Genomic DNA, 144179 nt, shown 5'->3' with positions numbered 1-144179 from the left:
CGGCGGCCGCAGCACTGAGCCGGGCGGCGGCGGGGCCGGGATTAACTCCGCTCCCCCCCATTGTTTACAGCGTCTCCCGGCAACCAGCCCGGTCCGCGCCGCCCCCGCCCGCTGCCTCCCGGCAACGGGGCCGGGCACCCCCGGCAGAAACCTCCCCCCCCGCCCGGCCCCACGTGCGGGACCCGCCCCCCAAGCACCCCCCGGGGTCCCCAGCACACCCCCCCGGTCTCTCGCTCTCTGCTCCCCCCGCTGAGCCCGCCCATCACCCTGGTATCGGCCACCTGCCCCTCCCCCAGTGCCCAAGCCCAGCTCAGCACGGATCGGGCCCCTGGGCAAGCAGGAGATCTGGGCAGGGCTGGAGCCACAAGGCCAGCAGCTCAGCTAGGACCTGGGGGGCCCGGCCCCTTGCCCTGCCGCCTGGGGGGAAGGGGCCCTGCAGGAATCTTGCAGCCACATGGAGGACAACCCTGGACAGTAACAAGCAGGGGTGGGTGCCGTGCGCCTGTGTCGCTTGTGGTCACCGTTCCTGCTGCCGGGTAGCGCGGCACACGGCGTTAGGGCTGTGCCAGACACAGAGCCCATGCCACGAGGCGCAGAGTCACCCTGGGGGACGGGCAGTCCAAGCCCTTGCCCTACAAAGGCAGCCGCTGGCATGAGGCCACCAGAGGTGACGGGCTCCCAGGAATCGGTTGGGCCCAGTCAGGCAGCCTAACCCCCAGCCGAGGGAAAAGTGCCGCTCAGGTGTGGGCGCCAGTGACGGGGGGCCAGGACCGGGACTTCCTCTCCCCAGAGCAGCAGGGACATGGAGTTCATAGCACGTGAAAAAAGGATGGACCTTAAGGCTGGCAAGTCAAGAAGTCCAAAGGTAGGAAATGCCAGACTGAAGGTTGCCCCTGGCAACCCAAATTCAGCCCCCTTGTGCAGGCCGAGACAGTGCACTCAGACACAGTCTTTAATTCCATGATCATCACATAGTGACTTTCCACAGGACCTCTGCCTCCATGAGTCCTGCTGTTTCTTCTCCTGGCTCCTCCTGGCTCCTCTCCTGTGCCCCCGCACACACACTGCAATCCTTCCCCACCCTTGGACCTGCCCCTTTCCCCCCTTCTTGCAGGGCTTCCCGGGGGTGGGGGCAGGGGAGAGGCAAGTGGGGCAATTTGCCCCAGGCCCTGCAGGAGCCCCCATGAGAATATAGTATTCTATAGTATTGCAATTTTTTTTTATGGAAGGGGCCCCTGAAATTGCTTTGCCCCAGGCCCCCTGAATCCTCTGGGCGGCCCTGCCTTCTTGTACCAATTCCCCCATCACGCGGTCTGGAGTGGCTCACGACTGTGAGTCCTGCTGCAGGGCACATAGGCGTCGACTCTCTGGGTGCTTCAGGGCTGGAGCACCCACCAGCAGCCCCCCATCAGCTCCTCTCCCTCCCCCCCAGCACTTCCTGCCTGCCAGCAGGCCGCTGTGATCAGCACCTCCCCCTCCCTCGCGCCTCCTTCCCACTGCACTTAGCTGTTTCACTGCGTGCAGGAGGCTGGGGGGAGGAGCGATCATGTGGCATGTTCAGGGGAGGGGGCAGAACAGGGCACGAAGAGGCAGAGCAGGGGTGGGAAGAGGTGGGGCGTGGGGGTGTGCCATTGAGGGGAGGGGTTGAAGGGGGGCAGGGACTGGGGGGGTCGAGCACCCCCCCCGGCACAATGAAAGACGGCGCCTGTGTCAGGGCAGACTGTCAAAAACAGGGCAGACCCCCCAAACTGGTGGTATGTTCTGTAATTAGATTTCACCAAGACAGTAACAAGGTGAACGCCTGGATCAATGTAACAGTTTTACCAGGGCGTCCACAGGCAGTCCCCTTCACCAGGGGTTAGCACAACGCACATTTTTAGAGGTGTCAGAGTGCGGCCACCAATTCTTGCTGGTGGCTGCTCTGACCATCCAGTGTCTCTGTCCTATCTCCTGCAGCCCTTCAGTGAGACACTATCCCTGTGAGGAGGGTCGGATATTCATCAGCTGTCTGTGGAGTTCCAGGCGCCCCATGCACCGCCCAGGTGGGAGCGAGGGAGCTGCCAAGGGGAGCGACCAAATGTGACAGCTGCCTCCACTCACAAGAATGGCCTCCAGCTCCACGCACACCGGCCCTGTGTATGTCCAGAAGCGCTGCCCAGAGCCCCCGAGAAGGCTGGGCCGTGCAGGGCACCAACCCCTGCTGGCTGCGCCTTGGTGCAAACACCAAGGTCATGCATCTCATTGCCCTTGGTAAAATCTATTCAGGAGCAACAGGTGGGTGCGTCAGGGAGGGGCCGTTGCTTTGCCCTCACGCCCCCTCACTATCCAGCCAAGTATCAGGGGGTAGCCGTGTTAGTCTGGATCTGTAAAAGCAGCAAAGATTCCTGTGGCACCTTATAGACTAACAGACGTATTGGAGCATGAGCTTTGGTGGGTGAATACCCACTTAGATGCAACCAACCAAGGCAGTCTTGACAGTTCCATAGAATTAAGCGACATTCTGTGCCTTAAAGCCGAGGGAAGGCATTTAATGCTGCTTGGGTTAGAAGAAATCCTGGTGGCGGGTGTATTTTCCACTGCAAAAATCATTCAAATTCTGGCTGAGAAACTTTCTGTAGGAGACGGGTCTTGCAGAATGCCCTAGCTTGGTCAGACTTGCAATTAACCCACTCCCATCCCACAGGTCTCTGATCATTGAAGAAGTTCTCCTTAACTCTGTCTGTTTTCTGCTTCTTCCTTATCTTTATTAGCTGAAGTCTCTCACAAGACCCAGTTCTCTCAGCGGCTCCTGGGTGGAGATGCAGTACCTGATGCTTCCCATTGGTTTCACTGTACATTGGGTCTGATCAGCCAGGGGTGGAGGTGCAGACTCTGCAAAGAAAGATGAACTCCAAACAACGTTTTTTCTAACCTGGGCTGGGTAAAGTCCCTTCCTTCCATGTGAGGTTGATGAACTGTCCCTTTTACACTGGCTCAGCACCTGCCCTTAAACTTTAAAATATATATAAAAGGGAAGTGCAAAGCTACACTGAACAAAAATCAAAAAAGCCCCAATTTTGGAGACGAGGCGTAAGGAACTGAGCACTGGAATGACATCTGAGACCTTGACATGCATTTTTACAGTGAATCTAAGCTACAATATTGGAAGATCTAATGCCAGTAAAAAATGATTGCTACTATAATGATACACTTCTTTTGGCTGTATAACACCTGATGAGTGTTTGTGAAGTGCTTTGAAGTGCTTAGATCAAAGGAAGCCTGAGACAATCCACCCTGCAAGTTACTATTATACCTGTTTGCCACAGAGGTAAAGGGAGGCACATTCAGATGAAGATGAGGCAGGGAGTGATTGGCAGGGTCAGAAATAAATCCCAATAGTTGGGCCTACTCATGCCAAACACTAAACTGTATCACCTGAGCCCTACTGGATGCTTCCAGATACGTCACTAACCTGAGAATAACTCTTATTAGAGACACTCATTTTGGAATTTTTTTCTTTTGGTTTGATAATTTTGGTGGGAACTTTTGAGTGAAACATCTCATCTAAGTGTGTATAATGATCAAGCATCAAGAGTCTTGCAATTCACTTTAACTCTCTTTATTTGTAGTTGTTGTCTCAGTGGTGGGTATTTACACTGGAGCAGAATTAAATTGTCTTGTTCCAAAAAATGTCCCGTTTGAATTCTATATATATCTGCAGATGAACAAGCTTGAAATGTACACACTTGTAATTCCTTTGGACAATTATTATCCTCATGCATAAAGAAGGTAATAGTAAAGAGAGAGCTTAGCCTGTACTGTGTTTCACAAACCTGGAAGAATTCATTACCATTGCGTTACTGTGGCCCATTAGAGAGACATGTTTCCAAGGAAATAAAAAGTAGTGCACACAGAGCACCTGGTGACTTCATCCCAATGGGTGCTATGAATTAAAGCAAGTTTTTGACACTGTAATTATACATGGAGATTTACAAGGCTACCACACTCATGGAAAATTGACAGGCTTGTAATTCCTTTGGAGAAGTATTATCCTTACATTAAAGAAGACACAAATAAAGAGAATCACAGGATTAGTCCATTTTTATTGTTGACGCTTAGATCCAAGGATGCAAATATTTTCTAACCAGGCATGTTACTAACCTTGTCTTGCAACACAGTGTAACAGGGATCAGCCTAGAGCTCAGCCTGTGGTAGGAGGAGTCAGAAGTATTGAGTTGTATTTATGTTTCTGCAACTGACCCCCCTGTGACCTTCAACTCAACGTGCCATTTTTTCTAGGCCTATTTAACATAGTAAGGAAGTTAAGGCTGGAAGTTCTTCAGCATACTCAGAACTCAAGATTTCAAAGCCCCTCACAAATACTCACTGGTGTTTCACACATGCAAAGGGTTGAATCCATAGCATATTAATACATTCTTGTTGGGATTAGCCACCTCTGCATTGAGTAATAGAGTCACTTAAAAAAAAAGGGAGGCCAAGGTCTCTCATGTCATTCTTTAAATCTGATCATGATCTAAAGCCACAAAATCTGGAGCTATTTAATTTTCATTCAAATGTAGTTTTGCATGTGGTATTTTGTGAAACATTTGTATTGGAAAATGCAGGCTCTCTCTTGGTGTAAATCAGCACAGTTGCTTCAACTTCAAAGATGTTCAAGGCATTAAATTTAAAGGAGGATACTTCTGCCCTCTTCCCTGGCTATGGAACCCACTCTTGGGGATATCTTTTACATTCTAAACAACATTCTGGTTCAGGCAGGAATGTTTTCCGCAACATGCCCCATGGTTAGTCAGACTTTATGTCAAATCTCATCACACAGCAATCTCCTCCTTCCCCAAGAATGAGTAATTTTCATTTCTTCTCGGCTTCTTGCGGGGCTCAGTCCCCTGCATTGTCTTATAAGATTTCAGATTCTTGCCTGCTCATGGATGGAGAGATGTTTTCTGATGCAGTAGAGATTCCAAGACTTAACTTATTCATGTGTTTTTATATGAGGGATCAGGGTGTTCTTCAATAATTATCTTGTGTAGTTATTTGGGTGCAGGAACTGGTGGATTCATGGGAAACATATTTCCTATTAATTGGAAAAAGAATTAGGGCATTTAAATCTTTTTAGTAACCTCAGAAAGTCACTTCCCCATATTTCACTTATCTGAATTAGGAATACATTTCCCTAGGTTAGTAGAGAAAGGGCCAGTTCAGTGCTCTCCTACTTTATTCTGAAGCAGCTGTTACTCCTCACTATTGGAGACACAAAAATTGATGAAGATGAGAAACGGTGTGCTCTAATCTAGCAATTCCTATGTTCTTCTGAGCGAAAAATCCACTGCTTCTCCTCAGATGCTGTAATTTAGTGTCACTCCATGGAAGTCAGTGGACCTGAACTCATTTTACCCCAGCTAAGGAGCATGTCCTTAGTGATTTCTTTGGAGAAAAGTAAAGTTTTCTGTGTATTCATCAGCACGTATTGATGACTCCCAAGCTTTGGAAACCCAATGAGCCACACTCTGACACTGGACTCAACTCATTTGCATGAAGAGGTTAAATCCTGAAATGAAAGGAAGTGATTACCATGCTCCCAGCCATGTTCTCTTTGAGAAATGTCTAAAATGGACCCTGAACCCCAGGTGTCCATCATGGAAACAGTGATGCTTATTCTAGTCGGTGTTTTTTAGACAATCTTATTGATAGGAGCTCAAAGGGACCAGCTGGGAGGGAAGTTTAGTGCGAGTTGGAGAAGAAGCCTAGCAAGAGAAAATAGGAACCAACACATGGCCACATACATAGAGACTTAGGCCACTTCTGCTCTCTCTCTCGGGCCCCATGTAGACCTCACTACAACTGTAATCAAGCTGAAGCCTTTCACCGGCACTTGTACCTTCTTTTGACTCTAGTCCCTGTTGTGTGTTTCAGGTTTACCTCCATCCCAGAAAGATGACTTTCTCCAGCCTGTGCTATCCAGAATGCGGGGTGGCCCGGCCATGTCCGGTCACTGGTACCTGCAACGAGCCGTGCGTTAGGCAGTGCCCTGACTCCAGAGCGGTGATCAGACCCTCACCGGTTGTTGTGACCCTTCCAGGACCAATTCTGAGCAATTTCCCTCAACACAGTGCAGTGGGAGCTGTAGGAGCACCTGTAGTCGGACCCGGTTTTGGAGGCTCATTCGGTCATGGGGGATTGTACGGCTATGGAGGTTTAGGGGGGTTATATGGTTACGGTGGCCATTACGGTTACGGGGGATTATTGGGCCATGGGGGATACTGTGGTTACCCAGGCTTCTGTGGTTACGGGGGATTATGGGGATATGGGGGATATGGCCATAGGTATCTTGATGGACACTGTGGGCCATGCTAAACCCAGCAGGAACATCTGTGGAAGAAGGAACAACCAGGAAATGAACAGCCAGATTCAGATTCACCCCTGATCTTTTGGGCATGACTTTCAGAAGTGCTGGGCAAACATGGCTCCAGCTGAACTCAGTGGGAGCTGTGTGTGCTCAGGACCTTGGGCTGACAGCCATGCTGCATTTCTAATATTACGCTTTCTGACTCTTTCTGCCAAGGCTTTCCCACCCGTGTGCTGATTCTCTTGTTCACCTGTGGACTCATTCTGAATTACACGCAGGCTGTTTACACTTACCCCGCTGTGTAAATCAAACAGGGGCCTTAAGATGGATATCAGTTACATTTATTGTTAGTTTAAGTCCCTTTAGAAGGGAAAAAGAGACCTTGGTGTCAAGGAGAATTAGGCCCCACATGTTCTGTCCTTTCCATCAATACGTATCTTTAGTGCCTCACTTTGACCTTTTCTGTGGCCGACATATAGGAAGAAGTTGTATAATTCTCTGCTTTTATTTTGTTTTGTCTCATTTCCCAACCACTGGGGTAAAACAAGGACCTTAAAATGGTTGTAAAGGGGACTTGTTTGTCAACCTCTGCAGCTGCACCAATGCAAGCAGAACATCTTGTCTGAAATACACCCACTGAGGCCTGTGATCGGTCATGGCCCTTCTTGAAACACTGGAAATACATTCTTTCTGCTCTGTAGTATTACTTCCTGTAACTGTGTACTGCCAATTTCATTTGCATTAAAAGCTCTGCTGCGTCATAATATCGGTCTTCTGGTTCTCTTTGTTCCTCCCTCCTTGCTTAAGAATCGCAAAATTCCTCCCTGTGGAACTGGCAGCACCGGGCACTTCTCGAGTTGCAATTTTCAAAGATCTGGAGTGATAGGAGAATCCGGCCCTTGTAGTGGCTGATAGCTTTCTGCAGGCCCTGAGTACCAGGCTGCATTTCCTCCTTGCATTACCTATTTTAGCAAAGAGTCTTTTCCTGGAAATACATAGACCAATTTTCACTTCAAGAATGTAAGTTTTTCCTTTGGTATTGTCGGGGACCTCTCTTATCCCAGACGGCTCAGGTTTCGTTGTCTGACCGCAAAGGGACAGGCAACGACCAGCAAGAATCCCACTATCAAGTTCTTTATTGTAGCATGCCATACAACAGAGAACTGCCCATCTCACTCCATACAGAACCAGCCTCCCTTCACAAATTCAAACTGCTTTTTATTAGCTATTCCGTCGCGTCATCACTTACGTCGCGTCATCACTGTACCTTCCCAGCATTTGTTTCCAGCATAAAAACAAAGAACAACTGTTACTTCTTGATAACTTCATGGTAGTACAAAAAAGAATACATGTTACTTTAAAAAAGTGTCTGTAAGCATTTTTCTTTCCCAGCCTCTACAAGCACTGTCCTATCTAGCAAGGTCACCCAGATGGTCTGTGCTGGCCTGTCTACCCCAGCCAGTAAATTAACCAGTAGGCCTTGGTTAGTTGCTAAGCTGAACTAGGTTGCTAAGCAGAACTAGGCCAGAACCACACTCATCAATTCCCCCCTTTGTTCCTAGAGGACCCACTAAGGGGACTCAAGGAACACAACTTAGATTACATGATAAGGTCGCCTACCCAACATGAAATGTTATTCAGTGCTGGCATACGGGCTTTCATTTCATGAGCAAAGTGAATAAAGGCATTATGTTCATATCCCCTAGTTAGTCCAACCACCACAAAAGAAAAAAACTACAAACAATACACAAACGAGTCCACCAATTCCCCAGGCGACTATTCGCTGCCTTCCTTGGAGAATGGGCACCAGTATACTTCTTCTTGAGTTTTAGCCTCAGGCTTCCCGAAGGGGTAGCAGTCCATTTGTCCTCGGCAGGGAGGTCGTCTGCTTCTGGCTCACCCGGTTTGCGGTGGGATGAACGTGCGTGGCTCCTTCGAAGTCTGATGCCGTCTGCTTCTGGGGAACCCTTTACCAGGTCGGGCTCCCTAGCGAGGCTCCGTTTGACTCTGGTATGATGAATCCAAGTGGGAAGTTCCTTGACCCGAACAGCAGTAGGGCTCACCAGGATAGTCTCGAACGGTCCTAGCCAATGGGGTTGAAGTGGAGTCTTTCAGTAAGTTTTGATCCATGCTGGGTCATCTGACAAAATAGAATGAACAGCTTCCCACAATGGTAAAGATTGAGACTGTGATGAGCACTGTTATAATGTTGTTAAATGCTGCTGCAATGCTTTTACATAAACTTCTGTTTCACAAGTCAGATCAGTGTCACTAGGTATTGAAACCAAAGAAGTAAAGGAAGGTGGTACATGTCCAAAAAGTATCTCAAAGGGTGCTAGCTTAGTCCTAGAATTCGGGGTAGTCCAGACAATATACAAAGCCAAAGCAAGAACTTTAGTCCATTTCATCTTAAGTTCCTTACACAGCTTAGTTAGGGTGGTCTTTAGAGTTCCATTCATACGCTCCACCTGGCTTGAGCTCTGAGGATGCCAGGAGGCATGAAAAACCCATTTTGTCCCAACTGTCTCAGTGAGTCCCTTGCAAATTTTTGCTGTAAAATGCATTCCCTGGTCAGAATACATCTTTTCAGGAGGGCCAAATCTTGGCATGATCTCATTAAGAAGCACCTTGCAAACTGCTTTGGTTGTGGCTTGGGCAGTGGGAAAGGCCTCTACCCATCCTGATAGCTGATCCACAATCACTAACAGATGTTTCTTTCCTTCTGAAGAAGGTAAATCAGTAAAATCAATTTGAATATGCTGCATGGGCCTATGAGCCCATCTCCACCCACCAGGTGGCGCTTGTTGGCGTGTTCCCTTAGGATTACATTGCTGACAAAGAATACAACTTTCCACTACTCTTCTAGCCATTTCACTTAATCCAGGAGATACAAACTGCCTAAGAACAATTTGAACCATTTTATTCGCTCTTAGGTGGGTGTTACTGTGAACCTTTTGTAGCACCTCATGCTGATAGCTTCTAGGTAGGATAGAACGATCATCACATTCACAGATTCCCACTGAATTAAGTTTTGCACCCCACTTTTCCCATGTTGCCTCTTCAATATCTGAAGCTTGTAATTGCCATTGAGCTAAGGGAGGGATCAGGTCCAACTGGGCCCCTTGGAAGGCTGCTCCCTTGGCCGCCCTGTTAGCCAAGTGTTTTCCCATTGCAACTGGATCAGTCTGCCTGGTATGAGCTTTGCAGTGTAACACCACAATCTCCCTAGGAGCCTGAATGGCTTGAAGCAGTTCAGCAATTTCCTTTCCATGGGCAATCTGAGCTCCAGATGAGGTAATGAAACCTCGTTCCTTCCAAATTGCACCTGTGGCGTGGCACACCCCAAAAACATATTTTGAATCCGTATAAATATTGACCCTTTTTCCTTTAGCATAGAGGCAGGCTGCAGTCAGGGCTTTCAACTCTGCTGCTTGGGCACTCGCCCCGGGTGAAAGAGCTTTCCCTATTAATATAGTCTTGCTATCAGTAACTGCATATCCAGAGTATCTAATTCCCTCTCGGACAAAGGCAGATCCATCCACAAACAACTCCATTTCGGGGTCTTGGAGGGGAACATCAGTAAGGTCAGGGCGAGGGGTGGAAATTAAGTCCCAAACCTGCAAACAATCATGCACATATCCACTACTTCCCTCCTGGGGCAACAAGGAAGCTGGGTTTAACGTGGCACATCGTTTGGGGTTACCCCATGAGTCATTAGGAGACAATTTCATATTTTGACAATCGTTGGTTAGTCAGATGCTTATGCTGTTGTGAATTTAACAGGCTGGCCACAGCATGAGGCATATGCACTGTAAGGCTGTGTCCTAGTACCATTTCTTGAGCTTTTTCCACAATGAGAGCAGCTGCTGCAACATTTCTTAGACAGCCTGGATGGCCCTGAGTTACCGGGTCTAATTGTCCTGACAAATAAGCAACAGGTCGAGGAGAGCCTCCAAATGATTGTGTTAACACTCCAGGCACCACTCTTTGAGATTCATGTACATACAAGTCAAAGGGTTGGTTATAATTAGGGAGCCCTAGAGCGGGGGCCTGAACAAGGGGCTCCTTGAGTGCTCTGAAGGCTTTTAGCTGCTCAGCACTTGGATGTAAAGGCTCCTCTGCCCCTTCTTTAGTTAACTCATGTAACGGCTTCAATAATTCACCTGCAGCCACTATCCATGAACGACAAAATCCAATCGTGCCAATAAAGCCTCTCGTTACTCGTTTGGTTGTGGGACAAGGAATATCTAAAATCACTTTTACCCGCTGGGGGTCTATGCAATGAATTCCAGGCCTTAAAGTACACCCCAAATATTTCATCTCTTGTCTTGCCCATTGCAGTTTTGTGGGGCTGACTTTGTGTCCCTTCATTGCCAACTGATTAAGTAGATAGATGGAATCAATTTCATTATCTTCCTGTGTTTTTGATGCCACTAAGGCCTGGTCTACACTAGGCGTTTAAATCGGTTTTACGAGTGTAAAACCGATTTAACGCCACAACCGTCCACACTAGGAGGCACCTTATATCGATTTTAATGGCTCTTTAAATCGGTTTCTGTACTCCTGCCCGACGAGAGGAGTAGCGCTAATATCGGTATTAACATATCGGAATAGGGTTAGTGTGGCCGCAATCGACGGTATTGGCCTCCGGGAGCTATCCCACAGTGCACCACTGACCGCTCTGGACAGCATTCTCAACTCGGATGCACTGGCCAGGTAGACAGGAAAAGCCCCGGGAACTTTTGAAATTCATTTCCTGCTTCGACAGCGTGGAGAGCTCATCATCACAGGTGACCACGCACAGCTCATCAGCACAGTTAACAATGCAGTCTCCTGAGAATCGAAAAAGAGCCCCAGCATGGACCGCTCGGGAGGTAATGGATCTGATCGCTATATGGGGAGATGATTCAGTGCTAACAGAACTGCGTTCCAAAAGACGAAATGAAAAAGTATTTGAAAGAATTTCTAAGGCTATGACTGCTAAAGGCCACAGCAGGGACTCCGTGCAGTGCAGAGTGAAAGTTAAGGAGCTCAGACAAGCCTACCAGAAAACCAAAGAAGCAAACGGAAGGTCCGGGGCAGGTCGAAAAACATGCCGCTTCTATGCTGAGCTGCATGCAATTTTAGGGGGCTGCGCCACAAGTACCCCACCCCTGACTGTGGATTCCGAGGTGGGGGTTGTAATCTCTGCCATGTCTGAGGATTATGCAGACGGGGAAGATGAAGAGGAAGAAGAAGAGGAAGACCTCGCAGAGAGCACACAGCACTCCGTGACCCCCAGCAGCCAGGAGCTTTTTATCACCCTGACGGAATTACCCTGCTCCCAGCCCTCGCAAGCAACTATTGCAGAGAATGACGCCCTGGAAGGGAGCTCTGGTGAGTGTACCTTTGCAAATAGCAAACAGTGTTTTTTAAGCAAGCCTTTTTTAATGATTGATTTGCCCTGAGGACTTGGGATGCATTCGCAGACAGTATAGTTACTTAGAAAAGTTTGTTAACATGTCCGGGATTGAGAGGAAATCCTCCAGGGACATCTCGATGAAGCGCTCCTGTAGGTACTCCAGAAGCCTTTGCAGAAGGTTTCTGGGCAAGGCATCCTTGTTCTGCCCACCGTGGTAGGACACTTTACCATGCCATGCATGTAGCAAGTAATCAGGTATCATTGCGTGGCAAAGCATCGCAGCGTATGGTCCCGGGACTGCTGGCATTCAAGAAGCATCCGCTCTTTATCTTGTTCTGTTATCCTCAGCAAAGTGATATCGTTCAGGATAACCTGGTTAAAAATCAGGAATTTAAGTAAGGGGGGTGGCCATTTTTCTACTGGGTTCGTGGAATGCAGCAGCTTAAAAACACTTTCCTGCACGTAGCGGCGGGGGAGGGAGGGGTGAAATGCCGATGATCTTTTCTGTTTGGTCACCGGCGAGGCGAGCTTCCCCAAGCTACCGGACAAGCAGTGGGTGGGGGGGAGGGGGAAGGTTGTTGATTAGCAGGGAGCTAGCGTGGTATTAGCCATGCGTTGGGGGGGGAGGGGTAAATCACTGAGACAGTGGCTTACCATGGCCGCATGCAAGCTGAATCCTGATGCCTGGACCTGTGTCTGTGAGATCTGTAACCCCAGAGATGCAAGCAGTCACTATTAAGATGAAAAATGCGACCTTGTAGGGAAATCACATGTGCTATGTAAGGTGAATAGTGCTTTTCACTGTGAAAGAGTATAACCATTGTTCTGTAAAATGTATCTTTCTAAATATTTATCTCCCTCATGCAGCTGCAATTTTTCAAGCGTCCCTCCTCCCTCCCATAGGCTAGCACAGATAAGGCGGAGGACAAAGAAGACGCGAGATGAGATGTTCTCAGATATTATGGAAGTTACACGCAATGAAAGAGCTCATCTGAATGAGTGGAAGGACGTGGTTTCAAATTACAGGAAAGAGGCCAGTGAACGTGAGGACAGGAGGGATGAACGTGAGGACAGGAGGGACAACCGAGATGAGAGGTGGCGGCAGGAAGACCGGCAGGAAAATCAGCGGTGGCGGCAGGAAGATCAGCGGTGGCGGGATGCAACTCTGGGGCTGCTGCGTGATCAAACTGACATGCTCCGGCGTCTTGTGGAGCTTCAGGAACGGCAGCAGGATCACAGAGTGCCGCTGCAGCCCCTGTATAACCACCCTCCCCTCACCATGTTCCTTAGCCTCCTCACCCAGACGTGTAAGAACGCGTGGGGAGGCTCTGCACCCGCCCACTCCACCCCGTGGACAGCCCAACCAGAAGGATGCCGTTACTCTGAATTTTTTTAATGGCCTTCTCCATCCCTCCTTTCCTCCTCCCAAAGCACACCCTTACTTCTCTCCCTCTTTTATAATGAAAAATAAAGAATTAATGCTTTTAAATGAGAGTGACTTTATTTGCATAAGTAAGCTGTACTCGAAGGGGAGGGGAGTTGCTTACAGGGACTGAGTCAATCAAGGGGTTGGGTGTTCATCAACAAACACAGCAGTCACACTGTACCCTGGCCATTGATGAAGCTCGTTTTCAAAGCTTCTCTGATGCGCACTTCCTGGTGTGCTCTTCTAATCTCCCTGGTGTCTGGCTGCGCGTAATCAGCGGCCAGGTGATTTGCCTCAGCCTCCCACCCCGCCATAAAGGTCTCCCCTTACTCTCACAGAGATTGTGGAGAATACAGCAAGCAGCAATAACATAGGGGACATTGGTTTGGCTGAGGTCTGAGCGAGTCAGTAATGTGCGCCAGCGAGCCTTTAAACGGCCAAATGCACATTCCACCACCATTCTGCACTTGCTCAGCCTGTAATTGAACAGATCCTGACCACTGTCCAGGCTGCCTGTGTATGGCTTCATGAGCCATGGCATCAAGGGGTAGGCTGGGTCCCCCAGGATAACGACAGGCATTTCAACATCCCCAACTGTTATTTTCTGGTCTGGGAAGTAAGTCCCTTGCTGCAGCCGTTTAAACAGAGTAGTGCTTCTGAATACGCGAGCATCATGAACCCTCCCTGGCCATCCCACGTGGATGTTTGTGAAACGTCCCTTGTGATCCACCAGTGCTTGCAGCACCATTGAAAAGTACCCCTTCCGGTTTACGTACTGGGTGCCCTGGTGCTGCGGTGCCAAGATAGGGATATGGGTTCCATCTATCGCCCCACAGTTAGGGAATCCCATTGCAGCAAAGCCATCCACTATGGCCTGCACGTTTCCCAGAGTCACAACCTTCGTAGCAGCAGCTTAGTGATTGCTTTGGCTACTTGCATCACAGCAGCCCCCACAGTAGATTTTCCAACTCCAAATTGATTCCCGACTGACCGGTAGCTGTCTGGTGTTGCAAGCTTCCACAGGGCTATCGCCACTCGCTTCTCTACTGTGAGGGCTGCTCTCATCTTGGTATTATGGCGTTTCAGGGCAGGGGCAAGCAAGTCACAAAGTTCCATGAAAGTGCCCTTACGCATGCGAAAGTTTCGCAGCCACTGGGAATCGTCCCACACCTGCAACACAATGCGGTCCCACCAGTCAGTGCTTGTTTCCCGGGCCCAAAATCGGCGTTCAATGGATAGAATCTGCCCCATTACCATCAGGATCTCCAAAGCGCCGGGCCCGCGTTTGAGATAATTCTGTGTCCACGTCCTCATCACTGTCATCGCCAAGGCTGCCGTATCCGCCTCTTACTCGCCTCGGTTCAAGGTCCTGGTTCAGCATATACTGCACGAGAGTGCGCGAGGTGTTTAAAACATCCACGATTGCGGTATGGAGCTGAGCAGGGTCCATGCTTGCTGTGCTATGGCGTCTGCACGGTTCACCAAGCAAAAAGGGCGCGAAACGGTTGTCTGCCGCTGTCAGGGAGGGAGGGAGGGGTGAGGCTGTACCCAGAACCACCCGCGAAAATGATTTTTGCCCCATCAGGCACTGGGATCTCAACCCGGAAATGCCAAGGGGCGGGGGAGGCTGCGGGAACTATGGGATAGCTACGGAGTAGCTACCCACAGTGCAATGCTCCAGAAATCGACGCTAGCCTCGGACCGTGGACGCACACCACCGATTTAATGTGTTTAGTGTGGCCACGCACACTCGATTTTATAAAATCTGTTTTACAAAACCGGTTTATGCAAATTCGGAATAGTCCCGTAGTGTAGACGTACCCTAAGATATCATCAACATAAGTTACCAAAGTAGAGCCACAGGGTAACTGGACATCTTTTAAATCTTCTGCTAAAATTCTAGCAAACAATAATGGTGCCTCCACATACCCTTGGGGCATTCTAGTTCACGTGAGTTGCCCTGCGGGTGGAATTTCCTGTTTTCCCCCCCTTTGCCCAGCTGCACCTGGTATTCCCCCGGTGAATGCAGAAAGGTACTGTTTATCTGGGGCAACTGGTACAGAGAAAAAAGCATTTGCCCGATCCAGACAAGTAAACCATTTTGTGTCTGGTGGCACCATTGCCAGTATGGTGCTAGGGTTTGCACTACAGGGTGTTCTGGGATCACATATTGATTAATCAGTCTTAAGTCCTGAACCCTTCGATACACTGGTTTTCCGTCTGGCCCAGGCTGAGGCTTCTTAATAGCCAGAATAGGGGTATTGCAAGGAGAGACGCATGGCACCAAAATTCCCTTCTCCTTTAAATCCTGTATGAGAGGCCCTAGCCCCTGAACAGCTTCAGGTTTCAAAGGGTCTTGTCTCTGGGCAGGTGGAGGCTTGTCACTTTTCACTGTCGAATTTAAAAAGGGAGCTGACTTTACTAGTCCCACTGCATGTTTTCCTCCCCACACTATAGGGTTAACTTCATTTTGCACTCGCACAGGGAGGCTTTTACCAGATCCTTGAACTTCCAGCCCTGCTAACAAATATGCATTTTCCAATGGGAACCTTAGAATGATGCCGTCCGGATTACAAAAAATCTGAGCATGTAATTTACACAGCAAATCTCATCCAAGCAAGTTTACTGGTCCATTCATAAGCAAAAAGGAATGCTGAATATTTAAAGGTCCCAAAGTGGCCATGCAATCACTGGTCATAAAACATTGTTCTGTCTCTCCAGTAACTCCTATCACACATTTTTCAATGTTTCCTTTTGGGGCCGCTCCCTCAGGAATAGCTGAATGAGTAGCACCGGTATCCACTAACAGTTCAAAAGTCTCGTTCCCTATTTTAAGAGGAATCACAGGGAATCGGGAATCACATTTTAATTGCACAAGTCCAGCCTCATAATTCTCAGGACTACAGGGGAGCGGTGCCTCCCTTCATTCGCTGTTCTCTGCGAACTGCCCTGCTGCCTCTGGCTTATACTCCTTCTTAGGGCGCACTGGGCACTCTCTCTTCCAATGTCCTTCTGCACCACAATAATGGCAACCACTTCCTCTAACTCCTTCTCCATGTTCTCTGCCTCTTGCTGCTCCTCCTCTGTTCCATCCACGACCTCTTCCCCTTCCCCCGGTCATTGCTACTGCCAGCAGTGACACTTGCTCCTTTATATCCTTCTGCTTTTCCTTCCTTTTCTCTTTTTCTTTCTTCTCCTCTCTTCCATTAAACACTCTAGGAGCGATGCTAACTACCTCAGGCCAACTTTTCCCTTGCATACCATCTGGATGCTCTCTAAATCTCTTAGCAATATCCTCTGCACATTGTGACATGAAAACCAGTTTAAGTATATCCTTTCCATGATCAGTTTCAGGATCCAAATTCCCATGCTTTCTAACTTCACAAATCAGTCGAGCACAAAAATCAGAGAGATGCTCGTCTGGACGCTGAACATAAGCAGTCACCTTACTCCAATTTGGAGTAGCTTCCCCTGCTTCCCTAATGCCTTTCAAAACAGCTTTCAAAAAATTATCCAAACTTGTCTTGTGAGCTGAATTGTTGGGATCCCACTTAGGGTCATCAATTGGCCAAGGTGCATTCAAATGGGTTGCAGATTTTTCTTTTACTTTTTGTCTTTCATCCTCTGTCAGGAGAGTGTCTAATAACTGATTTACATCTGCCCAAGTGGGCACATGAGTGGAAAAGATTGTGTGGAACATTCTTTCCACTGCCTCAGGATTGTCTCGTAAGCAAGGCATAGTGCGCTGCCAGTTAAGCAAATCTGAAGTTGCAAACGGGGTATGGATAAAAACCATCTCATGTCCTCCAGCAGCCAGTGGAACCGGATACGTTCTCAATGGAGCTTGTAATATCAGGAGTGTCTCAGAAACATCCTCCCTCGCGGGGTTAAGTGACCTGGATGGGGTCCGCAAGGGCGAGGATGAGGGCTGCTGTAATATTGGGAGTGTTTGAGAAGTAGCCCCTGGCCAAGTTTGCAAAAGGCTGGCTGAAGGCTGCACAGAGGGGATGAGGCTGCTTGATCCCTCTGAGGATGAGGCAACATCACCCTGAGCCCTCCCTTGATTCTCCTCTGTCCCTGAACTGTCCCTAGCCTGCTGTTCTTGAATCATTAAACTCCGCTGGACAGGGGGACGAACAGGAACAAAGTCGTCCTCCTCCCGATGTGACTCTGGGGCATATGGTGGGGGATTTTTACAAGAGCTCTCCATACAAACAGCTTCAAAATCTACCATTCCCTCCGTGGGTTTATAATTATACCACACAAACAAATAATCCATTTGTCCTGGCCTAAGATTGACCAAAATATCCCTTAAGGAGTTCATCCTCTCTGTGGAAAAGGTTCCACACTCCGGCCAGTCTCTAGTTGGGGACAAATGAAAGGTAAATGATGGCCACTGGATCCAACACAAATTTCTCATCTTAGCCTTGGACAATCCGGCCATCCCGGATATATCCTTCCAGTCTCTCAGAATGAGAGATAATGGGGCATCCCCCGGGCATTTACTGCCACCTTGTCCCATTTCCTGTACCGAGCGCTCACTTACCTAGTTCCCGGGACTCCTACTCAAAGGGCAGGTGGATGTTGCTGGATTTAAATGGGCTCAGGCTGGTTCATGAGACAATGCCTTATCGCCAGCATGAGATCCAACTCCTAAGCAAGGATCCTCTCAATCGAAGGATGCGGGCTGCGTTCCGTTCGGAGATGGACTCCCCCGCCGGAAAGTCAGACGAGTCCTGGCGGAGTCGCTAAATTTGTCGGGGATCTCTCTTATCCCAGACGGCTCAGGTTTCATTGTCTGACCACAAAGAGACAGGCAATGACCAGCAAGAATCCCACTATCAAGTTCTTTATTGTAGCATGCCATACAACAAGAACTGCCTATCTCACTCCATACAGAACCAGCCCCCCTTCACAAATTCAAACTGCTTTTTATTAGCTATTCCGTCGCGTCATCACTTACGTCGCATCATCACTGTACCTTCCCAGCATTTGTTCCCAGCATAAAAACAAAAAACAACTGTTACTTCTTGATAACTTCATGGTAGTACAAAAAAGAATACATGTTACTTTAAAAAAGTGTCTGTAAGCATTTTTCTTTCCCAGCCTCTACAAGCACTGTCTTATCTAGCAAGTCCACCCAGATGGTCTGTGCTGGCCTGTCTACCCTAGCCAGTAAATTAACCAGTAGGCCTTTGTTAGTTGCTAAGCTGAACTAGGTTGCTAAGCAGAAATAGGCAAGAACCACACTCATCAGTATCAAGAAGACTAACCATATGGTTCATGGTGAGCATCTGGGTGAGTCATTGAAGGACAGCGACCCAGGTTTTTGTAAGTGTCACCTGGCCTCAGTGGCTCACAGCTGAGAATACCAGATTCAGGACAAACCGCTGTGGGATATAGCAGACTCACCCCACGCTGGTGGTTATTCTGACGTTAGATACCAAGCTAGTAAAAAAGTAAATTTCTGTCTCATCACAGTGATTAACAAGAACTCAGAAATGCAGTCTCCAGCCCTTATTTCACCACCCCAACACTGTATGATGACTGGTTATTAAAAACCAATTTAATCATATAGAAGATTCTGCTTATCCTAAGAGATCAGACACATAGCCAGGCCAATATATAACTCAGATCTAAGGCAGTTCCCCACCTATGGGCGCTGCAGAGTCAGCGCTGAGGGTGGGGGCAGAGTGCAGAGCCCCCTATTCCTTCCCAAGGGGCTGCCGGGATATGCTGGATGCTTCCCGGAGTGGCGCAGAGCCAGGGTAGGCAGGGTGCCTGCCTTAAACCCACTGCACCACCTACCGGGAACTGCCTGAGGTAAGGCCAGTCAGAGCCCACACCCCTTATCCCCCCTGCACCTCTGCTCCAGCCCAGAACCCCCTCCTGCATGGAACCCCCCCCACACACAGTCTGGAGCGCCCTCCTGCACACAAACTCCCTTCCAGCGCTTGTACCCCACATCCCTTCTGCACCCCAGCCCCTGCCCCACGCTTAGCCCAGAGTCCCTTCCCACACTCCGATCCCCCTGGCCGCAGCCCAGAGCCTGCACCTGCTCCCGCACCCCAACTCCCAAGCTCAGCCCCGTGAAAGTGAGTGACGGTAAGGGAAAGCGAGTGACGGAGGGAGGGGGGATGGAGTGAGCGGGGTGGGGCTTCAGGGAAGGAGTGAAGTGGGGGATGGAGTCTTGGGGAAGGGGCAGGGGTGGGACAACAGTGTTTGGGTTTGTGTGACTGGACAGTTGGCAACCCTATCGGGAGCCCTCTGACCAAACAAAACCCCATTTCCATCATCACCGCTTCTCCCGGCGCTAAGGATAAATGTAAAAACCAATGTATCTCTGGCATGTCATTTGAGAGCATTTTGAATAATAAACTCTCCAACAGAGACTCTGCGGAAACATAATTATGGAGTCAGTAGCCATCTCTGAATAATTCTCCTTTTTCCAAGACATTCTTCTCTTCTCCTCTAATGGAATGTCCAGTGGCATGTAGCACGAAGCATCCATCTGGAAAGCCGTCTTTTAAGGCAACCTACTGGAGGGGGGGTTAAATTCAACTGAGTCAGCTCCTTGACATGAGCTTTGAACTTATCATAGAATCATAGAATCTCAGGGTTGGAAGGGACCTCAGGAGGTCATCTAGTCCAACCCCCTGCTCAAAGCAGGACCAAACCCAACTAAATCATCCCAGCCAGGGCTTTGTCAAGCCTGACCTTAAAAACCTCTAAGGAAGGAGATTCCACCACCTCCCTAGGTAACCCATTCCAGTTCTTCACCACCCTACTAGTGAAAAAGTTTTTCCTAATATCCAACCTAAACCTCCCCCTCTGCAACTTGAGACCATTACTCCTTGTTCTGTCATCTTCTACCACTGAGAACAGTCTAGATCCATCCTCTTTGGAACCCCCTTTCAGGTAGTTGAAAGCAGCTATCAAATCCCCCCTCATTCTTCTCTTCTGCAGACTAAACAATCCCAGTTCCCTCAGCCTCTCCTCATAAGTCATGTGCTCCAGCCCCCTAATCATTTTTGTTGCCCTCCGCTGGACTCTCTCCAATTTATCCACATCCTTCTTGTAGTGTGGGTCCCAAAACTGGACACAGTACTCCAAATGAGGCCTCACCAGTGCTGAGTAGAGGGGAATGATCACATCCCTTGATCTGCTGGAAATGCCCTACTTATACAACCCAAAATGCCATTAGCCTTCTTGGCAACAAGGGCACACTGTTGACTCATATTCAGCTTTTCGTCCACCGTAACCCCTAGGTCCTTTTCTGCAGAACTGCTGCCCAGCCATTCGGTCCCTAGTCTGTAGCAGTGCATGGGATTCTTCCGTCCTAAGGGCAGGACTCTGCACTTGTCCTTGTTGAACCTCATCATATTTCTTTTGGCCCAATCCTCTAATTTGTCTAGGTCCCTCTGTATCCTAGCCCTACCCTCCAGCGTATCAACCACTCCTCCCAGTTTAGTGTCATCTGCAAACTTGCTAAGGGTACAGTCCACACCATCCTCCAGATCGTTAATGAAGATATTGAACAAAACTGGCCCCAGCACCGATCCTTGGGGCACTCCACTTGATACTGGCTGCCAACTAGACATGGAACCATTGATCACTACCCGTTGAGCTTGACCATCTAGCCAGTTTTCTATCCACCTTACCGTCCATTCATCCAGCTCATACTTCTTTAACTTGCTGGCAAGAATACTGTGGGAGACTGTATCAAAAGCTTTGCTAAAGTCCAGAAATAGCACATCCACTGCTTTCCCCTCATCCACAGAGCCGGTTATCTCATCATAGAAGGCAATTAGGTTAGTCAGGCATGACTTGCCCTTGGTGAATCCATGCTGACTGTTCCTGATCACTTTCCCCTCCTTTAAGTGGTTCAGAATTGATTCCTTGAGGACCTGTTCCATGATTTTTCCAGGGACTGAGGTGAGACTGACTGGCCTGTAGTTCCCTGGATCTTCCTTCTTCCCCTTTTTAAAGATGGGCACTACATTAGCTTTTTTCCAGTCATCCGGGACCTCCCCCGATCACCATGATTTTTCAAAGATAATGGCCAATGGCTCTGCAATCTCATCGGCCAACTCCTTTAGCACCCTCGGATGCAGCGCATCCGGCCCCATGGACTTGTGCTCGTCCAGCTTTTGTAACTAGTCCCGAACTACTTCTTTCTCCACAGAGAGCTGGTCACCTCCTCCCCATACCGTGCTGCAGAGTGCAGCTGTCTGGGAGCTGACCTTGTCTGTGAAGACAGAGGCAAAAAAAGCATTGAGTACACTAGCTTTCTCCACATCCTCTGTCACTAGGTTCCCTCCCTCATTCAGCAAGGGGCCCACACTTTCCTTGACTTTCTTCTTGTTGCTAACATACCTGAAGAAACCCTTCTTGTTACTCCTAACGTCTCCGGCTAGCTGCAACTCCAAGTGTGATTTGGCCTTCCTAATTCCACTCCTGCATGCCTGAGCAATACTTTTAAACTTACTTTGCAATGGTGGAGCTGTAGGGCAATGGGGCTGTCATAAAGAGATAGTTAAGGGTTAATGTCTCTTTTACCTGTAAAGGGTTAACAAGCACAGTGAACCTGATGGACACCTGACCAGAGGACCAATCAAGGGACAAGATAATTTCAAATCTCTGTGGAGGGAAGTTTTTTGTTTGTGTTCTTTGTTTTGGGGGCTGTTCTCTCTTGGGATTAAGAGAGACCAGACGTACATCCAGGCTCTCCAAGCTTCCTGAAATATTTCCTTCTATTTAGTATAGTGAGTATTAGCAAAGCGGATTAGTTTTGTGATTAATTTCTGTATTTGCAAATGTGTGTTTGCTGGAGAAATAGCTTTATTTCTGTTTGCTGTTACTTTTGATTATTCTGAGAAAGGAGGGGGGGAATCCCTCTAGGTTTATAAGCTAGACCCTGTAATATTTTTCATCCTTGTGTTACAGAGATAGTGTTACTTTCTTTCTTTCTTTTAATAAAACCTTTCCTTTTAAGAACCTGATTGCTTTCTTCCCTTGTTTGGAACCAGGGGAAGAGGAGCGGGGAAGGTGAATCCCTCTTTGTTTTGATTCAAGGAGTTTGAATCAAGGTGATCTCTCCCGACGGCTAAGGGAGGGAGAGGTCGGGGAATGGGCTATTTCCCTTTGTGTTAAGATCCAAGGAGTTTGGATCGGTGTTCCCCCGGGAAAGGTTTGGGGGAACAGGGAATGTGCTAGACACTGGAATTTCTAGCTGGTGGCAGCATTACCAGATCTAAACTAGGATTTAAGTTTAGAGGAGCCCATGCAGCTCCCCATCTTGTGGACGCTAAAGTTCCAAGTGGGGAATAAACCTATGACAGGAGCAGAAATAGATCAGCCTCATATTGAGATTTTTTATTTCATTGCACCAATATAACTCAATGAAATTAGTCTTCTTCTCATTCTTTGCCCTGATGTGTTCATCTACTGGTCAGCAGCAATCTCCAAGCCTGCAACTCGATAATGAGCAAAAAATGAAAAGACCCCAATCCATTCCCATTGTTAAGAGTTATAAAGTGTATGTGCAAGATTCAGTGCTAAGTTAAAAGGATCACTAACACATCATATGAATGGGGCTGGAGCAAGTAAGTTATAGAACATCTCTAGTTCACAGAGGAGAATAAGTTAACGTGGTTAGAAGACCCCGTAGTCATGAGTGTTTTAATAAACTTTTTTAGACTGGCTGGGGGTCTTGAGAGTCCCTTTTTTCCTGAAGGCCTAATTAGCTACAAACCAATCTTTGATAACTCCTCCAATTGATATAATTTGTTTCTTTTTGTTTTTGATGATTAATTTTTTCTAGGGTTCTCGATTAATGGCTGTTAACTCACACGATTATCTGACAAAAGTTAATCATGATTAAAAAAATAATGCCATTTTAATCATACTGTTAAACAATAGAATAACAGTTGAAATTTATTAAATATTTTTCTACAGTTCAAATATATTAATTTCTATGACATCACAGAATACAATATTATTTTGATTACATATATTTGCACTGTAAGAATGGAAAACAAAAGATATAGATTTTTCAATTCACCTATACAAGTGCTATAGTGAAATCTCTTTATCTTGCGATGCCAGCTACAAGAATGCCATGTGAATGCCTGTTCTCACTTTCAGGTGATATTGTAAACAAGAAGCAGACAGCGTTATCTCCTGCAAATGTAAACAAACTTGTTTTTCTGAGCAATTGGCAGAACTAGAAGTTGGACTGAGTGGACTTGTAGGCTCTAGTTTTATTTCTGAATGCACATTATTATACATTTGTAAATTCAACTTTCATAATAAAGAGATTCCACTACAGCACTTGTATGAGGTGAACTGAGAAATACTATTTATTTTGTTTCTTTTTTACAGTGCAAATATTTGTAATAAAAATAATAATATAAAGTGGGCACTGTACACTTTGAATTCCGTGTTGTAATTGAAATAAATATATATGAAAATGTAGTAAACATACACAAATATTTAAATAAACATACACAAATATTTAGATCTCTCTTTGGCTTCTTGCTAGGGCTCATTGCTGGGCTCAGTCAGCTGCATTGTCTCACAAGACATCCTTTTCCTGGCTGCTACGGGATGGAGAGAAAGTTTCTGATAGAGTACAGGCTTCAAGAATTACCTGAAACCCTTTCCATGTGTGAGCACTGCTTCCTTTCCCTCTTCACCATCTCTCCCCTTGACCCATGAGCAAATCTGCTCTAGGCAGCCCTTTGAGACGGCACTGGTGACCCAAGTGGAGGTCCAGCTGTAGATCAGGTTTTACTCACCATACGATGATATTGACCCCCGAGCATAGGGCCATCGCAAATGCCCCTGCTCCACTTCAGTCCCTGCTAAGACCTAGTTCTAAGTTCAGTGTGGGACTAAAGTTGTCTATAGAGGTCGTACTATCCCCCTGTCAAAGGGTGAATTTCAGATTCAAGGTCCTGACAGGAAACACACTGGAGGCAATAGAATGATGCCCATTGACATCAAAGGGAATTGGGTCTGACCTGTTGGGAAAGCAGGTGGAGAGAATGCAGAAAAATGGCTCCTTCCCTACTTGCCAGTTTAGAATGAACTGCTCAGTGCCCCTAAGCACAACCAGCATGAACTGAAAGGAGCAAACTGGATTCCTTTCATGACAGCCAGTTGTACTACTGATGCTGCTCAGAATCACCTTGACATTCATTATAATTGCAGTACCAATAAAGTCAGTGGAATGACACGAGAAATGTGGTTGATTCTTGCCATTTAAAGATGAAAGAAAGATGAAGAGTGCCTCTGAGGCTGAGATTATCCCAATAATCACCGATGCTGAGGAAAACAGCTCCATCCAAAGGAGGATTTTGCAAGGCAATCAAGTTTGTTTGGTAACCAATTAGGACCTACCCCACAAACAGCATCTCAGATCCTCCAGGCAGTCCTAGGAACTGTATAAAAATGCTCACGACTCACACCTCTTCTAAACACTTCTCCGGACTTCATCTCCTCGGTGAGCTCGGTAAGTCCAGTTCAGTTCAATCGCTTTTGAACTCTAGAGATGTGACAGTAGGGGCTCTTTTCATTTAAGATGGAATCTTGCATGTACTCACTGTGATATTTATTAGGGATGACGGTGTTCTGCCATAATTCTCTTGTGTAATGATTCAGTTACAGGAGCTGGTGGATTCATGATTTGAAGCTAATAGGGGGCTTTTAGGAGCAACATATCCAATTAGGAAAGTATCAGAGGGGTAGCCGTGTTAGTCTGGATCTGTAAAAGCAACAAAGAATCCTGTGGCACCTTATAGACTAACAGACGTTCTGCAGCATGAGCTTTCGTGGGTGAATACCCACTTCTTGAATCTGAAGAAGTGGGTATTCACCCACGAAAGCTCATGCTGCAGAACGTCTGTTAGTCTATAAGGTGCCACAGGATTCTTTGTTGCCAGTTAGGAAACACATTTTCTATTACTTGGAACTAGATTTAGGGCATTGAAATCTTTTCAGTAACTTTAGACGGTCATTTAGACATTTCCCACTTAGCTGGATTAGGAAGAATCTTTCCCAGGTTAGTCCAGAAAGGGCTAATTCAGTAGTCTTTTATTTTCACCTGCAGCACCTTTTACTTCTCACTGTTGGAGACAGGAGAATGGATGAAGCTGACAAGTGATGTGATCCAATCTAGCAATTCCTATGTTCTTCTGTGCAGAAATACCCTTTGAAGGTGCTTCTCCTCAGATGGTATAATTTAGTAACCCTCCATGAAAGTCAGTGCACCTGAACCCCAGCTGAGGAGCTTGTCCTTAGTGTTTTGTTTGGAGAAAAGAAAAGTTTTCTGTTTATTCATCAGCAACTATTGTTGACTCGTTTCAGAGTAGCAGCCGTGTTAGTCTGTATCCGCAAAAAAACCAGGAGTACTTGTGGCACCTTAAAGACTAACACATTTATTTAAGCATGAGCTTTCGTGAGCTACAGCTCACTTCTTCGGATGCATAGAATGGAACACACAGACAGGGGATATTTATACATACAGAGAACATGAAAAGGTGGAAGTATGCATACCAACAGGCAGAGTCTAATCAATTGAGATGAGCCTCTATGCAAAAGAATAAATGGACACAAATCTGACATCAGGAATCATAACATTCAAAAACCAGTGGGAGAACACTTCAACCTCTCTAACCACTCAGTGACAGACTTGAAGGTGGCAATTTTGCAACAAAAAAACTTCAAAAACAGACTCCAAAGAGAAACTGCTGAACTTGAATTAATATGCAAACTAGATACTATTAACTGTGGCCTAAGCAAAGACTGGGAATGGTTGGGTCATTACACCAATTGAATCTATTTCCCTATGTTAAGTTCTCCTCACACCTTCTATGGGCCATCTTAATTATCACTTCAAAAAGTTTTTTTCCTCCTGCTAACGATAGCTCATCTCAATTGATTAGACTCTGCCTGTTGGTATGCATACTTCCACCTTTTCATGTTCTCTGTATGTATAAATATCCCCTGTCTGTGTGTTCCATTCTATGCATCCGAAGAAGTGAGCTGTAGCTCTCGAAAGCTCATGCTTAAATAAATTTGTTAGTCTTTAAGGTGCCACAAGTACTCCTGTTTTTTTATTGTTGACTCATAAGCTTTGGAAAATCAAAGAATTATCCTGTGATACCAAACTCAGCTGGTTGGCATGCAGAGGTTAAATCCTCAAATGAAAGAAAGTGATGACCATGATCCCAGCCATGTTCTCTTTGGGAAATATCTAAAATGGACAAAAAATCCCAGATGTCCAGAATAGAAATAGTGACACTTATTCTAGTCGGTGTTTTTCAGACAAAGCCATTGAGAGAAACCAGTTGGGCGGGAAGTTTAGTGTGAGTGGACAAGAGGTGTAGGAAGAGGCTATAGAAAGAAAGACATGGCAATGAACACAGAGACTTAGTCCACTCTTCCTTTCTCTCTTGGGCCGCATCGAGCTCTGAAGCCTTTCTTCCACCAGCCCTTGTACCTCTTCTTTACTCTAGTCCCTGTTGTGTGTTTCAGGTTTACCTCCATCCCAGAAAGATGACTTTCTCCAGCCTGTGTTATCCAGAATGCGGGGTGGCCCGACCCAGTCCAGTTTCTGGTTCCTGCAACGAGCCGTGCGTTAGGCAGTGCCCTGACTCCGAAGTGGTGATCCAACCCTCACCGGTTGTCGTGACCATCCCAGGACCAATTCTCAGCAATTTCCCTCAACACAGTGCAGTGGGAGCTGTAGGAGCACCTGTGGTCGGACCTGGTTTTGGGGGATCATTCGGTCATGGGGGATTGTATGGCTATGGAGGCCTTTACGGAGGATTGTACGGTTTAGGTGGATACGGTGGATACGGTGGTTACGGTGGCCGTTACGGCTATGGGGGATTATGTGGTTATGGGGGACTAGGCGGTTACCTAGGCGGTTATGGCTATGGGGGATTATGTGGTTCCGGGGTATCTTGCCATAGGTACCTCCGTGGAAACTGTGGGCCATGCTAAACCCAGCAGGAATATCCATGGAAGAACCAGGAATTGAACAGCAAGATTCCGATTCATCCCTGATCTTTTGGGCATGGCTTTCAGAAGTGTTGGGCAAACAGGGCTCCAGCTGAACTCAGTGGGAGCTGTGTGTGCTCAGCACCTTGGGCTGACAGCCATGCTGCATTTCTAATGTTACGCTTTATGACTCTCTCTGCCAAGGCTTTCCCACCTGTGTGCTGATTCTCTTATTCACCTGTAGACTCATTCTGAATTACAGGCAGGTTGTTTACACAAACCCCAGAGTTTAAAGGAAACAGGGGCCTTAAGACAGGCATCAGTTACATTTATTATCATTTTAAGTCTCTTGAGAATGTGAAAAAGAGACCTTGGTGTGAAGGAGAAATAGACCTCGTCTGTTCTATCCTTTCCACCAATATGTATCTGTAGCCTCTCGCTTTGACCTTCCCTGATGCAAATGTTTAACTGAGAAGCAGCGTAGTCCTCTGCTTCTGTTTTGCTTTGTCTCTCTTCCCTCTGACTGGGGTAGTAAAAATAACTTAAAACGGTTGCAAAGGGGACTTGCTTGTCAACTTTTGTAGCTGCAAAAAAAAAAGGAACATCTTGTGAGAAATAGAGCCATTGATGTTGGTGATTGGTCGCAATCCTTTTTGAAAAACTGAAAATACGTTCTTTCTGCTCTAGTATTTTTCCTGTAACTGTGTACTGTAAATGTCACTCACATTAAAAACTCTGATGCATCATAATATCTGTCTTCTGGTTCTCCTGTCCCTGCCTCCTTCTTTAAAAATTGCACTGGACAAAATTCATCCCTGAAGAGCCAGCTGCATCAGGCACTTCTCAAATTGTAACTTTGTGAAGCCCTGGAGTGATAAGAGAATTCAGCCCTTGAAGTAGTTTACAGCATTAGGAGGGGTTTCCATACTGGGGTGCAGTTCCACCTTGCATTACCGGCTCTAACAAAGTAAAGTTAACTCTGGCCCGAACTCCTTGAATGGCAGAGCAACTTTCAGGACAAGATGCCTTTGCTTCTAGAGCGCTTTGAAAGTTTGGCTCTTCACTAGAAAGCTCTTCCCAACAAGCACTACACAAATCCCCCTCCCTGTTCTATGGAGCTTCCCTTCCCCAGGACTTGAGGGTTTCAACAGGGATTATTCATACAGATGAATGCTGGGAAAATTTTACTAACCTGACCATTTGTTATGGGTACTTTCTCTGGAGCCGTCAGACCAAACCAAATATCATTTCCATCACTACCTCTCCTCCCGGTGCTAAGGCTGAATGTTTAAACCAATGTATCTCTGGCATGTCATTTGAGAGCATTTCCAGTAAAAAACTCTCCAACAGAGACACTGCTAAAACATCACTATGGAGTCAGCAGCCCTTTTTTAGAATAATCCTCCTTTATCCAGGACATTCTTCTCTTCTCCTCTAACGGGACCTCCAGTGACATGCAGCACGTAGCATCCAGCTAGGAAGCAGTCTTTTAGGACAACCAAATGAGAGGGGTAAATTCAAGCACCTCTGCTCCCTGACACCAACTTTGCACTCACTTTGCATTGCTGGAGATGATCTGAAAAGATTTAGGGCAGCTCCACATTGAGATTTTGGATTTCATTGCGTCTTCTTCTGACTCTTTGCCCGCACGTGTTCATCTACTGGGCAACGTAAATGCCCACTCCTTGGTGAAATGACATGACCAAAAGTTGATTTCACAAGGATGTTGCAAACACAACTCACTGTCTCAGTTCTACCCCCCCCCCCAGTTCTGCCCTTATAGAAAAACTACACTACACCAAAGGCATCTGCAGGAGTCATGAAACACAATGGAGCAAATAATTAAGGAATCAATGTGCAGCCTGCTAGAAGAGAATAAGCTGATAAGTAACAGCATGGATATCGGAATAACCGAATCTGTCAAAACAGCCTCATAGATTTCTTTTACTGGATAACAAGCCTTGTGGATAGTGGGCAAGCAGTTGATGTGGTATAGCTTAATTTTTACTAAGGCTTTTCAAACTTTCTTGGCTGACCTTACTATAATATGGAGATACACTTTTCTCCTAGAACTGGAAGGGACTTTGAAAGGTCATTGAGTCCAGTCCCCTGCCTTCACTAGCAGGACCAGCTAGTGATTTTGCCCCAGATCCATAAGTGGCCCCATCAAGTATTGAATTCACAACCCTGGGTTTAGCAGGCCCCTTTTTATGAAATGTTGAGTTCCCAACACTCCCACTGAACTGATGGGAGCTGTTTGCACTCAAAATTTTTCGAGAACAGACCACAAGCTTTCCTGAGTTGTGCACCAACCCTGCAGATATCTAAAACTGGTAAAATGACGAGGAAGCCTTTGGTGATATTAAAAGATAACAAATGAAATAGCAAGTAAATCAGAAGACCAATAGTATGAGATAGTAAATATTTCAATTTAAAATAAAAGGGAATGGAAAATTGTCAAAAGAAAGAAAGAAAAGAGCATAGCAAGACTATATTTCTGTGTTCCATTCTTTGCATCCGAAGAAGTGACCTGTAGCCCATGAAAGGTCATGCTGAAATAAATTTGTTAGTCTCTAAAGTGCCACAAGTTATATTTCTATGGTTTCACGAAAGTCTGTGCCCTATCCCCAGCTCCAAAGGGGTGTAGTTCCCACACAGTTCTCTTACTTCTTTAATGCAGCTGTAAAGTTTGACACTCAAGTCTGTTTACCACCATTTTTAATTCCTTGTTCCAGCCTGGTTGGTCTCAACTAAAGCCAAACACAATAAAAGCAGAAGTTCAAAAACCTACTCCATTATGTAGCTGCTGTTAGAAAGTTAAAAGGCAGAAAGAAACGGTCCATTTTCATAAATAGGAGATCACCTAGCTGAATTCTCAATGACACTAAAGTATTTTGACACTGCTCTGGCATGGGAAAGAGGCATTCAAGTCAATGTAGATGTAGGCAACATCCACCTTTTGGTCCCTGTTCCATTTGCACTTTACAGACAGGTATAATACCCATCGTGTAGTTGAGAATCAGGCCCACTGGACTGACAATGGAGGAAGCCCATAGCCAGGAAGGCATTTGACAAAACCCATCAAGTGTAACACGGGAAACATGAGGAATGTTTGCAGAGGTGCTGATGAAATGAAGCTCTCTCGTTATATCACACTGAGTTCGGGGTACTCTACAGTTCTCAAAGTACGGCCTACGAACTCAGACGTGAATCTGCATCGTGCCATTCATTTCCTGGTTCTGCCCTTTCCCATAGATATGCCTGCTGGGTTTAACATGGCCCACAGCTTCCTCATTGAGCTAGTGCATATCCTTTACAAAGGCATCCAGCCTTGACCGACCATGTCTCTAGCTCAGCTGTTCCAATGATAAATTACCCTCCCGTGAAAACATGGCATCCTATTTCTAGTCTGAATTTGTCTGCCTTCAGTTTTTGCTTTTGTTTGCCTGGCAGCTTAAAGAACTGTAGTCAATAAGAAAGCTTTTCCCCATGTGAGTACTTGTAGATCATGGTCAAGTCCCTCTTAACCTACCTACCCTTAGGTAAATTAAATCGGACACGTTTCCTTAGTCTCTCACTATAAGCCAGGTTGTCCAGAGCTGTGATCCTTTTCCTGGCTCTTTTCTCAACCTTCTCCATTTTTTCCAACCTCTTTTTTGAAGTGCAGACACCAGAACTGAGCACAACATGCACCAAGGTAGGGCAGCCATGCCTGTACATGGCCATGGGTAACTCCCCATCTCCTCTGCTGTGGCCAACATAAGTCTTCCCACGCAGGCTTTGCTGTCCCTCTGCCGATTAGCAACAGGCACACCTCAACCTCTGAGCCCTTTGAGGGGCGCCCTGGAGCATCCCGCGGGAACAGCGGACCCTCCGCAGTCACATCTGCAGCAGGTCCACTGGAGCCGCGGGACCGGCGATCGCCAGAGCGCCCCCCGCGGCATGCCGCCGTGCTTTGGGTGACGAAATTACTAGAGCTGCCCCTGCCCCCAGCGATGCTCCAACGCTCCCTTGTCTTTACTCATTAACAGGGTGGTACCCTGCTGCTTCCTGGGGGGGTTTTCTTCTGCAATTCTGTGTCTGCTGAAGGTCCTGGGTCACACGTCACCCCTTACACTCTCTCTGTTACTAGCTAATCTGTATGCCTCAGCTTGGAACCCAGACAGTGCATCTGCCACCACATTTTCTTTACCTTTATTATGGACAATTTCCAGATCATATCCCTGCCATCTCCCTTTGAGAGTAAGTTTTAATCTATTGATATGCACAGTTTGCACCGTTCCTCTGCCGCTGGGCTTCCTTACATCAGATGTGACGACCTTCACCCCTTCAGTCACCTCAGAAGATCCTTCCTATAATCCTGCCTTTTGTTTCCCCTCACAGGGGTCAGCACTAACACCAAATCTGCAGTGTCAAACCACCTTTCTCCAGTTTGCCGATTGTACCAAACATTTTTGATACTTTTTACATTCTTACCACTATATGTCAGCAAAGAACAAAGACGCTGTGTGTTACGTCTGCCCACAAGCAGATGGCTGGGGGAAAAGATAGATGTAAAGTGTTGCTGGGTACGGTGGGAGTTTAATACACGAATGTACATTGAAGAACGGTAAGATCAAGCAGCCTGCCTGGAGGGGGATGGGGATAGGAAACACTAAAAGGCCAAAGAGATGTCTGTCCATGACCGAAGCACAACCTCACTCCTTATTCGGGGCTGTTTCGTTTTTCATTCAAAAAAGCTTTGGATTTCCCTTTGATTAATAAACATTGCTCTGTAAAAGATCCTCAGATAATGTACCTCAGTCAATTTCCATAGACTTCAAAGATATTCTGTGCCATACAATTATGGAGAGGCATTTTATGCTGTTCAGGTTAGAAGAAATCCTGGCGAGGGTCAATTTTGCACTTTGAAATCATTCTAATTCTGGCTGAAAAAATTTGTCGGCGAAGAGGCTTCCAGAATGCCCTAGGTTGATCAGACTTGCAATTAATCCCACAGTAATCTGACCATTGAAGATGGTCTGTCTCCCTCAATTCCTCATTTTTCTTCAGATTTCCCAGGCCGTCCAATTTAAAGAAAAGAAAAGGTGTGTTTGCAACATACTTGTAAAAACATCTTTTGGTCGTGTCATTTCAGCAAGGAGTGGAGATTGCTGCTGACCACTTGATGAACACATCAGGGCAAAGAATGAGAAGAAGATTAATTTCATTGAGTTATATTGGTGCAATGAAATAAAAAAAATCTCAATATGAGGCGGATCTATTTCTGCCCCATTGCCCTACAGTTCCACCGTTGCAAAGTAAGTTCAAAGCTCATGTCAAGGAGCTGACTCAGTTGAATTTAACCCCCTCCCACAGTAGGTTGCCTTAAAAGACGGCTTTCCAGATGGATGCTTCGTGCTACATGTCACTGGACATTCCATTAGAGGAGAAGAGAAGAATGTCCTGGAAAAAGGAGAATTATTCAGAGACGGCTACTGACTCCATATTTATGTTTCCGCAGAGTCTCTGTTGGAGAGTTTATTATTCAAAATGCTCTCAAATGACATGCCAGAGATACATTGGTTTTTACATTTATCCTTAGCGCCGGGAGGAGCGGTGATGATGGAAATGGGGTTTTGTTTGGTAAGAGGGCTCCCAATAGGGTTGCCAACTATCCAGTCACACAAACCCAAACACTGTTGTCCCACCTCTGCCCCTTCCCCAAGACTCCATCCCCCACTTCACTCCTTCTCTGAAGCCCCACCCTGTTCACTCCATCCCAGGGCCACCCAGAGGGGGGGGCAAGTGGGGCATTTTGCCCCAGGGCCCAAGCCCCGCACAGGCCTATACAAGAGTTTTTCAGGGCCCCTGGAGCAGAGTCCTTCACTCACTCTGGGGGCCCCAGAAAATTCTTGTGGGGCCCAGGCCCCCGGAGCTTCTTCTTCTCCTGGTCATTGGTGAGGAGGGTCCTTCCACCCTGGAGCAGAACGACCCTCTGCCGCCGAATTATAACTGAAGTGGGGGGTCACAACTGCTGAATACCCCAGGCCCTCTGAATCCTCTGGGTGGCCCTGCTCCATCCCCCCTCCCTCTGTCACTTCCTTTCCCTTACTGTCACTCACTTTCACAGGGCTGAGCTTGGGAGTTGGGGTGCAGGAGCAAGTGCAGGCTCTGGGCTGCAGCCAAGGAGATCGGAGTGTGGGAAAGAACTAAACCTGGAGTGGTGCTGGGCCAGGGGAGGCAGGGACCCACTGCATGAGCTTTGAATTTACTTTGCAATAGTGGAGCTGTAGGGCAATGGGCTGAGCTTGGGAGTTGGGGTGCGGGAGCGAGTGCTGGCTCTGGGCTGCGGCCGAGGGGATCGGAGTGTGGGAAAGGAATAAACCTGGTGCAGGGGGCTGGGGTGCAGAAGAGATGCTGGGTACAAGCACTGGAAGGGAGTGTGTGTGCAGGAGGGTTCACCGGACTGTGTGTGTACGGGGGGTTCCGTGCATGAAGGGGGTCTGGGCTGGAGCAGAGCTGCAGGGGGGATAAAGGGTGTGGGCTCTGACAGGTCTTTCCTCAGGCAGTTCCCGGTAGGTGGTGCAGTGGGTTTAAGGCAGGCTCCCTGCCTCCCCTGGCCCCGAGCCACTCCAGGAAGTAGCCAACATATCACAGCAGCCCCTGGGGAAGGAATAGGGGGCTCTGCGTGCTGCCCCCACCTCCAGTGCTGACTCTGCTGCTCCCATAGGTGGGGAACTGCCTTAGATCTGAGTTATATATTAGCCTGGCTATGTCTCTGATCTCTTAGGATTAGCAGAATCTTCTATATGATGAAAATGGTTTTTAATAACCAGTCATCATAAAGTGTTGGGGGTGATGAAATAAGGGCTGGAGACTGCATTTTTGAGTTCTTGTTAACCACTGTGATGAGACAGAAATTTGCTTTTTAACGAGCTTGGGATCTAACGTCAGAATAACCACCAGCGTGGGGTGAGTCTGCCATATCCCTCAACAGTTTGTCCTGAATCTGGTATTCTCAGCTGTGAGGCACTGAGGCCAGGTGACACATACAAAAACCAGGGTTGCTGTCCTTCAGTGACTCACCCAGATGCTCACCACGAACCATATGGTTAGTCTTCTTGATACCAAAGGAAAAACTTATATTCTTGAAGTGAAAAATGGGTCTATGTTTTCCAGGAAAAGACTCTTTGCTAAAATAGGTAATACAGGGAGGAACTGCACCCTGGTACGTAGGGCCTGCCGAAAGCTATCAGCCACTCCAAGGGCCGGATTCTCCTATTACTCCAGATCTTTGAAAATTGCAACTGGAGAAGTGCCCAGTGCTGCCGGTTCCACAGGGAGGAATTTTGCGATTTTTAAGCAAGGAGGGAGGAACAAGGAGAACCAGAAGACCCATATTATGATGCAGCAGAGTTTTTAATGCAAATGAAATTGGCAGTACACAGTTACAGAAGTAATACTACAGAGCAGAAAGAATGTATTTCCAGTGTTTCAAGAAGGACCATGACCGATCGCAGGCCTCAATGGGTATATTTCAGACAAGATGTTCTGCTTGCATTGGTGTAGCTGCAGAGGTTGACAAACAAGTCCCCTTTACAACCATTTTAAGGTCCTTGTTTTACCCCAGTGGTTGGGAAATGAGACAAAACAAAATAAAAGCAGAGAATTAGGCAACTTCTCCCTATATGTCGGCCTCAGAAAAGATCAAAGTGAGCTGCTAAAAATACGTAATGATGGAAAGGGTAGAACATGTGGGACATAATTCTCCTTGAAACCAAGGTCTCTTTTTCCCTTCTAAAGGGACTTAACTAACAACAAATGTAACTGATATCTGTCTTAAGGCCCCTGTTTTCTTTACACAGTGGGGTCAATGTAAACAGCCCGCGTGTAATTCAGAATGAGTCCACAGGGGAATAGGAGAATCAGCAAACGGGTGGGAAAGCCTTGGCAGAAAGAGTCACAAAGCGTAACATTAGAAAGGCAGCATGGCTGTCAGCCCAAGGTGCTGAGCACACACAGCTCCCACTGAGTTCAGCTGGAGCCCTGTTTGCCCAGCACTTTTGAAAGCTCTGCCCAAAAGGTCAGGGGTGAATCTGTATCTGGCTGTTCATTTCCTGGTTCTTCCTTTTTCCATGGATGTTCCTGCTGGGTTTAGCATGGACCACAGTTTCCACTGAGGTACCTATGGCAAGATACCCCAGAACCACATAACCCCCCATAACCATAACCGCCTAGGTAACCGCAGTGTCCCCCATAACCACATAATCCCCCATAACCATAACGGCCGCCGTAACCGCCGTATCCCCCTAAACCATACAATCCTCCGTAATGGCCTCCATAGCCGTGCAATCCCCCCCAACCGAATGAGCCTCCGAAACCTGGTCCGACCACAGGTGCTCCTACAGCTCCCACTGCACTATGTTGAGGGAAATTGCTGAGAATGGGTCCTGGGATGGTCACGACAACTGGTGAGGGTCTGATGATCACTTCGGAGTCTTGGCACTGCCTAACGCACGGCTCGTTGCAGGTACCAGTGACCGGACAGGGCCGGGCCACTCCGCATTCTGGATAGCACAGGCTGGAGAAAGTCATCTTTCTGGGATGGAGGTAAACCTGAAACACACAAAAGGGACTGGAGTCAAAAGAAGGTACAAGTGCCGGTGGAAGAAAGGCTTCAAAGCTTGGTGACTATTGCAGGGAGGTCTGCATGGGGCGCACGAGAGAGAGGAGAAGTGGCCTTAGTCTCTATGTATGTGGACATGTATTTGTTCCCATTTTCTCTTTCTAGGCTTCTTCTCCACTCGCACTAAACTTCCCTCCAAACTGGTCCCTTTTAGCGCCTATCAATAACATTCTCTGAAAAACACCAACTAGAATAAGCATCACTCTTTCCATGATGGACACCTGGGATTCTGGGTCCATTTTAGATATTTCTCAAAGAGAACATGTCTGGGATCATGGTAATCACTTCCTTTCATTTCAGGATTTAACCTCTGCATGCAAATGGGTTGAGTCCAGGGTCATAGTGTGGCTCATCGGGTTTCCAAAACTTGGAAGTCATCAATACTTGCTGATGAATAAACAGAAAACTTTACTTTTCTCCAAAGAAATCACTAAGGACATGCTCCTTAGCTGGGGTAAAAAGAGTTCAGGTCCACTGACTTCCATAGGGTGACACTAATTTATACCATCTGAGGAGAAGCAGTGGATTTTTCGCTCAGAAGAACATACGAATTGCTAGATTAGAGCACACCGCTTGTCATCTTCATCCATTTTTGTGCCTCCAGTAGTGAGGAGTAACAGCTGCTTCAGAATAAAATAGAAGAGCACTGAACTGGCCCTTTCTCTACTAACCTAGGGAAATGTATTCCCAATTCAGATCAGTGAAATAGGGTTGAGTGAGTTTCTCAAGTTACTGAAAAGATGTAAATGCCCTACTTCTTTTTCCAGGTAATAGGAAAAATGTTTCCCATGAATCCACCAGTGCCTGCACCTAAATAACTACACAAGATAATTATGGAAGAACACCCTGATCCCTCATACAAAATCACATGAGTAAAAGCAAGATTCAGTCTTCAGTGAAAATAGCCCTTACTGTCACATCTCTAGAGTTCGAAAGCAATTGAGTGTAATTGGACTTACCGAGTTCACCGAGGAGATGAAGTCCGGAGAAGTGATTAGAAGAGCCCTGAGTTGTGAACACTTTTATACACTTCCTAGGACTGCCTGGAGGATCTGCGATGCTGTTTGTGGTGGAGGTCCTAATTAGTTGCCAAACCCAACTTGATTGCCTTGCTATGTCCTCCTTTGGATGGAGCTGTTTTCCTCAGGGGCTTTGATCATTGGGCCAATCTCAGCCTCAGAGGGCGTGACGTGCACGTTGCACTCTTCATCTTTCTTTCATCTTAATATTGTATGGGCCAACTGCATTCCTTGTGGCATTTTACTGACTTTTTTGTGGCTGCATTGAGAATGAATGTGAAGGTGATTCTGAGCGGTATCAATAGCACAGCTGGCTCTGATGGAAGGAATCCAGTTTGGGCCTTTCAGTTCATACTGGTCGTGGCCAGGTGCATTGGGTCCTTCATTGTAAACCTGCTAGGAAGGAGGGAGCTATTTTTCAGCATTCTTACTATCTCCATTCTCACTGTGTCAGATCCAATTCCTCTTGAAGACAATCGGAATCATTCCATTTTCTCCAGCATGTTTCCTGTCAGGACCTTATATTTGAAATTCACCTGTTGCCCTATGAACAATTTTAGTCCCACTAAACTTTCAAACTGGAACTTAGCGGGACCTAAGTGGAGCATGGGCCTTTGTGATGGTCGTCTGCCTAGGGGTGAATCTTACACCTACAGCGAGGAAAACTTTACCTAATATTGGACCTCCACTTGTGTCACTAATGAGGTCACAAAGGGCTGCCTAGAACAGATTTGCTCACGGGTCAAAGTAGGGATGATGGCGAGTGAAAGGATTCAATCCTCTTTTGTAGATAAGGCTTAAGTTAAGTCTTGGAATCTCTACTCCATCAGAAAACATCTCTCCATCCATGCGCAGGCAAGAATCTGAAATCTTATAAGACAATGCAGGGGACTGAGCCCCGCAAGAAGCTGAGAAGAAATGAAAAATACTCATTCTTGGTGAAGGAGGAGATTGCTGTGTGATGAGATTTGACAAAAAGTCTGACTAACCATCGGGCATGTTGCGGAAAACATTCCTGCCTGAACCAGAATGTTGTTTAGAATGTAAAAGATATCCCCAAGAGTGGGTTCCATAGCCAGGGGAGAGGGCAGACGTATCCTCTTTTAATTTTAAGGCCTTGAACATCTTTGAAGTTGGAGCAACTGTGTTGATTTACACCAAGAGACAATACAATGTGTCTGCTCAGGTGTAAATACGCACCACTGTGGTAAACCTTCAAACAAAGAGAATTAAAGTCCATGGCAAGACTTTAGGTGGTTGATTGTTGTTCACTCTTACATGAGAAGATGTTTCACCACAAAGATCCTCCAAAAACACATAAAAAAAAATAAAGAAAAAATCCAGAATGAGCCTCTCTAAGAGTTACTCTCAGGTGAGTGATTTATTTGGAAGCCATGAAATGTCATGTATTAGAGGGGTAGACATATTAGACGATGCCACTGAAGAAGTGGGGGTTCATTTTTGACTCTGCCAATCACTCCCTGTCTGACCTTCACTGAAATGTGCCATGGTAAACAGGTATAATTGCAATATGCAGGGTGGATCATCTGAAGCGTCCTCTGATCTAAGCATTACAAACCACTTCACAAACACACATCATGTTTTATAAGGCCAAAGAGGTGTATTATTATAATACTAATAACTTTTTAATGGGATTAAATGTTCCAATAATGAAGATGAGAGTCTCTTTAAAAATGCATGTCAAGGTCTCAGCTGTCACTCCAGTGCTCAGTTCATGAGTCTGAGCCTCTGAAATTGGGGCTCTTTGATTTTCATTCAATGAAACTTTGCATTTCCCATTTATATATATTTCAAAGTTGAAGGGTAGATGCTGAACCAGCATAAAGGAGGGCAGTTCCATCAATTTGAGATTGAAGGAAGGCACCTTACCCACCCTGGATTAGAGAAATCCATTCTGCACCTCCGCCCTCAGCTGCTCATATCTGTTAGACAGTGAAATCAATGGGAACCATCTGCCATTGCATTCCCATGCATGGGCAGCCAAGAGAACTGGGTCTTGTGAGAGACTTCAGCTAATAAAGAAACGGAAGACACACAAGAATGAGTTAAGGGGAACTTCTTCAATGGTCAGATTGCTGTGGGATTAATTGCAAGTCTGATCAACCTAGGGCATTCTGGAAGCCCCTTCTCTAACAAAGGTTTTCAGCCAGAATTAGAATGATTTCAAAGTGCAAAATTGACCCTCGCCAGGATTTCTTCTAACCTTAACAGCATAAAATGCCTCCCCATAATTGGAGGGCACAGAATATCATTGAACTGTATGGAAATGGACTGAGGTACTTTATCTGAGGAGCCTTTACAGAGCAATGTATGTTAATCAAAGGGAAACGCAAAGCTTTTTTGAATGAAAAACCAAACAGCCCCGAATAAGAAGTGAGGTTGTGCTTCGGTCATGCACAGGCATCTCTTTGGCCTTTTAGTGTTTCCTATCCCCATCCCCCTCCAGGCAGACTGCTTGATCTTATCTCGGGAGAGGAGTTAGAGACGGGACCGTCCTTCAATATACACTCGTGTATTAAACTCCCACCCTACCCAGCAACACTTTACATCTATCTCTTCCCCCAGCCATCTGCTTGCGGGCAGACGTAACACACAGCGTCTTTGTTCTTTGCTGACATATAGTGGTAAGAAGGTAAAAAATATCAAAAATCAAATGGGCAAAAAAGACCCAAAATTCTCTCTCAGGCAAATAGACAGGCCTGAATACAACATTATCATCACTATCACACTAACACTCCTGAAGAGCTGTTACCAAGGGCAGTGAGATGTGCCACCTTGGTGTTTGCACTGGTGCCTCCAGCACTGATCAGCACCATGCACCATGCAGCCTCTTCAGGGGCTCTGGGCACTGCCTCTGGATATATGTGGGGCCAGTGTGCATGGCACCAGAGGCAGCTCTTGCCAGTGGAGGTGGCTGTGGAATTTGGTCATAGTGTGTGTGACGTTGCACTCCATATGTTTTATGGAAATATGCTTCTGAGTGTGAATATGATCGAACTGGAATATGCTTTATGCAAAAGGTCTCTTGTAAGGTATCCTAAGAAAGGTTATAATCCTACTGACTATAGTCCTCCTCTTTGTATGCATGTATCATTCATGTATGTGAAGCTAGAAATAGGAAGTTGAACTCTGAGGTCCCATTGTAATTATGCAAAGTGTGGGCCAGTAATGATGGTTTAGAATCTTGATGGCTCCCAGTCACTAGGACAATCGGTTGTAAATGGTTTATTTACCTGCAAACCTCCCTGTGGATTTGTGGGCCAAGCCAGGAAGAATGGAGACTGGGGTCTTACAGTGACACGTGACCATGTCACATGCTACTGGAATCCATCTTAATCCTTGTACTTTTCCATGGATGGGACGGGGATGGAGACAAGCACAGACAAAAGATTCCCGCCTTGTGCCAAAGCTATAAAAGGGGGTGGAGCAGGACAAAAGGGCTGCCAATCTTGAGAAACCCCTTGCTGACCACCTGAGATGTCTGCTGGATCTAACAAAGACGGTACCGGGGAAAGGATTGGGCCCAGACTAGGAAGGAGTCTAGTCTGTGAAAGAAGCTTATTGGATGATCTTTGAGGGTTAGATACTACCTGTAATCAGTTTCTTAATGTATTAGGCTTAGACTTGCATATTCTGCTTTGTGATTTACTTTATTCTGCAGATATTACTTGAAGCCACTTAAATCCTACTTGGGAAATTTAATAAAATCACTTTTGTTTATTAATAAACCCAGAGTAAGTGCAAACAGCTGTGCATGTCTCTCTATCAGTGTTATAGAGAGCGGACAGTTTACGAATTTACCCTGTGTAAGCTTTATACAGAGTAAATTGAATTTTTGCGGGGGTTTGGATCCCATTGGCAACTGCGTGTCTGGAGGCTGGAGACAGATAATCTGCTGAGCTGTTTTCAGTTAAGTCTGCAGCTTTGGGGATATAGACCAGACGCTGGATCTGGGTTGCAGCAGGCTAGTGTCTCTGGCTCAACAAGACAGGGTTCTGGAAGTCCCAAGCTGACAGGGAAAATGGGATCAAAGCTAATTCCAGCACATCAGGTGACAATCCCAAGGAGGTCTTTGTGACCAAACACATCACAGGGTGTTCTCCTGGTCATCTGCCCTGCTTGCATGTGGCTGGTGAATGGGGAGCCCAAGACTCTGCAGGTGATCAGATGGTTCCTGGGGCAGGCTCTCGCTGAAGACCTGGGGGAGGCAGGGACAGAGAGACGGTTTTCTCAGAGCAGCCATCAGCAGACTCTGATTAAACAGAGAGAAAAGGAGAAAGGTAAAGACAAGTGCAAAGTACTTCACTTAGGAAAAAAATCCAATGCACATGAGACGCTGTCTGGAGAGACTCATGGTCCTCAGTGTAGACTGTCAAAAAGCAGGGCTGAGATCCTAGCCGGTGCTATGCTCTATAATTATAAGTATCAAGTGTGAAACTTCCAAAGTACTATAATAGTTTGACAATGGAGTCACAGACGGTCCCCTTACACACTCCAGTCTGTCTTGCCTCGCCGGCAAGCTGGACTGTGTGCTAAATGGTGGTGACTTCCTGCAAAAATCAAGAAAATAGTCACATTGTATCTAGTTCCACACTCACCCAGGTCAATTTGCATCCCAGATCTCACATGAAAAACACTGCTATTCAATTCGACAGTAAACTAACTAAAGTTACTAGCTAAGAGAAAGGAATGAGAGTTATTGAGATGTTAAAGCAGATAAAAATATATGTACAGGTTAGTCACAGTCTAGAATTCCTAAAGGCAGCAGAGATTTGGGAAACTGGTAGTTTCCCAAAAGTCTTTTCAGGCTCCCCAGAGTAACTCTTCTTCTCATTCGGTTATTCTGCCTGTGAGAATCCAACCAGTCCAGAGATGAAGAATTTTCCCTTCATAGAATCATAGAATCATAGAATTCAAGATCAGAAGGGACCATTATGATAATCTAGTCTGACCTCCTGCAAGATGCAGGCCACATAAGCCGATCCACCCACTCCTGAACTAATTCTCTCCCTTGACTCTGCTGTTGAATGCTCCAAATCATGATTTAAAGACTTCAAGTAGCAGATAATCCACCAGCAAGTGACCTCTGCCCCATGCTTCGGAGAAAGGCGAAAAACCTCCAGGGCCACTGCCAATCTACCCTGGAGGAAAATTCTTTCCCGACCCCAAATATGGTGATCAGCTGAACCCCAAGCATGTGGGCAAGACACTCCAGCCAGACCCTCTGGAAAACGCTAACAATATCCCAACATTGACCCTTTGTACTAATTACCAGTGTGGCACGTTATTGACCTATTGACTAAACCCGTTATCCTATCATACCATCCCCTCCATAAACTTATCCAGCTTAATCTTAAAGTCATGGAGGTCCTTCGCCCTCACTGTTTCCCTCGGTAGGCTGTTCCAGAATTGCACTCCTCTGATGGTTAGAAACCTTCGTCTAATTTCAAGCCTAAATTTCCTGACTGACAATTTATATCCGTTTGTCATCGTGTCCACATTAGCACTGAGCTGAAATAATTCCTCTCCTTCCCTGGTATTTATCCCTCTGATATATTTAAAGAGTGCAATCATATCTCCTCTTATCCTTCTTTTGGTTAAGGAAAACAAACCAAGCTCCTCAAGTCTCCTTTCATACGACAGGCTTTCCATTCCTCGGATCATTCTAGTGGCCCTTCTTTGTACCCGTTCCAGTTTGAATTCATCCTTCTTAAACATGGGAGACCAAAACTGCACACAATACTCCAAATGAGGTCTCACCAACGCCTTATATAACGGGACTAGCACCTCCTTATCTCTACTAGAAATATCTCGCCTAATGCATCCCAAGACCGCATTAGCTTTTTTAACGGCCACATCACATTGCCTACTCATAGTCATCCTACGATCAACCAGGACTCCTAGGTCCTTCTCCTCCTCCGTTACTTCCAACTGGTGCGTCCCCAGCTTATAACTAAAATTCTTGTTAGTCATCCCTAAATGCATAACCTTACACTTCTCATTATTGAATTTCATCCTGTTACTAATACTCCAGTTTACAAGGTCATCCAAATCTCCCTGGAGGATATCCCGATCCTTTTCTGAATTGGCAATACCTCCCAACTTGGTGTATTCTGCAAACTTTATCAGCCCACTCCTACTTTTGGTTCCGAGGTCAGCGATAAATAGATTAAATAAAATCGGACCCAAAACCGAACCTTGAGGAACTCCACTGGTAACCCCCCTCCAACCCGACAGATCACCCTTCAATACGACCCTCTGCAGTCTCCCCTTTAACCAGCTCCTTATCCACCATTGTGTCCATACTTATAGTTTCTTCTCAGATAAAGAAGCTCAGAGAGTCACTACTGATGTGGGCTCCTTCTCTGATGGCAGAGGGAAGGATGCATTTAAGGTCTTTGATCAGCACACACAGTGACCACTTCCCTTCAAATGCACAAGAATTCCCACCTTCCCATTAAATTTCTTCATTTGCATTACACAAGGCTTCTTTCTCATTGCCTGGGTGATTTAGTTACAGGGTTATATACAATGTAAATGTTTGCTATTACCTTCTAACTGGGTACAGGTAAGTGAAAACAATGTATGCACCATCCCATTAGGTGTCAGCATGTTTAAACACCAAATAGATTCTTAGACATGGAACAATCACTTTCATTTATGCTTATACATAAGTGAATTGGCCTGGCTTCCAGGTGTGAGTTTGTCAGTTCTCAGCTGACACTTGGTTTACCAGCATCACAGCACAACTACAAAATGGGGAATAACTGGTTAGGTGGTAGGATAGCTGAAAAGGATCTTGGGTTCCCTAAAGCTTAGGCTGAGTTTACTGGAGTCTCAGTTAAAGTCTCCGATCACTAAATCTACACAGTCTGCTGAGTCAAAAGCAACATCTTCCTTCCAATTGTTTTCAGGAACCTTCCGTTGAAATCCAGGCAGACTCATTCTCCTCCTCTGCTGAAAACACTGAAAAATCTCAATATGAGGCGGATCTATTTCTGCCCCATTGCCCTACAGCTCCACCATTGCAAAGTAAGTTCAAAGCTCATGTCAAGGAGCTGACTCAGTTGAATTTAACCCCCGCTCCAGTAGGTTGCCTTAAAAGACGGTTTTCCAGATGGATGCTTCGTGCTACATGTCACAGGACACAGGAGCAGTTGCAGGCTCTGGGATGCGGCCAGGGGGATCGGAGTGTGGGAAGGGACTCTGGGCTAAGCCTGGGGTAGGCGCTGGGGTGCAGTAGGGATGTGGGGTACAAGCGCTGGAAGGGAGTTTGTGTGCAGGAGGGCGCTCCAGACTGTGTGTGTGTGGGGGGTTCCATGCAGGAGGGGGTTCTGGGCTGGAACAGGGGTGCAGGGGGGATAACGGGTGTGGGCTCTGACTGGCCTTACCGCAAGCAGTTCCCGGTAGGTGGTGCAGTGGGTTTAAGGCAGGCTCCCTGCCTCCCCTGGCTCTGTGCCACTCCAGGAAACATCCAGCATATCCCGGCAGCCCCTGGGGAAGGAATAGGGGGCTCTGCACGCTGCCCCCACTCTCACCGCTCACTCTGCTGCTCCCATAGGTGGGGAACTGCCTTAGATCTGAGTTATATATTGGCCTGGCTATGTGTTTGATCTCTTAGGATAAGCAGAATCTTCTATATGATGAAATTGTTTTTTAATAACCACTCATCATACAGTGTTGGGGTGGTGAAATAAGGGCTGGAGACTGCATTTTTGAGTTCTTGTTAACCACTGTGATGAGACAGAAATTTGCTTTTCTACTAGCTTGGGATCTAACGTCAGAATAACCACCAGCGTGGGGTGAGTCTGCCATATCCCTCAACAGTTTGTCCTGAATCTGGTATTCTCAGCTGTGAGGCACTGAGGCCAGGTGACACTTACAAAAACCAGGGTCGCTGTCCTTCAATGACTCACCCAGATGCTCACCACGAACCATATGGTTAGTCTTCTTGATACCAAAGGAAAAACTTATATTCTTGAAGTGAAAAATGGCTCTATGTTTTCCAGGAAAAGACTCTTTGCTCAAATAGGTAATACAGGGAGGAACTGCACCCTGGTACTCAGGGCCTGCCGAAAGCTATCAGCCACTCCAAGGGCCGGATTCTCCTATTACTCCAGATCTTTGAAAATTGCAACTGGCGAAGTGCCCAGTGCTGCTGGTTCCACAGGGAGGAATTTTGCGATTTTTAAGCAAGGAGGGAGGAACAAGGAGAACCAGAAGACCCATATTATGATGCAGCAGAGTTTTTAATGCAAATGAAATTGGCAGTACACAGTTACAGAAGTAATACTACAGAGCAGAAAGAATGTATTTCCAGTGTTTCAAGAAGGGCCATGACCGATCGCAGGCCTCAATGGGTATATTTCAGACAAGATGTTCTGCTTGCATTGGTGCAGCTGCAGAGGTTGACAAACAAGTCCCCTTTACAACCATTTTAAGGTCCTTGTTTTACCCCAGTGGTTGGGAAATGAGACAAAACAAAATAAAAGCAGAGAATTAGGCAACTTCTCCCTATATGTCGGCCTCAGAAAAGGTCAAAGTGAGCTGCTAAAAATACGTAATGATGGAAAGGGTAGAACATGTGGGACATAATTCTCCTTGAAACCAAGGTCTCTTTTTCCCTTCTAAAGGGACTTAACTAACAACAAATGTAACTGGTATCTGTCTTAAGGCCCCTGTTTTCTTTACACAGTGGGGTCAATGTAAACAACCCGCGTGTAATTCAGAATGAGTCCACAGGGGAATAAGAGAATCAGCAAACGGGTGGGAAAGCCTTGGCAGAAAGAGTCATAAAGCGTAACATTAGAAAGGCAGCATGGCTGTCAGCCCAAGGTGCTGAGCACACACAGCTCCCACTGAGTTCAGCTGGAGCCCTGTTTGCCCAGCACTTTTGAAAGCTCTGCCCAAAAGGTCAGGGGTGAATCTGTATCTGGCTGTTCATTTCCTGGTTCTTCCTTTTTCCATGGATGTTCCTGCTGGGTTTAGCATGGACCACAGTTTCCACTGAGGTACCTGTGGCAAGATACCCCAGAACCACATAACCCCCCATAACCATAACCGCCTAGGTAACCGCAGTGTCCCCCATAACCACATAATCCCCCATAACCATAACGGCCGCCGTAACCACCGTATCCCCCTAAACCATACAATCCTCCGTAATGGCCTCCATAGCCGTGCAATCCCCCCCAACCGAATGAGCCTCCGAAACCGGGTCCGACCACAGGTGCTCCTATAGCTCCCACTGCACTGTGTTGAGGGAAATTGCTGAGAATGGGTCCTGGGATGGTCACGACAACTGGTGAGGGTCTGATGATCACTTCGGAGTCTTGGCACTGCCTAACACACGGCTCGTTGCAGGTACCAGTGACCGGACAGGGCCGGGCCACTCCGCATTCTGGATAGCACAGGCTGGAGAAAGTCATCTTTCTGGGATGGAGGTAAACCTGAAACACACAACAGGGACTGGAGTCAAAAGAAGGTACAAGTGCCGGTGGAAGAAAGGCTTCAAAGCTTGGTGACTATTGCAGCGAGGTCTGCATGGGGCGCGTGAGAGAGAGGAGAAGTGGCCTTAGTCTCTATGTATGTGGACATGTATTTGTTCCCATTTTTTCTTTCTAGGCTTCTTCTCCACTCGCACTAAACTTCCCTCCAAACTGGTCCCTTTTAGCGCCTATCTAGAACATTATCTGAAAAACACCAACTAGAATAAGCATCACTCTTTCCATGATGGACACCTGGGATTCTGGGTCCATTTTAGATATTTCTCAAAGAGAACATGTCTGGGATCATGGTAATCACTTCCTTTCATTTCAGGATTTAACCTCTGCATGCAAATGGGTTGAGTCCAGGGTCAGAGTGTGGCTCATCAGGTTTCCAAAACTTGGAAGTCATCAATACTTGCTGATGAATAAACAGAAAACTTTACTTTTCTCCAAAGAAATCACTAAGGACATGCTCCTTAGCTGGGGTAAAAAGAGTTCAGGTCCACTGACTTCCATCAGGTGACACTAATTTATACCATCTGAGGAGAAGCAGTGGATTTTTCACTCAGAAGAACATACGAATTGCTAGATTAGAGCACACCGCTTGTCATCTTCATCCATTTTTGTGCCTCCAGTAGTGAGGAGTAACAGCTGCTTCAGAATAAAATAGAAGAGCACTGAACTGGCCCTTTCTCTACTAACCTAGGGAAATGTATTCCTAATTCAGATCAGTGAAATAGGGTTGAGTGAGTTTCTCAAGTTACTGAAAAGATGTAAATGCCCTACTTCTTTTTCCAGGTAATAGGAAAAATGTTTCCCATGAATCCACCAGTGCCTGCACCTAAATAACTACACAAGATAATTATGGAAGAACACCCTGATCCCTCATACAAAATCACATGAGTAAAAGCAAGATTCAGTCTTCAATGAAAATAGCCCCTACTGTCACATCTCTAGAGGTCGAAAGCAATTGAGTGTAGTTGGACTTACCGAGTTCACCGAGGAGATGAAGTCCGGAGAAGTGATTAGAAGAGCCCTGAGTTGTGAACACTTTTATACACTTCCTAGGACTGCCTGGAGGATCTGCGATGCTGTTTGTGGTGGAGGTCCTAATTAGTTGCCAAACCAACTTGATTGCCTTGCTATGTCCTCCTTTGGATGGAGCTGTTTTCCTCAGGGGCTTTGATCATTGGGCCAATCTCAGCCTCAGAGGGCGTGACGTGCACGTTGCACTCTTCATCTTTCTTTCATCTTAATATTGTATGGGCCAACTGCATTCCTTGTGGCATTTTACTGACTTTTTTGTGGCTGCATTGAGAATGAATGTGAAGGTGATTCTGAGTGGTATCAATAGCACAGCTGGCTCTGATGGAAGGAATCCAGTTTGGGCCTTTCAGTTCATACTGGTTGTGGCCAGGTGCATTGGGTCCTTCACTGTAAACCTGCTGGGAAGGAGGGAGCCATTGTTCTGCATTCTCACCATCTCCATTCTCACTGGGTCAGATCCAATTCCTTTTGAAGACAATCGGAATCATTCCATTTTCTCCAGCATGTTTCCTGTCAGGACCTTATATTTGAAATTCACCTGTTGCCCTATGAACAATTTTAGTCCCCCTAAACTTTCAAACTGAAACTTAGTGGGACCTAAGTGGAGCAGGGGCCTTTGTGATGGCCGTCTACCGGGGGTGAATCTTACACCTACAGTGAGTAAAACTTTACCTAATATTGGACCTGCACTTGTGTCACTAATGAGGTCACAAAGGGCTGCCTAGAACAGATTTGCTCGCGGGTCAAAGTAGGGATGATGGCGAGTGAAAGGATTCAATCCTCTTTTGTAGATAAGGCTTAAGTTAAGTCTTGGAATCTCTACTCCATCAGAAAACATCTCTCCATCCATGAGCAGGCAAGAATCTGAAATCTTATAAGACAATGCAGGGGACTGAGCCCCGCAAGAAGCCAAGAAGAAATGAAAATTACTCATTCTTGGTGAAGGAGGAGATTGCTGTGTGATGAGATTTGACATAAAGACTGACTAACCATCGGGCATGTTGCGGAAAACATTCCTGCCTGAACCAGAATGTTGTTTAGAATGTAAAAGATATCCCCAAGAGTGGGTTCCATAGCCAGGGAAGAGGGCAGAAGTATCCTCCTTTAATTTTAAGGCCTTGAACATATTTGAAGTTGGAGCAACTGTGTTGATTTACACCAAGAGACAATACAATGTGTCTGCTCAAGTGTAAATATGCACCACTGAGGTAAACCTTCAAACAAAGGGAATTAAAGTCCATGGCAAGACTTTAGGTGGTTGATTGTTGTTCACTCTTACATGAGAAGATGTTTCACCACAAAGATCCTCCAAAAAAAAAATTAAAAAAAAAAAAAGAAAAAATCCAGAATGAGCCTCTCTAAGAGTTACTCTCAGGTGAGTGATTTATTTGGAAGCCAAGAAATGTCATGTATTAGAGGGGTAGACATATTAGACGATGCCACTGAAGAAGTGGGGGTTCATTTTTGACTCTGCCAATCGCTCCCTATCTGACCTTCACTGAAATGTGCCATGGTAAACAGGTATAATTGCAATATGCAGGGTGGATCATCTGAAGCGTCCTCTGATCGAAGTTTTTCAAAGCACTTTAGAAACACATATTATGTTTTATAAGGCCAAAGAGGTGTATTATTAGAATAGTAATAACTTTTTAATGGGATTAAATGTTCCAATAATGAAGATGAGATTCTCTTTAAAAATGCATGTCAAGGTCTCAGCTGTCACTCCAGTGCTCAATTCATGAGTCTGAGCCTCTGAAATTGGGGCTCTTTGATTTTCATTCAATGAAACTTTGCATTTCCCATTTATATATATTTTAAAGTTGAAGAGTAGATGCTGAACCAGCGTAAAGGAGGAGAGTTCCATGAACTTGAGATTGAAGGAAGGCACCTTACCCACCCTGGATTAGGGAAATCCTTTCTGCACCTCCACCCTGAGCTGCTCACATCTAATAGACAGTGAAATCAATGGGAACCATCAGCCATTGCATCGCCATGCATGGGCAGCCAAGAGAACTGGGTCTTGTGAGAGACTTCAGCTAATAAAGAAAAGGAAGACGCACAAGAATGAGTTAAGGGGAACTTCTGCAATGGTGCTGAGTTCCCTGACCTTTTTCAAGGGTCTGTCTCCCTCAATTCCTCATTGCCTGTCAATTCTCCATAAAATGAGTGACATACTGCACTACAGGCTGTCCACTTTCCTCAGTACTGCCCTCCCCAGAGCCTCCATCAAATCGAAGGGCTTCTCGACACTGGCACTTTTCAGCGCTCAACTTTCTCACTCAATGGTGTGAAAAAACACCCCCCTGCGCGCAGCAAGTTTCAGCGCTGTAAAGCGCTAGTATAAACAGTGCCCCAGCGCTGGGAGCACAGCTACGCCTCTCGCTGAGGTGGTTTTTTAGAGTTGCCAGTGTAGATTAGGCCTAAGGGTCCCCTAACCTGCTTCCCATACAGGAGATCAAAGGGGGAAAAGCCAGTAGATTCACAGGGAACACTTCTGTCTGCATTGAGCAAACAATGAAGTAAAACGTCCCCACCATTCTCATGCCTGGCTACGTACATTCTTAGCACAGCTTTTTAAGTTCCATTCAATCTTTCTGTGAACCCATTTGTTTGTGGGTGATAGGGAGCAGCCTTTATATGCTTTGCTCCACATCAGTCCCGTGACTTTAGAAAGACTACAGACATGGCTTTTGCACCACAGTCTGTCAAGATTTGTCTGGGAAAAACTAATCTGGGGCAAAAATTGGTCCTGCTAGTGAAGGCAGGGGGCTGGACTTGATGACCTTTCAAGGTGCCTTCCAGTTCTAGGAGATTGGTATATCTCCAATTATTTCAAAATTATGGGAGAGGGATAGCTCAGTGGTTTGAGCATTGGTGTGCTAAACCCAGGGTTGTGAGTTCAGTCCTTAAGGGGGTCACTTAGGAATCTCAGGGGGTGAGGGGTGCGAGCTCTTGGAGGGAGTTTGGGTGTAGGAGGGGGTCTCCAGGCTGGGGTGGGTGGTTGGGATGAAGGATGGTTCATAGGGTGCTGGCTCCAGGAGGGGTCTCAGCGCTGGGCGCTGGGATGTGGCTTCCCCCCAAGCGGCTCTTGCCTTGGGCGGCTCCCGGTCGGCATCACAGCGAGGCTAAGGCACCCTGCCCCCGACACCTCTGGGGCCTCGTTGGTCACTTGTGGGGCCAGGGTAGGCAGGGATCCTGACTTAGCAGCAGCCCTGCTGCGCCACTAGAGATCGCAATCGACTGGGAGATTCTCTAGGATAGAGCAGTCGATCACCATTGACCCGTTGGTGACCCCTAATCTAACCTAAACCTCCCTTGCTGCAGATTAACCCACGTCCCTAACAGGGAACTGTCTCTTTAAGAGCTCTCTGGTGGGGCAGAGTGGATAGGAGTGAGTTGTGTCTGGGTCATTGTTGCTAGGCAGATTTTGCACTCCCCAGCCAGAAGCTTCTGGAATTGGGTGTGGTCGTTTAGGGGCTGCTCCAATAGGTTCCCTGGTGCTGGCCTCAGACTCCATGAGGGCAGCAGTCAGGGCAGCTGCTTTGCGCCAGGCCCTGCGCTCTGTGCGGCAGGGAGAAGCTGGGCCCAGGAGCAGGAGACAGGCTGTTTGCCCAAACTCGGAAGCATTTTGCCGCAGGTCAGTGATATTGTTACAACCCTGCAACAGGGAAGCCTGGGGACTGTAAGTTACAGGGGAAACTGGGAGGGAAAAGTAATTTCTTTTACTTTCATTGTATACTTTGAATTTTTGATTTTAGCCAAACTCTTTTAATTAAATTGTCTCAACAAGTGTGAGTCACCAACTTTTCTGTAAATGTGATTGTGGGGAAGAGTCATTTATGTTTTGCTGTTCTCAGATTTGCATTTACTTGTAACAGAGTTGGGTTTTTTAAAATCTATATACTTAATGGGGTGGTTGGTTAATCAGTTATCTGATTGGCTAACAGTGTTTTCAGCAGAGGAGGAGAATGAGTCTGCCTGGATATCAACGGAAGATTCCTGAAAACAATTGGAAGGAAGATGTTGCTTTTGACTCAGCAGACTGTGTAGATTTAGTGATCGGAGACTTTAACTGAGACTCCAGTGAACTCAGCCTAAGCTTTAGGGATACCAAGATCCTTTTCAGCTATCCTACCACCTAACCAGTTATTCCCCATTTTGTAGTTGTGCTGTGATGCTGGTAAACCAAGTGTCAGCTGAGAACTGACAAACTCACAGCTGGAAGCCAGGCCAATTCACTTGTGTATAAGCATAAATGAAAGTGATTGTTCAATGTCTAAGAATCTATTTGGTGTTTAAACATCCTGACAACTAATGGGATGGTGAATGCATTGTTTACACTGACCTGTACCCAGTTAGAAGGTAATAGCAAACATTTACATTATATATAGCCCTGTAACTAAATCACCCATGCAATGAGAAAGAAGCCTTGTGTAATGGAAATAAAGAAATTTAACAAGAAGGTGGGAATTCTTGTGCATTTGAAGGCAAGTGGTCACTGTGTGTGCTGGTCAAAGACCTTAAATGCATTCATAGAATCATAGAATCATAGAATCATAGAATTCAAGATCAGAAGGGACCATTATGATCATCTAGTCTGACCTCCTGCAAGATGCAGGCCACATAAGCCGATCCACCCACTCCTTAGCAAGTGAACCCTGCCCCATGCTTCGGAGGAAGGCGAAAAACCTCCAGGGCCATAGCCAATCTTCCCTGGAGGAAAATTCCTTCCCGACCCCAAATATGGCGGTCAGCTGAACCCCGAGCATGCGGGCAAGACTCTCCAGCCAAACCCTCTGGAAAAGGTTATATCATACCAGGCACATAATTGACCTATTGACTAAGCCCGTTATCCTATCATACCATCCCCTCCATAAACTTATCTAGCTTAATCTTAAAGTCATGGAGGTCCTTCGCCCCCACTGTTTCCCTCGGTAGACTGTTCCAGTATTGCACTCCCCTGATGGTTAGAAACCTTCGTCTAATTTCAAGCCTGAATTTCCTGACTGACAGTTTATATCCGTTCGTCCTCGTGTCCACATTAGCACTGAGCTGAAATAATTCTTCTCCTTCCCTGGTATTTATCCTCTGATATATTTAAAGAGTGTAATCATATCTCCTCTCATCCTTCTTTTGGTTAAGGAAAACAAACCGAGCTCCTCAAGTCTCCTTTCATACGAAAGGCCTTCCATTCCTCGGATCATTCTAGTGGCCCTTCTTTGTACCTGTTCTAGTTTGAATTCATCCTTCTTAAACATGGGAGACCAAAACTGCACACAATACTCCAAATGAGGTCTCACCAGCGCCTTATATAACGGGACTAGCACCTCCTTATCCCTACTAGAAATACCTCGCCTAATGCAACCCAAGACCGCATTAGCGTTTTAACGGCCACATCACATTGCCTACTCATAGTCATCTTGCGATCAACCAGGACTCCTAGGTCCTTCTCCTCCTCCGTTACTTCCAACTGGTGCGTCCCCAGCTTATAACTAAAGTTCTTGTTAGACATCCCTAAATGCATAACCTTACACTTCTCACTATTGAATTTCATCCTGTTACTAATACTCCAGTTTACAAGGTCATCTAAATCTCCCTGGAGAATATCCCGATCCTCTTCCGAATTGACAATACCCCCCAACTTGGTGTCATCCGCAAACTTTATCAGCCCACTCCTACTCTTGGTTCCCAGGTCAGCAATAAATAGATTGAATAAAATCGGACCCAAAACCGAGCCTTGAGGAACTCCACTGGCAACCCCCCTCCAACCGGACAGTTCCCCCTTCAATACTACCCTCTGCAGTCTCCCCTTTAACCAGCTCCTTATCCACCTCTGGATTTTCACTTCAATCCCCATCTTTTCCAATTTAACCAGTAATTCTTCATGCGGTACCGTATCAAACGCCTTACTGAAATCCAGATATATGAGATCCACCGCATTTCCCTTGTCTAAAAAATCTGTTACTCTCTCAAAGAAGGAGATCAAGTTGGTTTGGCACGATCTACCTTTCGTAAATCCATGCTGTAATCTATCCCAGTTGCCATCGGCCTCATGCTCCGGAACCACTCTCTCTTTTAAGATTCTTCTCTCTTTGCCATCCGAGAAGGAGCCCACATCAGTAGTGACTCTCTGAGCTTCTTTATCTAAGAAGAAACTATTAGTACGGACACAAGGGAAAATTCTTCATCTCTGGACTGGTTGGATTCTCACAGGCAGAATAACCGAATGAGAAGAAGAGTTACTCTAGGGAGCCTGAAAAGGCTTTTGGGAAACTACCAGTTTCCCAAATCTCTGCTGCCTTTAGGAATTCTAGACTGTGACTAACCTGTACAAATATTTTTATCTGCTTTAACATCTCAATAACTCTCATTCCTTTCTCTTAGCTAGTATAGTTAGTTTACGGTTGAATTGACTATCAGTGTTTTTCATGTGAGATCTGGGATGCAAATCGACCTGGGTGAGTGTGGAACTAGATACAATGTGACTATTTTCTTGATTTTTGCAGGAAGTCACCACCATTTAGCACACAGTCAAGCTTGCCGGCGAGGCTGGAATGTGTAAGGGGACCGTCTGTGACTCCATTGTCAAACTATTGTAGTACTTTGGAAGTTTCACACTTGATACTTATAATTATAGAGCATAGCACCAACTAGGATCTCGGCCCTGCTTTTTGACAGTCTACCCTGAGGACCATGAGTCTCTCCAGAAAGCGTCTCATATGCATTGGATATTTTTCCTAAGTGAAATACTTTGCCCTTGTCTTTACCTTTCTCCTTTTCTCTCTCTTTTTAATCAGAGTCTGCTGATGGCTGCTCTGAGAAAACCATCTCTCTGTCCCTGCCTCCCCCAGGTCTTCAGCGAGAGCCTGCTCCAGGAACCATCCGATCACCTTCAGAGTCTCTGGCTCCCAGTTCCCCAGCCACATGCAAGCAGGGCAGATGATCAGGAGAACACCCTGTGATGGGTTTGGTCACAGAGACCTCCTTGGGATTGTCACCTGATGTGCTGAAATTACCTTTGATCCCATTTTACCTGTCAGCCCGGGACTTCCAGAACCCTGTCTTGTTGAGCCAGAGACACTAGCCTGATGCAGCCCAGATCCAGCGTCTGGTCTATATCCCCAAAGCTGCAGACTTAACTGAAAACAGCTCAGTAGATTATCTGTCTCCAGCCTCCAGACACGCAGTTGCCAATGGGATCCAAACCCCCGCAAAAATTCAATTTACTCTGTATAAAGCTTACACAGGGTAAATTCGTAAACTGTCCGCTCTCTATAACACTGATAGAGAGACATGCACAGCTGTTTGCACTTACTCTGGGTTTATTAATAAAGAAAAGTGATTTTATTAAGTTTCCCAAGTAGGATTTAAGTGGCTTCAAGTAATATCTGCCAGAATAAAGTAAGTCACAAAGCAGAATATGCAAGTCTCAGCCTAATACATTAAGAAACTGATTACAGGTAGTATCTAACCCTCAAAGATCATCCAATCAACTTCTTTCACATACTAGACTCCTTCCTAGTCTGGGCCCAATCCTTTCCCCGGTACCGTCTTTGTTAGATCCAGCAGACATCTTAGGTGGTCAGCAAGGGGTTTCTCAAGATTGGAAGCCCTTTTGTCCTGCTCCACCCCCTTTTATAGCTTTGGCACAAGGCAGGAATCTTTTGTCTGTGCTTGTCCCCATCCCCGCCTCATCAATGGAAAAGTACAAGGATTAAGATGGATTCCAGTAGCATGTGACATGGTCACATGTCACTGTAAGACCCCAGTCTCCATTCTTCCTGGCTTGGCCCACAAATCCACAGGGAGGTTTGCAGGTAAATAAACCATTTACAACCAATTGTCCTAGTGACTAGAAGCCATCAAGATTCTAAACCATCATTACTGGCCCACAATTTGCATAATTACAATAGGACCTCAGAGTTCTACTTCCTATTTCTTGCTTCACATACAAGAATGATGCATGCATACAAAGAGGAGGACTGTAGTCAGTAGGATTATAACCCTTCTTAGGATACCTTACAAGAGACCTTTTCCATAAAGCATATTCCAGTTACATTATATTCACGCTCATAAGCATATTTCCATAAAACATAAGGAGTGCAAAGTCACACACCCAATGATCAAATGCCGCAGCCATCTCCACTGACAAGAGCTGCCTCTGGTGCCATGCACACTGGCCCCATGTATATCCAGAGGCACTGCCCAGAGGCCCTGAGGAAGCTACACAGTGCATGGTGCTGATCAGTGCTGGAGGCACCAATGCAAACACCAAGGTGGCACATCTCACTGCCCTTGGTAACAGCTCTTCAGGAGTGTTAGTGTGATAGTGATGATAATGTTGTATTCAGGCCTGTCTATTTGCCTGAGAGAGAATTTTGGGTCTTTTTTGCTCATTTGATTTTTGATACTTTTTACATTCTTACCACTATATGTCAGCAAAGAACAAAGACGCTGTGTGTTACGTCTGCCCGCAAGCAGATGGCTGGGGGAAGAGATAGATGTAAAGTGTTGCTGGGTAGGGTGGGAGTTTAATAGACGAGTGTATATTGAAGGACGGTCCCGTCTCTAACTCCTCTCCCGAGATAAGATCAAGCAGCCTGCCTGGAGGGGGTGGGGATAGGAAACACTAATAGGCCAAAGAAATGCCTGTCCCTGACCGAAGCACAACCTCATTCCTTATTCGGGGCTGTTTGGTTTTTCCTTCAAAAAAGCTTTGCATTTCCCTTTGATTAACAACCATTGCTCTGTAAAGGATCCTCAGATAATGTACCTCAGTCCAGTTCCATACACTTCAATGATATTCTGTGCCCTCCAATTATGGAGAGGCATTTTATGCTGTTCAGGTTAGAAGAAATCCTGGTGAGGGTCAATTTTGCACTTTGAAATCATTCTAATTCTGGCTGAAAAACTTTATCAGAGAAGGGGCTTCCAGAATGCCCTAGGCTGATCAGACTTGCAATTAATCCCACAGCAATCTGACCATTGAAGAAGTTCCCCTTAACTCATTCTTGTGTGTCTTCCTTTTCTTTATTAGCAGATGTCTCTCACAAGACCCAGTTCTCTTGGCTGCCCATGCATGGAGATGCAATGGCTGATGGTTTCTTTTGATTTCACTCTCTATTAGATATGAGCAGCTGCGTGTGGAGGTGCAGAAAGGTTTTCTCTAATCCAGGGTGGGTAAGGTGCCTTCCTTCAATCTCAAGTTGATGGAACTCTCCTCCTTTACGCTGGTTCAGCATCTACCCTTCAACTTTAAAATATATATAAATGGGAAATGCAAAGTTTCATTGAATGAAAATCAAAGAGCCCCAATTTCAGAGGCTCAGACTCATGAACTGAGCACTGGACTGACAGCAGAGACCTTGACATGCAATTTTAAAGAGAATCTCATCTTCATTATTGGAACATTTAATCCCATTAAAAAGTTATTACTATTATAATAATACACCTCTTTGACCATATAAAACATGATGTGTGTTTGTAAAGTGCTTTGAAATGCTTAGATCAGAGGACGCTTCAGATGATCCAACCTGCATATTACAATTATGCCTGTTTACCATGGCAAGTTTCAGTGAAGGTCAGACAGGGAGCGACTGACAGAGTCAAAACTGAACCCCCACTTCTTCAGTGGCATCGTCCAACATGTCTACCCATCTAATACATTACATTTCATGGCTTCCAAATAAATCACTCACCTGACAGTAACTCTTAGAGAGGCTCATTCTGGATTTTTTCTTTATTTTTTTTTTTAAATTTTTTGGAGGATCTTTGTGGTGAAACATCTTCTCATGTAAGAGTGAAAAACAATCAACCACCTAAAGTCTTGCCATGGACTTTAAGTCTCTTTGTTTGAAGGTTTAGCCTCAGTGGTGCATATTTACACTTGAGCAGACACATTGTATGGTCCCAAAATTTTTTCCATTTGAATCCTATATTGAGATTTGTATTCCTACACTGCGCGTGAACAAGCTTGAATTCCATCGGACAATTTCAGATTCTAGCCTGCTCATGGATGGAGAGATGTTTTTTGATGGAGTAGAGATTCCAAGACTTAACTTAAGCCTTATCTAGAAAAGAGGATTGAATCCTTTCACTCGCCATCATCCCTACTTTGACCCGTGAGCAAATCTGTTCTAGGCAGCCCTTTGTGATCTCATTAGTGACACAAGTGGAGGTCCAATATTAGGTAAAGTTTTACTCACCGTAGGGTAAGATTCACCCCTAGGCAGACGGCCATCACAAAGGCCCATGTTCCACTTAGGTCCCTGCTAAGATCCAGTTTGAAAGTTTAGTGGGACTAAAATTGTTCATAGGGCATTTTACTATACCCCTGCCGACAGGTGAATATCAAATATAAGGTCCTGACAGGAAACATGCTGGAGAAAACGGAATGATTCCGATTGACTTCAAAAGGAATTGGATCTGAGCCAGTGAGGATGGAGATGGTGAGAATGCAGAAAAATGGCTCCCTCCTTCCTAGCAGGTTTACAATGAAGGACCCAATGCACCTGGCCACGACCAGTATGAATTGAAAGGCTCAAACTGGATTCCTTCCATCAGTGTGGGTTGTGCTATTGATGCCGCTCAGAATCACCTTCACATTCATTCTCACTGCAGCCACAAAAAACTCAGTAAAATGACACGAGGAATGCAGTTGGCCCATACAATATTAAGATGAAAGAAAGATGAAGAGTGCAATGTGCACGTCACACCCTCTGAGGCTGAGATTGGCCCAATGATCAAAGCCCCTGAGGAAAAAAGCTCCAGTTAAAGGAGGACATAGCAAGGCAATCAAGTTTGTTTGGCAACTAATTAGGACCTCCACCACAAACAGCATCGCAGATCCTCCAGGCAGTCCTAGGAACTGTATAAAAGTGCTCACAACTCAGGGCTCTTCTAATCACTTCTCCGGACTTCATCTCCTCGGTGAGCTCGGTAAGTCCAATTACACTCAATTGCTTACGAACTCTAGAGATGTGACAGTAGGGGCTATTTTCATTGAAGACTGAATCTTGCTTTTATTCATGTGTTTTTATATGAGGGATCACGGTGTTCTTCCATAATTATCTTGTATAGTTATTGAGTTGCAGGCACTGGTGGATTCATGGGAAAAATGTTTCCTATTACCTGGAAAAAGAAGTAGGGCATTTAAATCTTTTCAGTAACCTCAGAAAGTCACTTACCCATATTTCATTTATCTGAATTAGGAATACATTTCCCTGGGTTAGTAGAGAAAGGGCCAGTTCAGTGCGCTCCTACTTTCTTCTGAAGCAGCTGTTACTCCTCACTATTGGAGACACAAAAATGGATGAAGATGACAAGTGGTGCGCTCTAATCTAGCAATTCGTATGTTCTTCTGAGCGAAAAATCCACTGCTTCTCCTCAGATGGTATCAATTAATGTCACCTTATGGAAGTCAGTGGACCTGAACTCATTTTACCCCAGCTAAGGAGCATGTCCTTAGTGATTTCTTTGGAGAAAAGTAAAGTTTTCTGTTTATTCATCAGCAAGGTTAAATCCTAAAATGAAAGGAAGTGATTACCATAATCCCATAATCCCAGGCATGTTCTCTTTGAGAAATGTCTACAATGGACCCAGAATCGCAGGTGTCTATCATGGAAAGAGTGATGCTTATTCTAGTTGGTGTTTTTCAGAGAATGTTCTAGATAGGTGCTCAAAGGGACCAGTTTGGAGGGAAGTTTAGTGCGAGTGGAGAAGAAGCCTAGAAAGAGAAAATAGGAACAAATACATGGCCACATACATAGAGACTAAGGCCACTTCTCCTCTCTAGCGTGCACCCCGTGCAGACCTCGCTGAAATAGTCACCAAGCTTTGAAGCCTTTCTTCCACCGGCACTTGTACCTTCTTTTGACTCTAGTCCCTATTGTGTGTTTCAGGTTTATCTCCATCCCAGAAAGATGACTTTCTCCAGCCTGTGCTATCCAGAATGCGGAGTGGCCCGGCCCTGTCCGGTCACTGGTGCCTGCAACGAGCCGTGCGTTAGGCAGTGCCAAGACTCCGAAGTGGTGATCAGACCCTCACCAGTTGTTGTGACCCTCCCAGGACCCATTCTCAGCAATTTCCCTCAACACAGTGCAGTGGGAGCTGTAGGAAAACCTGTGGTCGGACCCGGTTACGGAGGCTCATTCGGTTGGGGGGGCTATGGAGGCCATTACGGAGGATTGTATGGTTTAGGTGGATACGGTGGTTACGGCGGCCATTACGGTTATGGGGGATTATGTGGTTATGGGGGATACTGTGGTTACCCAGGCTTCTGTGGTTACGGGGGATTATGGGGATATGGGGGATATGGCCGTAGGTATCTCGGTGGATACTGTGGGCCATGCTAAACCCAACAGGAACATCCGTGGAAGGAGGAAGAACCAGGAAATGAACAGCCAGATACAGATTCACCCCTGATCTTTTGGGCAGGGCTTTCAGAAGTGCTGGGCAAACAGGGCTCCACCTGAACTCAGTGGGAGCTGTGTGTGCTCAGCACCTTGGGCTGACAGCCATGCTGCCTTTCTAAGGTTACGCTTTATGACTCTTTCTGCCAAGGCTTTCCCACCCGTGTGCTGATTCTCGCTTTCACCTGTGGACTCAATCTGAATTAGGCGCAGCCTGTTTACACTGACCCCGCTGTGTAAAGGAAACAGGGGCCTTAAGACAGATATCAGTTACATTTGTTGTTAGTTAAGTATCTTTAGAAGGGAAAAAGAGACTTTGGTGTCAAGGAGAATTAGGCCCCACATGTTCTATCCTTTCCATCAATATGTATCTTTAGCACCTCACTTTGACCTTTTCTGAGGCCGACATATAGGGAGACGTTGCCTAATTCTCTGCTTTTATTTTGTTTTGTCTCATTTCCCAACCACTGGGGTAAAACAAGGGCCTTAAAATGGTTGTAAAGGGGACCTGTTTGTCAACCTCTGCAGCTACACCAATGCAAGCAGAACATCTTGTCTGAAATACACCCATTGAGGTCTGCGATCAGTCATGGCCCTTCTTGAAACACTGGAAATACATTCTTTCTGCTCTGTAGTATTACTTCTGTAACTGTGTACTGCCAATTTCATTTGCATTAAAAACTCTGCTGCATCATAATATGGGTCTTCTGGTTCTCCTTGTTCCTCCCTCCTTGTTTAAATATCGCAAAATTCCTCCCTATGGAACCGGCAGCACTGGGCACTTCTCCACTTGCAATTTTGTTCAAAGATCTGGAGTGATAGGAGAATCGGGCCCTTGCAGTGGCTGATAGCTTTCTGCTGGCCCTGGGTACCAGGGTGCAGTTCCTCCCTGTATTACCTATTTTAGCAAAGAGTCTTTTCCTGGAAAACATAGAGCCATTTTTCACTTCAAGAATATAAGTTTTTCCTTTGGTATCAAGAAGACTAACCATATGGTTCGTGGTGAGCATCTGGGTGAGTCATTGAAGGACAGCGACCCTGGTTTTTGTAAGTGTCACCTGGCCTCAGTGGCTCACAGCTGAGAATACCAGATTCAGGACAAACTGTTGAGGGATATGGCAGTCTCACCCCACGCTGGTGGTTATTCTGACGTTAGATACCAAGCTAGTAAAAAAGTAAATTTCTGTCTCATCACAGTGGTTAACAAGAATTCAAAAATGCAGTCTCCAGCCCTTATTTCAGCACCCCAACACTTTATGATGACTGGTTATTAAAAACCAATTTCATCATAGAGAAGATTCTGCTTATCCTAAGAGATCAGCCACATAGCCAGGCCAATATATAACTCAATTCTAAGGCAGTTCCCCACCTATGGGAGCAGCAGAGTCAGCACTGGAGGTGGGGGCAGCGTGCAGAGCCCTCTATTCCTTCCCCAGGGGCTGCCGGGATATGCTGGATGCCTGCCTGAAACCCACTGCACCACCTCCCGGGAACTGCCTGAGGTAAGGCCAGTCAGAGCCCACACCCGTTATCCCGTTATCCCTCCTGCACCCCTGCTCCAGCCCAGAACCCCCTCCTGCATGGAACCCCCCCACACTCACAGAGTCTGGAGCGCCCTCCTGCACACAAACTCCCTTCCAGCACTTGTACCCCACATCCCTACTGCACCCCAGCCCCTGCCCCAGGCTTAGCCCAGAGTCCCTTCCCACACTCTGAACCCCCTGGCCGTAGCCCAGAGCCTGCAACTGCTCCCGCACCCCAACTCCCAAGCTCAGCCCCATGAAAGTGAGTGACGGTAAGGGAAAGCCAATGACGGGGGGAGGGGGGAATGGAGTGAGCGGGGTGGGGCTTCAGGGAAGGAGTGAAGTGGGGGATGGAGTCTTGGGTAGAGGTGGGACAACAGTGTTTGGGTTTGTGTGACTGAATAGTTGGCAACCCTATCGGGAGCCCTCTAACCAAACAAAACCCCATTTCCATCATCACCGCTCCTCCCGGCGCTAAGGATAAATGAAAAAACCAATGTATCTCTGGCATGTCATTTGAGAGCATTTTGAATAATAAACTCTCCAACAGAGACTCTGCGGAAACATAATTATGGAGTCAGTAGCAGTCTCTGAATAATTCTCTTTTTTCCAGGACATTCTTTTCTTCTCCACTAATGGAATGTCCTGTGACATGTAGCACGAAGCATCCATCTGGAAAGCTGTCTTTTAAGGCAACCTCCTGGAGGGGGGGTTAAATTCAACTGAGTCAGCTCCTTGACATGAGCTTTGAACTTACTTTGCAATGGTGGAGCTGTAGAGCAATGGGGCAGAAATAGATCCGCCTCATTTTGAGATTTTTTGATTTCATTTCACCAATATAACTCAATGAAATTAATCTTCTCCTCATTCTTTGCCCTGATGTGTTCATGAAGTGGTCAGCAGCAATCTCCACTCCTTGCTGAAATGACACGACCAAAAGATGTTTTTACAAGTATGTTGCAAACACACCTTTTCTTTTCTTTAAATTGGAAGGCCTAGGAAAACTGAACCTTTGAATTCCAGGGAGAGCATTTCACACAAGAATTCAGACCTAAGAGAATTGCACCTTGGCTAAATAAGACAATAGTCCAATGTTCTCACTTCTGGATGGAGCTAAGCCAACCTCTTTCCAAAGGAGTCATTGATTTTATATAAAAGCCCATTTTTCTGAAGTGCTGAGTACTCAAAAGTCCCACTGAAGCAAACCGGAGCGGTTCATGCTCAACATTTATTTATAACAGGCTACAAGGTTTCCTGAGTTGTGCGCCAACACTGGAGGTATCCAAACCTGGACGACATTTTTGGCCAAAGGATGTCAAAGCCTTTGGCAATATGAAAAAATAACGAAAGGACGAGCAATTAAATTAGAAGACCAGTAGTATGAGGTAGTATATATTTGAATTTGGAATTAAGGGGAGCTGAAACTTGTCAAAATAAAGAATAAAGAAAGAAAGCAGAGTAGCAAGACTCGATTTCCCTGGTTTCATGAAAGGCCATGTCCTATCAGCAGCTCCAAACTGATGTATTTCTCACACAATTCTCTTGCTTCTTTATTGCAATTGCAGAGTTTGACAATCAAATCTGTCTGCCACCTGCTTTTCCCTCCTGCCTGACTGGAGCAACTTCATCCCTTTGTGTGACCTGACTTAACTCCTAGACTTTAAGCACATGATTTCCAGTACAGATACATAATTATCTGTACAATGATCTGATAATTAAACATTATCTGTCCATACACTTTGCAATAATTATGATGACCAGCGAGCTCTCGGCTCTGGGCAGAGCCCTCACATAGCACCTGTTGTAAACTTAACATGTACACACCCGGTCCAGGGTATCCCTGTAACTCTGTGCCTGCTGAGGGTGCTTGGTCAAATCTCACCTCTTACACTCTCTCTGTTACTGGCTAATCTGTATGCGTCAGCTTGGAACCCTCTTGCCCAGACACTGCATCTGCCACCACATTTTCTTTACCTTTAATATGAACAATTTCCATATCATATTCCTGGAGCCCTTTGCTCCAGGGCATCAGTCTGGAGTTGGTAACTTTTCTGCCGTGTAGCCGTACCAAAGGAGGATGATCTGTAAGAGTCTCCCTTGGAAGCTTGTTCCAATACTCAACTATCATTACAGTTAGCAAGGTTTCCCTAATATGTCACCTAAATCTCCCTTGATGCAGGTTAAGGTTGTGCCATCGGATGTCACCGGTGTGGTGCTCTGCTCTTGTCCAATGTTGATAACAGTCGGCTGCGTGTGTGTTCCCTCTGTGTGCTGCCCGGCTCTGCAGATCACTGGTACAGCAGGCCCCGAGAGACCCCCAATGACCATAGACTCTGATAAGGTACGAAGGCACCCGGCCAGGTTTATTGTCAAACGAAGCAGTGATAGTTCCCAGCAGACTCTACTGGACATACTACAAATATGTGCCGCATGCCAAGGGACCGGCTCAGTCAGTGGCGGGACTCTCCACTGTCCCCTCGGAGAGACAAAGATATCCACTCAGGGATGCATTCTTACACACAGGTGCAACCAAGTTACACATCACTCCTGACGTATGGAGGTACAACCCCTCTCCGTGTTGGGGTGCTGCCTCTCTCCTGGTGCATGTTGGTTGGAACAAACAACTCTTTCCATCATATTACCCTTTTGACCCTCTCTTTTAGGATGGGTCAGCCTGTTCCTTATTATCTCTGAGGAATGCGTTCGTAGGGGACGGTTCTGGTGCCATCCTGGCCCATGTTTATCCTATTAGAGCTTGATACCCTTTAGATATGTGTATATGTCCAATTAGCAGCCTTCTTCTTGCCAACTTTTGTGAGCAGGGCCTGCCTGTGGCTCACAGAGGGTGACCAGACAGCAAAGGTGAAAAATCAGGATGGGGGTGGGGGGTAATAGGACCCTGTATAAGAAAAAGACCCAAAAATCAGGACTGTCCCTATAAAATCAGGACATCTGGTCACCCTAGGCTCACAGCTGAACTTTGCTTTTTGTTAGCAAACTCTTGACCATTCCTTTGGCTCAGGCTCACGCCTCTGATACCAGGTCACTCATACCAGGGGTTCATGTTTCTGGGCCTCATCTTACTACAGGTCGTATTGTCCGGGAGAGGCTGAGCAGTACAGGACACCCATTTCTGGGGGAAATATAAGACTGGGTCTGTGCTGGTGTCACCCTGCAGTATGAACAAGGCTGGTAAGAGCTGAGCTGTGCCTGCCTGCAGATCACACACACACCAAGCTGGAAGCGGCTGACGTGCTGGAGCCTGTTGGGGAGCAGCCCAGGACTGGAGGCTACAGAAGCAGAGCAGGGTGCAGGGCACCCCAGGTTAGAGCCCGGGTGACACAGCTACTCACTAGTCTAGACTGTGCCCTGGGTCTGTCACACTCTCATGGCTTTGTCCTGTTCTGGTACCAGTACAATAGGAGACGCCCAGGGGCTTTCTGACTCAGCGATTACCCCCTTTCACTCACGCTTTCCACCTCCTCCGGAACTTGATTCTGCATTTCCCGTTCAGCCGGGGATGCTCTGCTCGGAGCAGGGTGGGGCCCTGAGGTTTGCCTGGAGTCTGCAATTTTGGCAGTTAAACCTGGCGAGGAAAATCCCTGTTAAGGGTGTTTTGAAAGGGCCGGCGTTTCCTGCTTTGGGGGTGGATCTAAACCCACCCTGAACTCAGGGTTTTCCAGGGGATTCTCTGCCCTGCTCTCCCTGACCAAATCCATTAAAGGGACACAGAAGGTTTTAACAAATCAAATTTACTGCCATCTCCCTTTGAGAGTAAGTTTTACTCTATTGATATGCACAGTTTGCACCGTTCCTCTGCCGCTGGGCTTCCTTACATCAGATGTGATGACCTTCACCCCTTCAGTCACCTCAAAAGGTCCTTCCTATAATCCTGCCTTTTGTTTCCCCTCACTGGGGTCAGCACTAACACCAAATCAGCAGTGTCAATCCACCTTTCTCCAGTTCGCCGATCGTATGAAACGTGCTGAGTTCCCTGACCTTTTTCAAGGGTCTGTCTCCCTCAATTCCTCATTACCTGTAAATTCTCCTTAAAACGAGTGACATACTCTCCTCCAGGCTGTCCTCTTTCCTCAGTACTGCCTTCCCCAGAGCCTCCATCAAATCTAAGGGCTTCTCGACAATGGCATTTTTTAGCGCTCAACTTTCTCACTCAATGGTATGAAAAAACACTCCCCTGCGCGCAGCAAGTTTCAGCGCTCTAAAGCGCCAGTATAAACAGTGCACCAGCGCTGGGAGCCTGTCTACTCCCCTCGCTGAGGTGGTTTTTTAGAGTTGCCAGTGTAGATTAGGCCTAAGGGTCCCCTAACCTGCTTCCCATACAGGAGATCAAAGGGGGCAAAGCCAGTAGATTCACAGGGAACACTTCTGTCCGCATTGAGCAAACAATGAAGTAAAACGTCCCCACCATTCTCATGCCTGGCGACGTAGGTTCTTAGCACAGCTTTTTAAGTTCCATTCAATCTTTCTGTGAACCCATTCGTTTGCGGGTGATAGGGAGCAGCCTTTATATGCTTTGCTCCACATCAGTCCCGTGACTTTTGAAAGACTACAGACATGGCTTTTGCACCACAGTCTGTCAAGATTTGTCTGGGAAAAACTAATCTGGGGCAAAAATTGGTCCTGCTAGTGAAGGTAGAGGGCTGGACTTGATGACCTTTCAAGGTGCCTTCCAGTTCTAGGAGATTGGTATATCTCCAATTATTTCAAAATTATGGGAGATGGATAGCTCAGTGGTTTGAGCATTGGTGTGCTAAACCCAGGGTTGTGAGTTCAGTCCTTAAGGGGGTCACTTAGGAGTCTGAGGGGATGAGGGGTGCAAGATCTTGGAGGGAGTTTGAGTACAGGAGAGGGTCTCCAGGCTGGGGTGTGTGGTTGGGATGAAGGATGGTTCATAGGGTGATGGCTCCAGGAGGGGTCTCAGCGGTGGGTGTTGGGATATGGCTTCCCCCCGAGCGGCTTTTACCTTGGGCGGCTCCCGGTTGGCGTCACAGAGAATTATTCAGAGACGGCTACTGACTCCATAATTATGTTTCCGCAGAGTCTCTGTTGGAGAGTTTATTAAGAGCTCTCTGGTGGGGCAGGGTGGATAGGAGTGAGTTGTGTCTGGGTCATTGTTGCCTGGCAGATTTCGCACTCCCCAGCCAGAAGCTTCTGGAATTGGGTGTGGTCGTTTAGGGGCTGCTCCAATAGGTTCCCTGGTGCTGGGATCAGACTCCATGAGGGCAGCAGTCAGGGCAGCTGCTTTGCGCCAGGCCCTGCGCTCTGTGCGGCAGGGAGAAGCTGGGCCCAGGAGCAGGAAACAGGCTGTTTGCCCAAACTCGGAAGCATTTTGCCGCAGGTCAGTGATATTGTTACAACCCTCCAACAGGGAAGCCTGGGGAATGTAAATTACAGGGGAAACTGGGAGGGAAAAGTAATTTCTTTTATTTTCATTGTACACTTTGAATTTTTGATTTTAGCCAAACTCTTTTAATTAAATTGTCTCAACAAGTGTGAGTCACCAACTTTTATGGAAATGTGATCGTGGGGAAGAGTCATTTATGTTTTGCTGTTCTCAGTTTTGCATTTACTTGTAACAGAGTTGGGTTTTTTAAAATCTATATACTTAATGGGGTGGTTGGTTAATCAGTTATCTGATTGGCTAACAGTGTTTTCAGCAGAGGAGGAGAATGAGTCTGCCTGGATTTCAACGGAAGATTCTTGAAAACAATTGGAAGGAAGATTTAACGGGAAAGTGGGAATACTTGTGCATTTGAAGGCAGGTGGTCACTGTGTGTGCTGATCAAAGACCTTAAATGCATCCTTCCCTCTGCCATCAGAGAAGGAGCCCACATCAGTAGTGACTCTCTGAGCTTCTTTATATGAGAAGAAACTATAAGTATGGACACAAGGGAAAATTCTTCATCTCTGGACTGGTTGGATTCTCACAGGCAGAATAACCGAATGAGAAGAAGAGTTACTCTGGGGAGTCTGAAAAGACTTTTGGGAAACTACCAGTTTCCCAAATCTCTGCTGCCTTTAGGAATTCTAGACTGTGACTAACCTGTACATATATTTTTATCTGCTTTAACATCTCAATAACTCTCATTGCTTTCTCTTAGCTAGTGACTTGATGACCAGTGTTTTATATGTGAGGTCTGGGATGTATATCGACCTGGATGAGTGTGGAACTAGATACAATGTGACCATTTTCTTGATTTTTGCAGGAAGTCACCACCATTTAGCACACAGTCCAGCTTGCCGGCGAGGCAAGACAGACTGGAGTGTGTAAGGGGACGGTCTGTGACTCCATTGTCAAACTATTATAGTACTTTGGAAGTTTCACACTTGATACTTATAATTATAGAGCATAGCACCAGCTAGGATCTCGGCCCTGCTTTTTGACAGTCTACCCTGAGGACCATGAGTCTCTCCAGACAGCATCTCATGTGCATTGGATTTTTTTCCTAAGTGAACTACTTTGCACTTGTCTTTACCTTTCTCCTTTTCTCTCTCTTTAATCAGAGTCTGCTGATGGCTGCTCTGAGAAAACCGTCTCTCTGTCCCTGCCTCCCCCAGGTCTTCAGCGAGAGCCTGCCCCAGGAACCATCCGATCACCTGCAGAGTCTCGGGCTCCCCGTTCCCCAGCCACATGCAAGCAGGGCAGATGACCAGGAGAACACCCTGTGATGGGTTTGGTCACAGAGACCGCCTTGGGATTGTCACCTGATGTGCTGAAATTAGCTTTGATCCCATTTTACCTGTCAGCTTGGGACTTCCAGAACCCTGTCTTGTTGAGCCAGAGACACTAGCCTGCTGCAACCCAGATCCAGCGTCTGGTCTATATCCCCAAACCTGCAGACTTAACTGAAAACAGCTCAGCAGATTATCTGTCTCCAGCCTCCAGACACACAGTTGCCAATGGGATACAAACCCCCGCAAAAATTCAATTTACTCTGTATAAAGCTTACACAGGGTAAATTCGTAAACTGTCCGCTCTCTATAACACTGATAGAGAGACATGCACAGCTGTTTGCACTTACTCTGGGTTTATTAATAAAGAAAAGTGATTTTATTAAGTTTCCCAAATAGGATTTAAGTGGCTTCAAGTAATATCTGCCAGAATAAAGTAAGTCACAAAGAAACTGATTACAGGTAGTATCTAACCCTCAAAGATCATCCAATAATCTTCTTTCACAGACTAGACTCCTTCCTAGTCTGGGCCCAATCCTTTCCCCAGTACCGTCTTTGTTAGATCCAGCAGACATCTCAGGTGGTAAGCAAGGGGTTTCTCAAGATTGGCAGCCTTTTTGTCCTGCTCCACCCCCTTTTATAGCTTTGGCACAAGGCGAGAATCTTTTGTCTGTGCTTGTCCCCATCCCCGCCTGATCAATGGAAAAGTACAAGAATTAAGATGGATTCCAGTAGCATGTGACATGGTCACGTGTCACTGTAAGACCCCAGTCTCCTTTCTTCCTGGGTTGGCTCACAAATCCACAGGGAGGTTTACAGGTAAATAAACCATTTACAACCAATTGTCCTAGTCACTGGGAGCCATCAAGATTCTAAACCATCATTACTGGCCCACACTTTGCATAATTACAATAGGACCTCAGAGTTCTACTTCCTATTTCTAGCTTCACATACAAGAATGATACATGCATACAAAGAGGAGGACTATAGTCAGTTGGATTATAACCTTTCTTAGGATACCTTACAAGAGAACTTTTGCATAAAGCATATTCCAGTTCTATCATATTCACACTCATAAGCATATTTCCATAAAACATATGGAGTGCAAAGTCACACACCCAATGATCAAATGCCATAGCCACCTCCACTGACAAGAGCTACCTCTGGTGCCATGCACACTGGCCCCATGTATATCCAGAGGCACTGCCCAGAGCCCTTGAAGAGGCTGCACGATGCATGGTGCTGATCAATGCTGGAGGCACCAGTGCAAACACCAAGGTGGCACATCTCACTGCCCTTGGTAACAGCTCTTCAGGAGTGTTAGGGTACGTCTATACTTACCGGCTGGGTCGACGGGTAGCGTTCGACTTCTCGGAGTTCCAGCTATCGCGTCTAATCTAGACGTGATAGTTCGAACTCCGAACGCGCTCCCGTCGACTCCGGAACTCCACCACAGCGAACGGCGGTGGCGGAGTCGATGGGGGAGCCGTGGACTTCGATCTCGCGGCGTCTGGACAGGTAAGAAGTTCGAACTAAGGTAGTTCGACTTCAGCTACGCTATTCGCGTAGCTGAAGTCGCGTACCTTAGTTCAACCCCCGCCCCAGTGTAGACCAGGCCTTAGTGTGATAGTGATGATAATGTTGTATTCAGGCCTGTCTATATGCCTGAGAGAGAATTTTGGGTCTTTTTTGCTCATTTGATTTTTGATACTTTTTACGTTCTTACTACTATATGTCAGCAAAGAACAAAGACGCTGTGTGTTACGTCTGCCCACAAGCAGATGGCTGGGGGAAGAGATAGATGTAAAGTGTTGCTGGGAAGGGTGGGAGTTTAATACACGAGTGTACTTTGAAGGACGGTCCCATCTCTAACTCCTCTCCCGAGATAAGATCAAGCAGCCTGCCTGGAGGGGGATGGGGATAGGAAACCCTAAAAGGCCAAAGAGGTGCCTGTGCATGACCGAAGCACAACCTCACTCCTTATTTGGGGCTATTTCGTTTTTCATTCAAAAAAGCTTTGCTTTTCCCTTTGATTAACATAAATTGCTCTGTAAAGGATCCTCAGATAATGTACCTCAGTCCATTTCAATACACTTTAAATGATATTCTGTGCCCTCCAATTATGGGGAGGCATTTTATGCTGTTCAGGTTAGAAGAAATCCTGGCGAGGGTCAATTTTGCCCTGTGAAATCATTCTAATTCTGGCTGAAAAACTTTGTCAGAGAAGGGGCTTCCAGAATGCCCTAGGCTGATCAGACTTGCAATTAATCCCACAGCAATCTGACCATTGAAGAAGTTCCCCTTAACTCATTCTTGTGTGTCTTCCTTTTCTTTATTAGCTGAAGTCTCTCACAAGACCCAGTTCTCTTGGCTGCCCATGCATGGAGATGCAATGGCTGATGGTTTCCATTGATTTCACTGTCTATTAGATATGAGCAGCTGAGTGTGGAGGTGAAGAAAGGTTTTCTCTAATCCAGGGTGGGTAAGGTGCCTTCCTTCAATCTCAAGTTGATGGAACTCTCCTCCATTACGTTGGTTCAGCATATACCCTTCAACTTTAAAATATATATAAATGGGAAATTCAAAGTTTCATTGAATGAAAATCAAAGAGCCCCAATTTCAGAGGCTCAGACTCATGAACTGAGCACTGGAGTGACAGCTGAGACCTTGACATGCATTTTTAAAAAGAATCTCATCTTCATTATTGGAACATTTAATCCCATTAAAAAGTTATTACTATTATAATAATACACCTCTTTGGCCTTATAAAACATGATGCGTGTTTGTGAAGTGCTTTGAAATGCATAGATCAGAGGACGCTTCAGATGATCCACCCTGTATATTACAATTATACCTGTTTACCATGGCACATTTCAATGAAGGTCAGACAGGGAGCGATTGGCAGAGTCAAAAATGAACCCCCACTTCTTCAGTGGCATCGTCTAATATGTCTACCCCTCTAATACATTACATTTCATGGCTTCCAAATAAATCACTCACCTGAGATTAACTCTTAGAGAGGCTCATTCTGGATTTTTTCTTTTTTTTTTTGATGTGTTTTTGGAGGATCTTTGTGGTGAAACATCTTCTCATGTAAGAGTGAACAACAGTCAACCACCTAAATTCTTGCCATGCACTTTAATTCTTTTTTTTTTGAAGGTTTACCTCAGTGGTGCGTAATAACACTTGAGCAGACACATTGTATTGTCTCTTGATGTAAATCAACACAGTTGCTCCAACTTCAAAGATGTTCAAGGCCTTAAAATTAAAAGAGGATACTTCTGCCCTCTCCCCTGGCTATGGAACCCACTCTTGGGGATATCTTTTACGTTCTAAACAACATTCTGGTTCAGGGAGGAATGTTTTCCGCAACATGCCCTATGGTTCGTCAGACTTTATGTCAAATCTCATCACACAGCAATCTCCTCCTTCCCCAAGAATGAGTAATTTTCATTTCTTCTTGGCTTCTTGTGGGGCTCAGTCCCCTGCATTGTCTTATAAGATTTCAGATTCTTGCCTGCTTATTTTGCATTTGAAAATTTTTCCATTTGAATCCTATATTCAGATTTGTATTCCTACACTACACGTGAACAAGCTTGAATTCCATCGGATAATTTTAGATTCTTGCCTGCTCATGGATGGAGAAATGTTTTCTGATGGAGTAGAGATTCCAAGACTTAACTTAAGCCTTATCTACAAAAGAGGATTGAATCCTTTCACTTGCCATCATCCCTACTTTGACCCATGAGCAAATCTGTTCTAGGCAGCCCTTTGTGACCTCATTAGTGACACAAGTGGAGGTCCAATATTAGGTAAAGTTTTACTCACCGTAGGTGTAAGATTCACCCCCGGCAGACGGCCATCACAAAGGCCCATGCTCCACTTGGGTCCCGCTAAGTTCCAGTTTGAAAGTTTAGTGGGACTAAATTTATTCATAGGGCAACAGGTGAATTTCAAATATAAGGTCCTGACAGGAAACATCCTGGAGAAAATTGTCTTCAAAAGGAATTGGATCTGACCCAGTGAGGATAGAGATGGTGAGAATGCAGAAAAATGGCTCCCTCCTTCCTAGCAGGTTTACAGTGAAGGACCCAATGCACCTGGCCACGACCAGTATGAATTGAAATGTCCAAACTGGATTCCTTCCCTCAAAGCCAGTTGTGCTATTGATGCCGCTCAGAATTACCTTCACATTCATTCTCACTGCAGCCACAAAAAAGTCAGTAAAATGTCACAAGGAATGCAGTTGGCCCATACAATATTAAGATGAAAGAAAGATGAGAGTGCACGTTACGCCCTTTGAGGCTGCCATTAGCCCAATCGTTGCAACCCCTGAGGAAAACAGCTCTATCTAAATGAGGACATAGCAAGGCAATCAAGTTTGTTTGGTAACTAATTAGGACCTCCAGCACAAACAGTATCGCAGATCCTCCAGGCAATCCTAGGAATTGTATAAAAGTGCTCACGACTCAGGTCTCTTCTAATCACTTCTCCGGACTTCATCTCCTCGGTGAACTCGGTAAGTCCAATAACACTCAATTCCTTTCGACCTCTAGAGATGTGACAGTAGGGGCTATTTTCATTGAAGACTGAATCTTGCTTTTACTCATTTGATTTTGTATCAGGGATCAGGGTGTTCTTCCATAATTATCTTGTGTAGTTATTTAGGTGCAGTCACTGGTGGATTCATGGGAAACATATTTCGTATTACCTTGAAAAAAAATTAGGGCATTTAAATCTTTTTAGTAACCTCAGAAAGTCACTTTACCCATATTTCACTTATCTGAATTATGAATACATTTCCCTAGGTTAGTAGAGAAAGGGCCAGTTCAGTGCTCTCCTACTTTCTTCTGAAGCAGCTGTTACTCCTCACTATTGGAGACACGAAAATGGATGAAGATGAGAAACGGTGTGCTCTAATCTAGCAATTCATATGTTCTTCCTAGTGAAAAATCCACTCCTTCTCCTCAGGGGAGTTTTTGATTTTAGCCAAACTCTTTTTGGGGCTAGCTGGGAGGGAAGAGTGGAGAAGAAGCCTAGAAAGAGAAAATAGGAACAAATACATGGCCACATACATAGAGACTAAGGCCACTTCTCCTCTCTCTCGCGTGCCCCATGCAGACCTCGTTGCAATAGTCACCAAGCTTTGAAGCCTTTCTTCCACCGGCACTTGTACCTTCTTTTGACTCTAGTCCCTGTTGTGCGTTTCAGGTTTACCTCCATCCCAGAAAGATGACTTGCTCCAGCCTGTGCTATCCAGAATGCGGAGTGGCCCGGCCCTGTCCGGTCACTGGTACCTGCAACGAGCCGTGCGTTAGGCAGTGCCAAGACTCCGAAGTGATCATCAGACCCTCACCGGTTGTCGTGACCCTCCCAGGACCCATTCTCAGCAATTTCCCTCAGCACAGTGCAGTGGGAGCTGTAGGAGCACCTGTGGTCGGACCCGGTTTCGGAGGCTCATTCGGTTGGGGGGGCTATGGAGGCCATTACGGAGGATTGTATGGTTTAGGGGGATACGGCGGTTACGGCGGCCATTACGGTTATGGGGGATTATGTGGTTATGGGGGACACTGCGGTTACCTAGGCGGTTATGGTTATGGGGGATTATGTGGTTCTGGGGTATCTTGCCATAGGTACCTCAGTGGAAACTGTGGGCCATGCTAAACCCAGCAGGAACATCCATAGAAGAAGGAAGAACCAGGAAATGAACAGCCAGATACGGATTCACCCCTGACCTTTTGGGCATGGCTTTCAGAAGTGCTGGGCAAACAGAGCTCCAGCTGAACTCAGTGGGAGCTGTGTGTGCTCAGCACCTTGGGCTGACAGCCATGCTGCCTTTCTAATGTTACGCTTTATGACTCTTTCTGCCAAGACTTTCCCACCCGTATGCTGATTCTCGCTTTCACCTGTGGACCTGTGGACTCAATCTGAATTAGACGCAGCCTGTTTACACTGACCCCGCTGTGTAAAGGAAACAGGGGCCTTAAGACAGATATCAGTTACATTTGTTGTTAGTTAAGTCCCTTTAGAAGGGAAAAAGAGACTTTGGTGTCAAAGAGAATTAGGCCCCACATGTTCTATCCTTTCCATCAATATGTATCTTTAGCAGCTCACTTTGACCTTTTCTGAGGCCGACATATAGGGGGAAGTTGCTTTTATTTTGTTTTGTCTCATTTCCCAACCACTGGGGTAAAACAAGGACCTTAAAATGGTTGTAAAGGAGACTTGTTTGTCAACCTCTGCAGCTGCACCAATGCAAGCAGAACATCTTGTCTGAAATACACCCATTGAGGCCTACGATCAGTCATGGCCCTTCTTGAAACACTGGAAATATTACTTCTGTAACTGTGTACTGCCAATTTCATTTGCATTAAAAACTCTGCTGCATCATAATATGGGTCTTCTGGTTCTCCTTGTTCCTCCCTCCTTGTTTAAAAATCACAAAATTCCTCCCTGTGGAACCGGCAGCACTGGGTACTTCTCCAGTTGTAATTTTCAAAGATCTGGAGTGACAGGAGAATCCAGCCCTTGGAGTGGCTGATAGCTTTCTGCAGGCCCTGGGTACCAGGGTGCAGTTCCTCCCTGTATTACCTATTTTAGCAAAGAGTCTTTTCCTTGAATTTTTCAATTCAAGAATATGTTTTTCCTTTGGTATCAAGAAGACTAACCATATGGTTCGTGGTGAGCATCTGGGTGAGTCATTGAAGGACAGCGACCCTGGTTTTTGTATTTGTCACCTGGCCTCAGTGGCTCACAGCTGAGAATACCAGATTCAGGACAAACTGTTGAGGGATATGGCAGACTCACCCCACGCTGGTGGTTATTCTGACGTTAGATACCAAGCTAGTAAAAAAGCAAATTTCTGTCTCATCACAGTGGTTAACAAGAGCTCAAAAATGCAGTCTCCAGCCCTTATTTCAGCACCCCAACACTTTATGATGACTGATTATTAAAATCTAATTTCATCATATAGAAGATTCTGCTTATCCTAAGAGATCAGACACATACCCAGGGCAATATATAACTCAGATCTATGGCAGTTCCCCACCTATGGGAGCAGCGGTGTCAGCGGTGAGAGTGGGAGCAGCGTGCAGAGCCCCCTATTCCTTCCCCAGGGGCTGCCGGGATATCCTGGATGCTTCCTGGAGTGGCGCAGAGCCAGGGGAGGCAGGGAGCCTGCCTTAAACCCACTGCACCACCTACCGGGAACTGCTTGAGGTAAGGCCAGTCGGAACCCACACCCGTTATCCCCCCTGCACCCCTGCTCCAGCCCAGAACCCCCTCCTGCACAGAACCCCCGCCCCACACAGTCTGGAGTGCCCTCCTGCACACAAACTCCCTTCCAGCGCTTGTACCCCACATCCCCACTGCAACCCAACCCCTGCTCCAGGATTAGCCCAGAGTCCCCTCCTACACTCCAATCCCCTTGGCCGCAGCCCAGAGCCTGCAACTGCTCCCGCACCCCAAGTCCCAAGCTCAGCCCCGTGAAAGTGAGTGACGGTAAGGGAAAGCGAGTGACGGAGGGAGGGGGGATGGAGTGAGCGGGGTGGGGCTTCAGGGAAGGAGTGAAGTGGGGTATGGGGTCACAGGGAAGGGGCAGAGGTGGGACAACAGTGTTTGGGTTTGTGTGACTGGATAGTTGGGAACCCCATCGGGAGCCCTCGGAGAAAACAAAACCCCATTTCCGTCATCACCGCTCCTCCCGGCGCTAAGGATAAATGTAAAAACCAATGTATCTCTGGCATGTCATTTGAGAGCATTTTGAATAATAAACTCTCCAACAGAGACTCTGCGGAAACATAATTATGGAGTCAGTAGCCGTCTCTGAATAATTCTCCTTTTTCCAGGACATTCTTCTCTTCTCCTCTAATGCAATGTCCAGTGACATGGAGCACGAAGCATCCATCTGGAAAGCCGTCTTTTAAGGCAACCTACTGGAGTGGGGGGGGGGGGGCTTAAATTCAACTGAGTCAGCTCCTTGACATGAGCTTTGAACTTACTTTGCAATAGTGGAGCTGTAGGGCAATGGGGCAGAAATAGATCCGCCTCATCTTGAGATTTTTTGATTTCATTGCACCAATATAACTCAATGAAATTAATCTTCTCATTCTTTGCCCTGATGTGTTCATCAACTGCTCAGCAGCAATCTCCACTCCTTGCTGAAATGACACGACCAAAAGAGGTTTTTTACAAGTATGTTGCAAACACATCTTTTCTTTTATTTAAATTGGAAGGCCTAGGAAATCTGAAGAAAAATGATGAATTGAGGGAGACAGACCCTCTTCAATGGTCAGATTGCTGTGGGATTAATTGCAAGTCTGATCAATTTAGGGCATTCTGGAAGCCCCTTCTCTGACAAAGTTTTTCAGCCAGAATTAGAATGATTTCACAGGGCAAAATTGACCCTCGCCAGGATTTCTTCTAACCTGAACAGCATAAAATGCCTCCCCATAATTGTAGGGCACAGAATATCATTGAAGTGTATTGAAATGCAGTGAGGTACATTATCTGAGGATCCTTTACAGAGCAATGTTTGTTAATCAAAGGGAAATCCAAAGCTTTTTTGAATGAAAAACCAAACAGCCCCGAATAAGGAGTGAGGTTGTGCTTCGGTCATGGACAGGCATCTCTTTGGCCTTTTAGTGTTTCCTATCCCCATCCCCCTCCAAGCAGGCTGCTTGATCTTATCTCGGGAGAGGAGTTAGAGACAGGACCGTCCTTCAATGTACACTCGTGTATTAAACTCCCACCCTACCCAGCAACACTTTACATCTATCTTTTCCCCCAGCCATCTGCTTGTGGGCAGACGTAACACACAGCGTCTTTGTTCTTTGCTGACATATAGTGGTAAGAATGTAAAAAGTATCAAAAATCAAATGAGCAAAAAAGACCCAAAACTCTCTCTCACACAAGTAGACAAGCCTGAATACAGTATTATCATCACTATCACACTAACACTCCTGAAGAGCTGTTACCAAGGGCAGTGAGATGTGCCACCTTGGTGCTTGCACTGGTGCCTCCAGCACTGATCAGCACCATGCACTGTGCAGCTTCCTCAGGGCCTGTGGGGAGTGCCTCTGGATATACGTGGGGCCAGTGTGCATGGCACCAGAGGCAGTTCTTGCCGGTGGAGGTAGCTGCGGCATTTGATCATTGGGAGTGTGACGTCGCACTCCTTATGTTTTATGGAGATATGCTTCTAAGTGTGAATATGATGTAACTGGAATATGCTTTATGAAAAAGGTCTCTTGTAAGGTATCCTAAGAAGGGTTATAATCCTACTGACTACAGTCCTCCTCTTTGTATGCATGTATCATTCTTGTATGTGAAGCTAGAAATAGGAAGTAGAACTCTGAGGTCCTATTGTAATTATGCAAAGTGTGGGCCAGTAATGATGGTTTAGAATCTTGATGGCTTCTAGTCACTAGGACAATTGGTTGTAAATGGTTTATTTATCTGCAAACCTTCCTGTGGATTTGTGGGCCAACCCAGGAAGAATGGAGACTGGGGTCTTACAGTGACACGTGACCATGTCACATGCTACTGGAATCCATCTTAATCCTTGTACTTTTCCATTGATGAGGCGGGGATGGGGATAAGCACAGACAAAAGATTCCTGCCTTGTGCCAAAGCTATAAAAGGGGGTGGAGCAGGACAAAAGGGCTGCCCATCTTGAGAAACCCCTTGCTTACCACCTGAGATGTCTGCTGGATCTAACAAAGACGGTACCGGGGTTTGGATCCCATTGCCAACTGCGTGTCTGGAGGCTGGAGACAGATAATCTGCTGAGCTGTTTTCACTTAAGTCTGCAGCTTTGGGGATATAGACCAGACGCTGGATCTGGGTTGCAACAGGCTAGTGTCTCTGGCTCAACAAGACAGGATTCTGGAAGTCCCGGGCTGACAGGGAAAATGGGATCAAAGCTAATTTCAGCACATCAGGTGACAATCCCAAGGAGGTCTCTGTGACCAAACCCATCACAGGGTGTTCTCCTGGTCATCTGCCCTGCTTGCATGTGGCTGGGGAACGGGGAGCCTGAGACTCTGCAGGTGATCAGATGGTTCCTTGGGACAGAGAGACGGTTTTCTCAGAGCAGCCATCAGCAGACTCTGATTAAAGAGAGAGAAAAGGAGAATGGTAAAGACAAGTGCAAAGTACTTCACTCAGGAAAAAAATCCAATGCACATGAGATGCTGTCTGGAGAGACTCATGGTCCTCAGGGTAGACCATCAAAAAGCAGGACCGAGATCCTAGCTGGTGCTATGCTCTATAATTATAAGTATCAAGCGTAAAACTTCCAAAGTACTATAATAGTTTGACAATGGAGTCACAGACGGTCCTTACACTCCAGTCTCTCTTGCCTCGCCGGCATGCGGGACTGTGTGCTAAATGGTGGTGACTTCCTGCAAAAATCAAGAAAATAGTCACATTGTATCTAGTTCCACACTCACCCAGGTCGATTTGCATCCCAGATCTCACATGAAAAACACTGCTAGTCAATTCGACAGTAAACTAACTAAAGTCACTAGCTAAGAGAAAGGAATGAGAGTTATTGAGATGTTAAAGCAGATAAAAATATAGGTACAGGTTAGTCACAGTCTAAAATTCCTAAAGGCAGCAGAGATTTGGGAAACTGGTAGTTTCCCAAAAGTCTTTTCAGGCTCCCCAGAGTAACTCTTCTTCTCATTCGGTTATTCTGCCTGTGAGAATCCAACCAGTCCAGAGATGAAGAATTTTCCCTTGTGTCCATACTTACAGTTTCTTCTCAGATAAAGAAGCTCAGAGAGTCACTGCTGATGTGGGCTTCTTCTCTGAAGGCAGAGGGAAGGATGCATTTAAGGTCTTTGATCAGCACACACAGTGACCACTTCCCTTCAATGCACAAGAATTCCCACCTTCCCATTAAATTTCTTCATTTGCATTACACAAGGCTTCTTTCTCATTGCATGGGTGATTTAGTTACAGGACTATATACAATGTAAATGTTTGCTATTACCTTCTAACTGGGTACAGAGAAGTGAAAACAATGCATGCACCATCTCATTAGTTGTCAGGATGTTTAAACACCAAATAGATTCTTAGACACTGAACAATCACTTTCATTTATGCTTATACACAAGTGAATTGGCCTGGCTTCCAGCTGTGAGTTTGTCAGTTCTCAGCTGATACTTGGTTTACCAGCATCACAGCACAACTACAAAATGGGGAATAACTGGTTAGGTGGTAGGATAGCTAAAAAGGATCTTGGGATCCCTAAAGCTTAGGCTGAGTTCACTGGAGTCTCAGTTAAAGTCTCCAATCACTAAATCTACACAGTCTGCTGAGTCAAAAGCAACATCTTCCTTCCAATTGTTTTCAGGAATCTTCCGTTGAAATCCAGGCAGACTCATTCTCCTCCTCTGCTGAAAACACTGTTAGCCAATCAGATAACTGATTAACCAACCACCCCATTAAGTATATAGATTTTAAAAAACCCAGCTCTGTTACAAGTAAATGCAAATCTGAGAACAGCAAAACATAAATGACTCTTCCCCACGATCACATTTCCAGAAAAGTTGGTGACTCACACTTGTTGAGACAATTTAATTAAAAGAGTTTGGCTAAAATCAAAAATTCAAAGTGTACAATGAAAATAAAAGAAATTACTTTTCCCTCTCAGTTTCCCCTGTAATTTACATTCCCCAGGCTTCCCTGTTGGAGGGTTGTAACAATATCACTGACCTGCGGCAAAATGCTTCCGAGTTTGGGCAAACAGCCTGTTTCCTGCTCCTGGGCCCAGCTTCTCCATGCCGCACAGAGCGCAAGGCCTGGTGCAAAGCAGCTGCCCTGACTGCTGCCTTCATGGAGTCTGATCCCAGCACCAGGGAACCTATTGGAGCAGCCCCTAAATGACCACACCCAATTCCAGAAGCTTCTGGCTGGGGAGTGCGAAATCTGCCTAGCAACAATGACCCAGACACAACTCACTCCTATCCACTCTGCCCCACCAGAGAGCTCTTAAAGAGACAGTTCCCTGTTAGGGATGTGGGTTAATCTGCAGCAAGGGAGGTTTAGGTTAGATCAGGGGTCACCAACTGGTCAATGGTGATCGACTGCTCATTCACCCACGAAAGCTCATTCTGCAAAACATCTGTTAGTCTATAAGGTGCCACAGGATTTTTTGCTGCTCTATCCTAGAGAATCTCCCAGTCGATTGCGATCTCTAGTGGCGCAGCAGGGCTGCTGCTAAGTCAGGCTCCCTGCCTACCCTGGCCCCACACTGCTCCCAGAAGTGGCCAGAGAGGCCCCAGAGGTGTGGGGGGCAGGGTGCCTCACTGTGATGCCGACCGGGAGCCGCCCAAGGTAAGAGCCGCTCGGGGGGAGGCCACATCCCAACGCCCAGCGCTGAGACCCCTCCTGGAGCCAGCACCCTGTGCACCATCCTTCATCCCAACCCCCCACCCCAGCCTGGAGACCCCTCCTGCACCCAAACTCCCTCCAAGAGCTCGCACCCCTCACCCCTTCCTGCACCCCAACCCTCTGCCCCAGGCTCAGCCCACACAGGGAATCCCTCAGGCCCAGACCAGAGCCCACACCCCTCCCAATCCCCGACCCCCTCCCCAGCCTGGTGAAAGTGAGTGAGGGTGGGGCAGAGCGGGCGAGGGAGTGATGCAGGGATGGAGTGAGCAGGACAGGGCTTTGCGGAAAGAACAGGGCCTCAGGGTAGGGGCCAGGTAGATCCTGCATAGCCCTTGAATTCAAAAAGTGATCTTGTGTGTTGTTGTCAGAGTGCTACCAGTGTGGTGCTCTGCTTTCTCCAATGTTGATATCACTCAGCTGCGTGCGTGTGTTCCCTCTGTGAGCTGCCCCAGCTCTGCGCAGATAGCTGACCCAGAAGACCCGATGAGAACCCCCAATAACCACAGAGTCTAGTAAGGTACGAAGGCACGTCGGCCAGGTTTATTGTCGAAAAAAGCACAGTCTCCAGCTCCCTGGCAAACGTAGTCCAAGGCGCTGCTAAGATACAGCTAGCCAGTACATATGTGCTCCCTAACAATGGACTCAGCTCAGTCAGTGGCGGGACTTTCCACTGCCCCCTCGGCTGGCCAAAGACACCGCCCCAGGGATGCATTCTTATACACAGATACAAACAAGTTACACATCACTCCTGACGTATGAGGTACAACCCCTCTACGCAGCAAGGTTCAACCGCTCTACGTATTTAGGTGCCGCCTCTTACCTTGTCCATGTTGGCTCGATCAAAACAACTCTATCCATCATTTTACCCTTTTGCCCCTGTCATTGGGATGGGTCGGCCTGTCCTTTTATTATCTATGGAATGTTCCAGTATAGTGTATTCTGGTGCTGTGTTTATACTTCGGTACGCTAGGTGAATATATGTTTATGCAACATCAGCCCTTTTCTTGGCAGCTTCTGTGAACCGAGCCGGACTTCAGCTCACAGCCTTACTTTCCTTTTTAGCTAAGTCTTGTCCATTACTTTAGTTTAGGCCTCAGGCCTCATACTGGGCCTTTATCAGAGCCTGCACTTACTACATTCCCCCGCTTTTTGTCTTTTTATGGGGAGGATGTTTACTCATCGTCCCCGAAAAGCATCATGTACAGACTAAAGATAACCCAGTGGGCTAAACACTGTTATGTGGTTACCTTATTTTACCATCCATACACTCATGCCCCATCTGTCATTTTAGTCTGCACATTCCCTCGTACGACTATTAGACAGACTTTATTATCCAATTATTTTAGTCCCTTATGTTGGGCCTGGGAATGTTAGGCCCGGGACCATGGATACATGGGGGTCAGTAGCCTCTTTGGTGTTTTATTGAGGGCCTTGTGAGAACATACAACTGTAAATGTAAATATAAATGTAAAATATGGGATATACATATTATGTAGATAGATATGAATATGTATATTATGTAATGTAATATATACTAATCATTACCTCTCTCTATATAGGTATATAGCTTATAGATGATTGTTATTAATTTGTTGATTGTGTTTATACTTCTTTTTCCATGACATGATTGTTTGGGTGTACCACAGCAGTGTTGATTGCCATATCCATTCCCTTGTTCACTCTACCTTGCAACTTGGCTTTCTTTGTTTGACGGAACATATAGCAACACATTCCTATTAAAACCACAACAGTTAGGGCCTGAATTCCCATTAAAAATATGCTTAGAGTGTGGAGTGCGGACTACTGGATGCAAAGTCACATCCTCAGGGATTGCCCATCAGGGTGTTTTGAAATACTGGGATAGGGACTATTATAGTGTGTCCCACAGTGCTATGGATATGAGAAATAAAACAGAAATTTGGAGTAGTGACACTACCACTGAGGCCTTTATATATAAATATATTGTAATTAGTTACTACACAGTACTGTCCATTCATGTTATAGGTTATCCTTAAGGCTGGTTGTCACCCTCTGGTCGGCTTTACTGAGCAGGAAACAGAAGTGTTCCATTGGTTGATGTAGATCCAGTTGTTTCTTATGGATGCTGTCTTCCAGATAACCTACTGAACAGACAGTAACCAATTTATCAAATATTGCTGTGTCAGGATTTAATATTGGTACCCAGACACTGAACAAGATTGTTTTGAATAACATGTGCCTCAGTTAGGATGCAGTGTCACTGACCCAAATTATGACTGGTACTAACAGGCAATTTGTTTACCCAATTTGTAGTTACTATGTAATTTAGTTTCTTTACCAATTTGTTTTTTCCTTGTCTTCATGTTGTTTGCTGCTATTTTACCTGTGTGTTGGTTAAACAATTTAGCAAGGTTATACATCGTGTACATATTGTACAGCAATCATACAATACAGCAATAATACAGCAGTACAATAATACAGTAGTACAGCAATAATACAGTTGTTTTTACACAGTAACCAAGTTGAAATTAAATGACAGTTTTCCTGGTCCAGCTAGTGGTTTTTAGCTGATTGTTAAATTAATTGTCCATATATGGTAGATAGAGGTGTATTTGACCAGTCTCTTATTTATAAAACACTTCATTTTTCTTTTCTTGATGCTTGGGGGTTTCTTCACTGTATACAGATATGAACTGGTGTCTTCAGGGTGTGATATTTTCTGGCATCTTTGGTCTGTGGGATGCAACTCAAACAACTTTTGTTAGTTAACACAGTAAAGTTTTTTGTTTGTTTGTTTGTTTTCAATAACCCAAACTTAATACACAGTTTTAACTTAGTTTCTTTACAATGTAATAAGAACAATGTAATAGGGACCGAGCCTTTTATAACACAAGCTATACTTTTGCAATTGTTGTATAGACATTCATTTTTATTTGGGGTGCATTACAAATTTTAATACTAAATGTAATGCTTAACAGCAAAAATAAATGCTCACAATCTTCCATAAGAAGGTATATTGCTTTCCCTTGCTGAACACTTTGTTTCAGCAAAAGAGTTAATAACATAATTTTAACAAGCTTTTTAGAGTTAATTTGCTTGTGATACCAACTTCATTTTTAACTGTTTAGAAGCACAAACCTTAACAACCGTTGCTTCCCATTAACATAACATAACAAAAGAAAAGCATATAAAACTAAACCAACTATAAAATTACATCAAAATAATTTTTAAATACAGATACATGCAAATACTTTGAGGGTATTTGAGGGTATGCTTTTATGATGCTTTGTTATGTTTGGGAGCCAAAGGTGGAAACCTGCTGAAAATGTGAATACCTGTTGAAATTGTTTGGTTAGCTTAATGCATAAATTGTTATTTTAAAACATTTTGGTTATGACATTCTTATAATATTATCTTTACCTTAATGTTGAGGTTTCCCCTTACATTTTTTCTTTGAATAACAATTAAAAAAAATTAAAAAACAAAACAAAACTGTAATTGATGAGAGAATTATTTTTGTTTGCAATTGCATTATTTGTTGAGGCAGAAATATATGTACATATATTTGTAACTGAAACCTTTTTGAACTTTGCACAAAAATTGGTGCTAATAATACTATGATTACACCCCAACCATGATTTTAAAATAGTGTGGTACCATATCTTATATATATTTTTAAAAGGGTATAAAATTGACTTTTGTTGCAACAAAATAAAAATAATTTTAAAAAAATAGTCACGTGACACACACAACATAGACACAAGACACACACATGACATACAAGACAAACTTACAATTAAAACCAAATGGCGCCAGAATTCTATTCATAACTATACAAAATAACACAACCAAAAATAAAAAGTAAAAAGTTATTACCTTATTTAAAACTTGTAGCATAAATTTGATAAAAAATATATTAATATTTGCCAAATGTATTGTATTAATTTGGTAACAGGGAATTTTGCATTACTTTATATTTAACATTATTTTAAAACTCTGCTATATGGAAGTAAGAAAAGCCCATGTTTCAAATATTAGTTAGTGGTTAGGATTAGAAGCAGAGAGTGCATTTCTGTTGCTTGGCAACCATATCTTCAAGAAAGTTAGGAATAATTCCAGCTGTTGCATTCCTGAAGGGTTAAAATAATTAATTTACTGGATTTAAAGTTTTCACCTTGTTTTCTTTTTGTTTCTTGTTTTGTTCTGTTTTCAGTTGCTTTATTTTTTGAAGGCTTCTGTAAAAACTATAACTTTTAACTTTTAAAACAAAAAGAGAGAGACGAAGTGAGGAGAGGCAGGGGGTGCGGGGAAAGGGGGAGTGAAGAGCAACCTAGGAAGGTAGCGAGACCTGAGCCAAGAAAGATTAACTCCATCAAGGTATTTGAAAGTACAGGCGGCAGCAGCAAGTTTAGCAAATTGAGAAATCATATAAAGGACAAAACTTAACTGGTATGTAAAAATATTTGAGAAAGAAGGTTCCATTTTCAGATATGAGCGCGAGTGTGGTTCCATGGGTCAAAGCAATTGGGAACCTGCACAGTTGGGAATTGCGCCCCTGGTTTTTATCCTGGCTCTGAGAGGAGATTGGGGGTAGTTACCTGCTCTTATAAAACCTGAATTTGTTCCCCCAGTGTCTGTTGCTTTTGTGTGCATGCCAAATGGGTAGTGGGAGTGCCCTTTTTTGCTGCAGTTAGCTGTTTTTGGGCAACTTTAATTCTAGGTGTCAACCCGCTTAATTTCAGTTTTTTATTTTGAAATTCATTTTTATTCACTCCCCTGCGATCGAGTCGCAGCTCCTGTCTCCTAATGTGCTCTGTGAACTGTTCCATTTTTTCCTTCATTTGATTTACCAATTCAGTGAGAGTATTGTTTCCTACTCTTTCCTTCTGTGCACTTACTTGTCCCGTTCTGACAGGCACCAGTCTAGGTTCCAGTTTAAGTTTAACTGGAACCTGGTTTTTATCATAAGGTGATGGTTGCAATGCAGTGGACCCTGTTTCATCTTTTAATTTTACTAGGGCCACCTTTTTCCACTTCTGTCCCCATTCTTCAGGCACAGTGTAGCTACCTGAAGCCTGCTGTTTACCACCAATATTTATAACAGGGGACGGCACATGTATTTTTTGTAGGTTCCTTACAGCTGTTTCCAGTGTTTCACTCTGTTCCTGTACTGGTTGTCTCTGGGCTGCTTGCCACCCTGCAAATTGGGTGGGAGCATTCCAGGGCTGTGTAGCTTCTTTTGATTCTTTTAACTCTTTCTTTGTTACTGTTACTTGCTTGGCCAGCATGCCAGCATGCTGTTTAAGCCATCTCACTGCCATAGACATGAGTTGCAAAAGTTTTGCTTTTTTACTTTTATTACTATCTCTTAGAGCCTCGGTTTGTACCATCGCTCTATATATGCCAGTCCATGTTTCCCCACTCTCCTTTTTAAATTCATATGGACCCCCCTTACTGGAAATCCAGCGGGTCCAGGAGTTATCAAACTCTGTGGGGATCAAAAGGGAGGGGATCAGGGGGTTCCCTAGCTTGAGGTTTTCTGCCATGTTAGATTGCAATTCTTACAGCGGACAGCTCGCTTATTCACCAGATCAGAGGTCGGGGTCACCAGTGTTGTCAGAGTGCTATCGGTGTGGTGCTCTGCTTTCTCCAATGTTGATATCGCTCAGCTGCATGCGTGTGTTCCCTCTGTGAGCTGCCCCAGCTCTGCGCAGATAGCTGACCCAGAAGACCCGATGAGAACCCCCAATAACCACAGAGTCTAGTAAGGTACGAAGGCACGTCGGCCAGGTTTATTGTCAAAAAAAGCACAGTCTCCAGCTCCCTGGCAAACGTAGTCCAAGGCGCTGCTAAGATACAGCTAGCCAGTACATATGTGCTCCCTAACAATGGACTCAGCTCAGTCAGTGGCGGGACTTTCCACTGCCCCCTCGGCTGGCCAAAGACACCGCCCCAGGGATGCATTCTTATACACAGGTACAAACAAGTTACACATCACACCTGACGTATGAGGTACAACCCCTCTACGCAGCAAGGTTCAACCGCTCTACGTATTTAGGTGCCGCCTCTTACCTTGTCCATGTTGGCTCGATCAAAACAACTCTATCCATCATTTTACCCTTTTGCCCTGTCATTGGGATGGGTCGGCCTGTCCTTTTATTATCTATGGAATGTTCCAGTATAGTGTATTCTGGTGCTGTGTTTATACTTCGGTACGCTAGGTGAATATATGTTTATGCAACATCAGCCCTTTTCTTGCCAGCTTCTGTGAACCGAGCCGGCCTTCAGCTCACAGCCTTACTTTGCTTTTTAGCTAAGTCTTGTCCATTACTTTAGTTTAGGCCTCAGGCCTCATACTGGGCTTTTATCAGGGCCTTCACTTACTACAGGTGTAAAAAGGTTGGAGACCACTGGGTTAGCTTTCAGGAAAAACATAACTCTAGGGGTAATTAAGCTCTGGAATAGCCTATCCAGTGGCTATAGCTTGACAGACTGTGGTGCAAATTCCATGTCTGTAGTCTTGGAACTGATGTGGAGCAAAGCATACAAAGGCTGCTCCCTATCACCCACAAACAAATGGGTTCACAGAAAGATTTAATGGAACTAAAAAAGCTGTGCTAAGAATATACGTTGCCAGGCATGAGAATGATGGGGACATTTTACTTCATTGTTTGCTCAATGCGGACAGAAGTGTTCCCCGAGAATCTACTGGCTTTGCCCCCTTTGATCTCCTGTGTGGGAAGCAGGTTAGGGGACCCTTAGGGCTAATCTACGCTGGCAACTCTGAAAAACCACCTCAACGAGGGGCGTGGCTGCGCTCCCAGTGCCGGGTCACTGTTTACACTGGCGCTTTACAGCACTGAACCTTGCTGTGAGCAGGGGAGTGTTTTTTCACACCATTGTGTGAGAAAGTTGCAGCGCTGAAAAGCGCCAGTGTCGAGAAGCCCTTAGATTTGATGGAGGCTCTGGGTAGGGCAGCACTGAGGAAAGAGGACAGCCTGGAGGAGAGTATGTCACTCGTTTTAAGGAGAATTTACAGGTAATGAGGAATTGAGGGAGACAGACCCTTGAAAAAGGTCAGGGAACTCAGCACGTTTCATACGATCGGCGAACTGGAGAAAGGTGGTTTGACACTGCTGATTTGGTGTTAGTGCCGACCCCAGTGAGGGGAAACAAAAGGCAGGATTATAGGAAGGACCTTTTGAGGTGACTGAAGGGGTGAAGGTCGTCACATCTGATGTAAGGAAGCCCAGCGGCAGAGGAACGGTGCAAACTGTGCATATCAATAGAGTAAAACTTACTCTCAAAGGGAGATGGCAGTAAATTTGATTTGTTGAAACATTCTGTGTCCCTTTAAATAGATTTGGTCAGGGAGAGCAGGGCAGAGAATCCCCTGGAAAGCCCTGAGTTCAGGGCGGGTTTAAATCCATCCCCAAAGCAGGAAACGCCGGCCGTTTCGAAGCACCACAAACAGGGATTTTCCTCGCCAGGTTCAACTGCCAAGATTGCAGACTCCAGGCAAACCTCAGGGCCCCGCCCTGCTCCTAGCAGAGCATCCCCGGCTGAAGGGGAAATGCAGCAACAAGTTCCATAGGAGGTGCAAAGCCTGCGTGAAACGGGGGTAATCGCTGAGTCAGAAAGCCGCTGGGCGTCTCCTCTTGTAACGGTACCTGAACAGGACAAAGCCATGAGAGTGTGACAGACCCAGGGCACAGTCTAGACTAGTGAGTAGCTGTGTCACCCGGGCTCTAACCTGGGGTGCCCTGCACCCTGCTCTGCTTCTGTAGCCTCCAGTCCTGGGCTGCTCCCCAACAGGCTCCAGCACGTCAGCCGCTTCCAGCTTGGTGTGTGTGTGATCTGCAGCCAGGCACAGCTCAGCTCTTACCAGCCTTGTTCATACTGCAGGGTGACGCCAGCACAGACCCAGTCTTATATTTCCCCCAGAAATGGGTGTCCTGTACTGCTCAGCCTCTCCCGGACAATACGACCTGTAGTAAGATGAGGCCCAGAAACATGAACCCCTGGTATGAGTGACCTGGTATCAGAGGCCTGAGCCTGAGCCAAAGGAATGGTCAAGAGTTTGCTAACAAAAAGCAAAGTTCAGCTGTGAGCCTAGGGTGACCAGATGTCCTGATTTTATAGGGACAGTCCTGATTTTTGGGTCTTTTTCTTATATAGGGTCCTATTACCCCCACCCCCATCCTGATTTTTTACCTTTGCTGTCTGGTCACCCTCTGTGAGCCACAGGCAGGCCCTGCTCACAAAAGTTGGCAAGAAGAAGGCTGCTAATTGGACATATACACATATCTAAAGGGTATCAAGCACTAATAGGATAAACATGGGCCAGGATGGCACCAGAACCGTCCCGTACAAACGCATTCCTCAGAGATAATAAGGAACAGGCTGACCCATCCTAAAAGACAGGATCAAAAGGGTAATATGATGGCATGAGTTGTTTGTTCCAACCAACATGTACCAGCAGAGAGGCAGCACCCCAACACGGAGAGAGGTTGTACCTCCATACGTCAGGAGTGATGTGTAACTTGGTTGTACCTGTGTGTAAGAATGCATCCCTGAGTGGATATCTTTGTCTCGCCGAGGGGACAGTGGAGAGTCCCGCCACTGACTGAGCCGGTCCCTTGGCATGCGACACATATTTGTAGTATGTCCAGTAGAGTCTGCTGGGAAGTATCACTGTGCTTCATTTGTTAATAAACCTGGCCGGGTGCCTTCGTACCTTATCAGAGTCTCTGATCATTGGGGGTTTCTCAGGGCCTGCTGTGCCAGTGATCTGCAGAGCCCGGGCAGCACACAGAGGAAACACAAACACACGCAGCCGACTGTTATCAACTTTGGACAAGAGCAGAGCACCACACTGGTGACATCTGATGGCACAACCTTAACCTGCATCAAGGGAGATTTAGGTGACATATTAGGGAAACCTTGCTAACTGTAACGATAGTTGAGTATTGGAACAAGCTTCCAAGGGAGACCCTTACACATCGTCCTCCTTTGGTACAGCTACACGGCAGAAAAGTGACCAACTCCAGACTGATGCATTGGAGCACAGCGCTGCAGGAATATGATATGGAAATTGTCCATATTAAAGGTAAAGAAAATGTGGTGGCAGATGCACTGTCTGGGCAAGAGGGTTCCAAGCTGACGCATGCATATTAGCTAGTAACAGAGAGAGTGCAAGGGGTGAGGTGTGACCCAGGACCTTCAGTAGACACAGAATTGCATGGCGTTTTACAGTTATACCCTGGGGTCGGATGTGTACAGGTTAAGTTTACAACGGGTGCTATGTGAGGGCTCTGCCCAGAGCCGAGAGCCCGCTGGTCATCATAATTATTGCAAAGTGTACGGACAGATAATGTTTAATTATCAGATCATTGTACAGATAATTATGTATCTGTACTGGAAATCATGTGCTTAAGGTCTAGGAGTTAAGTCAGGTCACACAAAGGGATGAAGTTGCTCCAGTCAGGCAGGAGGGAAGAGCAGGTGGCAGACAGATTTGATTGTCAAACTTTGCAACTGTAATAAAGAAGCAAGAGAACTGTGTGAGAAATACATCACTTTGGAGCTGTTGATAGGACATGGCCTTTCATGAAACCAGGGAAATCTAGTCTTGCTACTCTGCTTTCTTTCTTTCTTCTTTATTTTGACAAGTTTCAACTCCCCTTTATTCCAAATTCAAATATATACTACCTCATACTACTGGTCTTCTAATTTAATTGCTCGTCCTTTCGTTATCTTTTCATATTGCCAAGGCTTTGACATCGGTTCGCCAAAAATGTCGTCCAGGTTTGGATACCTCCAGTGTTGGCGCACAACTCAGGAAACCTTGTAGCCTGTTATAAATAAATGTTGAGCATGAACCGCTCTGGTTTGCTTCAGTGGGACTTTTGAGTACTCAGCACTTCAGAAAAATGGGCTTTTATATAAAATCAATGACTCCTTTGGAAAGAGGTTGGCTTAGCTCCATCCGGAAGTCAGATCATTGGACTATTGTCTTATTTAGCCCAGGTGCAATTCTCTTAGGTCTGAATTCTTGTTTGAAATGCTCTCCCTGGAATTCAAAGGTTCAGATTTCCTAGGCCTTCCAATTTAAAGAAAAGAAAAGGTGTGTTTGCAACATACTTGTGAAAACATCTTTTGGTCGTGTCATTTCAGGAAGGAGTGGAGATTGCTGCTGACCAGTTGATGAACACTTCAGGGCAAAGAATGAGAAGATGACTAATTTCATTGAATTATATTGGTGCAATGAAATCAAAAAATCTCAATATGAGGCTGATATATTTCTGCCTCATTGCCCTACAGCTCCGCCATTGCAAAGTAAGTTCAAAGCTCATGTCAAGGAGCTGACTCAGTTGAATTTAACCCCCACTCCAGTAGGTTGCCTTAAAAGACGGCTTTCCAGATGGATGCTTCTTGCTACATGTCACTGGACATTGCATTAGAGGAGAAGAGAAGAATGTCCTGGAAAAAGGAGAAATATTCAGAGACGGCTACTGACTCCATAATTATGTTTCCGCAGAGTCTCTGTTGGAGAGTTTATTATTCAAAATGCTCTCAAATGACATGCCAGAGATACGTTGGTTATTACATTTATCCTTAGCGCCGGGAGGAGCAGTGATGATGGAAATGGGGTTTTGTTTTCTCCGAGGGCTCCTGATAGGGTTGCCAACTATCCAGTCACACAAACCCAAACACTGTTGTCTCACCTCTGCCCCTTCCCCAAGACTCCATCCCCCACTTCACTCCTTCTCTGAAGCCCCACCCCACTCACTCCATCCCAGGGCCACCGGGGGGGGGGGCGGGGAAATGGGGCAATTTGCCCCAGGGCCCGAGCCCCGCAGGGGCCTATACAAGAGTTTTTCAGGGCCCCTGGAGCAGAGTCCTTCACTGACTCTGGGGGCCCCGGAAAATTCTCGTGCCGCCGAATTATAGCTGAAGTGAGGGGGCCCCCACCGCTGAAGACCCCAGGCCCCCTGAATCCTCTGGGTGGCCCTCCTCCATACCCCCTCCCTCCATCACTTGCTTTCCCTTACTGTTACTCACTTCACGGGGCTGAGCTTGGGAGTCGGGGTGCGGGAGCGAGTGCTGGCTCTGGGCTGCGGCCGAGGGGATCGGAGTGTGGGAAAGGACTGAACCTAGGGTAGGGGGCCTGGGGTGCAGAAGAGATGCGGGGTACAAGCACTGGAAGGCAGTGTGTGTTCAGGAGGGTTCACCGGACTGTGTGTGTAGGGGGGGTTCCGTGCAGGATGGGGGTCTGTGCTGGAGCAGGAGTGCAGGGGGGACAAGGGGTGTGGGCTCTGACTGGCCTTACGTCAGGCAGTTCCTGGTAGGTGGTGCAGTGGGTTTAAGGCAGGCTCCCTGCCTCCCCTGGCCCAGCACCACTTCCAGGAAGTAGCCAGCATATCCCGGCAGCCCCTGGGGAAGGAATAGGGGTCTCTGCGTGCTGCCCCCACCTCCAGTGCTGACTCTGCTGCTCCCATAGGTGGGGGACTGCCTTAGATCTGAGTTATATAGTGGCCTGGCTATGTGTCTGATCTCTTAGGATAAGCAGAATCTTCTATATGATGAAATAGGTTTTTAATAAGCAGTCATCATAAAGTGTTGGGGTGGTGAAATAAGGGCTCGAAACTGCATTTTTAAATTCTTGTTAACCACTGCATTGAGACAGAAATTTACTTTTTTACTAGCTTGGGATCTAACGTCAGAATAACCACCAGCGTGAGGTGAGTCTGCCATATCCCTCAACAGTTTGTCCTGAATCTGGTATTCTCAGCTGTGAGCCACTGAGTCCAGGTGACACATACAAAAACCAGGGTCGCTGTCCTTCAGTGACTCACCCAGATGCTCACTACGAACCATATGGTTAGTCTTCTTGATACCAAAGGAAAAACTTATATTCTTGAAGTGAAAAATGGGTCTATGTTTTCCAGCAAAAGACTCTTTGCTAAAATAGGTAACACAGGGAGGAACTGCACCCTGGTACCCAGGGCCTGCAGAAAGCTATCAGCCACTCCAAGGGACGGATTCTCCTATCACTCCAGATCTTTGAAAATTGCCAGTGGAGAAGTGCCCAGTGCTGCCGGTTCCACAGGGAGGAATTTTGTGATTTTTAAGCAAGGAGGGAGGAACAAGGAGAACCAGGAGACCGATATTATGATGCAGCAGAGTTTTTAATGCAAATGAAATTGGTAGTACACAGTTACAGAAGTAATACTACAGAGCAGAAAGAATGTATTTCCAGTGTTTCAAGAAGGGCCATGACCGATCGCAGGCCTCAATGGGTGTATTTCAGAAAAGATGTTCTGCTTGCATTGGTGCAGCTGCAGAGGTTGACAAACAGGTCCCCTTTACATCCATTTTAAGGCCCTTGTTTTACCCCAGTGGTTGGGAAATGAGACAAAACAAAATAAAAGCAGTGAATTAGGCAACTTCTCCCTATATGTCGGCCACAGAAAAGGTCAAAGTGAGGTGCTAAAGATACGTCTTGATGGAAAGGGTAGAACATGTCGGGCCTAATTCTCCTTGACATCAAGGTCTCTTTTTCCTTTCTAAAGGGACTAAACTAACAACAAATGTAACTGATATCTGTCTTAAGACCTCTGTTTCCTTTACACAGCAGGGTCAGTGTAAACAGGCTGCGCCTAATTCAGATTGAGTCCACAGGTGGAAGCGAGAATCAGCAGACGGGTGGGAAAGCCTTGGCAGAAAGAGTCATAAAGCGTAACATTACAAAGGCAGCATGGCTGTCAGCCCAAGGTGCTGAGCACACACAGCTCCCATTGAGTTCACCTGGAGCCCTGTTTGCCCAGTACTTCTGAAAGCCATGCCCAAAAGGTCAGGGGTGAATCTGTATCTAGCTGTTAATTTCCTGGTTCTTCCTTCTTCCACAGATGTTCCTGCTGGGTTTAGCATGGCCCACAGTATCCACCGAGATACCTACGTCCATATCCCCCATATCCCCATAATCCCCCGTAACCACAGAAGCCTGGGTAACCACAGTATCCCCCATAACCACATAATCCCCCATAACCGTAATGGCCGCCGTAACCACCGTATCCACCGTATCCCCCTAAACCATACAATCCTCCGTAATGGCCTCCATAGCCCCCCCAACCGAATGAGCCTCCGTAACCGGGTCCGACCACAGGTGCTCCTACAGCTCCCACTGCACTGTGTTGAGGGAAATTGCTGAGAATGGGTCCTGGGAGGGTTACAACAACTGGGGAGGGTCTGATCACCACTTCGGAGTCTTGGCACTGCCTAACGCACGGCTCATTGCAGGTACCAGTGACCGGACAGGGCCGGGCCACTCCGCATTCTGGATAGCACAGGCTGGAGCAAGTCATCTTTCTGGGATGGAGGTAAACCTGAAACACGCAACAGGGATTAGAGTCAAAAGAAGGTACAAGTGCCGGTGGAAGAAAGGCTTCAAAGCTTGGTGACTATTGCAGCGAGGTCTGCACGGGGTGTGCGAGAGAGAGGAGAAGTGGCCTTAGTCTCTAAGTATGTGGCCATGTATTTGTTCCTATTTTCTCTTTCTAGGCTTCTTCTCCACTCGCACTAAACTTCCCTCCAAACTGGTCCCTTTGAGCGCCTATCTAGAACATTATCTGAAAAACACCAACTAGAATAAGCATCATTCTTTCCATGATAGACACCTGCGATTCTGGGTCCATTGTAGACATTTCTCAAAGAGAACATGCCTGGGATCATGGTAATCACTTCCTTTCATTTCAGGATTTAACTTCTGCATGCAAATGAGTTGAGTCCAGTGTCAGAGTAGGGCTCATCGGGTTTCCAAAGCTTGGAAGTCATCAATAATTGCTGATGAATAAACAGAAAACTTTACTTTTCTCCAAAGAAATCACTAAGGACATGCTCCTTAGCTGGGGTAAAATGAGTTTAGGTCCACTGACTTCCATAAGGTGACATTAATTTATACGATCTGAGGAGAATCAGTGGATTTTTCCCTCAGAAGAACATACAAATTGCTAGATTAGAGCACACCGTTTCTCATCTTCATCCATTTTTGTGTCTCCAATAGTGAGGAGTAACAGCTGCTTCAGAAGAAAGTAGGAGCGCACTGAACTGGCCCTTTCTCTACTAACCCAGGGAAATGTATTCCTAATTCAGATAACTGAAATATGGGTAAGTGACTTTCTGAGGTTACTAAAAAGATTTAAATGCCCTACTTCTTTTTCCAGGTAATAGGAAATATTTTTCCCATGAATCCACCAGTGCCTGCAACTCAATAACTACACAAGATAATTATGGAAGAACACCCTGATCCCTCATATAAAAACACATGAATAAAAGCAATATTCAGTCTTCAGTGAAAATAGCCCCTACTGTCACATCTCTAGAGTTCGTAAGCAAATGAGTGTAATTGGACTTACCGAGCTCACCGAGGAGATGAAGTCCGGAGAAATGATTAGAAGAGCCCTGAGTTGTGAGCACTTTTATACAGTTCCTAGGACTGCCTGGAGGATCTGCGATGCTGTTTGTGATGGAGGTCCTAATTAGTTGCCAAACAAACTTGATTGCCTTGCTATGTCCTCCTTTGGCTGGAGCTGTTTTCCTCAGGGGCTTTGATCATTGGGCCAATCTCAGCGTCAGAGGGTGTGACGTGCACGTTGCACTCTTCATCTTTCTTTCATCTTAATATTGTATGGTCCAACTGCATTCCTCGTGTCATTTTACTGACTTTTTTGTGGCTGCAGTGAGAATGAATGTGAAGGTGATTCTGAGCGGCATCAATAGCACAACTGGCGCTGATGGAAGGAATCCAGTTTGGGCCTTTCAATTCATACTGGTCGTGGCCAGGTGCATTCGGTCCTTCATTGTAAACCTACTAGGAAGGAGGGAGCCATTTTTCTGCATTCTCACCATCTCCATCCTCACTGGGTCAGATCCAATTCCTTTTGAAGACCATCAGAATCATTCCATTTTCCAGCATGTTTCCTGTCAGGACCTTATATTTGATATTCACCTGTTGGCAGGGGTACAGTAAAATGCCCTATGAACAATTTTAGTCCCACTAAACTTTCAAACTGGATCTTAGCAGGGACCTAAGTGGAACATGGGCCTTTGTGATGGCCGTCTGCCCGGGGGTGAATCTTACCCTACAGTGAGTAAAACTTTACCTAATATTGGACCTCCACTTGTGTCACTAATGAGGTCACAAAGGGCTGCCTAGAACAGATTTGCTCACGGGTCAAAGTAGGGATGATGGCGAGTGAAAGGATTCAATCCTCTTTTGTAAATAAGGCTTAAGTTAAGTCTTGGAATCTCTACTCCATCAGAAAACATTTCTCCATCCATGAGCAGGCAAGAATCTGAAATTATCCGATGGAATTCAAGCTTGTTCATGTGCAGTGTAGGAATACAAATCTGAATATAGGATTCAAATGGAAAAATTTTGGGGACCATACAATGTGTCTGCTCAAGTGTAAATATGCACCACTGAGGCTAAACCTTCAAACAAAGAGAATTAAAGTCCATGGCAAGACTTTAGGTGGTTGATTGTTGTTCACTCTTACATGAGAAGATGTTTCACCACAAAGATCCTCCAAAAAAAAATTTTAAAAAAAAAGAAAAAATCCAGAATGAGCCTCTCTAAGAGTTACTCTCAGGTTAGTGATTTATTTGGAAGCCATGAAATGTAATGTATTAGATGGGTAGACATGTTAGACGATGCCACTGAAGAAGTGGGGGTTCAGTTTTGACTCTGTCAGTCGCTCCCTGTCTGACCTTCACTGAAACTTGCCATGGTAAACAGGTATAATTGTAATATGCAGGGTGGATCATCTGAAGTGTCCTCTGATCTAAGCATTTCAAAGCACTTTACAAACACACATCATGTTTTATATGGTCAAAGAGGTGTATTATTATAATAGCAATAACTTTTTAATGGGATTAAATGTTCCAATAATGAAGATGAGATTCTCTTTAAAATTGCATGTCAAGGTCTCAGCTGTCACTCCAGTGCTCAGTTCATGAGTCTGAGCCTCTGAAATTGGGGCTCTTTGATTTTCATTCAATGAAACTTTGCATTTCCCATTTATATATATTTTAAAGTTGAAGAGTAGATGCTGAACCAGCATAAAGGAGGAGAGTTCCATCAACTTGAGATTGAAGGAAGGCACCTTACCCACCCTGGATTAGAGAAAACCTTTCTTCACCTCCACACTCAGCTGCTCATATCTAATAGACAGTGAAATCAATGGAAACCATCAGCCATTGCATCTCCATGCATGGGCAGCCAAGAGAACTGGGTCTTGTGAGAGACTTCAGCTAATAAAGAAAAGGAAGACACACAAGAATGAGTTAAGGGGAACTTCTTCAATGGTCAGATTGCTGTGGGATTAATTGCAAGTCTGATCAGCTTAGAGCATTCTGGAAGCCCCGTCTCTGATAAAGTTTTTCAGCCAGAATTAGAATAATTTCAAAGTGCAAAATTGACCCTCACCAGGATTTCTTCTAACCTGAACAGCATAAAATGCCTCTCCATAATTGGAGGGCACAGAATATCATTGAAGTGTATGGAACTGGACTGAGGTACATTATCTGAGGATCCTTTACAGTGCAATGTTTGTTAATCAAAGGGAAATGCAAAGCTTTTTTGAAGGAAAAACCAAACAGCCCTGAATAAGGAATGAGGTTGTGCTTCGGTCAGGGACAGGCATTTCTTTGGCCTATTAGTGTTTCCTATCCCCACCCCCCTCCAGGCAGGCTGCTTGATCTTATCTCGGGAGAGGAGTTAGAGATGGGACTGTCCTTCAATGTACACTCATCTATTAAACTCCCACCCTACCCAGCAACACTTTACATCTATCTCTTCCCCCAGCCATCTGCTTGCGGGCAGACGTAACACACAGCGTCTTTGTTCTTTGCTGACATATAGTGGTAAGAATGTAAAAAGTATCAAAAATCAAATGAGCAAAAAAGACCCAAAATTCTCTCTCAGGCAAATAGACAGGCCTGAATACAACATTATCATCACTATCACACTAACACTCCTGAAGAGCTGTTACCAAGGGCAGTGAGATGTGCCACCTTGGTGTTTGCACTGGTGCCTCCAGCACTGATCAGCACCATGCACTGTGTAGCTTCCTCAAGGCCTCTGGGGAGTGCCTCTGGATATACGTGGCGCCAGTGTGCATGGCACCAGAGGCAGCTCTTGTCAGCGGAGGTGGCTGCGGCATTGGTCATTGGGTGTGTGACTTTGAACTCCTTATGTTTTATGGAAATATGCTTATGAGTGTGAATATTATGTATCTGGAATATGCTTTATGAAAAAGGTCTCTTGTAAGGTATCCTAAGAAAGGTTATAATCCTACTGACTATAGTCCTCCTCTTTGTATGCATGTATCATTCTTGTATGTGAAGCCAGAAATGGGAAGTTGAACTCTGAGGTCCTATTGTAATTATGCAAAGTGTGGGCCAGTAATGATGGTTTAGAATCTTGATGGCTCCCAGTCACTAGGACAATTGGTTGTAAATGGTTTATTTACCTGCAAACCTCCCTGTGGATTTCTGGGCCAACCCAGGAAGAATGGAGACTGGGGTCTTACAGTGACACGTGGCCATTTTTCCATTGATGAGGCAGGGATGGAGACAAGCACAGACAAAAGATTCCCGCCTTCTGCCAAAGCTATAAAAGGGGGTGGAGCAGGACAAAAGGGCTACCAATCTTGAGAAACCCCTTGCTGACCACCTGAGATGTCTGCTGGATCTAACATAGACGGTACCGGGGAAAGGATTGGGCCCAGACTAGGAAAAAGTCTAGTCTGTGAAAGAAGCTTATTGGATGATCTTTGAGGGTTAGATACTACCTGTAATCAGTTTCTTAATGTATTAAGCTTAGACTTGCATATTCTGCTTTGTGACTTACTTTATTCTGCAGATATTACTTGAAGCCACTTAAATCCTACTTGGGAAACTTAATAAAATCACTTTTCTTTATTAATAAACCCAGAGTAATTGCAAACAGCTGTGCATGTCTCTCTATCAGTGTTATAGAGAGCGGACAGTTTACGAATTTACCCTGTGTAAGCTTTATACAGAGTAAATTGAATTTTTGCGGGGGTTTGGATCCCATTGGCAACTGCGTGTCTGGAGGCTGGAGACAGATAATCTACTGAGCTGTTTTCAGTTAAGTCTGCAGCTTGGGGGATATAGACCAGACGCTGGATCTGGGTTGCAGCAGGCTAGTGTCTCTGGCTCAACAAGACAGGGTTCTGGAAGTCCCAAGCTGACAGGTAAAATGGGATCAAAGCTAATTTCAGCACATCAGGTGACAATCCCAAGGAGGTCTCTGTGACCAAACCCATCACAGGGTGTTCTCCTGGTCATCTGCGCTGCTTTCATGTGGCTGGGGAACGGAGAGCCCAAGACTCTGCAGGTGATCGGATGGTTCCTGGGGCAGGCTCTCGCTGAAGACCTGGGGGAGGCAGGGACAGAGAGATGGTTTTCTCAGAGCAGCCATCAGCAGACTCTGATTAAACAGAGAGAAAAGGAGAAAGGTAAAGACAAGTGCAAAGTACTTCACTTAGGAAAAAATCCAATGCACATGAGATGCTGTATGGAGAGACTCATGGTCCTCAGGGTAGACTGTCAAAAAGCAGGGCTGAGATCCTAGCCGGTGCTATGCTCTATAATTATAAGTATCAAGTGTGAAACTTCCAAAGTACTATAATAGTTTGACAATGGAGTCACAGACGGTCCCCTTACACACTCCAGTCTGTCTTGCCTCGCCGGCAAGCTGGACTGTGTGCTAAATGATGGTGACTGCCTGCAAAAATCAAGAAAAGAGTCACATTGTATCTAGCTCCACACTCACCCAGGTCGATTTGCATCCCAGATCTCACATGAAAAACACTGGTCGTCAATTCGACAGTAAACTAACTAAAGTTACTAGCTAAGAGAAAGGAATGAGAGTCATTGAGATGTTAAAGCAGATAAAAATATATGTACAGGTTAGTCACAGTCTAGAATTCCTAAAGGCAGCAGAGATTTGGGAAACTGGTAGTTTCCCAAAAGTCTTTTCAGTCTCCCCAGAGTAACTCTTCTTCTCATTCGGTTATTTTGCCAGTGAGAATCCAACCAGTCTAGAGATGAAGAATTTTCCCTTGTGTCCATACTTATAGTTTCTTCTCAGATAAAGAAAAGGATCTTGGGTTCCCTAAAGCTTAGGCTGAGTTCATTGGAGTCTCAGATAAAGTCTCTGATCACTAAATCTACACAGTCTGCTGAGTCAAAATCAACATCTTCCTTCCAATTGTATTCAGGAATCTTCCGTTGAAATCCAGGCAGACTCATTCTCCTCCTCTGCTGAAAACACTGTTAGCCAATCAGATAACTGATTAACCAACCACCCCATTAAGTATATAGATTTTAAAAAACCCAACTCTGTTACAAGTAAATGCAAAACTGAGAACAGCAAAACATAAATGACTCTTCCCCACGATCACATTTCCATAAAAGTTGGTGACTCACATTGTTGAGACAATGTAATTAAAAGAGTTTGGCTAAAATCAAAAATTCAAAATGTACAATGAAAATAAAAGAAATTACTTTTCCCTTCCAGTTTCCCCTGTAATTTACAGTCCCCAGGCTTCCCTGTTGCAGGGTTGTAACAATATCACTGACCTGCGGCAAAATGCTTCCGAGTTTGGGCAAACAGCCTGTTTCCTGCTCCTGGGCCCAGCTTCTCCCTGCCACACAGAGCTACGGGCCTGGCGCAAAGCAGCTGCCCTGACTGCTGCCCTCATGGAGTCTGAGCCCAGCACCAGGGAACCTATTGGAGCAGCTCCTAAACGACCACACCCAATTCCAGAAGCTTCTGGCTGGGGAGTGCGAAATCTGCCTAGCAACAATGACCCAGACACAACTCACTCCTATCCACCCTGCCCCACCAAAGAGCTCTTAAAGAGACAGTTCCCTGTTAGGGACGTGGGTTAATCTGCCACAAGGGAGGTTTAGGTTAGATTAGGGGTCATCAACTGGTCAATGGTGATCCACTGCTCGATCCTAGAGAATCTCCCAGTTGATTGTGATCTCTAGTGGCGCAGCAGGGCTGCTGCTAAATCAGGCTCCCTGCCTACCCTGGCCCGACACTGCTCCCAGAAGTGGCCAGCGAGGCCCCAGAGGTGTGGGGGGCAGGCTGCCTTAGCCTTGCTGTGATGCCGACCGGGAGCTGCCCAAGGTAAGAGCCGCTCGGCTGGAGGCCACATCCCAACGCCCAGCGCTGAGACCCCTCCTGGATCCAGCACTCTGTGAACCATCCTTCATCCCAACCCCCCACCCCAGCCTGGAGACCCCTCCTGCACCCAAACTCCCTCCAAGAGCTCGCACCGCTCACCCCCTCCTGCACCCCAACCCTCTGCCCCAGGCTCAGCCCACACAGGGAATCCCTCAGGCCCAGACCAGAGCCCGCACCCCTCCCAAGCCCCAACCCCCTACACAGCCTGGTGAAAGTGAGTGAGGGTGGGGCAGAACGTGCGACGGAGAGAGGCAGGGATGGAGTGAGCAGGACAGGGCTTTGCGGAAAGAACGGAGCCTCAGGGTAGGGGCCAGGTAGATCCTGCATTGCCCTTTAATTCAAAAAGTGATCTTGGGTGAAAAAAGGTTGGAGTTAAAACTAACTCTAGGGGTAATTAAGCTCTGGAATAGGCTAACCAGTGGCTATAGCTTTAGTCATCATTTTTAGCTGAGGGTGGAGGTGAAGAAAGGATTTCTCTAATCCAGGGTGGGTAAAGTGCCTTCCTTCAATCTCAAATTGATGGAACTGTCCTCCTTTATGCTGGTTCTGCATCTACTCTTCAACTTTAAAATATATATAAATGGGAAATGCAAAGTTTCATTGAATGAAAATCAAAGAGCCCCAATTATAGAGCCTTAGAGTCATGAACTGAGCACTGGAGTGACAGCTGAGACCTTGACATGCATTTTTAAAGAGAATCTCATCTTCATTATTGGAACATTTAATCCCATTAAAAAGTTACTACTATTATAATAATACACCTCTTTGGCCTTATAAAACATAATATGTGTTTGTGAAGTGCTTGAAATGCTTAGATCAGAGGATGCTTCAGATGATCCACCCTGCATATTGCAATTATAACTGTTTACAATGGCACATTTCAGTGAAGGTCAGACAGGGAGCGATTGGCAGAGTCAAAAATTAACCCCCACTTCTTCAGTGGCATTGTCTAATATGTCTACCCCTCTAATACATGACATTTCATGGCTTCCAAATAAATCACTCACCTGAGAGTAACTCTTAGAGAGGCTCATTCTGGATTTTTTCTTTTTTTTTTTTATGTGTTTTTGGAGGATCTTTGTGGTGAAACATCTTCTCATGTAAGAGTGAACAACAATCAACCACCTAAAGTCTTGCCATGGACTTTAATTCTCTTTGTTTGAAGGTTTACCACAGTGGTGCGTATTTACACTTGAGCAGACACATTGTATTGTCTCTTGGTGTAAATCAACACAGTTGCTCCAACTTCAAAGATGTTCAAGGCCTTAAAATTAAAGGAGGATACTTCTGCCCTCATCCCTGACTATGGAACCCACTCTTGGGCATATCTTTTACGTTCTAAACAACATTCTGGTTCAGGCAGGAATGTTTTCCCTAACATGCCCTATGGTTAGTCAGACTTTATGTCAAATCTCATCACACAGCAATCTCCTCCTTCACCAAGAATGAGTAATTTTCATTTCTTCTTGGCTTCTTGCGGGGCTCAGTCCCCTGCATTGTCTTATAAGATTTCAGATTCTTGCCTGCTCATGGATGGAGAGATGTTTTCTGATGGAGTAGAGATTCCAAGACTTAACTTAAGCCTTATCTACAAAAGAGGATTGATCCTTTCCCTCGCTATCACCCCTACTTTGGCCCGTGAGCAAATCTGACACAAGACCACATTGGTGACACAAGTGGAGGTCCAATATTAGGTTAAGTGTTACTTGCTGTAGGATAAGATTCACCCCCGGCAGACGGCCATCACAAAGGCCCATGCTCCTCTTAGGTCCCGCTAAGATCCAGTTTGAAAGTTTAGTGGGACTAAAATTGTTCATAGGGCAACAGGTGAATTTTAGATATAAGGTCCTGACAGGAAACATGCTGGAGAAAATGGAACGATTCCGATTGTCTTCAAAAGGAATTGGATCTGACCCAGTGAGAATGGAGATGGTGAGAATGCAGAAAAATGGCTCCCTCCTTCCTAGCAGGTTTACAGTGAAGGACCCAATGCACCTGGCCATGACCAGTATGAATTGAAAGGCCCAAACTGGATTCCTTACATCAGAGCCAGCTGTGCTATTGATACCGCTCAGAATCACCTTCACATTCATTCTCACTGCAGCCACAAAAAAGTCAGCAAAATGACACGAGGAATGCAGTTGGCCCATACAATTTTAAGATGAAAGAAAGATGAAGAGTACAACGTGCACGTCACGCCCTCTGAGGCTGAGATTGGCCCAATGATCAAAGCCCCTGAGGAAAACAGCTCCATCCAAAGGAGGACATAGCACGGCAATCAAGTTGGTTTGGCAACTAATTAGGACGTCCACCACAAACAGCATCGCCGATCCTCCAGGCAGTCCTAGGAAATGTATAAAAGTGCTCACGACTCAAGGCTCTTCTAATCACTTCTCCGGACTTCATCTCCTCGGTGAACTGGGTAAGTCCAATACACTCAATTGCTTACGAACTCTAGAGATGTGACAGTAGGGGCTATTTTCATTGAAGACTGAATCTTGCTTTTATTCATGTGATTTTGTATGAGGGACCAGGGTGTTCTTCCATAATTATCTTGTGTAGTTATTTAGGTGCAGGCACTGGTGGATTCATGGGAAACATATTTCCTATTACCTGGAAAAAGAAGTAGGGCATTTAAATCTTTTCAGTAACTTGAGAAACTCACTCAGCAATATTTCACTGGTCTGAATTAGGAATACATTTCCCTGAGATAGTAGAGAAAGGGCCAGTTCAGTGCGCTCCTACTTTATTCTGAAGCAGCTGTTACTCCTCACTATTGGAGACACAAAAATGGATGAAGCTGACAAGCGGTGTGCTCTAATCTAGCAATTCCTATGTTCTTCTGAGCGAAAAATCCACTGCTTCTCCTCAGATGGTATAAATTAGTGTCACCCTATGGAAGTCAGTGGACCTGAACTCTTTTTACCCCAGCTAAGGAGCATGTCCTTAGTGATTTCTTTGGAGAAAAGTAAAGTTTTCTGTTTATTCATCAGCAAGTATTGATGACTTCCAAGTTTTGGAAACCCGATGAGCCACACTCTGACCCTGGACTCAACTCATTTGCATGCAGAGGTTAAATCCTGAAATGAAAGGAAATGATTACCATGATCCCAGGCATGTTCTCTTTGAGAAATGTCTAAAATGGACCCAGAATCGCAGGTGTCCATCATGGAAAGAGTGATGCTTATTCTATTTGGTGTTTTTCAGATAATGTTCTAGATAGGAGGTCAAAGGGACCAGTTTGGAGGGAAGTTTAGTGCAAGTGGAGAAGAAGCCTAGAAAGAGAAAATAGGAACAAATACATGGCCACATACAAAGAGACTAAGGCAACTTGTCCTCTCTCTTGCGTGCCCCTTGCAGACCTCGCTGCAATAGTCAGCAAGCTTTGAAGCCTTTCTTCCACCGGCACTTGTACCTTCTTTTGACTCTAGTCCCTGTTGTGTGTTTCAGGTTTACCTCCATCCCAGAAAGATGACTTGCTCCAGCCTGTGCTATCCAGAATGCGGAGTGGCCCGGCCCTGTCCGGTCACTGGTACCTGCAACGAGCCATGCGTTAGGCAGTGCCAAGACTCCGAAGTGGTGATCAGACCCTCACCGGTTGTTGTGACCCTACCAGGACCCATTCTCAGCAATTTCCCTCAACACAGTGCAGTGGGAGCTGTAGGAGCACCTGTAGTTGGACCCGGTTACGGAGGCTCATTCGGTTGGGGGGGCTATGGAGGCCATTACGGAGGATTGTATGGTTTAGGGGGATACGGCGGTTATGGCGGCCATTACGGTTATGGGGGATTGTGTGGTTATGGGGGACACTGCGGTTACCTAGGCGGCTATGGTTATGGAGGATTATGTGGTTCTGGGGTATCTTGCCATAGGTACCTCAGTGGAAACTGTGGGCCATGCTAAACCCAGCAGGAACATCCATGGAAGAAGGAAGAACCAGGAAATGAACAGCCAGATACGGATTCTCCCCTGACCTTTTGGCCATGGCTTTCAGAAGTGCTGGGCAAACAGGGCTCCAGCTGAACTCAGTGGGAGCTGTGTGTGCTCAGCACCTTGGGCTGACAGCCATGCTGCCTTTCTAATGTTACGCTTTATGACTCTTTCTGCCAAGGCTTTCCCACCCGTATGCTGATTCTCGCTTTCACCTGTGGACTCAATCTGAATTAGACGCAGCCTGTTTACACTGACCCCACTGTGTAAAGGAAACAAGGGCCTTAAGACAGATATCAGCTACATTTGTTGTTAGTTAAGTCCCTTTAGAAGGGAAAAAGAGACTTTGGTGTCAAAGAGAATTAGGCCCCACATGTTCTATCCTTTCCATCAATATGTATCTTTAGCAGCTCACTTTGACCTTTTCTGAGGCCGACATATAGGGGGAAGTTGCTTTTATTTTGTTTTGTCTCATTTCCCAACCACTGGGGTAAAACAAGGACCTTAAAATGGTTGTAAAGGAGACTTGTTTGTCAACCTCTGCAGCTGCACCAATGCAAGCAGAACATCTTGTCTGAAATACACCCATTGAGGTCTACGATCAGTCATGGCCCTTCTTGAAACACTGGAAATACATTCTTTCTGCTCTGTAGTATTACTTCTGTAACTGTGTACTGCCAATTTCATTTGCATTAAAAACTCTGCTGCATCATAATATGGGTCTTCTGGTTCTCCTTGTTCCTCCCTCCTTGCTTAAAAATCGCAAAATTCCTCCCTGTGGAACCGGCAGCACTGGGTACTTCTCCAGTTGTAATTTTCAAAGATCTGGAGTGATAGGAGAATCCAGCCCTTGGAGTGGCTGATAGCTTTCTGCAGGCCCTGGGTACCAGGGTGCAGTTCCTCCCTGTATTACCTATTTTAGCAAAGAGTCTTTTCCTTGAATTTTTCAATTCAAGAATATGTTTTTCCTTTGGTATCAAGAAGACTAACCATATGGTTCGTGGTGAGCATCTGGGTGAGTCATTGAAGGACAGCGACCCTGGTTTTTGTATTTGTCACCTGGCCTCAGTGGCTCACAGCTGAGAATACCAGATTCAGGACAAACTGTTGAGGGATATGGCAGACTCACCCCACGCTGGTGGTTATTCTGACGTTAGATACCAAGCTAGTAAAAAAGCAAATTTCTGTCTCATCACAGTGGTTAACAAGAGCTCAAAAATGCAGTCTCCAGCCCTTATTTCAGCACCCCAACACTTTATGATGACTGATTATTAAAATCTAATTTCATCATATAGAAGATTCTGCTTATCCTAAGAGATCAGACACATACCCAGGGCAATATATAACTCAGATCTATGGCAGTTCCCCACCTATGGGAGCAGCGGTGTCAGCGGTGAGAGTGGGAGCAGCGTGCAGAGCCCCCTATTCCTTCCCCAGGGGCTGCCGGGATATCCTGGATGCTTCCTGGAGTGGCGCAGAGCCAGGGGAGGCAGGGAGCCTGCCTTAAACCCACTGCACCACCTACCGGGAACTGCTTGAGGTAAGGCCAGTCGGAACCCACACCCGTTATCCCCCCTGCACCCCTGCTCCAGCCCAGAACCCCCTCCTGCACAGAACCCCCCCCCCACACAGTCTGGAGTGCCCTCCTGCACACAAACTCCCTTCCAGCGCTTGTACCCCACATCCCCACTGCAACCCAACCCCTGCTCCAGGATTAGCCCAGAGTCCCCTCCTACACTCCAATCCCCTTGGCCGCAGCCCAGAGCCTGCAACTGCTCCCGCACCCCAAGTCCCAAGCTCAGCCCCGTGAAAGTGAGTGACGGTAAGGGAAAGCGAGTGACGGAGGGAGGGGGGATGGAGTGAGCGGGGTGGGGCTTCAGGGAAGGAGTGAAGTGGGGTATGGGGTCACAGGGAAGGGGCAGAGGTGGGACAACAGTGTTTGGGTTTGTGTGACTGGATAGTTGGGAACCCCATCGGGAGCCCTCGTAGAAAACAAAACCCCATTTCCGTCATCACCGCTCCTCCCGGCGCTAAGGATAAATGTAAAAACCAATGTATCTCTGGCATGTCATTTGAGAGCATTTTGAATAATAAACTCTCCAACAGAGACTCTGCGGAAACATAATTATGGAGTCAGTAGCCGTCTCTGAATATTTCTCCTTTTTCCAGGACATTCTTCTCTTCTCCTCTAATGCAATGTCCAGTGACATGGAGCACGAAGCATCCATCTGGAAAGCCGTCTTTTAAGGCAACCTAATGGAGTGGGGCTTAAATTCAACTGAGTCAGCTCCTTGACATGAGCTTTGAACTTACTTTGCAATAGTGGAGCTGTAGGGCAATGGGGCAGAAATAGATCCGCCTCATCTTGAGATTTTTTGATTTCATTGCACCAATATAACTCAATGAAATTAATCTTCTCATTCTTTGCCCTGATGTGTTCATCAACTGCTCAGCAGCAATCTCCACTCCTTGCTGAAATGACACGACCAAAAGAGGTTTTTTACAAGTATGTTGCAAACACATCTTTTCTTTTATTTAAATTGGAAGGCCTAGGAAATCTGAAGAAAAATGATGAATTGAGGGAGACAGACACTCTTCAATGGTCAGATTGCTGTGGGATTAATTGCAAGTCTGATCAATTTAGGGCATTCTGGAAGCCCCTTCTCTGACAAAGTTTTTCAGCCAGAATTAGAATGATTTGAAAGTGCAAAATTGACCCTCGCCAGGATTTCTTCTAACCTGAACAGCATAAAATGCCTCCCCATAATTGTAGGGCACAGAATATCATTGAAGTGTATTGAAATGCAGTGAGGTACATTATCTGAGGATCCTTTACAGAGCAATGTTTGTTAATCAAAGGGAAATCCAAAGCTTTTTTGAATGAAAAACCAAACAGCCCCGAATAAGGAGTGAGGTTGTGCTTCGGTCATGGACAGGCATCTCTTTGGCCTTTTAGTGTTTCCTATCCCCATCCCCCTCCAAGCAGGCTGCTTGATCTTATCTCGGGAGAGGAGTTAGAGACAGGACCGTCCTTCAATGTACACTCGTGTATTAAACTCCCACCCTACCCAGCAACACTTTACATCTATCTTTTCCCCCAGCCATCTGCTTGTGGGCAGACGTAACACACAGCGTCTTTGTTCTTTGCTGACATATAGTGGTAAGAATGTAAAAAGTATCAAAAATCAAATGAGCAAAAAAGACCCAAAACTCTCTCTCACACAAGTAGACAAGCCTGAATACAGTATTATCATCACTATCACACTAACACTCCTGAAGAGCTGTTACCAAGGGCAGTGAGATGTGCCACCTTGGTGCTTCCACTGGTGCCTCCAGCACTGATCAGCACCATGCACTGTGCAGTTTCCTCAGGGCCTGTGGGGAGTGCCTCTGGATATATGTGGGGCCAGTGTGCATGGCACCAGAGGCAGTTCTTGCCGGTGGAGGTAGCTGTGGCATTTGATCATTGGGAGTGTGACGTTGCACTCCTTATGTTTTATGGAGATTTGCTTCTAAGTGTGAATATGATGTAACTGGAATATGCTTTATGAAAAAGGTCTCTTGTAAGGTATCCTAAGAAGGGTTATAATCCTACTGACTACAGTCCTCCTCTTTGTATGCATGTATCATTCTTGTATGTGAAGCTAGAAATAGGAAGTAGAACTCTGAGGTCCTATTGTAATTATGCAAAGTGTGGGCCAGTAATGATGGTTTAGAATCTTGATGGCTTCTAGTCACTAGGACAATTGGTTGTAAATGGTTTATTTATCTGCAAACCTTCCTGTGGATTTGTGGGCCAACCCAGGAAGAATGGAGACTGGGGTCTTACAGTGACACGTGACCATGTCACATGCTACTGGAATCCATCTTAATCCTTGTACTTTTCCATTGATGAGGCGGGGATGGGGATAAGCACAGACAAAAGATTCCTGCCTTGTGCCAAAGCTATAAAAGGGGGTGGAGCAGGACAAAAGGGCTGCCCATCTTGAGAAACCCCTTGCTTACCACCTGAGATGTCTGCTGGATCTAACAAAGACGGTACCGGGGTTTGGATCCCATTGCCAACTGCGTGTCTGGAGGCTGGAGACAGATAATCTGCTGAGCTGTTTTCACTTAAGTCTGCAGCTTTGGGGATATAGACCAGACGCTGGATCTGGGTTGCAACAGGCTAGTGTCTCTGGCTCAACAAGACAGGATTCTGGAAGTCCCGGGCTGACAGGGAAAATGGGATCAAAGCTAATTTCAGCACATCAGGTGACAATCCCAAGGAGGTCTCTGTGACCAAACCCATCACAGGGTGTTCTCCTGGTCATCTGCCCTGCTTGCATGTGGCTGGGGAACGGGGAGCCTGAGACTCTGCAGGTGATCAGATGGTTCCTTGGGACAGAGAGACGGTTTTCTCAGAGCAGCCATCAGCAGACTCTGATTAAAGAGAGAGAAAAGGAGAATGGTAAAGACAAGTGCAAAGTACTTCACTCAGGAAAAAAATCCAATGCACATGAGATGCTGTCTGGAGAGACTCATGGTCCTCAGGGTAGACCATCAAAAAGCAGGACCGAGATCCTAGCTGGTGCTATGCTCTATAATTATAAGTATCAAGCGTAAAACTTCCAAAGTACTATAATAGTTTGACAATGGAGTCACAGACGGTCCCCTTACACACTCCAGTCTCTCTTGCCTCGCCGGCATGCGGGACTGTGTGCTAAATGGTGGTGACTTCCTGCAAAAATCAAGAAAATAGTCACATTGTATCTAGTTCCACACTCACCCAGGTCGATTTGCATCCCAGATCTCACATGAAAAACACTGCTAGTCAATTCGACAGTAAACTAACTAAAGTCACTAGCTAAGAGAAAGGAATGAGAGTTATTGAGATGTTAAAGCAGATAAAAATATAGGTACAGGTTAGTCACAGTCTAAAATTCCTAAAGGCAGCAGAGATTTGGGAAACTGGTAGTTTCCCAAAAGTCTTTTCAGGCTCCCCAGAGTAACTCTTCTTCTCATTCGGTTATTCTGCCTGTGAGAATCCAACCAGTCCATAGATGAAGAATTTTCCCTTGTGTCCATACTTACAGTTTCTTCTCAGATAAAGAAGCTCAGAGAGTCACTGCTGATGTGGGCTTCTTCTCTGAAGGCAGAGGGAAGGATGCATTTAAGGTCTTTGATCAGCACACACAGTGACCACTTCCCTTCAATGCACAAGAATTCCCACCTTCCCATTAAATTTCTTCATTTGCATTACACAAGGCTTCTTTCTCATTGCATGGGTGATTTAGTTACAGGACTATATACAATGTAAATGTTTGCTATTACCTTCTAACTGGGTACAGAGAAGTGAAAACAATGCATGCACCATCTCATTAGTTGTCAGGATGTTTAAACACCAAATAGATTCTTAGACACTGAACAATCACTTTCATTTATGCTTATACACAAGTGAATTGGCCTGGCTTCCAGCTGTGAGTTTGTCAGTTCTCAGCTGATACTTGGTTTACCAGCATCACAGCACAACTACAAAATGGGGAATAACTGGTTAGGTGGTAGGATAGCTAAAAAGGATCTTGGGATCCCTAAAGCTTAGGCTGAGTTCACTGGAGTCTCAGTTAAAGTCTCCAATCACTAAATCTACACAGTCTGCTGAGTCAAAAGCAACATCTTCCTTCCAATTGTTTTCAGGAATCTTCCGTTGAAATCCAGGCAGACTCATTCTCCTCCTCTGCTGAAAACACTGTTAGCCAATCAGATAACTGATTAACCAACCACCCCATTAAGTATATAGATTTTAAAAAACCCAGCTCTGTTACAAGTAAATGCAAATCTGAGAACAGCAAAACAGAAAGGACTCTTCCCCACAATCACATTTCCATAAAAGTTGGTGACTCACACTTGTTGAGACAATTTAATTAAAAGAGTTTGGCTAAAATCAAAAATTCAAAGTGCACAATGAAAATAAAAGAAATTACTTTTCCCTCTCAGTTTCCCCTGTAATTTACATTCCCCAGGCTTCCCTGTTGGAGGGTTGTAACAATATCACTGACCTGCGGCAAAATGCTTCCGAGTTTGGGCAAACAGCCTGTTTCCTGCTCCTGGGCCCAGCTTCTCCCTGCCGCACAGAGCGCAAGGCCTGGCGCAAAGCAGCTGCCCTGACTGCTGCCCTCATGGAGTCTGATCCCAGCACCAGGGAACCTATTGGAGCAGCTCCTAAACGACCACACCCAATTCCAGAAGCTTCTGGCTGGGGAGTGCAAAATCTGCCTAGCAACAATGACCCAGACACAACTCACTCCTATCCACCCTGCCCCACCAGAGAGCTCTTAAAGAGACAGTTCCCTGTTAGGGATGTGGGTTAATCTGCAGCAAGGGAGGTTTAGGTTAGATCAGGGGTCACCAACTGGTCAATGGTGATCGACTGCTCATTCACCCACGAAAGCTCATGCTGCAAAACATCTGTTAGTCTATAAGGTGCCACAGGATTCTTTGCTGCTCTATCCTAGAGAATCTCCCAGTCGATTGCGATCTCTAGTGGCGCAGCAGGGCTGCTGCTAAGTCAGGCTCCCTGCCTACCCTGGCCCCACACTGCTCCCAGAAGTGGCCAGCGAGGCCCCAGAGGTGTGGGGGGCAGGGTGCCTCACTGTGAAGCCGACTGGGAGCCGCCCAATGTAAGAGCCGCTCGGGGGGAGGCCACATCCCAACGCCCAGCGCTGAGACCCCTCCTGGAGCCAGCACCCTGTGCACCATCCTTCATCCCAACCCCACCCCAGCCTGGAGACCCTCCTGCACCCAAACTCCTCCAAGAGCTCGCACCCCTCCCCCCTTCCGGCACCCCCACCCACTGCCCCAGGCTCAGCCCACACAGGGAATCCCTCAGGCCCAGACCAGAGCCCACACCCCTCCCAATCCCCGACCCCCTCCCCAGCCTGGTGAAAGTGAGTGAGGGTGGGGCAGAGCGGGCGAGGGAGTGATGCAGGGATGGAGTGAGCAGGACAGGGCTTTATGGAAAGAACAGGGCCTCAGGGTAGGGGCCAGGTAGATCCTGCATAGCCCTTGAATTCAAAAAGTGATCTTGTGTGTTGTTGTCAGAGTGCTACCAGTGTGGTGCTCTGCTTTCTCCAATGTTGATATCACTCAGCTGCGTGCGTGTTCCTCTGTGAGCTGCCCCAGCTCTGCGCAGATAGCTGACCCAGAAGACCCGATGAGAACCCCCAATAACCACAGAGTCTAGTAAGGTACGAAGGCACGTCGGCCAGGTTTATTGTCGAAAAAAGCACAGTCTCCAGCTCCCTGGCAAACGTAGTCCAAGGCGCTGCTAAGATACAGCTAGCCAGTACATATGTGCTCCCTGACATTGGACTCAGCTCAGTCAGTGGCGGGACTTTCCACTGCCCCCTCGGCTGGCCAAAGACACCGCCCCAGGGATGCATTCTTATACACAGATACAAACAAGTTACACATCACTCCTGACGTATGAGGTACAACCCCTCTACGCAGCAAGGTTCAACCGCTCTACGTATTTAGGTGCCGCCTCTTACCTTGTCCATGTTGGCTCGATCAAAACAACTCTATCCATCATTTTACCCTTTTGCCCCTGTCATTGGGATGGGTCGGCCTGTCTTTTTACTATCTATGGAATGTTCCAGTATAGTGTATTCTGGTGCTGTGTTTATACTTCAGTACGCTAGATGAATATATGTTTATGCAACATCAGCCCTTTTCTTGCCAGCTTCTGTGAACCGAGCCGGCCTTCAGCTCACAGCCTTACTTTCCTTTTTAGCTAAGTCTTGTCCATTACTTTAGTTTAGGCCTCAGGCCTCATACTGGGCCTTTATCAGAGCCTGCACTTACTACATTCCCCCGCTTTTTGTCTTTTTATGGGGAGGATGTTTACTCATCGTCCCCGAAAAGCATCATGTACAGACTAAAGATAACCTAGTGGGCTAAACACTGTTATGTGGTTACCTTATTTTACCATCCATACACTCATGCCCCATCTGTCATTTTAGTCTGCACATTCCCTCGTACGACTATTAGACAGACTTTATTATCCAATTATTTTAGTCCCTTATGTTGGGCCTGGGAATGTTAGGCCCGGGACCATGGATACATGGGGGTCAGTAGCCTCTTTGGTGTTTTATTGAGGGCCTTGTGAGAACATACAACTGTAAATGTAAATATAAACGTAAAATATGGCATATACATATTATGTAGATAGATATGAATATGTATATTATGTAATGTAATATATACTAATCATTACCTCTCTCTATATAGGTATATAGCTTATAGATGATTGTTATTAATTTGTTAATTGTGTTTATACTTCTTTTTCCATGACATGACTGTTTGGGTGTACCACAGCAGTGTTGATTGCCATTTCCATTCCCTTGTTCACTCTACCTTGCAACTTGGCTTTCTTTGTTTGACGGAACATATAGCAACACCTTCCTATTAAAACCACAACAGTTAGGGCCTGAATTCCCATTAAAAATATGCTTAGAGTGTGGAGTGTGGACTACTGGATGCAAAGTCACATCCTCAGGGATTGCCCATCACGGTGTTTTGAAATACTGGGATAGGGACTATTATAGTGTGTCCCACAGTGCTATGGATATGAGAAATAAAACAGAAATTTGGAGTAGTGACACTACCACTGAGGCCTTTATATATAAATATATTGTAATTAGTTACTACACAGTACTGTCCATTCATGTTATAGGTTATCCTTAAGGCTGGTTGTCACCCTCTGGTCGGCTTTACTGGGCAGGAAACAGAAGTGTTCCATTGGTTGATGTAGATCCAGTTGTTTCTTATGGATGCTGTCTTCCAGATAACCTACTGAACAGACAGTAACCAATTTATCAAATATTGCTGTGTCAGGATTTAATATTGGTACCCAGACACTGAACAAGATTGTTTTGAATAACATGTGCCTCAGTTAGGATGCAGTGTCACTGACCCAAATTATGACTGGTACTAACAGGCAATTTGTTTACCCAATTTGTAGTTACTATGTAATTTAGTTTCTTTACCAATTTGTTTTTTCCTTGTCTTCATGTTGTTTGCTGCTATTTTACCTGTGTGTTGGTTAAACAATTTAGCAAGGTTATACATCGTGTACATATTGTACAGCAATCATACAATACAGCAATAATACAGCAGTACAATAATACAGTAGTACAGCAATAATACAGTTGTTTTTACACAGTAACCAAGTTGAAATTAAATGACAGTTTTCCTGGTCCAGCTAGTGGTTTTTAGCTGATTGTTAAATTAATTGTCCATATATGGTAGATAGAGGTGTATTTGACCAGTCTCTTATTTATAAAACACTTCATTTTTCTTTTCTTGATGCTTGGGGGTTTCTTCACTGTATACAGATATGAACTGGTGTCTTCAGGGTGTGATATTTTCTGGCATCTTTGGTCTGTGGGATGCAACTCAAACAACTTTTGTTAGTTAACACAGTAAAGTTTTTTGTTTGTTTGTTTGTTTTCAATAACCCAAACTTAATACACGGTTTTAACTTAGTTTCTTTACAATGTAATAAGAACAATGTAATAGGGACCGAGCCTTTTATAACACAAGCTATACTTTTGCAATTGTTGTATAGACATTCATTTTTATTTGGGGTGCATTACTAATATTTAATACTAAATGTAATGCTTAACAGCAAAAATAAATGCTCACAATCTTCCATAAGAAGGTATATTGCTTTCCTTGCTGAACACTTTGTTTCAGCAAAAGAGTTAATAACATAATTTTAACAAGCTTTTTAGAGTTAATTTGCTTGTGATACCAACTTCATTTTTAACTGTTTAGAAGCACAAACCTTAACAACCGTTGCTTCCCATTAACATAACATAACAAAAGAAAAGCATATAAAACTAAACCAACTATAAAATTACACCAAAATAATTTTTAAATACAGATACATGCAAATACTTTGAGGGTATTTGAGGGTATGCTTTTATGATGCTTTGTTATGTTTGGGAGCCAAAGGTGGAAACCTGCTGAAAATGTGAAAACCTGTTGAAATTGTTTGGTTAGCTTAATGCATAAATTGTTATTTTAAAACATTTTGGTTATGACATTCTTATAATATTATCTTTACCTTAATGTTGAGGTTTCCCCTTACATTTTTTCTTTGAATAACAATTAAAAAAAATTAAAAAACAAAACAAAACTGTAATTGATGAGAGAATTATTTCTGTTTGCAATTGCATTATTTGTTGAGGCAGAAATATATGTACATATATTTGTAACTGAAACCTTTTTGAACTTTGCACAAAAATTGGTGCTAATAATACTATGATTACACCCCAACCATGATTTTAAAATAGTGTGGTACCATATCTTATATATATTTTTAAAAGGGTATAAAATTGACTTTTTTTGCAACAAAATAAAAATAATAAAAAAAAAAGTCACGTGACACACACAACATAGACACAAGACACACACATGACATACAAGACAAACTTACAATTAAAACCAAATGGCACCAGAATTCTATTCATAACTATACAAAATAACACAACCAAAAATAAAAAGTAAAAAGTTATTACCTTATTTAAAACTTGTAGCATAAATTTGATAAAAAATATATTAATATTTGCCAAATGTATTGTATTAATTTGGTAACAGGGAATTTTGCATTACTTTATATTTAACATTATTTTAAAACTCTGCTATATGGAAGTAAGAAAAGCCCATGTTTCAAATATTAGTTAGTGGTTAGGATTAGAAGCAGAGAGTGCATTTCTGTTGCTTGGCAACCATATCTTCAGAAAGTTAGGAATAATTCCAGCTGTTGCATTCCTGAAGGGTTAAAATAATTAATTTACTCGATTTAAAGTTTTTACCTTGTTTTCTTTTTGTTTCTTGTTTTGTTCTGTTTTCAGTTGCTTTATTTTTTGAAGGCTTCTGTAAAAACTATAACTTTTAACTTTTAAAACAAAAAGAGAGAGACGAAGTGAGGAGAGGCAGGGGGTGCGGGGAAAGGGGGAGTGAAGAGCAACCTAGGAAGGTAGCGAGACCTGAGCCAAGAAAGATTAACTCCATCAAGGTATTTGAAAGTACAGGCGGCAGCAGCAAGTTTAGCAAATTGAGAAATCATATAAAGGACAAAACTTAACTGGTATGTAAAAATATTTGAGAAAGAAGGTTCCATTTTCAGATATGAGCGCGAGTGTGGTTCCATGGGTCAAAGCAATTGGGAACCTGCACAGTTGGGAATTGCGCCCCTGGTTTTTATCCTGGCTCTGAGAGGAGATTGGGGGTAGTTACCTGCTCTTATAAAACCTGAATTTGTTCCCCCAGTGTCTGTTGCTTTTGTGTGCATGCCAAATGGATAGTGGGAGTGCCCTTTTTTGCTGCAGTTAGCTGTTTTTGGGCAACTTTAATTCTAGGTGTCAACCCGCTTAATTTCAGTTTTTTATTTTGAAATTCATTTTTATTCACTCCCCTGCGATCGAGTCGCAGCTCCTGTCTCCTAATGTGCTCTGTGAACTGTTCCATTTTTTCCTTCATTTGATTTACCAATTCAGTGAGAGTATTGTTTCCTACTCTTTCCTTCTGTGCACTTACTTGTCCCGTTCTGACAGGCACCAGTCTAGGTTCCAGTTTAAGTTTAACTGGAACCTGGTTTTTATCATAAGGTGATGGTTGCAATGCAGTGGACCCTGTTTCATCTTTTAATTTTACTAGGGCCACCTTTTTCCACTTCTGTCCCCATTCTTCAGGCACAGTGTAGCTACCTGAAGCCTGCTGTTTACCACCAATATTTATAACAGGGGACGGCACATGTATTTTTTGTAGGTTCCTTACAGCTGTTTCCAGTGTTTCACTCTGTTCCTGTACTGGTTGTCTCTGCGCTGCTTGCCACCCTGCAAATTGGGTGGGAGCATTCCAGGGCTGTGTAGCTTCTTTTGATTCTTTTAACTCTTTCTTTGTTACTGTTACTTGCTTGGCCAGCATGCCAGCATGCTGTTTAAGCCATCTCACTGCCATAGACATGAGTTGCAAAAGTTTTGCTTTTTTACTTTTATTACTATTTCTTAGAGCCTCGGTTTGTACCATCGCTCTACATATGCCAGTCCATGTTTCTCCACTCTCCTTTTCAAATTCATATGGACCCCCCTTACTGGCAATCCAGCGGGTCCAGGAGTTATCAAACTCCGTGGGGATCAAAAGGGAGGGGATCAGGGGGTTCCCTAGCTTGAGGTTTTCTGCCATGTTAGATTGCAATTCTTACAGCGGACAGCTCGCTTACTCACCAGATCAGAGGTCGGGGTCACCAGTGTTGTCAGAGTGCTACCGGTGTGGTGCTCTGCTTTCTCCAATGTTGATATCGCTCAGCTGCATGCGTGTGTTCCCTCTGTGAGCTGCCCCAGCTCTGCGCAGATAGCTGACCCAGAAGACCCGATGAGAACCCCCAATAACCACAGAGTCTAGTAAGGTACGAAGGCACGTCGGCCAGGTTTATTGTCGAAAAAAGCACAGTCTCCAGCTCCCTGGCAAACGTAGTCCAAGGCGCTGCTAAGATACAGCTAGCCAGTACATATGTGCTCCCTAACAATGGACTCAGCTCAGTCAGTGGCGGGACTTTCCACTGCCCCCTCGGCTGGCCAAAGACACCGCCCCAGGGGGATGCATTCTTATACACAGGTACAAACAAGTTACACATCACACCTGACGTATGAGGTACAACCCCTTTATGCAGCAAGGTTCAACCGCTCTACGTATTTAGGTGCCGCCTCTTACCTTGTCCATGTTGGCTCGATCAAAACAACTCTATCCATCATTTTACCCTTTTGCCCCTGTCATTGGGATGGGTCGGCCTGTCCTTTTATTATCTATGGAATGTTCCAGTATAGTGTATTCTGGTGCTGTGTTTATACTTCGGTACGCTAGGTGAATATATGTTTATGCAACATCAGCCCTTTTCTTGCCAGCTTCTGTGAACCGAGCCGGCCTTCAGCTCACAGCCTTACTTTCCTTTTTAGCTAAGTCTTGTCCATTACTTTAGTTTAGGCCTCAGGCCTCATACTGGGCTTTTATCAGGGCCTTCACTTACTACAGGTGTAAAAAGGTTGGAGACCACTGGGTTAGCTTTCAGGAAAAACATAACTCTAGGGGTAATTAAGCTCTGGAATAGCCTAACCAGTGGCTATAGCTTGACAGACTGTGGTGCAAATTCCATGTCTGTAGTCTTGGAACTGATGTGGAGCAAAGCATACAAAGGCTGCTCCCTATCACCCACAAACAAATGGGTTCACAGAAAGATTTAATGGAACTAAAAAAGCTGTGCTAAGAATATACGTTGCCAGGCATGAGAATGATGGGGACATTTTACTTCATTGTTTGCTCAATGCGGACAGAAGTGTTCCCCGAGAATCTACTGGCTTTGCCCCCTTTGATCTCCTGTGTGGGAAGCAGGTTAGGGGACCCTTAGGGCTAATCTACGCTGGCAACTCTGAAAAACCACCTCAACGAGGGGCGTGGCTGCGCTCCCAGTGCCAGGTCACTGTTTACACTGGCGCTTTACAGCACTGAAACTTGCTGCGCGCAGGGGGGTGTTTTTTCACACCATTGAGTGAGAAAGTTGAGCGCTAAAAAATGCCATTGTCGAGAAGCCCTTAGATTTGATGGAGGCTCTGGGGAGGGCAGTACTGAGGAAAGAGGACAGCCTGGAGGAGAGTATGTCACTCGTTTTAAGGAGAATTTACAGGTAATGAGGAATTGAGGGAGAGAGACCCTTGAAAAAGGTCAGGGAACTCAGCACGTTTCATACGATCGGCGAACTCGAGAAAGGTGGTTTGACACTGCTGATTTGGTGTTAGTGCCGACCCCAGTGAGGGGAAACAAAAGGCAGGATTATAGGAAGGACCTTTTGAGGTGACTGAAGGGGTGAAGGTCGTCACATCTGATGTAAGGAAGCCCAGCGGCAGAGGAACGGTGCAAACTGTGCATATCAATAGAGTAAAACTTACTCTCAAAGGGAGATGGCAGTAAATTTGATTTGTTAAAACCTTCTGTGTCCCTTTAATGGATTTCGTCAGGGAGAGCAGGGCAGAGAATCCCCTGGAAAGCCCTGAGTTCAGGGTGGGTTTAGATCCACCCCCAAAGCAGGAAACACCGGCCCTTTCAAAACACCCTTAACAGGGATTTTCCTTGCCAGGTTTAACTGCCAAAATTGCAGACTCCAGGCAAACCTCAGGGCCCCACCCTGCTCCTAGCAGAGCATCCCCGGCTGAAGGGGAAACGCAGAATCAAGTTCCGGAGGAGGTGCAAAGCCTGCGTGAAACGGGGGTAATCGCTGAGTCAGAAAGCCACTGGGCGTCTCCTCTTGTAACGGTACCTGAACAGGACAAAGCCATGAGAGTGTGACAGATCCAGGGCGCAGTCTAGACTAGTGAGTAGCTGTGTCACCCGGGCTCTAACCTGGGGTGCCGTGCACCCTGCTCTGCTTCTGTAGCCTCCAGTCCTGGGCTGCTCCCCAACAGGCTCCAGCACGTCAGCCGCTTCCAGCTTGGTGTGTGTGTGATCTGCAGCCAGGCATAGCTCAGCTCTTACCAGCCTTGTTCATACTGCAGGGTGACACCAGCACAGACCCAGTCTTATATTTCCCCCAGTAATGGATGTCCTGTACTGCTCAGCCTCTCCCGGACAATACGACCTGTAGTAAGATGAGGCCCAGAAATATGAACCCCTGGTATGAGTGACCTGGTATCAGAGGCCTAAGCCTGAGCCAAAGGAATGGTCAAGAGTTTGCTAACAAAAAGCAAAGTTCAGCTGTGAGCCTAGCGTGACCAGATGTCCTGATTTTATAGGGACAGTCCTGATTTTTGGGTCTTTTTCTTATATAGGGTCCTATTACCCCCCACCCCCATCCTGATTTTTCACCTTTGCTGTCTGGTCACCCTCTGTGAGCCACAGGCAGGCCCTGCTCACAAAAGTTGGCAAGAAGAAGGCTGCTAATTGGACATATACACATATCTAAAGGGTATCAAGCACTAATAGGATAAACATGGGCCAGGATGGCACCAGAACCGTCCCCTACGAACGCATTCCTCAGAGATAATAAGGACCAGGGTGACCCATCCTAAAAGACAGGATCAAAAGGGTAATATGATGGCATGAGTTGTTTGTTCCAACCAACATGTACCAGCAGAGAGGTAGCACCCCAACACGGAGAGAGGTTGTACCTCCATACGTCAGGAGTGATGTGTAACTTGGTTGTACCTGTGTGTAAGAATGCATCCCTGAGTGGATGTCTTTGTCTCGCCGAGGGGACAGTGGAGAGTCCCGCCACTGACTGAGCCGGTCCCTTGGCATGCGACACATATTTGTAGTATGTCCAGTAGAGTCTGCTGGGAAGTATCACTGTGCTTCATTTGTTAATAAACCTGGCCGGGTTCCTTCGTACCTTATCAGAGACTCTGATCATTGGGGGTTTCTCAGGGCCTGCTGTGCCAGTGATCTGCAGAGCCCGGGCAGCACACAGAGGAAACACAAACACACGCAGCCGACTGTTATCAACATTGGACAAGAGCAGAGCACCACACTGGTGACATCCGATGGCACAACCTTAACCTGCATCAAGGGAGATTTAGGTGACATATTAGGGAAACCTTGCTAACTGTAACGATAGTTGAGTATTGGAACAAGCTTCCAAGGGAGACCCTTACACATCGTCCTCCTTTGGTATGGCTACACGGCAGAAAAGTTACCAACTCCAGACTGATGCATTGGAGCACAGCACTGCAGGAATATGATATGGAAATTGTCCATATTAAAGGTAAAGAAAATGTGGTGGCAGATGCACTGTCTGGGCAAGAGGGTTCGAAGCTGACGCATGCATATTAGCTAGTAACAGAGAGAGTGCAAGGGGTGAGGTGTGACCCAGGACCTTCAGTAGACACAGAATTGCATGGCTTTTACAGTTATACCCTGGGGTCGGATGTGTACAGGTTAAGTTTACAACGGGTGCTATGTGAGGGCTCTGCCCAGAGCCGAGAGCCCGCTGGTCATCGTAATTATTGCAAAGTGTACGGACAGATAATGTTTAATTATCAGATCATTGTACAGATAATTATGTATCTGTACTGGAAATCATGTGCTTAAGGTCTAGGAGTTAAGTCAGGTCACACAAAGGGATGAAGTTGCTCCAGTCAGGCAGGAGGGAAGAGCAGGTGGCAGACAGATTTGATTGTCAAACTCTGCAACTGCAATAAAGAAGCAAGAGAACTGTGTGAGAAATACATCACTTTGGAGCTGCTGATAGGACACGGCCTTTCATGAAACCAGGGAAATCTAGTCTGGCTACTCTGCTTTCTTTCTTCTTTATTTTGACAAGTTTCAACTCCCCTTTATTCCTACCTCATACTACTGGTCTTCTAATTTAATTGCTCGTCCTTTCGTTATCTTTTCATATTGCCAAGGCTTTGACATCGGTTCGCCAAAAATGTCGTCCAGGTTTGGATACCTCCAGTGTTGGCGCACAACTCAGGAAACCTTGTAGCCTGTTATAAATAAATGTTGAGCATGAACCGCTCTGGTTTGCTTCAGTGGGACTTTTGAGTACTCGGCACTTCAGAAAAATGGGCTTTTATATAAAATCAATGACTCCTTTGGAAAGAGGTTGGCTTAGCTCCATCCGGAAGTCAGATCATTGGACTATTGTCTTATTTAGTCCAGGTGCAATTCTCTTAGGTCTGAATTCTTGTTTGAAATGCTCTCCCTGGAATTCAAAGGTTCAGATTTCCTAGGCCTTCCAATTTAAAGAAAAGAAAAGGTGTGTTTGCAACATACTTGTGAAAACATCTTTTGGTCGTGTCATTTCAGGAAGGAGTGGAGATTGCTGCTGACCAGTTGATGAACACTTCAGGGCATAGAATGAGAAGATGACTAATTTCATTGAGTTATATTGGTGCAATGAAATCAAAAAATCTCAATATGAGGCTGATCTATTTCTGCCTCATTGCCCTACAGCTCCACCATTGCAAAGTAAGTTCAAAGCTCATGTCAAGGAGCTGACTCAGTTGAATTTAACCCCCACTCCAGTAGGTTGCCTTAAAGGACGGCTTTCCAGATGGATGCTTCGTGCTACATGTCACTGGACATTGCATTAGAGGAGAAGAGAAGAATGTCCTGGAAAAAGGAGAAATATTCAGAGACGGCTACTGACTCCATAATTATGTTTCCGCAGAGTCTCTGTTGGAGAGTTTATTATTCAAAATGCTCTCAAATGACATGCCAGAGATACGTTGGTTATTACATTTATCCTTAGCGCCGGGAGGAGCAGTGATGATGGAAATGGGGTTTTGTTTTCTCCGAGGGCTCCTGATAGGGTTGCCAACTATCCAGTCACACAAACCCAAACACTGTTGTCTCACCTCTGCCCCTTCCCCAAGACTCCATCCCCCACTTCACTCCTTCTCTGAAGCCCCACCCCGTTCACTCCATCCCAGGGCCACGGGAGGGGGGGGCGGGGAAATGGGGCAATTTGCCCCAGGGCCCGAGCCCCGCAGGGGCCTATACAAGAGTTTTTCAGGGCCCCTGGAGCAGAGTCCTTCACTGACTCTGGGGCCCCCGGAAAATTCTCGTGCCGCCGAATTATAGCTGAAGTGGGGGGGCCCCCACCGCTGAAGACCCCAGGCCCCCTGAATCCTCTGGGTGGCCCTCCTCCATACCCCCTCCCTCCGTCACTTGCTTTCCCTTACTGTCACTCACTTCACGGGGCTGAGCTTGGGAGTCGGGGTGCGGGAGCGAGTGCTGGCTCTGGGCTGCGGCCGAGGGGATCGGAGTGTGGGAAAGGACTGAACCTGTGGTAGGGTGCCTGGGGTGCAGAAGAGATGCAGGGTACAAGCACTGGAAGGCAGTGTGTGTTCAGGAGGGTTCACCGGACTGTGTGTGTAGGGGGGGTTCCGTGCAGGAGGGGGATCTGTGCTGGAGCAGGAGTGCAGGGGGGACAAGGGGTGTGGGCTCTGACTGGCCTTACGTCAGGCAGTTCCTGGTAGGTGGTGCAGTGGGTTTAAGGCAGGCTCCCTGCCTCCCCTGGCCCAGCACCACTTCCAGGAAGTAGCCAGCATATCCCGGCAGCCCCTGGGGAAGGAATAGGGGTCTCTGCGTGCTGCCCCCACCTCCAGTGCTGACTCTGCTGCTCCCATAGGTGGGGGACTGCCTTAGATCTGAGTTATATAGTGGCCTGGCTATGTGTCTGATCTCTTAGGATAAGCAGAATCTTCTATATGATGAAATAGGTTTTTAATAAGCAGTCATCATAAAGTGTTGGGGTGGTGAAATAAGGGCTGGAAACTGCATTTTTGAATTCTTGTTAACCACTGTATTGAGACAGAAATTTTCTTTTTTACTAGCTTGGGATCTAACGTCAGAATAACCACCAGCGTGAGGTGAGTCTGCCATATCCCTCAACAGTTTGTCCTGAATCTGGTATTCTCAGCTGTGAGCCACTGAGGCCAGGTGACACATACAAAAACCAGGGTCGCTGTCCTTCAGTGACTCACCCAGATGCTCACTACGAACCATATGGTTAGTCTTCTTGATACCAAAGGAAAAACTTATATTCTTGAAGTGAAAAATGGGTCTATGTTTTCCAGCAAAAGACTCTTTGCTAAAATAGGTAACACAGGGAGGAACTGCACCCTGGTACCCAGGGCCTGCAGAAAGCTATCAGCCACTCCAAGGGCCGGATTCTCCTATCACTCCAGATCTTTGAAAATTGCCAGTGGAGAAGTGCCGGTTCCACAGGGAGGAATTTTGTGATTTTTAAGCAAGGAGGGAGGAACAAGGAGAACCAGAAGACCCATATTATGATGCAGCAGAGTTTTTAATGCAAATGAAATTGGTAGTACACAGTTACAGAAGTAATACTACAGAGCAGAAAGAATGTATTTCCAGTGTTTCAAGAAGGGCCATGACCGATCGCAGGCCTCAATGGGTGTATTTCAGAAAAGATGTTCTGCTTGCATTGGTGCAGCTGCAGAGGTTGACAAACAGGTCCCCTTTACAACCATTTTAAGGCCCTTGTTTTACCCCAGTGGTTGGGAAATGAGACAAAACAAAATAAAAGCAGAGAATTAGGCAACTTCTCCCTATATGTTGGCCTTAGAAAAGGTCAAAGTGAGGTGCTAAAGATACGTCTTGATGGAAAGGGTAGAACATGTCGGGCCTAATTCTCCTTGACATCAAGGTCTCTTTTTCCTTTCTAAAGGGACTTAACTAACAACAAATGTAACTGATATCTGTCTTAACACCTCTGTTTCCTTTACACAGCAGGGTCAGTGTAAACAGGCTGCGCCTAATTCAGATTGAGTCCACAGGTGAAAGCGAGAATCAGCACACGGGTGGGAAAGCCTTGGCAGAAAGAGTCATAAAGCGTAACATTAGAAAGGCAGCATGTCTGTCAGCCCAAGGTGCTGAGCACACACAGCTCCCACTGAGTTCAGCTGGAGCCCTGTTTGCCCAGTACTTCTGAAAGCCATGCCCAAAAGGTCAGGGGTGAATCTGTATCTGGCTGTTAATTTCCTGGTTCTTCCTTCTTCCACAGATGTTCCTGCTGTGTTTAGCATGGCCCACAGTATCCACCGAGATACCTACGGCCATATCCCCCATATCCCCATAATCCCCCGTAACCACAGAAGCCTGGGTAACCACAGTATCCCCCATAACCACATAATCCCCCATAACCGTAACGGCCGCCGTAACCACCGTATCCACCGTATCCACCTAAACCATACAATCCTCCATAATGGCCTCCATAGCCCCCCCAACCAAATGAGCCTCCGTAACCGGGTCCGACCACAGGTGCTCCTATAGCTCCCACTGCACTGTGTTGAGGGAAATTGCTGAGAATGGGTCCTGGGAGGGTCACAACAACTGGGGAGGGTCTGATGATCACTTCGGAGTCTTGGCACTGCCTAACGCACGGCTCGTTGCAGGTACCAGTGACCGGACAGGGCCGGGCCACTCCGCATTCTGGATAGCACAGGCTGGAGCAAGTCATCTTTCTGGGATGGAGGTAAACCTGAAACACACAACAGGGACTAGAGTCAAAAGAAGGTACAAGTGCCGGTGGAAGAAAGGCTCAAAGCTTGGTGACTATTGCAGCGAAGTCTGCATGGGGCGCGCGAGAGAGAGGAGAAGTGGCCTTAGTCTCTATGTATGTGGACATGTATTTGTTCCCAATTTTTCTTTCTAGGCTTCTTCTCCACTCGCACTAAACTTCCCTCCAAACTGGTCCCTTTGAACTCCTATCTAGAACATTATCTGAAAAACACCAACTAGAATAAGCATCACTCTTTCCATGATGGACACCTGGGATTCTGGGTCCATTGTAGACATTTCTCAAAGAGAACATGCCTGGGACCATGGTAATCACTTCCTTTCATTTCAGGATTTAACCTCTGCATGCAAATGAGTTGAGTCCAGTGTCAGAGTAGGGCTCATCGGGTTTCCAAAGCTTGGAAGTCATCAATAATTGCTGATGAATAAACAGAAAACTTTACTTTTCTCCAAAGAAATCACTAAGGACATGCTCCTTAGCTGGGGTAAAAAGAGTTCAGGTCCACTGACTTCCATAAGGTGACATTAATTTATACGATCTGAGGAGAATCAGTGGATTTTTCACTCAGAAGAACATACAAATTGCTAGATTAGAGCACACCGCTTGTCATCTTCATCCATTTTTGTGTCTCCAATAGTGAGGAGTAACAGCTGCTTCAGAAGAAAGTAGGAGCGCACTGAACTGGCCCTTTCTCTACTAACCCAGGGAAATGTATTCCTAATTCAGATAAATGAAATATGGGTAAGTGACTTTCTGAGGTTACTGAAAAGACTTAAATGCCCTACTTCTTTTTCCAGGTAATAGGAAATATTTTTCCCATGAATCCACCAGTGCCTGCAACTCAATAACTACACAAGATAATTATGGAAGAACACCCTGATCCCTCATATAAAAACACATGAATAAAAGCAAGATTCAGTCTTCAGTGAAAATAGCCCCTACTGTCACATCTCTAGAGTTCGTAAGCAATTGAGTGTAATTGCACTTACCGAGCTCACCGAGGAGATGAAGTCCGGAGAAATGATTAGAAGAGCCCTGAGTTGTGAGCACTTTTATACAGTTCCTAGGACTGCCTGGAGGATCTGCGATGCTGTTTGTGATGGAGGTCCTAATTAGTTGCCAAACAAACTTGATTGCCTTGCTATGTCCTCCTTTGGCTGGAGCTGTTTTCCTCAGGGGCTTTGATCATTGGGCCAATCTCAGCCTCAGAGGGTGTGACGTGCACGTTGCACTCTTCATCTTTCTTTCATCTTAATATTGTATGGTCCAACTGCATTCCTCATGTCATTTTACTGACTTTTTTGTGGCTGCAGTGAGAATGAATGTGAAGGTGATTCTGAGCGGCATCAATAGCACAACTGGCACTGATGGAAGGAATCCAGTTTGGGCCTTTCAATTCATACTGGTCGTGGCCAGGTGCATTGGGTCCTTCATTGTAAACCTGCTAGGAAGGAGGGAGCCATTTTTCTGCATTCTCACCATCTCCATCCTCACTGGGTCAGATCCAATTCCTTTTGAAGACAATCAGAATCATTCCATTTTCTCCAGCATGTTTCCTGTCAGGACCTTATATTTGATATTCACCTGTTGGCAGGGGTATAGTAAAATGCCCTATGAACAATTTTAGTCCCACTAAACTTTCAAACTGGATCTTAGCAGGGACCTAAGTGGAACATGGGCCTTTGTGATGGCCGTCTGCCCGGGGGTGAATCTTACCCTACAGTGAGTAAAACTTTACCTAATATTGGACATCCACTTGTGTCACTAATGAGATCACAAAGGGCTGCCTAGAACAGATTTGCTCACGGGTCAAAGTAGGGATGATGGCGAGTGAAAGGATTCAATCCTCTTTTGTAAATAAGGCTTAAGTTAAGTCTTGGAATCTCTACTCCATCAGAAAACATTTCTCCATCCATGAGCAGGCAAGAATCTGAAATTATCCGATGGAATTCAAGCTTGTTCACGTGCAGTGTAGGAATACAAATCTGAATATAGGATTCAAATGGAAAAATTTTGGGGACCATACAATGTGTCTGCTCAAGTGTAAATATGCACCACTGAGGCTAAACCTTCAAACAAAGAGAATGAAAGTCCATGGCAAGACTTTAGGTGGTTGATTGTTGTTCACTCTTACATGAGAAGATGTTTCACCACAAAGAACCTCCAAAAAAAATTTAAAAAAAAAGAAAAAATCCAGAATGAGCCTCTCTAAGAGTTACTCTCAGGTGAGTGATTTATTTGGAAGCCATGAAATGTAATGTATTAGATGGGTAGACATGTTAGACGATGCCACTGAAGAAGTGGGGGTTCAGTTTTGACTCTGTCAATCGCTCCCTGTCTGACCTTCACTGAAACTTGCCATGGTAAACAGGTATAATTGTAATATGCAGGGTGGATCATCTGAAGTGTCCTCTGATCTAAGCATTTCAAAGCACTTTACAAACACACATCATGTTTTATATGGTCAAAGAGGTGTATTATTATAATAGCAATAACTTTTTAATGGGATTAAATGTTCCAATAATGAAGATGAGATTCTCTTTAAAATTGCATGTCAAGGTCTCAGCTGTCACTCCAGTGCTCAGTTCATGAGTCTGAGCCTCTGAAATTGGGGCTCTTTGATTTTCATTCAATGAAACTTTGCATTTCCCATTTATATATATTTTAAAGTTGAAGAGTAGATGCTGAACCAGCATAAAGGAGGAGAGTTCCATCAACTTGAGATTGAAGGAAGGCACCTTACCCACCCTGGATTAGAGAAAACCTTTCTTCACCTCCACACTCAGCTGCTCATATCTAATAGAGAGTGAAATCAATGGAAACCATCAGCCATTGCATCTCCATGCATGGGCAGCCAAGAGAACTGGGTCTTGTGAGAGACTTCAGCTAATAAAGAAAAGGAAGACACACAAGAATGAGTTAAGGGGAACTTCTTCAATGGTCAGATTGCTGTGGGATTAATTGCAAGTCTGATCAACCTAGAGCATTCTGGAAGCCCCGTCTCTGATAAAGTTTTTCAGCCAGAATTAGAATAATTTCAAAGTGCAAAATTGACCCTCACCAGGATTTCTTCTAACCTGAACAGCATAAAATGCCTCTCCATAATTGGAGGGCACAGAATATCATTGAAGTGTATGGAACTGGACTGAGGTACATTATCTGAGGATCCTTTACAGTGCAATGTTTGTTAATCAAAGGGAAATGCAAAGCTTTTTTGAAGGAAAAACCAAACAGCCCCGAATAAGGAATGAGGTTGTGCTTTGGTCAGGGACAGGCATTTCTTTGGCCTATTAGTGTTTCCTATCCCCACCCCCTCCAGGCAGGCTGCTTGATCTTATCTCGGGAGAGGAGTTAGAGACAGGACCGTCCTTCAATATACACTCGTCTATTAAACTCCCACCCTACCCAGCAACACTTTACATCTATCTCTTCCCCCAGCCATCTGCTTGCGGGCAGACGTAACACACAGCGTCTTTGTTCTTTGCTGACATATAGTGGTAAGAATGTAAAAAGTATCAAAAATCAAATGAGCAAAAAAGACCCAAAATTCTCTCTCAGGCAAATAGACAGGCCTGAATACAACATTATCATCACTATCACACTAACACTCCTGAAGAGCTGTTACCAAGGGCAGTGAGATGTGCCACCTTGGTGTTTGCATTGGTGCCTCCAGCACTGATCAGCACCATGCACTGTGTAGCTTCCTCAGGGCCTCTGGGGAGTGCCTCTGGATATACGTGGGGCCAGTGTGCATGGCACCAGAGGCAGCTCTTGTCAGTGGAGATGGCTGCGGCATTGGTCATTGGGTGTGTGACTTTGCACTCCTTATGTTTTATGGAAATATGCTTATGAGTGTGAATATGATGTAACTGGAATATGCTTTATGAAAAAGGTCTCTTGTAAGGTATCCTAAGAAAGGTTATAATCCTACTGACTATAGTCCTCCTCTTTGTATGTATGTATCATTCTTGTATGTGAAGCCAGAAATAGGAAGTTGAACTCTGAGGTCCTATTGTAATTATGCAAAGTGTGGGCCAGTAATGATGGTTTAGAATCTTGATGGCTCCCAGTCACTAGGACAATTGGTTGTAAATGGTTTATTTACCTGTAAACCTCCCTGTGGATTTGTGGGCCAACCCAGGAAGAATGGAGACTGGGGTCTTACAGTGATACGTGACCATGTCACATGCTACTGGAATCCATCTTAATCCTTGTACTTTTCCATTGATGAGGCGGGGATGGAGACAAGCACAGACAAAAGATTCCCGCCTTCTGCCAAAGCTATAAAAGGGGGTGGAGCAGGACAAAAGGGCTGCCAATCTTGAGAAACCCCTTGCTTACCACCTGAGATGTCTGCTGGATCTAACATAGACGGTACCGGGGAAAGGATTGGGCCCAGACTTGGAAGGAGTCTAGTCTGTGAAAGAAGCTTATTGGATGATCTTTGAGGGTTAGATACTACCTGTAATCAGTTTCTTAATGTATTAAGCTTAGACTTGCATATTCTGCTTTGTGACTTACTTTATTCTGCAGATATTACTTGAAGCCACTTAAATCCTACTTGGGAAACTTAATAAAATCACTTTTCTTTATTAATAAACCCAGAGTAATTGCAAACAGCTGTGCATGTCTCTCTATCAGTGTTATAGAGAGCGGACAGTTTACGAATTTACCCTGTGTAAGCTTTATACAGAGTAAATTGAATTTTTGCGGGGGTTTGGATCCCATTGGCAACTGCGTGTCTGGAGGCTGGAGACAGATAATCTGCTGAGCTGTTTTCAGTTAAGTCTGCAGCTTTGGGGATATAGACCAGACGCTGGATCTGGGTTGCAGCAGGCTAGTGTTTCTGGCTCAACAAGACAGGGTTCTGGAAGTCCCAAGCTGACAGGTAAAATGGGATCAAAGCTAATTTCAGCACATCAGGTGACAATCCCAAGGAGGTCTCTGTGACCAAACCCATCACAGGGTGTTCTCCTGGTCATCTGCCCTGCTTGCATGTGGCTGGGGAACGGGGAGCCCAAGACTCTGCAGGTGATTGGATGGTTCCTGGGGCAGGCTCTCGCTGAAGACCTGGGGGAGGCAGGGACAGAGAGATGGTTTTCTCAGAGCAGCCATCAGCAGACTCTGATTAAAGAGAGAGAAAAGGAGAAAGGTAAAGACAAGTGCAAAGTACTTCACTTAGGAAAAAAATCCAATGCACATGAGATGCTGTCTGGAGAGACTCATGGTCCTCAGGGTAGACTGTCAAAAAGCAGGGGTGAGATCCTAGCCGGTGCTATGCTCTATAATTATAAGTATCAAGTGTGAAACTTCCAAAGTACTATAATAGTTTGACAATGGAGTCACAGACGGTCCCCTTACACACTCCAATCTGTCTTGCCTCGCCGGCAGGCTGGACTGTGTGCTAAATGATGGTGACTGCCTGCAAAAATCAAGAAAATAGTCACATTGTATCTAGCTCCACACTCACCCAGGTCGATTTGCATCCCAGATCTCACATGAAAAACACTGGTCGTCAATTCGACAGTAAACTAACTAAAGTTACTAGCTAAGAGAAAGGAATGAGAGTCATTGAGATGTTAAAGCAGATAAAAATATATGTACAGGTTAGTCACAGTCTAGAATTCCTAAAGGCAGCAGAGATTTGGGAAACTAGTAGTTTCCCAAAAGTCTTTTCAGGCTCCCCAGAGTAACTCTTCTTCTCATTCGGTTATTTTGCCAGTGAGAATCCAACCAGTCTAGAGATGAAGAATTTTCCCTTGTGTCCATACTTATAGTTTCTTCTCAGATAAAGAAGCTCAGAGAGTCACTACTGATGTGGGCTCCTTCTCTAACGGCATAGGGAAGGATGCATTTAAGGTCTTTGATCAGCACACACATTTTATGCTGTTCAGGTTAGAAGAAATCCTGGTGAGGGTCAAATGCACAAGAATTCCGACCTTCCTGTTAAATTTCTTCATTTGCATTACACAAGGCTTCTTTCTCATTGGATGGGTGATTTAGTTACAGGGCTATATACAATGTAAATGTTTGCTATTACCTTCTAACTGGGTACAGGTCAGTGTAAACAATGCATGCACCATCCCATTAGTTGTCAGGATGTTTAAACACCAAATAGATTCTTAGACATGGAACAATCACTTTCATTTATGCTTATACATACGTGAATTGGCCTGGCTTCCAGCTGTGAGTTTGTCAGTTCTCAGCTGACACTTGGTTTACCAGCATCACAGCACAACTACAAAATGGGGAATAACTGATTAGGTGGTAGGATAGCTGAAAAGGATCTTGGGTTCCCTAAAGCTTAGGCTGAGTTCACTGGAGTCTCAGTTAAAGTCTCCCATCACTAAACCTACACAGTCTGCTGAGTCAAAAGCAACATCTTCCTTCCAATTGTATTCAGGAATCTTCCGCTGAAATCCAGGCAGACTCATTTTCCTCCTCTGCTGAAAACACTGTTAGCCAATCAGATAACTGATTAACCAACCACCCCATTAAGTATATAGATTTTAAAAAACCCAACTCTGTTACAAGTAAATGCAAAACTGAGAACAGCAAAACATAAATGACTCTTCCCCACGATCACATTTCCAGAAAAGTTGGTGACTCACACTTGTTGAGACAATGTAATTAAAAGAGTTTGGCTAAAATCAAAAATTCAAAGTGTACAATGAAAATAAAAGAAATTACTTTTCCCTCCCAGTTTCCCCTGTAATTTACATTCCCCAGGCTTACCTGTTGCAGGGTTGTAACAATATCACTGACCTGCGGCAAAATGCTTCCGAGTTTGGGCAAACAGCCTGTTTCCTGCTCCTGGGCCCAGCTTCTCCCCGCCGCACAGGGCCTGTCGCAAAGCAGCTGCCCTGACTGCTGCCCTCATGGAGTCTGAGCCCAGCACCAGGGAACCTATTGGAGCAGCCCCTAAACGACCACACCCAATTCCAGAAGCTTCTGGCTGGGGAGTGCGAAATCTGCCTAGCAACAATGACCCAGACACAACTCACTCCTATCCACCCTGCCCCACCAGACAGCTATTAAAGAGACAGCTCCCTGTTAGGGACATGGGTTAATCTGCAGCAAGGGAGGTTTAGGTGAGATTAGGGGTCACCAACTGGTCAATGGTGATCCACTGCTCGATCCTAGAGAATCTCCCAGTCGATTGTGATCTCTAGTGGCGCAGCAGGGCTGCTGCTAAGTCAGGCTCCCTGCCTACCCTGGCGCCACACTGCCCCAGAAGTGGCCAGCGAGGCCCCAGAGGTGTGGGGGGCAGGGTGCCTCGCTGTGATGCCGACCGGGAGCCGCCCAAGGTAAGAGCCGCTCGGGGGGAGGCCACATCCCAATGCCCAGCACTGAGACCCCTCCTGGAGCCAGCACCCTGTGCACCATCCTTCATCCCAACCCCCCACCCCAGCCTGGAGACCCCTCCTGCACCCAAACTGCCTCCAAGAGCTCGCACCCCTCACCCCCTCCTGCACCCCAACCCTCTGCCCCAGGCTCAGCCCACACAGGGAATCCCTCAGGCCCAGACCAGAGCCCACACCCCTCCCAATCCCCGACCCCCTCCCCAGCCTGGTGAAAGTGAGTGAGGGTGGGGCAGAACGTGCGACGGAGAGAGGCAGGGATGGAGTGAGCAGGACAGGGCTTTGCGGAAAGAACGGAGCCTCAGGGTAGGGGCCAGGTAGATCCTGCATTGCCCTTTAATTCAAAAAGTGATCTTGGGTGAAAAAAGGTTGGAGTTAAAACTAACTCTAGGGGTAATTAAGCTCTGGAATAGGCTAACCAGTGGCTATAGCTTTAGTCATCATTTTTAGCTGATTAATTATAAGAATAAAATAATAATTGGAGATATACCTATCTCCTAGAACTGGAAGGGACCTTGAAAGTTCATCAAGTCCAGCCCCCTGCCTTCACTAGCAGGACCAATTTTTGCCCCAGATTAGTTTTTCCCAGACAAATCTTGACAGACTGTGGTGCAAAAGCCATGTCTGTAGTCTTTCTAAAGTCATGGGACTGATTTGGAGCAAATCATATAAAGGCTGCTCCCTATCACCCACAAACGAATGGGTTCACAGAAAGATTGAATGGAACTTAAAAAGCTGTGCTAAGAACGTACGTCGCCAGGCATGAGAATGATGGGGACGTTTTACTTCATTGTTTGCTCAATGTGGACAGAAGTGTTCCCTGTGAATCTACTGGCTTTGCCCCCTTTGATCTCCTGTATGGGAAGCAGGTTAGGGGACCCTTAGGCCTAATCTACACTGGCAACTCTAAAAAACCACCTCAGCGAGAGGCGTAGCTGTGCTCCCAGTGCTGGTGCACTGTTTATACTGGCGCTTTACAGCGCTGAACCTTGCCGCGCGCAGGGGGTTTTTTTCACACCATTGAGTGAGAAAGTTGCAGCGCTGAAAAGTGCCATTGTCGAGAAGCCCTTAGATTTGATGGAGGCTCTGGGGAGGGCAGTACTGAGGAAAGTGGACATCCTGTAGTGCAGTATGTCACTCGTTTTAAGGAGAATTGACAGGCAATGAGGAATTGAGGGAGACAGACCCTTGAAAAAGGTCAGGGAACTCAGCACCATTGCAGAAGTTCCCCTTAACTCATTCTTGTGTGTCTTCCTTTTCTTTATTAGCTGAAGTCTCTCACAAGACCCACTTCTCTTGGCTGCCCATGCATGGAGACGCAATGGCTGATGGTTCCAATTGATTTCACTGTCTATTAGATATGAGCAGCTGAGGGTGGAGGTGCAGAAAGGATTTCTCTAATCCAGGGTGGGTAAAGTGCCTTCCTTCAATCTCAAATTGATGGAACTGTCCTCCTTTATGCTGGTTCAGCATCTACTCTTCAACTTTAAAATATATATAAATGGGAAATGCAAAGTTTCATTGAATGAAAATCAAAGAGCCCCAATTTCAGAGCCTTAGATTCATGAACTGAGCACTGACAGCTGAGACCTTGACATGCATTTTTAAAGAGAATCTCATCTTCATTATTAGAATTTTTTTAAAATTTTTTTTAAATTTTTTTTTTGAGGATCTTTGTGGTGAAACATCTTCTCGTAAGAGTGAACAACAATCAACCACCTAATGTCTTGCCATGGACTTTAATTCTCTTTGTCTGAAGGTTTACCACAGTGGTGCGTATTTACACTTGAGCAGACACATTGTATTGTCTCTTGGTGTAAATCAACACAGTTGCTCCAACTTCAAAGATGTTCAAGGCCTTAAAATTTAAGGAGGATACTTCTGCCCTCTTCCCTGACTATGGAACCCACTCTTGGGCATATCTTTTACGTTCTAAACAACATTCTGGCTCAGGCAGGAATGTTTTCCCTAACATGCCCTATGGTTAGTCAGATCTCATCACACAGCAATCTCCTCCTTCACCAAGAATGAGTAATTTTCATTTCTTCTTGGCTTCTTGCGGGGCTCAGTCCCCTGCATTGTCTTATAAGATTTCAGATTCTTGCCTGCTCATGGATGGAGAGATGTTTTCTGATGGAGTAGAGATTCCAAGACTTAACTTAAGCCTTATCTACAAAAGAGGATTGAATCCTTTCACTCGCCATCATCCCTACTTTGACCCGTGAGCAAATCTGTTCTAGGCAGCCCTTTGTGACCACATTGGTGACACAAGTGGAGGTCCAATATTAGGTTAAGTGTTACTCGCTGTAGGATAAGATTCACCCCCGGCAGACGGCCATCACAAAGGCCCATGCTCCACTTAGGTCCCGCTAAGATCCAGTTTGAAAGTTTAGTGGGACTAAAATTGTTCATAGGGCAACAGGTGAATTTCAGATATAAGGTCCTGACAGGAAACATGCTGGAGAAAATGGAATGATTCCGATTGTCTTCAAAAGTAATTGGATCTGACCCAGTGAGAATGGAGATGGTGAGAATGCAGAAAAATGGCTCCCTCCTTCCTAGCAGGTTTACAGTGAAGGACCCAATGCACCTGGCCACGACCAGTATGAATTGAAAGGCCCAAACTGGATTCCTTACATCAGAGCCAGTTGTGCTATTGATATCGCTCAGAATCACCTTCACATTCATTCTCACTGCAGCTTCAAAAAAGTCAGCAAAATGACACGAGGAATGCAGTTGGCCCATACAATTTTAAGATGAAAGAAAGATGAAGAGTGCAACGTGCACGTCACGCCCTCTGAGGCTGAGATTGGCACAATGATGAAAGCCCCTGAGGAAAACAGCTCCATCCAAAGGAGGACATAGCAAGGCAATCAAGTTTGTTTGGCAACTAATTAGGACGTCCACCACAAACAGCATCGCCGATCCTCCAGGCAGTCCTAGGAACTGTATAAAAGTGCTCACGACTCACGGCTCTTCTAATCACTTCTCCGGACTTCATCTCCTCGGTGAACTGGGTAAGTCCAATACACTCAATTGCTTACGAACTCTAGAGATGTGACAGTAGGGGCTATTTTCATTGAAGACTGAATCTTGCTTTTATTCATGTGATTTTGTATGAGGGACCAGGGTGTTCTTCCATAATTATCTTGTGTAGTTATTTAGGTGCAGGCACTGGTGGATTCATGGGAAACATATTTCCTACTACCTGGAAAAAGAAGTAGGGCATTTAAATCTTTTCAGTAACTTGAGAAACTCACTCAGCAATATTTCACTGGTCTAAATTAGGAATACATTTCCCTGAGATAGTAGAGAAAGGGCCAGTTCAGTGCGCTCCTACTTTATTCTGAAGCAGCTGTTACTCCTCACTATTGGAGACACAAAAATGGATGAAGCTGACAAGCGGTGTGCTCTAATCTAGCAATTCCTATGTTCTTCTGAGCGAAAAATCCACTGCTTCTCCTCAGATGGTATAAATTAGTGTCACCCTATGGAAGTCAGTGGACCTGAACTCTTTTTAACCCAGCTAAGGAGCATGTCCTTAGTGATTTCTTTGGAGAAAAGTAAAGTTTTCTGTTTATTCATCAGCAAGTATTGATGACTTCCAAATTTTGGAAACCTGATGAGCCACACTCTGACCCTGGACTCAACTCATTTGCATGCAGAGGTTAAATCCTGAAATGAAAGGAAGTGATTACCATGCTCCCAGGCATGTTCTCTTTGAGAAATATCTAAAATGGACCCAGAAACGCACGTGTCCATCATGGAAAGAGTGATGCTTATTCTAGTTGGTGTTTTTCAGAAAATGTTCTAGATAGGAGGTCAAAGGGACCAGTTTGGAGGGAAGTTTAGTGCGAGTGGAGAAGACGCCTAGAAAGAGAAAATAGGAACAAATACATGGCCACATACAAAGAGACTAAGGCAACTTGTCCTCTCTCTTGCGTGCCCCTTGCAGACCTCGCTACAATAGTCACCAAGCTTTGAAGCCTTTGTTCCACCAGCACTTGTACCTCCTTTTGACTCTAGTCCCTGTTGTGTGTTTCAGGTTTACCTCCATCCCAGAAAGATGAGTTGCTCCAGCCTGTGCTATCCAGAATGCGGAGTGGCCCGGCCCTGTCCGGTCACTGGTACCTGCAACGAGCCGTGCGTTAGGCAGTGCCAAGACTCCGAAGTGATCATCAGACCCTCACCAGTTGTCGTGACCATCCCAGGACCCATTCTCAGCAATTTCCCTCAACACAGTGCAGTGGGAGCTGTAGGAGCACCTGTGGTCGGACCCGGTTACGGAGGCTCATTCGGTTGGGGGGGCTATGGAGGCCATTACGGAGGATTGTATGGTTTAGGGGGATACGGCGGTTATGGCGGCCATTACGGTTATGGGGGATTATGTGGTTATGGGGGACACTGCGGTTACTTAGGCGGCTATGGTTATGGGGGATTATGTGGTTCTGGGGTATCTTGCCATAGGTACCTCAGTGGAAACTGTGGGCCATGCTAAACCCAGCAGGAACATCCATGGAAGAAGGAAGAACCAGGAAATGAACAGCCAGATACGGATTCACCCCTGACCTTTTGGCCATGGCTTTCAGAAGTGCTGGGCAAACAGGGCTCCAGCTGAACTCAGTGGGAGCTGTGTGTGCTCAGCACCTTGGGCTGACAGACATGCTGCCTTTCTAATGTTACGCTTTATGACTCTTTCTGCCAAGGCTTTCCCACCCGTATGCTGATTCTCGCTTTCACCTGTGGACTCAATCTGAATTAGACGCAGCCTGTTTACACTGACCCCGCTGTGTAAAGGAAACAGGGGCCTTAAGACAGATATCAGTTACATTTGTTGTTAGTTAAGTCCCTTTAGAAGGGAAAAAGAGACCCTGGTGTCAAGGAGAATTAGGCCCCACATGTTCTATCCTTTCCATCGACATGTATCTTTAGCACCTCACTTTGACCTTTTCTGAGGCCGACATATAGGGAGAAGTTGCCTAATTCTGTGCTTTTATTTTGTTTTGTGTCATTTCCCAACCACTGGGGTAAAACAAGGACCTTAAAATGGTTGTAAAGGGGACTTGTTTGTCAACCTCTGCAGCTGCACCAATGCAAGCAGAACTTCTTGTCTGAAATACACCTATTGAGGCCTGCGATCGGTCATGGCCCTTCTTGAAACACTGGAAATACATTCTTTCTGCTCTGTAGTATTACTTCTGTAACTGTGTACTGCCAATTTCATTTGCATTAAAAACTCTGCTGCATCATAATATGGGTCTTCTGGTTCTCCTTGTTCCTCCCTCCTTGCTTAAAAATCGCAAAATTCCTCCCTGTGGAACCGGCAACACTGGGCACTTCTCCAGTTGCAATTTTCAAAGATCTGGAGTGATAGGAGAATCCAGCCCTTGGAGTGGCTGATAGCTTTCTGCAGGCCCTGGGTACCAGGGTGCAGTTCCTCCCTGTATTACCAATTTTAGCAAAGAGTCTTTTCCTGGAAAACATTTTTCACTTCAAGAATATAAGTTTTTCCTTTGGTATCAAGAAGACTAACCATATGGTTCATGGTGAGCATTTGGGTGAGTCATTGAAGGACAGCGACCCTGGTTTTTGTATTTGTCACCTGGCCTCAGTGGCTCACCGCTGAGAATACCAGATTCAGGACAAACTGTTGAGGGATATGGCAGACTCACCCCACACTGGTGGTTATTCTGATGTTAGATACCAAGCTAGTAAAAAAGTAAATTTCTGTCTCATCACAGTGGTTAACAAGAACTCAAAAATGCTGTCTCCAGCCCTTGTTTCATCACCCCAACACTTTATGATGACTGATTATTAAAAACCAATTTCATCATATAGAAGATTCTGCTTATCCTAAGAGATCAGCCATATAGCCGGGCCAATATATAACTCAGATCTAAGGCAGTTCCCCACCTATGGGAGCAGCAGAGTCAGCGGTGAGAGTGGGGGCAGCGCGCAGAGCCCCCTATTCCTTCCCCAGGGGCTGCCGGGATATGCTGGATTCTTCCTGGAGTTGTCTGGGGCCAGGAGAGGCAGGGAGCCTGCCTTAGACCCACTGCACCACCTACCGGGAATTGCCTGAGGTAAGGCCAGTCGGAGCCCACACAGCTTATCCCCCCTGCACTTCTGCTCCAGCCCAGAAGCCCCTCCTGCACGGAACCCCCCCTACACACACAGTCCGATGAACCCTCCTGCACACACACTCCCTTCCAGTGCTATGCAGAATGGGCTATGTAAGAGTTACTCTCCCATTAGTGATGTATTTGGTAGCCATGAAATATAAGTGTCCAGTAGGTTCAGGAGATACAAGTTAGTGTTTGGTATGAGTAGTCCCAACTATTGGGGTTTATTTCTGACCCTGTGAAACACTCTCTGTGTGATCTTCACCTGAATGTGCCTCCATTTACCTCCGTGTCAAACAGGTATAATTATAATTTTCATGGTGAATGCTCTGAGGCATACTCTGATCTAAACACTTTAAAGCACTTTACAATCATTCATCGAGTTAATATGGTCAAAGAGATGTATTGGTATAGTAGTAATAACTTTTTACTGGGATTAGATGTTCCTATCTTGAAGATTAGATTCACTTTAAAAATGAGTGTCAAGGTCTCAGATGTCACTCCAGTGCTCAGTTCATGATTCCTAGTCTCTGAAATTCTTTGCATTTTCCTTTTATATGTATTAGGGCTGTGAAGCAATTAAAAAAATTCATGAGTAATGGTGCAACTAATCGTGCTGTTAATAATAGAATACTATTTATTTAAATATTTTTGGACGTAGTCTACATTTGCATATATATTGATTTGAATTGCAACACAGAGTACAAAATGCACAGTGCGCCGTTTATACTGATTTTTGACTACAAATATTTGCAGTGTAAAAAAGAAAAGAATGAGTATTTTTTAATTCCCGCATTGAAAGTACTGTAGTTAAATCTCTTTATCATGAAAGCTGAACTTACAAATATAGAATTATGCGCAAAACAGAAATGCATTGTGAATAAAACTATGGAAATCTTTAGAACTTACAAGTCACTCTGTCCTATTTCTTGTTCAGCCAATCGCTCAGACAAACAAATTTGTTTACATTTGCAGGAGATAATGGTGCCCGCTTCTTGTTTACAATGTCACCTGAAAGTGAGAACAGGCATTCGCATGGCACTATTGTAGTCGTCACAAGATATTTATGTGCCAAATGGCTAAAAATTCATATGTTGCTTCATGTTTCAACCACCATTCCAGAGGACATACATCCATGCCGATGATGGGTTCTGCTCGATAACGATCCAAAGCAGTGCAAACTGGTGCATGTTCATTTTCATCATCTGAGTCAGATGCCACCAGCAGAAGGTTAATTTTCTTTTTGGAAATCTGGGTTCTGAAGTTTTCACATTGGAGTGTTGCTGTTTAAAGACTTCTGAAAGCATGCTCCTCAACTCATTCCTCTCAGACTTTGGCAGTCACAAATTTAATTAACAAATTATTTTTTTAACGAGCACCATCAGCATGGAAGCATGTCCTCTGGAACAGGGGCCAAAGCATGAAGGGGCAAACGAATGTTTAGGATATCTGGCATATAGATACTTTCCAACGTCAGCTACAAAAGTGCCATGCGAATGCCTGGTCTCACTTTCAGGTGATATTGTCAATAATAAGCAGGCAGCAGTATGTCCCATAAATGTAAACAAATTTGTTTGTCTTCGCAATTGGCTGAACAAGAAGTAGGACTGAGTGGACCTGTAGGCTCTAAAGTTTTACATTGTTTTCTTTTTGACTGCAGTCCGTAACAAAAAATCAATATGTGTAAGTTGCACTTTCACAATAAAGGGATTGCACTACAGTGCTTCTATGTTTTTGTTGTTATCAGCAGAAAGGAAAGTAGAATGTTTGAAGTAAAATGTTTCAGGTATTCCGAATGTGGATTCATTTTCACTAACCTCCTCAGAACTATATTTTCCTCAAACCTTCTACAATCTTGTCAGCCAGGTCCTCACGGGTGTATAAGAGGTGGGGTCTTGCTAGTCAGGCAGTGAGCTATAAGAACGAAGCGAAGTGAGAGCCGAGCTGCGATACCGTCAACCTTTTTTATTGTGTAATTGTGAAAATGTACTTCTGTAAGAGGTGAAGAGTGTAAGTAGCGACTAATACAGGACATATTTAACGAGACACATGTGGTATCTATCGAACCCTTATCTATGCAACAATATAAAAAAAATACCATTACTTCTTTTGCCATACTTAACATGTAATGTTTGATGACTTTCTAAGACTGCGGAACATAGACCTTTGCTCTCCCTAATACTCTCTGTTTTCCTTCACAGAAAGTAAAAGATGCCCCCGAAGAAGCCTTCAAGTGCTCAGTAGAGGAGCAAAAAGCTCAGTTACAATCTAGTTTGCAGAAAGGGACAAATTTGATGGGAAAATATCTGAAACAGAATGACATAGACTGGGCATTGGCCATCGTCCCAGTGCAAAAGAAATTGAGGAGCAAAGCATAAATGAGGAAAGTCCTATTACTAAGGAATGAGCAGATGTAGCTGAAGATAAGGAATGCAAATGTGAGGAAAGTGATGGAGAATCATCCAGTTTTCCTGGCAGAATAAAGGAAACTGATGATAATTATCAGTGGTTCACAGTCATGTTGGAAGGGCATAACGAGTAGGGTCCCACAGGGATCAGTTCTGTGTCCGGTTCTGTGTCCAGTTCTGTTCAATATCTTCAGCAATGATTTAGATAATGGTATAGAGAGTACACTTCTAAAGTTTGTGGATGATACCAAGCTGGATGGGGGTTGCAAGAGTTTTGGAGGGTAGGATTAAAATTCAAAATGATCTAGACAAACTGGAGAAATGGTCTGAAGTAAATAGGATGAAATTCAATAAGGACAAATGAAATGTGCTTCCTTTATCAAATCAATTAATCCAGAGGTAGGCAACCTATCGCACGGGTGCCGAAGGCGGCACACGAACTGATTTTCAGTGGCACTCACACTGCCTGGGTCCTGGCCACTGGTCCACAGGGCTCTGCATTTTATTTAATTTTAAATTATTAAATAAATTATTTAATTTAATTTTAAATGAAGCTTTAAAAACCCAATTTATTTAAAATATAACAATAGTTTAATTATATATTATAGACTTATTGAAAGAGACCTTCTAAGAATGTTAAAATGTATTACTGGCAAGCAAAACCTTAAATTAGAGTGAATGAATGAAGACTCGGCACACCACTTCTGAAAGGTTGCTGACCCCTGGATTAATCAGATCCTGTTTTATCATCAGTGATCCTAATCTCTACTGATATTGATCATAGAATTTTGAAGGGCTCTGGCAAAATGGAAGATATGATGTTTCCAGTAAATGAGCAGATCACACAGCAAAAGAATGCTCACGAATGGTGAGAAACTGACTTGGCCTGGGCTAGTTACTCAAAATGAACTGACAAAGTCTTCTGCTTTTGTTGCAAAATAGTTGACAAGAATGCCAAGTCTCTGCTTGAGCTTTTCGGATACAATTACTGGCATAACTTAGCTGATGTTCTGAAGCAACAGGAAAAGTCACCCGGCCATTTTATGGCCTACTCCAAACGGATGGCGGTCAAGACCAGGCCCAAGCTGAAGAAACGCATAGACACAGAAAACCAGTACATTATTAATGGAGAAACCCAGCACTGGAGGAATGTGCTCAAGCGTCTGATCTCAACTACCCTCTTCCTTGCAAAGAATAATTTGGCTTGCCAGAGCTCATCGGGTAGGTTGTTCGATGAACATAAAAGTAATTTCCTTGGTGTGGTAGAGCTCCGTGGAAAATACGACAATGTCATGTGTGACCAGCTAAGTCGAGTAGTTTGTAGAAAAATTATGGACCATTACTGCAGCAAAGCAATTCAAAAGAAATCGATTGACCTTATGGCAAGGAAGGTGCTTGATAACATTGATACGACTCAGCAAAGTAAAGTACTATGCCGTAATAATGGACTGGACTCCCAACATTAGTCACAGTGAAAAGATGTCCTTTACAGTAAGGACCAGGAGGATGGCTGTATTCAAGTAAAGGAACACTGTGACGTGTTTGGTCACAGTGATCCCCTTGGGACTGTCACCTGATGTGCTGAGACTACCTCTGAGCACATTTTCCCTGACAGCTTGGGAATTCCAGTACCCTGTCTTGTTGAGACAGGGCACACAAGCCTGCTGCAAAACAGACCCAGGGTCTGAACCACGTCCCCAAAGCTGCGGACTTAACTGAAAAGAGTTTAGCAAGTGCTCCTGTCTCCAGCACCCAGACACCCAGCTTCCAATGGGATCCAAACCCCAAATAAATCTGTTTTACTCTGTATAAACGTATCCAGGTAAACTCATAAATTGTCCACCCTCTATAACACTGGTAGAGAGATATGCACAGCTGTTTGCTCCCCCAGCTATTAATCCCTTATTCTGTGTTAAAAGTGATTTTATTAAGTATAAAAAGTAGGATTTAAGTGATTCTAAGTAATAACAGACAGGACAAAGTAAGTTACCAAGCAAAGTAAAACGAAACATGCAAGTCTAAGACTAATACGTTAAGAAACTGAGTACAAGAAAATCTCACTCTCAGAGATGTTCCAATCAGTTTCTTTCACAGGCCGGAATCCGACACGAGGTGCAAAAGTTGGCAAACCAGATCACTGATTTCAGTGGGTTAGCACAATATCCCATTCCCAGTAAACGTTGTAAGAAAGACAATAAAAACTCAGTCGATGGACATCATGACCGCTACTACTTTGATAAGATGCTGTCTTGATTTCGTTGTGGCTTACAGAGACAACAGATTTGAAGAGGCCCTGACTGTTGCCAAAGAAATGGCAGAAAACTTAGCAGCTGACCTGTCTTCAAGGAAATTCATATTCATTGGAAGAAGAGACAGTTTGGTTATGAGGGCAGAGACGAGGTGATGGGAAGCTCAAAGGAAAATTCAAGAGGGAGTTTTTTTGCTCACTCGTCAACACTGCTCGAGTGTTCATCGAAGAAAGGTTCAGACAAATGAAGCACAGAGAAAAGACCTGGGGTTTTTTGTATGACCTTAATAAGCTGCCAACAGACACAAAAAGTCTTTTGACCAATTATACAGATCATCAATGAATGCTGACGCATGGGGAATATTCCAACCTCAATGATAAAGACCTTTGTGTTGAATTGGACAACATCCATCACATTTTGCCACATGGGAAGCACTCTCCACTCCAAGTTCTCCAATTCATTCATAATGAAGAGCTGAAGGACACTTTTCCTAATGTGTGGACAGCTTTGAGGATTCTGCTCACACTGCCGGTCACAATGGCTAGTGATGAGTGCAGGTTTTCAAAGCTCCAGCTCATAAAAACATATCTTCAATCAATGATGGCCGATGAGAGACTAACATTGCTTGCTCTTTTATCACTTGAAAATGCCATTGGCCAGTGTTTGGATCTCTCTGATGCTGTGCTTCAGTTTGCAAGGGCAAAGGTTAGAAAAGCGAACTTCTGAACTAAAGCACTAGGGTAACATCCTAAGGCTGTCGCCTGCGGTAATACCATACTATTTAATGCTGATCTAGCAGGTGTTGGTGCACAGTTCAATTGCTGGATGTTAGTACAGTTCAGTTATTCTTAAAATTAAAAAAAAATTCTATAAGCTTAGAGGAAATGACTTTCTTTATTTGCTTATATATGGCATGAATAAATATAGATTTACAGACCCTAGCATGCAACTATATCGTCTTATGTGACAGGGATAAATCATGCATGCAAATCATACATCAAGGTCATGAAATGGGCTACAAATGGTATTCAAAAGTTTAAAAATTGGAGGAGGGACCACTGAAGATGCTCCTCACCTGGGGCACCATTTGGTCTAGGTCCGGTCTTGTGTGCACGTCACACCACATAGAGTTAGGAACAAATTAGGGCTGTCAAACGATTAAAAAAATTAATCACAATTAATCACACTGGTAAACAATAATAGAGTATCATTTAAATATTTGTGTATTTTTACTACATTTTCATATATATTTATTTCAATTACAACACCAAATACAAAGTGTACAGTGCCCACTTGATATTATTATTTTTATTACAAA

At 45.4% G+C, this 144179-nt stretch overlaps 1 protein-coding gene and 5 long non-coding RNA genes across 7 annotated transcripts in view; 1 reads left to right on the top strand and 5 right to left on the bottom strand.

The window, feature by feature from the left end:
- The window catches only part of ODF3B (outer dense fiber of sperm tails 3B), an 11152-nt gene extending 11083 nt beyond the window's left edge, over nucleotides 1-69 (bottom strand). The window contains exon 1 of the mRNA XM_039520055.1: nucleotides 1-69. This exon is cut by the window's left edge and continues 65 nt beyond it. The gene's annotated coding sequence lies outside the window, so the exon portion shown is untranslated.
- Nucleotides 1-5885, top strand: part of LOC120395570 — a 6620-nt gene extending 735 nt beyond the window's left edge. The window contains exons 2-4 of one of the 2 annotated variants that reach the window (XR_005592703.1): nucleotides 386-865; nucleotides 1957-2274; nucleotides 2751-5881. This is a non-coding gene — a long non-coding RNA (uncharacterized LOC120395570). Of the gene's footprint in view, nucleotides 1-178; nucleotides 866-1956; nucleotides 2275-2750 lie in introns of those variants that run through there. The other variant, XR_005592702.1, reaches the window with a different exon arrangement.
- A 50990-nt stretch (nucleotides 5886-56875) lies between these two features.
- LOC120395567 lies at nucleotides 56876-105774 on the bottom strand. The gene is made up of 3 exons (XR_005592700.1): nucleotides 105629-105774; nucleotides 104124-104244; nucleotides 56876-58550 (listed from the first exon to the last, which is right to left on the bottom strand). It is a non-coding gene; the product is annotated as an uncharacterized LOC120395567 (long non-coding RNA).
- On the bottom strand, nucleotides 60837-71797 carry LOC120395563. The gene is made up of 3 exons (XR_005592696.1): nucleotides 71047-71797; nucleotides 62111-62272; nucleotides 60837-60994 (listed from the first exon to the last, which is right to left on the bottom strand). It is a non-coding gene; the product is annotated as an uncharacterized LOC120395563 (long non-coding RNA).
- Nucleotides 76086-78851, bottom strand: LOC120395565. The gene is made up of 3 exons (XR_005592698.1): nucleotides 78803-78851; nucleotides 77739-78155; nucleotides 76086-76205 (listed from the first exon to the last, which is right to left on the bottom strand). It is a non-coding gene; the product is annotated as an uncharacterized LOC120395565 (long non-coding RNA).
- Nucleotides 105775-106990: 1216 nt separating the features above from the next.
- Nucleotides 106991-109760, bottom strand: LOC120395564. Its single transcript, XR_005592697.1, has 3 exons — nucleotides 109712-109760; nucleotides 108644-109060; nucleotides 106991-107110 (listed from the first exon to the last, which is right to left on the bottom strand). It is a non-coding gene; the product is annotated as an uncharacterized LOC120395564 (long non-coding RNA).
- Between the last annotated feature and the right edge of the window lie 34419 nt (nucleotides 109761-144179).

The sequence above is a fragment of the Mauremys reevesii genome, linkage group 1 (genome assembly GCF_016161935.1).
Source record: "Mauremys reevesii isolate NIE-2019 linkage group 1, ASM1616193v1, whole genome shotgun sequence".
NCBI classification, from domain to species: domain Eukaryota; kingdom Metazoa; phylum Chordata; order Testudines; family Geoemydidae; genus Mauremys; species Mauremys reevesii.
This window is presented reverse-complemented; position numbering and strand designations above follow the sequence as displayed.